Here is a 144,179-nt window from a genome sequence, read left to right as displayed (position 1 = left end):
GCAGCCGCCAGCGCCCATCAAATGCAGCCTACCAGCGCTCATCAAATGCAGCCCACTAACGCCCATCAAATGCAGCCTACCAGTACCCATGAAATGCAGCCTACCAGCGCTTATCAAATGCAGCCTCACCAGCACCCATCAATAAATGTTTGCTTGCTTCCATTCATTCGGGAGTCGGGACACAGACACAGTCCTCCGTCCCACCTTTAACCCACCTTTTTAATGGAGCACCCATCACATGCAGCCCACCAGCGCCCATCAAGTGCAGCCTACCAGCACCTATCAAATGCAGCCCACCAGCGCCCAACAAATTCAGCCCACCAGCACCCATCAAATGCAGCCTACCAGCGCCAATCAAATGCAGCCCATCAGTGCCCATCAAATGCAGCCCATCAAATGCAGCCCGGCAGCGCCCATCAAATGCAGCCTACCAGCGCCCATCAAATGCAGCCCACTAACGCCCATCAAATGCAGCCTACCAGTACCCATGAAATGTAGCCTACCAGCGCCCATCAAATGCAGCCCACCAGCGCTCATCAAATGCAGCCTCACCAGCACCCATCAATAAATGTTTGCTTGCTTCCATTCATTTGGGAGTCGGGACACAGACACAGTCCTCCGTCCCCGCTGCGCCTCTGACACTATGTACGAACAGAACAGCAGCTGCCTGCTAATGCTGAGACTTAGTTGCTTGCTGCAGAGAGAAGAGAGTAGGAACACCAGTGGCTGGGCGCCCTAGGCAGCAGTGCGTCCTAGGCGGCTGCCTAGTTTGCCTAGTGGTAGCACTGGCCCTGATTACTAGTCTGCTGCAGCTCAGGGCTTTGTCAGGCCAGATGGAGGTGACCAATGCAATGTGTTAGTGCTTGTTCCTGCAAATAAGCACCTAAAGGAGATTGATGGGCACCTTGAAAGGCCTATTGACCACGGACCACTATCTGAATCCTTCCTGGAGAATGCAGTTAAAGTTTGCAAGCAGTACACTGAGCAGGCAAAAGATGAAGTGTGCGTTTTTCAGCTGTAGCTCTTGTCAAGGATGCGTAATATTTTCAATGTCAGGCTTCTCACGGTTCTGTTAATAATGCACCTTTGTTTACAAAGGCACTTAACAGTTAGACACTTAAGCTTTTCAGCTAATGTTTTACCTGCTTGCCATTCCAACAAATCTTAAGTGCTTTTTCAACTGTTCACCTACCTACAAAAAATGTGCCCGTCTTGATTACGATTTGCACTTCTGTTCAGTAGTTCTAAATAAAATATTTTGAAGTTTGAAAGTCAACTGTAAATGATGGAATTACTGCTCTCACTCTACTGTGCACAGTAATAAGTAATATGGGTGGCCCAATCATAGTTTTTAGAGGTATGTGCACCCATTGCGCATTTGTGTTTGTAATATATATATATATATATATATATATATATATATATATATATATATATATATATATATATATTTATATATATATATATATACCGGTATATATATATATATATATATATTTTTTTTTTTTTATGTAAATTTATTGCTATCATAAGGGGGCTTACGAGCCCCCATATGTGATAGCATAGTGGAGGTCAGCCTTTCTCAACCTTTTCAACACAGAGAAACCCTTGAAATAACTTTTCTCAGGGAGCCCCTGCTAAAAATTGCTATATCGATAACTCATGATACATTAGTGTGATGGTCAGTGGGAAGAATGCTCCTAATGCCGTGTACACACGATCGGACTTTACGGCATACTTGGTCCGGCGTACCGGATTTCATCGGACAATTCGATCGTGTGTGGGCTCCAGCGGACTTTGTTTTCTCAAAAGTTTGACGGATTTAGATTTGAAACATGTTTCAAATCTATCCGACGGACTTGAGTCCGGTCGAAAAGTCCGCTCGTCTGTATGCTAGTCCGACGGACAAAAGCCGACGCTAGGGCAGCTATTGGCTACTGGCTATGAACTTCCTTGTTTTAGTCTGGTATACGTCATCACGTACAAATCCATCAGACTTTGGTTGATAGTGTGTAGGCAAGTCCGTTAATTCGGAAAGTCCGTCGTAAAGTCCGTCGAAAAGTCCGCCGGGCAAAGTCTGCCGTAAAGTCCGGTCGTGTGTACGCGGCATTACACTTGTGGCCATTGGGAAGAATTACAGACAGCTAAGAACAAATTGTGTCAGTGGGACCTTATCTGAGAGGCATAAATTGCTTATTGTTCAAGGAACCCAGAGCAACCTCCTGGAGGAACTCTAGGGTTCCATGGAACTCTGGTTGAGAAACTCTGGTGTAGGTGTGTGTTTATGAGTAGAAAAATATTTGTCGTTTGATTTTGGTCCGTTTATTTCACAGTTCCATACGGAATCTCAGTCCACTGCATGCCATCCTTTTTTCATATTCTTCATCGAATAAGATGTTCTGTGACACCAGGAAATGGTTTTTCCAGTCTCCAACCTTACCTGCGAGAAGAACAAAAGAGGGCTTATATAATAAAATGGTGTGAGTAGCAATGATGGGCCATAAGCCATGGTGAGCATCCTAATTTAGCTTATAAGAAGTTCACACAATTATTGATGCTTGTTGAGTGGTTGCTCCTACTCAGAGATTAGGATTGCTTCCCTTCACAGTGCAGTGCAGAAACCTATAATAGCAAAGAAAGATAGTCTTGTACAAGCTCAGAGTTGCTCAAGTCAGAGCTTGCACAGGGCTGAGTTCTGTCCCCACCCTCATGTGACAGGGCTGGGCCAATCACCTGTCATGTGAGAGGAAGAGCAATGTATCACATGCTTTTATATACCTTTTAAGAAGCAGGTATTTTTTATATCATTTATCGTTGTTTTATTAGTTGAAGTGTTTTTTCACCCTTGTAAACATACTCTCGATCCCACATCAAACCAAATAAATGTAATTCATGGTTGTAAAGCAGAACTCCAGACAAAGATAAGATATAACAAACAGCCTAATAAAAGACAAAACCAGGGACTTCCCCTGCAGTACTAAATGTCTTCACTCTCATTGCCAGTATCATTTATCCCACTTCCTCTGAGCCCAGGTTATCCAGGATCTTTCCCAGTCTGTGACTGGACAGTGAAAGGAAAGCAGCACAGTGATAAACTCATCTTCTGTCATTCTGCTTTTTCCTACTATCTGCATGCTCCCTGGCAGCACATGTACTGATTGGCTCCTATTGTTCTGCTTGCGTTTAAAAAATACGTTTACTGGGCTGCATTAATGTGCGTCATTTAAATCTACCTAGAGTTCAGTTATAAAATGTATTCTGTGCTCCCAAGAATCTAATTTGTCAATTTGTCATAATGTTGATGGAAAATGTCACAAATTTGCCATTGTATGTTTTATAGTTTCAATTTGCATTTGCAAAGACAATGTTTTTGACACAATTCCAACACAAAATATGGCCTATCTTTTTTTTTTTATTCTTTCCATCTTTTGGTGACCACTTTTTCTGACACACCCAACTGCCCTTGCATTAAGCAGACCGCCAGGAAATAAGTCAGGTACCTTTCCTCATGAAGGGTGAAATGGACTGGTCCATCAATGACTTGGGGAGGACACTGAAATTCACCATAGGGTTCTTCTTCATTGACTCAAATGAAGTGTGTTGCAGAATCGTCTGTAGAACTTCTTCAGAAAGATCCTTCTCCAAGAAGGTCATGACCTTACGGATCTCCCTTTGTGGATCCTGCCCCAAAAATAACATGTTAAAAAAGTCTGCAGCCAGAACTAGATATGGAAATTCCACTTGGACATATCTGACTCGCCTCTATCATGTCTTCGTAGAAGATGTAGAGGATCTTATGTCTGTCTTTGGCTTTCCACCATCCGATGACATGGTCAAACCAACTTCCCCAGGACACTAAGAGCAGAGAGAACATGGTCACAACATTATGAAATACATTCCTTTCCACCAGATTTTGGACCTGTAGGGTCCTGTATAATAAATAACATGGTGTATAAAGTTGTAGCAACCTCTGGAGGAATCTAGGATGGAAACTGACCTGGGGTCCTAGTAGATGATGGGCTCAGCAATAGCATGCAATGCCAAGCTGCTGCTAACAAAGCAAACAGAATATTGGCATGCATTAAAATGAGATTAACTCCAGAGATAAAACAATAAATCTCCCACTCTACAGGACTCTGGTCCGGCCGCACCTGGAGTATGCTGTCCAGTTCTGGGCACCAGTCCTCAGGAAGGATGTACTGAAAATGGAGCGAGTACAAAGAAGGGCACCCTGGTTGAAAGGATGGGTTAGAGGACTTGCTTAGACTTCAAGTAAATTACGTTATGAATATTCTTTGCCCACAACTGTGCTATGTACCTCTTCTTTTGGGAGTATGTATCTGTTATCTGTATTAATTAATTGTATCAACTGTTGCAATTCCTATCCTATCAAATCCTATCTGTACCATGCTATACTGCACACACCTGCTTTTGCCACATTATTATAACTACATGTTTTAAAACAATTAGTCAGTAGGTCTACATTGAGCTTGGACTGATTCTGTACACGTACATATGCTGGCCTCTATGTATGACCAAAGCCTGGTACACACTACTATTTTTTTTTTTCATTCAACCCAGCGGGCTGAACGAATAAAAACTGACAGCTCAGCCACTGTACTAACTATGCGATGTTAGTACAGAAATCTTCTCTGTCTTGTTATCATGCCCCCCCCCCACCACCACCACCACCAAAACAAGCCATTGGCTGAGACTCTTATCGACAGACCTTTCTCGGTCATGCCCCTTTGACAGAAGCCAGCCGAACGGACCGGCTACAGTACACGTAGGCCGAATTTTGCTTGACATTTGGCCCGTGTGTACTAGGCTTTAGGATCTGTCAATCTAAAGTTTAGCAGACCACAGACTCAGGTTCTACTTAAAGTAAAGCTACAGGCAAAACTTTTTGTTTTCATTTGGGATAGAGCAAGGGACGGTCACAACCCCTGTCAGATTTTTCTTTCACCATTTGTGTCCCATTGCGGAGATTTCCCTTCACTTCCTGTCCCATAGCCAAACAGGAAGTGAGAGGAAACCCTTGCATATTAAGGGAATCCCTTAGTGACCCCGGGTCACCAGAACTAGTGTCCCCATTGGAAGATTTCCCCTCTATTACTTTTCTGGGGACAACCCAAAATTTGGGATTTTCTTTTACTTTCACTTTCAAAGATAATTTTAAATATGCCAAATAGAGAGGGTGAATCTCCTTAACAGGGGCGCAGACAGCAATAAAAACTGACAAGCATTCTAATCTATATGCACTCTATCCAAAACTAAAAACAAAAAGTTTTACCTTTAGTTATATTTTAACAAGTCCAAATCATTTCCAGGCCATGGTGTAATAAGTTGTTGCATGCTTAGCAGAGCATTGGTTCAGGTTCCACTAATGTATCCCAGGGCATCATATACACATACACCATGCATCTTCTAGGGATTCATGTCAAACATCACAAGAATTCCAGTGCTCTCCTGTAGATATGATGAACATCTACCCATAGACCCAGCCCTCAGGTTCCAGATCCCATGTGGTTCTCCTCCATTCCCCAATCACAGTCAGAGGAGAAAGTATCCGGCTCCAGAGTCAATGGTTTAATGTCTCTGTTGATGCGAGTATAAAGAAATCTCCTTACCCTGAGCTCCAAAACTACAAATAATCCTATTACGATTGCAACGTTGGAGGAGTTCAGATGGCCTACTGTACATTGGAACCATCAATAAATAAAGATTGTGAGTTTTTTTTTTTTTTTTTACTCTGGGGGGTTTGTCTACTTTCTTCATTGATTGTGATTGATATTCTATGGCAGACTTTCTCTACCTTTTACCCAGGTGGAACCCTTGAAATAATTTGCAGGTCTCTGAGAACCCCTGCTTAAATCAAGTCATTGGGGTCAGTGGGGAAAAATGGCAATTACATTGGCAACCAGTGGGAAAAACGCTGCCCTTACAGTGGTGGTCAGAATACCACTATTACCAAATAGTACACCCCTCGTATTTTTGTATGTTTTAATATATCTTTTCATGTGACTGAAGAAATGACACTTTGCTACAATGTAAAGTACATTGTAGTACATAGAGTGTACAGCTTGTATAACAGTGTCAATTTGCTGTCCCCTGAAAATAACTCAACACACAGCCATTAATGTCTAAACGGCTGGCAACAAAAGTGAGTACACCCCTAAGTGAAAATATCAATATTTTGTGTGGCCACCAATATCTTCCAGCACTACCTTAACCCTCCTGGGCATGGAGTTCACCAGAGCTTCACAGGTTGCCACTGGAGTCCTCTTCCACTCCTCCATAATGACATCACGGAACTGGTTGATGTTAGAGTCCTTGCGCTCCTCCACCTTCTGTTTGAAGATGCCCCGCAGACGCTCAATAGGGTTTAGGTCTGGAGACATGCTTGACCAGTCCATCACCTTTACCCTCAGCTTCTTTAGCAAGGCATACCTTGGAGGGTCACCTTGGAGGTGTGTTTGAGGCCGTTATCACGTTGGAATACTGCCCTGCGGCCCAGTCTCCGAAGGGAGGGGATCATGCTCCGTTCAGTATGTCACAGTACATATTGCCATTCATGGTTCCCTCATTGAACTGTAGCTCCCCAGTGCCAGGAACACTCATGCAGCCCCAGACCATGACACTCCCACCACCATGCTTGACTGTAGGCAAAACACATTTGTCTTTGTACATCTCACCTCATTGCCGCGACACACTCTTGACACCATCTGAACCAAATAAGTTAATCTTGGTCTCATCAGACCACAGGACATGGTTCCAGTAATCCTTGTCCTTAGTCTGCTTGTCTTCAGCAAACTGTTTGCAGGCTTTCTTGTGCATCACCTTTACAAGAGGCATCCTTCTGGGACAACAGCCAAGCAAACCAATTTAATGCAGTGTGCGGCATATGGTTTGAGCACTGACAGGCTGACCCCCCACCCCTTCAACCTCTGCAGCAATGCTGGCAGCACTCGTACGTCTATTTCCCAAAGACAACTTCTGGATATGACGCTGAGCAGGTGCACTCAACTCCTTTGGTCAACCATGGCGAGGCCTGTTCTGAGTGGAACCTGTCCTGTTAAACCGCTGTATGGTCTTGGCCATCGTGCTGCAGCTCATCTTCTTATAGCCTAGGCCATCTTTATGTAGAGCAACAATTCTTTTTTTTCAGATCCTCTGAGAATTCTTTGCCACGAGGTGCCATGTTGAACTTCTAGTGACCAGTATGAGAGAGTGAGAGCGATAACACCAAATTTAACACACCTGCTCCTCATTCACATCTGAGACCTTGTAACACTATTGATTCACATGACACCGGGGAGGGAAAATGGCTAATTGGGCCCAATTTTCACTTAGGGGTGTACTCACTTTTGTTGCCAGTGGTTTAGACATTAATGGCCGTGTGTTGAGTTTCTTTGAGGGGACAGCAAATTTACACTGTTATACAAGCTGTACACTCACTACTTTACATCGTAGCAAAGTGTCATTTCTTCAGTGTTGTCGCATGAAAAGATATAATAAAATATTTACAAAAATGTGATAGGTGTACTCACTTTTATGTGATACTGTACATTAAAGATCATCCAGGATAAAAGCTGAACAGGCACTGGAGCAGCCCTTACAGGAGAGAAGCAGGCTCGCTCTGGATAAACAAACATATGCAGAGAAAGGCACTTCTAAGTGCAGTAAGTCAGCAATTTTATTGGAAAGCAACAGTTAAAAACACTTACACGATTTTGAAGTAAACAGGCTTATCGATCTATAGGGTGCTCCTGGGATGGTATTCCCTGTCACTGTGCCAACCAGCAGCTGCAGAAACGAAGGATCCTGAGGTATCAAAATGGCCGCCACACTTCCGTAACCACCGTGGAAAGCAAGGGTATCTTCTCATGTTCCATGCCGTCAGCTTGTTCCATCCTTTCCCATAGCTTGATCGACCCAGCCCCCTCTCCCTTTAAAAGCCGGCTCTTTACTCTGGGGCTTAGGTTTGAAAAAGGAGCTTCTGGGCATGCTCCGAAACACATCACCGTCCCCTTGCTGAAGTTACTTCCGCCACTTGTGTTCCACGGTGGTTCCGGAAGTTTTGTTCCTCCATGACCCTTCAATTTTGCAGCTGCTGGTCATCACAGTGACAGGGAATACTATCCCAAGAGCACCCCATAGATCATTGAGCCTGTTTACTTCGATACCTGTAAGTCTTTTTAACCGTTGCTTTCCAATAAAATTGCTGACTTACTGCACTTAGAAGTGCCTTTCTCTGTATATTTTAGGGGTTCCCCAAAGGCGGTGTAACGGATGGTTGCTATTAGTTACTATCATCCACCATATCACCCTGCTGCCAGACCTCCATATATCACTCTCAGAGACAATGAACAGTAATTTTGCTTTGTTTTGTTTTTGTTTATTTGGGGGATATAACTTGGCTGGGGAAAGGGGATATGGGATGTCCATAGGACAGATCACTTTGCCATCGTAGTTAAAGAATCATTGAATAGATTAAGCTTTGAAGAACTGATGGACTCTAATGCCGCGTACACACGAGCGGACTTTCTATCCTACTTGGTCCGGCACACTTTCCGACGGACTTTGTCCGCCAGGTGCGCCGGACTTTAAAACGGACGGACTTGCCCACACACGCCGGGACTTTCCGGCGGGCTAAGTCCGCCCGTCTTTCCGACGGACTTTCGCCGGAGTTCCGGCGGACTTTCAGAATGAACGGACTTGCCCACACACGGACAAGTCCGTTCATTTTGAACGTGACTCAGGTGCGACGGGACTAGAAAAGGATGTCAATCTTGCCGCTTTTATCGGCGAGATTGACACCTTACTAGCCCCGTCGCGGGGCATACCAGGCCCTTAGGTCTGGTATGGATTATAAAGGGGAACCCCGCTACGCCGAAAAAACGGCGTGGGGTCCCCCTAAAATCCATACCAGACCCCGATCCGAGCACGCAGCCTGGCCGGTCAGGAAAGGGGGTGGGGACGAGCGAGCGCCCCCCCCCCTCCTGAACCGTACCAGGCCGCATGCCCTCAACATGGGGGTGGGTGCTTTGGGGGAGGGGGGCGCCCTGCGCCCCCCCCCAAAGCACCTTGTCCCCATGTTGATGAGGACAAGGGCCTCTTCCCGACAACCCTGGCCGTTGGTTGTCGGGGTCTGCGGGCGGGGGCTTATCGGAATCTGGGAGCCCCCTTTAATAAGGGGGCCCCCAGATCCCGGCCCCCCACCCTATGTAAATGAGTATGGGGTACATGGTACCCCTACCCATTTACCTAGGAAAAAAGTGTAAGTAATAAAACACACTACACAGGTTTTTAAAATATTTTATTAAACAGCTCCGGGGGGGGGGATCTTCCTCCGGCTTCGGGGGTCTTCTTCCGGCTTCGGGGGTCCCTCCGCTTCATCTTCTCCCGGCGTCCGGTTGGTTCTTCTCCGCTCTCTTCTCCCGGTGTTCCTGTTCTTCGGCCGGCTCCTCTGCTGTCTTCAAGTAGCTCTCTTGCCAGCAGAGGTCCGGACTTCTGGGCTTCTGGGCTTCTGGGCTTCTCTTCCCCAGATGTTGACACGACGCTCTCTCCTGCTGGACTGCTCTCCGAGGGCTGCGTTGTGACTTATATAGGTGGAGACCCCGCCCCCTTTTGATGTCACAGTCCCTGGGCATGCTGGGACTGTGACGTTTTAGGGGGCGTGGTCAACATCACCCAGTGACCACGCCCCCTAAAACGTCACAGTCCCAGCATGCCCAGGGACTGTGACATCAAAAGGGGGCGGGGTCTCCGCCTATATAAGTCACAACGCAGCCCTCGGAGAGCAGTCCAGCCGGAGAGAGCGTCGTGTCAACATCTGGAGAAGAGAAGAAGCCCAGAAGCCCAGAAGTCCGGACCTCTGCTGGCAAGAGAGCTACCTGAAGACAGCAGAGGAGCCGGCCGAAGAACTGGAACACCGGGAGAAGAACCAACCGGACGCCGGGAGAAGATGAAGCGGAGGGACCCCCGAAGCCGGAAGAAGACCCCCGAAGCCGGAGGAAGATCCCCCCCCGGAGCTGTTTAATAAAATATTTTAAAAACCTGTGTAGTGTGTTTTATTACTTACACTTTTTTCCTAGGTAAATGGGTAGGGGTACCATGTACCCCATACTCATTTACATAGGGTGGGGGGCCGGGATCTGGGGGCCCCCTTATTAAAGGGGGCTCCCAGATTCCGATAAGCCCCCGCCCGCAGACCCCGACAACCAACGGCCAGGGTTGTCGGGAAGAGGCCCTTGTCCTCATCAACATGGGGACAAGGTGCTTTGGGGGGGGGGGCGCAGGGCGCCCCCCTCCCCCAAAGCACCCACCCCCATGTTGAGGGCATGCAGCCTGGTACGGTTCAGGAGGGGGGGGGCGCTCGCTCGTCCCCACCCCCTTTCCTGACCGGCCAGGCTGCGTGCTCGGATCGGGGTCTGGTATGGATTTTAGGGGGGACCCCACGCCGTTTTTTTCGGCGTAGGGGCTTCCCTTTATAATCCATACCAGACCTAAGGGCCTGGTATGCCCCGCGCTCGCCGCAATAGGAAAATGTGTTTTTCCTATTGCAGCGAGCGTGAGATGCAATACCCTGCCCTCGTGTTGTATCTGGTCCGTCGGACCAGCCTACACACGAGCGGGCTTTCCGTCGGACCAGCACACACACGAGCGGACTTTCCGCCCGAAACTGAGTCCGGCGGAAAGATTTAGAACTTTCTTCAAATCTAGGTCCGGCGGGCTTTTGGGAAAAAGTCCGCCAGAAAAGTCCGCCGGTGCCTACACACGGGCGGATTGTCCGGCACACTCTGGTCCGCCGGACCAAGTATGCCGGAAAGTCCGACCGTGTGTACGCGGCATAACATTCACAGTCACTACCCCTGCAACAACTCCTGCAGACTATTACTCCCAGGACTCCTCTCCTCCTGCACACAACTTTACTGTAACCTGTTAGTCTTTCCGCCCCATCATCTTCACATTACACCAGAGATCCCTCCGAATGGTCCTAGGTGCTTGCTGAACTTGCTGAACTGTTAGTAGGCCAGGGGCCTGCAGTACCCCTTCTTGGTGGCCTAGAGTTTAGCAGCTTTAGAAAGTTGGTGGACTACTGATCCCAACTAGCCCGACTTGCAAATCCTACGCCCGCAGGCCACATCGCTTTGATACATAACCCCACAGTCTCTCTTCTGACCTTGCACCCAGCTCCCCTGGCATGCCTCTTCCAGATATCCACTGGGCCTCACTCACCGACCTTCTCCTGACCTGAGTCAATGGTGAAGAACTTAACCGGACATGCGTACCGATCGCTTCCCCAGTCCCTCTGTTCTAGGACACCTCCTCCATGACCGTGTAAGGACGAGGCTCCTCCCCAGCTCCCGGGCTCCTCCGCCGAGGCGCGCACCCCCCCAGATGGGGATGGGCCTCCTGCTGCGATCTAACACTCCATTCTTCACGTCTCCCAGCCAACAGCTCCCCTCCAGTGGGCTGGACCTGAGCTTATGAAGGAGGCCTGCCCCCTGCCAATTCCAGTTGGGGATTGGTCAGGGTTCCTCACATGAGCTCCCTGTCACTCCAGCTCCCAGCCCTACCCCTCTTCCAGAACATTCTCCCTGGAAGCAGCCAAGAACTGAAGCACAGGTGGTCACACCCACTGCTACGCTAACCACTCCCTGCCCCCAGATCAAAAACAAGCAGGCCTAGCTTGCAGCATAGGCCTGCCTAAATTTACCTGCCTGGCAGCTATCACAAAAATCCTCACCTCTAGCACCTACCTATGGTAAAGGGTGCTACAGCGGTTTTTAATAAGACCAGTGTTGTCTTATTCTGTTATAGAGAGCATGGCTTTTCATTTATATAGGGAACATTTATTTGAATAATTTTATATTATTTCATACAGCAGAACTATAGAGATCAATCCACGCCCCTTTACAGAAAGCGTTTACAGCGTAATTTATTTAATCAGAGATAAATCTATCAGTATTTATCGGGAGTAAAATACACAGATCGGGACTTGCTGAGAATCAAAAGTTGGCCCCTATCACTCCAAGACTAAGATGCTACCCACTGAGCCATAGTCCCATTAGAATAGGTAAGCACACTTACCATTTCCAGAAAGGAATACATTAAAGTAATTCTCAAAGGGCCCGGGGTCTGGTAATGTTTGGTCCGACTTTTGGAAGTAATAATAGGAGACCATGCAGTCTTTGGGATTCCTGGCCACGTAGACAATCTGAAGGAGCAGAATGCATCATGGTTATTCATGCTACATAATGACCATTTTAGGCTTTCTTTAAAGTGTTTCATTCTTTTATTTTGTTCCTTGCTTTCAGGACTTCTTCACTAAAAGGTTTGCATTAAAGAGAACCAACTATGTCCTCTGTAACCTAGAAGTTTGCAGGCTCTGCAACCCTTGATCAGAAATTTTGGTACACTAATATTCAAATCCGATATATGACAAAAACATGAAATACACAACAAACTAGAGAAACTATAATGGTTTAATTTGTAGGCCTCTCGCACATTGGGCGTTTTCCTAGCTCTTCTGAATCTCTTTTCTCCGGACAGTAGAAAAACAGCATGAAAAATGCGGCAAAAGCCACGTTTTGCAAACATGTTTAAGTGCATTTATGCACGTTTAGGCGCATCAAGCGTTTGGCCTTTCATTCACTCCTTTTGATCAGAATATTTATTCTGGCCATTGAAATGAATGAATGTTCAAGTGCTAAATACACCTAGTGTTTGAGCGTGTTTAGACACATTTAGTCACATAGGCATTTTTTTATGCCAAAACGCTCATCTCCTGAATGTGCAAGTGATGGGGTTTTATATCTACCTTTAAAGTGATTCTAAACCCTCGTGTTCTTTTTTGTTTTTAAATAACAAACATACTTACCTCCACTGTGCAGTTCATCTTGCACAGTGTGGCCCCCCGAACCTCGTCTTCTGTGGTGCCTCGGCGGTGCTCACGGCTTCTCCTCGCATTGGTAAACCCCCTGGGAGAAGAGCTCTCCCTGGGGGTTACCTTGCGGGCGCATTCCCGAGTCCAGCATTTGCGTGCATAGACACAAAATTCCAGACTTGGCCACGCCCCGCCATAGTAACTCACTAAGGGGTTTGTAGGCGGGGCCTATCCAGTGTAGAGAATTGATTAAACACATGTGGAAACATAATCTTTGTCTATATTGAAGAAATTGATGGTTCACAGGATTAAGTTAATTTACAGAAATAGCACCACATACTGTATATTACAGGTCATGCACTTCTTCAGGCAGAACACGGCACTATTTATCCACTGGGCACTTTCCAATAGTAATATTACAGCAATAGCACTACATAGAACGGAATGCCAGAGGAGCACTTCCCTGGAAGGAGGCTATAGCTTGTTCACACTGTGATCCCAAAGTGTCCTATAGATATCTGGCTGCCAGTGGGAGACTGCTCCATGAAACTGAGTGAGGAGACACCCTATAAGGCAGGGGTTTTAAACTCAATTTCATCATGGGCTGCATCAGCAGTATGGTTGCCCCCAAAGGGCCGGTTGTATCTGGAGTGCACTACATAAAGAGTGTAGGGTTCGGGAGTGCATTATGTATGTGCATTACTTATAGAGTGCAGAGTTCAGGAGTGTGCTAGGTACAGAGTTCAGGAGTGTGCTAGGTACAGAGTGCAGAGTTCAGGAGTCCATTACGTATAGAGTGCAGTGTTCAGGATTATGCTACTTACAGAGTTCAGCAGTGCAATACGGAGAGAGTGCAGAGTTCAGGAGTGCATTACATACAGAGTGCAGAGTTAAGGAGTGCGCTAGGTACAGAAATCAGAGTTCAGGGGTGCGCTATGTACAGAGTGGAGTTCCAGGGGTGCACTAAGCACAAAGTGCAGAGTTCAGGGGTGTGCTACATACAGAGTGTAGGGTTTAGGGGTGCGCTACATACAGAGTGTAGGGTTTATTGTGCGCTTTGCACAGTGTGCAACACCAACCCCCCCTCCTACCTTGCCCTGCTCTAGTAACTCCCTATGTAGGCAGCTCTAATACCACCCTGTGAAAGAGGCACTATCTACTACCTGTGTGTTTGGCTCTGTTATACCTCCCTGTGTAGGTGGCGCTGCCTTGCAGGGAGATCGTTCTCGCTCTCATATTCTGGAGTGCTATCCCCACTGTGCCCTGCCGTGAGGGATCTGTAATACCTGGAAGCCACTGAAAGCAACGCTGTCCCTTGAAAACACAGAAGGCTTCTGTGTTTACAAGTGACAGTGGGAAGTGGGAGCAGAAGGTGAGAGACGGAGGTGGCAGTATGGAGATTCACTACGTTCTGCCTGCAAAACTGGGTGGGAGGGCCACATGACAAGGTCTGTTGGCCCAGATTTGGCCTTCGTGCCGTATGTTTGACATATGTGCTGTAAGAGCTCCTCAACAGGTACTGCTCCCTAATGCTATTTCTATTCTCTCTCTAACCAGCAGGTGCTCTGTCCTTATCTAACTCCCACACTGCAGACACAACGAATTCCACTATTTATGGAATCCTCAGTCAAGATGGCTGCCCAAATCTTGCAGGATTTCCACCTCTGCCTGCCTACATGTTCACTAAGGTGATCAGGAGCAGCAAGTGGGCGACCTCCCTATAATTTGAGGTGGGGTTTTGGTAGGTCACTCCACTAAGTGGGTGGGACTAACTAGTTACTGGGCTGGCCTGCGGTGGACTGTGGTGGGGTTAAATGTGCCCTGGGGTATGGGACTGAGATTTTGATGAGTATGAATTAGTGGATGATAGGGCCCCTTTAGAAAAAAAAAATGCCTGACTTGTAATGTAGTTTCTTGGCGCTCTCTCACCTTTGTATTCTTCTCCCAAAAAGATGGTGGCACGAGGTGTACTGACAAATGTGTTTTAAGCAGACGAGGAGATGGCATTGTATTAGCAAGCTCTAAAGCTGAAAAAAAACAAGGAAACTGCAATGATGGACAATATCTGTCTACTAGGATAATTACAGAATCAATCATCGAGACCCCTCACACTTCACATTGTATCAAAGGCCCACCCTACTTTACATTTAAATAAATGACCGCTCATCAGATAACTAATCTAAAAAAAATCTGGAAATTTTAACTGTAAGAAAAAAGTTGACTGTTTCAATGCTTTTAATATCACTTACATGTTTTCCCCAACTCTAGAAACGGCACTTTGATAAAACATGGCGCTCTCAGGCTCTTCTCCACATCTCCTTCTTGAAGTATGAAGTCCATGATCTCCTGCATCCAGGTCGTACCTGCAAAGTAGGCACCAAAACATCGTTATAAAACCTGAATTTTTTCATGAGTGCTGTCAGTTGTTTCCATAGCTGCCAACCATGCAGAAATACCATAGGTGGAAAGCTTTGGTGTGAGTGTTGAGGGGCATATCAAGATATGCCTATGCATTTCTTTTCTTGATACTGGACCAGGAGTCTCAAAACTTTGTAAACAAAGGGACAGTTCAGATTTTAGGAAGGTTGTACTGTGGCCATTTTTGGAGTAGAAAATGCCCCAGTGTCACTGGGAGTAGACAATGTCTCATGCTCTGTGGTCAATGGGAGTAAAAAAATGATATGGCGCCTGTGGTCAGTAGGAGGAGGAATAGTGCCCTATCACTAGTTTCAGTGGGAGGGATAGTGCCCCATCGGTGGTGTTAGAGGGAGGATCATTACCCCATCCTTGGTGTCAGTGGAGGGGCTAGTGTCCCATCGATGTGTCAGTAGGAGAAATAATGCCCCATCATTGGTGTCCGAGGAAGGAATAGTGCTCCATCATTTGTGCCAGTGGAGGGAATAGGGCTCCATCATTGGTGCTAGTGGAAGGAATGAGCCACATCACTGGTGTCTGTGGGAGGAATAGTGCCTCATCTCACTCTGAGGAACAGTACCCCAAGGGCCGCATTCAGGCCAAGGGCCAGAGTTTGGAGACCACTGTACTGGACCAAGATAGGAAATGCTTTGGCTTATCTTCATATTCTTCATCAGTCTTTCTCAACCTTTTTACTTCAGAGGAACCCTTGAAATAATTTTTAGGTTTTAAGGAACCCCTGCTTAAATGAATTGGAGGTCAGAGGGAAAAATGCCCCTTACATTTGTGGCCAGTGTCAAGAAGACTATATATTTATATATTTCATGCAGCTGGTTTTGCCAAGTGGCATTGGCCCCACAACTATGCAGGTACCATCAAATGGGGGGTCAATTAATTAAAGCTCAAGGCACCCCTCACAACTCCTTGAGGAACCCTGGTTGAGAATGGCTGCTCTATGTCAGTAAAGATTTGGACAAAAATTCTGAAAGTGTCATGAACTTTTCTACTTATTGGCCCTCATTACTCACCCCAAGCTTTAAACCTACTGTATGACCTCTTTTTGAGGATTTTCAGAGGCAGCATCCAAAGACCACAGCAAGGTTTTACACTGCACCTACACTGCTCATTCACTGTTCATCAGCCCATTTGAAGGAGGACTCATTCTGAGTTTAATTCAAAAGCATGAAAATCCCACTTCTATCAGTCCAGTGCTACCACACACATGCCAGCTATGCACAAATACCAGGGACACTAGCCAATTAAAGCCATCCACCTCTAGAAATTGTTGTCACTGATTTTGACCACTGAAGCTCTTCAGAATAAATCAATGTTATTTAGTTGGGTTGTTCCCATTACATTTTCATTTGCAGATGATTATGGGTTTTGATGGCTTCCTCTCCTAGCAGAAAACATGCCTGGGAATGATTCTAAAGCAAGGATATGCAATTAGGGGACCTCCAGCTGTTCCAGAACTACAAGTCCCATGAGGTATAACAAGACTCTGACAGCCACAAGCATGACACCCAGAGGCAGAGGCATGATGGGACTTGTAGTTTTGCAACAGCTGGAGGTCCGCTAATTGCATATCCCTGTTCTAAAGCATGGTAAGCTATGCTATTTGGTGGAAAGAGAATTGGTCGCAAGGAATTATCCTCTCATTTCACCATATTTTTTATAAATTTACTTGGGAAAAAATATATATTCAAGCATGCTGTTTTGCAAAGCAGTGGTTTCTTTTCTTTTCTTTTTTTTGTGTGTGTAATGTGTTGCTTAATATTTTTTTCCACACAAAAAAAGGCAAAAACATTTAAAATTACACTTTCTGGTGTTTTTATTTTTCACTGAAAATAAAAAAAAAAATGAAGAAAGAAAAAAAGAAAAAAAAGACACAATACATAAGAATGTAATAGGCCTCATGAAAACTGAACGTTTTGGCCATCTGTCCTAGACGCCTTTCCTCCTGGCAGTGGTGTTTTGGCAGCAAAACCACTTGCGTAATGTGCTTAAGCGCGTTTAGGCATGTCAAGCACTTGTGCGTTAATTCATTTTATTACCAGAATAATAATTTACTCTGCCAATTTAACAAATATTGGGCCTGTCAGAACACAACAGCTCAGCGGGGTTGCTGGGTTGCACAAAAAAAAAAAGCGGTTAGTGTGTACCAGGCTTTAGGCACCTTACAAAAGCTGACCATACACTAGTAGAATTTTGTTTGAAATTTTTCGTTTACGAATGTTCGATTTTCTAGTTATTAGTGGGGTCAAAAGAATGTTCATTTTTAATCACTGTGATAAGAAAATTTGAAAGAGCAGGATGGAACATTTTTCTCAATTGAACAAATTTTTGAAAGTGTTAATCGTTTTCATTTGGGAAATTAAATTTGTTTCAAAACAGAAAGTTGAAAGCAAGCAAAATTTTGAAGTACTTTTGAACAACATTTGTCACTGAATGTACTGAGAATATTCATATTAACGGTTTTGTTCAAAAATCTACTAGTGTATGGCCAGCTCAGATGGCATACATGTACATCCAGCCCAAAGAAGATTCCATAACCATCAGTACCCTTTTAACGTCCACCATTAAAAAAACACCTTAGCCACTTCAGCTCCCACCCCTGTACACCCTCTACAGACTGGAACAATTTTTTAAATTTCAGCTATGAGACGATTTTTTCAGCAAATATTTTGTCCTTACTGGCCATAGACAATTATACGTTTGGCTGAAAACAATGGTTAGACATTTGCCCGTCTTCAGGCTCATCATCGGAGCATTGAGAATCGGAATGATATTCTTTCCAAACTGTGGCAGATGTGGATTAGTGAGGCCCTATTTTCTCTCCATAGAAAAAAATTAGAAATTAATGCCAGATCTGTATGGCACTCTATTGAACATGAGCAGAATTTTAGTTCGTATAGGTCAGGGGTCTCCAGGCTTTCTAAACAAAGGGCCAGTTTATTGTCCTTCAGAATTTAGGAGGACCAGACTGTGGCCTGTGGGAGAGGAAAATGCCTCAAGCTCTGTGGTCTCAGTGGGAGTAAATAAATTACATAGCACCTGTGGTCAGGAATAGTGCCCTATCATTGGTATCGGTGGGAGGAATAATGCCCCTTTGTTGGTGTCAGTGGAAGGAATAATACCCCATTGTTGGTGTCAATGGGAGGAATAGTGCCCCATGTGACAGACCTAGCCAGGACAGGGGTTTTTGGAGAGGACTGGGAGCAAGCCTCTTACCCACTGACTATGGGCTCTGGCATTTAAGGGAACACTACTCTTTGGAAGGTGTATGCCTGGGGGGGATCCGTGGAGTGGTCATGTTTCTGATTCAAGTTCATGTCTCCCCAAAACACATAGACACTGAGAACTGGAGATTCCATATCCATATTTGGGGCCTCTATGCCTCAAATCAGCAATGACTGTAGATGTTAATGTAAACCACTGGGGTCCCCTGCTATAATGTGTTTATTGTAAGTAGGCCTAGTGTGCCTCCTATGGGTCTTTCACCCATTGCTAATTAACATACCTATTGTCTGCTAGCAAACTACTGTGGGGATGTCACAATCAAGGGGAAAAAAAACAAAAACAAAGAGTTGTAAATGGAGAACCAACAATGGTATATCATGTGATAGTATAGACTTTATTATACAAGATTATCAAAAAATGTACCAAAAATTGGAAGGCAACAATGGCCCACCCTTCCAGACACCAATTAAAAAATGGTTAAAAAAGACAATTATCATTAATTCACATCACACCAGGACCTCACTCATTTATGCAGATGTACTACATTTGACCTGTATATACTTCCTAGTGTTTCAAAGACCAAGAGGTCTAGGTAGGGGGTCATTGAATTCTGGTGCACTACTTGTCCATTGCAGGGCTAATTGTAGGCTATGTACAACACTGACACCTTCGTTACCTCCAGCAATTCCATGGACCACGGCTCTCGGCTAGAATATACACATAATGGGAAGAATGGACATAGTATAAAGATTTGTCAGCTACAGTCTGATAATGGACCTAAAACGTTAATTGGCGTCTCCAAGAGGGGCCCAAATGAACCCTCCAACCTGGGTAGGTAAGTGTACAGTCACATATTGGAAATAGTGTCCAAAGATGTATATTTAGCCAAACCAAGGGGAAAAAAATGAGTGTACTCCCCAGATCACAGGTAGATGGTTCTAATAGTCAGTTTGTGGATTGCTGCATATAGCGAGCATGTGTAATCATGCAATGGCTAATCCGTTAAACAGACTGTGGATAGCAACTCATCTATTGGACTCAATACTAATGTGAACCTAGTAGATGGCCAAATGGGACTGGCTGATTGCAGATGAAACAACCACATAAACAGCTTCAAGTATAGACCATTTCCATGTGTAAAGAAAAGCGACACTATCATATAGTTAACAGCAGGTTGGGCTGAATTGCGCCATGGATTGTAAGATCTGCCCCGGATAAGGATGAATGGGGAAGGAGCTAATAGCAGCTGCCGGAGGCTCTCACCACTCTGCAATGCAGCTGATCCTTCCGTCATTCCCCGGCTGGCGGTATCATAGCTCCAGGTGCTATCTCCACAGAGAACTCACTGTTTCCCAATTGCCCCATGGTGAACACTGTAAAGTGTAGGCATTCCCACTTCGTAACAGTGTATAGCTGTTGTGATCTGTCCTGACCGCATGTCAGGCAGTGTTTATCAGATGCACTGCAGAGTGAGGTTTGGTATCCTGTTGCACTTGTTACATCAATGCATTTCACATACCTCTATGTAAGCTTCATCAGGATGTGGGGTTTGTGTTTATACATGCAATAATCTGTATTGTACTTTGAGAGATTGATGCCGGCAAGCCTGACCTGGAATGAAATCCCTGACTGTCCAGGTGGTTAGTTGTTTAATTAACTTAATGTTTATAATAATAATTATATTTCTGTGTACAGTTGCATTTGCATATGATAATGTGATTAGTCTCACCTGAGTGTGTAGCATATAAAAAGCCTGTTCTCTTGTTCAATAAAGAGTTCCAGTTTCGCAGCCAAACGAGTCCTGCCTAGTTCTTGATTGCAATAGGTGGCTATAATATCTGATATCTATGTTCAGACTGGAGGAAGCCGTATACTGGCGGAAGCACCGAAGCTAGGTGCTGGGACCCATTGTTTGTGTCAGTGGGAAGAATAGTGCTCCATTGTTTGTGTCAGTAGGAGGAATAATGTTGATGTTAGTGGGAGAAATATTGCGGCATCGTTGATGTCAGTGGGAGGAATTATGCCCTATTGTTGGTGTCGCTAGACGGAATAGTGCCTCATTGTTGGTGTTAATGGGAGAAATAGTGCCCCAACATTGGTGTCAGTGGAAAGAACTGTGTCCCATCATTGGTATTAATAGGGGAAAAAGTGCCCCGTCATTGGTGTCAGTGATGGAATAGTGCCCCACTGTTGGTATCAATAGGAGAAATAGTGCCCCATCATTGGTGCCATATGGAGGAATTATGCCCCATTGTTGGTGTCAGTGGAAGGAACAGTGTTCCATCGCTGGTGTTATTGGGAGAAATAGTGCTCCATCGTTGGTGGTAATGGGAGAAATAGTGCCCCATCTTTGGTGTCATTGGGAGGAATAGGGCTCCATCTTTGGTATCAGTGGAAAGAATAATGCCCCATTTGTTGGTGTCAGTGGGAGGAATAGTGCCCCATTGCTTTTTCCTCCAGTAGGAATGCAGCACCACTGAACAAGTGTGGGCAGAAAATACCACCTGGGGTTATACTGGCCAATGTGCCAACATCACTCAGGCATTCATTCATTGGAAGATCAATCAGTGTCACTGCTTGGCAAGGCTATGATTGCTGTTTTATGATCCTCTTTGGCCCTAACTCTAAGCTACTCATCGTCTTCTTTTCAGAAGTCATATGTTAATTTTATAGTAAAGTGCATAGATATGAATTTTATGAGCTCCAGCAGCCACCCTCCCCCTCTTTAAATGCATACTTCCCATTCCCATCTTGCCACAATGTTTGCCTCTGGCCATTCTTCTTCTTCCCACCATCGAAACACAAAACAGTTTGCTATACAGTCTATGCAGCTTTATGGGAAAAAGAGGATCGGCCTTTTCGAAATAAACATTGTGGCTGGATTGGGAACAAGAAATGGGCAAGTTTGCTGCTAAGGAGGGGGAAGGAAAAGTAGATCAACTTAGTTGGGGGTCAAAAAGGGTCAGAAAAAGTTCCTTATCCTTAAATATGAACACCGGGATAAGCAAATATTGTCTAAATCCATTAGTTTAGTGTATTCTTCCTGAATCTTAGTGTGCTTTGTGTATTTCTTCCAGATCTGTGCAGTAATCCAGTGTGAGACCTTGCCTCTGTGCAGGAGCTTCCTGTAATAAAGACCGCTCACTGCTGCTCTCTCTCCTTGTGCAGGGGGACTGGTCTTGTCTCCGCCCCCTCCTGTAGTTTTCCGTAGTTAGTGGAGCCTGCAAGGCCCCTCCCACAGCTCTGCTCTCTGCACAGGTTATGATGTCACTACTACTTTTACAAAGTAATCTCTGGGTTTGCAAAGGCATTTGGTGCACACAAAGGGGATTCATATTTTTTGTGGCTATTGAGGAATACATTTTGATTAAAGGTTTTGTGACTGGGGCCCAGCTTTAAAGAATTGCCCTTGTATTGACTTGTAATCTTCCATACCTCTGAATTCTTTTACTTTGCTGAAATTAGATATTCTCTCACCTGATTTGGGATAAGAGGCCACCACCACGTCACCATCACGAGCCTGAAAACTGTGTATCGCGTCCCATTCATCGCAAATGTCCTGGAGCATTGGGACACCTTCGATGTTGCCCATATCTGGTTTGGAGGCGACCATTTCTTGGACAATTTTCTCTAGGACTTCTGGATCCATCCTAAGAAGAAAAAAAATGAAATCACCATATTTGTAAAGAGTTAAAGGTGCCTTTTCAGCTGTCTTTAAAAATGAGCCTCTATAGCAGCCTTTCTCAACCTTCTTAACGCAGAAATCATTTTCGAGTCTCAGAGACACACCCGAAAAATGATTTACAGCTTACAGTAGGATAGCATGATCAGTAAGGCTGCCTTCACACCTAAGCTGTGTGAACGCGTGAAAAAGAGCAAAGCACTGGTTGGTGATGTCACAAGGGGGCGGTGCCACCAGGTGACATCACCAGGTTGGTCCACCCCTTATCTGTTTAGGAACTGTCATACGGCAGAACAGACAATCGTCGTGGAGCCTTCGTTGTGGGCAGAGCTTTTTTTTTCTAGGTCCGGCGTTTTTTTATTTTTAATAAAGGAATTATCAAAAACAGTGTTTTTTTATTTATTTCTGATGCTTTTTTTGGTGAATGAGTAGGAGTACAATGTACCCCATACTTATTCACCCCCATGTTAACCTCCCTGGCGGTATGATTATGTCTGATTTTTTTTTTTTTTAATAATCTTTATTTTATTTTAATATTGTTTAAGAACAGATCAAGGATAAAAGAACAAAAAAGAAATAAGATAAAATAAAAAGGAAACAGTAACAATATAGGTATACAGAGTATAATCATTCCAGGAGTCATCTCTCATAACATAGGTAACAGTTATAGAGAAGCCGAGGGCTACCTGGGCGCTATTAAACACAAGGGAGCTCTCTTATGTTCTCTTATGTTCCGGACTTTCAGTTCCAGTGGACATGTCCCTTCTCTCAACTGACAGAAGGGCAGAGAGACCCATTCTCTGGGGAGTAAACTAAAATGTGTATAAAGCTCACGGAAAATGATTTTCTATTAACTTGAGCTACCATGTGACTAGGCTCCTGTTCACACTCCAAGAATATAGTCGTAGGGCCCACACCTGGTTCACAGCTACTTAGATGTGGTACCCGAATAGCCGACATTAAACGGGCTACGGCCTGCCAAGGCCAGTTGTTTAAATGAGGGGTCTGCCAGTGTCAACAAACCTATGTCCAAGCTGGAAGAAATTGAGGCTGATCCAGATGTATGCTCCCTCCAACCCGCCCATATGGAATCAAACCTCTCTTGCTTGTCTTTACAGGTGGCAAGCCACTCCCCCGCTTCCATAATCTCCTTCACCTTCCCCATCCACTCTGCTTCATCCGGGACCCAAGAGCTTTTCCAATGAACCGGTATGAGGCGCTTAGCAGCATTGAGAAGGAGAGGGAGAGCACTGCGTTTATAGCGAGAGAGAGACATATGGGGATCGGGGAGGAAAAAGCATTTCGGGGGGTTGGGAAGGTCTATCCCAAGGCCATCCAACACATGTTTACGCACTATTACCCAAAACGGCTGAACTAGAGAGCACTCCCACCATATATGGAGGAAAGTGCCTCTCTGTAAGAGATGTCCGGTTGATAGATGCGCATTGGCGCAGAGGCGCGCGCACAGTAATGTGTGCACCAAGAATACAGTGTACTGGCGTTTGCACGGACGCGCGCGGCCGCAACCAGGTACACGTGTGCGCACACGTGCGCACACTGGCACCAACCGGTCTATTTAAACGGTGCAATGACACTCACACATTGCTGAGTGGTCTTTCAGCTAGTGCCTGTTTACCTGTGTTTATCTGTTCCAGTGTTCCTGTGTTTGCCCCGGCTTGCACCTGAATCTTTCCTTGGACTTCTGCCTACCTTCCTGATTCCCTGGCTTATGTTTGACCTTGTTCCTGCCTCATGATTCTGCACCTCGCTGCCCGACTGTGTACTGAACCCGGCCTGTATCCTGTCTCTGCTTCTGCCTCACGTTCCGGTACCTGCTCTGCTCGGCTGTTGATGACCTCCTGGCTTATGTTCCGACCACGCTTCCGCCTGCTGATCCAGCAACACGGAGTTCCAGTTCTCGGTGCCTATCCAGTGATCCGTAACCATCGTGTTCCTGTCAAGGTCCAACCTGAGCCACCTGCTATACCGGCCCTCATGCCACTCTGCGTCTTTCACTCCCTGTCATCTCTACCAGGGGTGTCAGACAGGAGCTGCAAGAGAAGCCCTCTCTACAGCTCAGTCTCCGACCATCAGGTACGTGACACTCTCTGTCCACAGTCCCTTCAGCACACATCAGGATTTGAGGGGTATATATTTTCTAAATTTGTGGGGACCCAATACCACCTGGTCAACAACTTGAAGTTATTCTCTTGAGCCTTGGACTCCACTGAGCTAATATGGGCCAGTTAGTACAGCTGTTGCAATTGTTCTTTATAAAACCCTCATTGGAGATCACGCTCCCATTCTTGAATGAAACACGGTTTAGGCATTGACTTGGCTCGTTTAATAGATTATATAGAGCGGAGATCATGTGAGGCAGAGTGTCCTGAGCTGCCTATAAATGTTCAAACTCCGTAAGAGTGGATCTAATCTGCATCACACGATGTGTTGAGGGAACAAAATCTGTCAACTGGCGGTACCTTCAGAAGTCGAAGGGGAATCTCCCATACCTTTCCCTGAGGGTACTTAGTGGGATCAGGACATGACCTTCCACAAAACGTGCCAGACTTACTATTCCGTCTCTTGCCCAGGACCAGAGGGAAGACAGCTGCTCCCCAGGGGTAAACCAGGGGAACCCCCCCCCCACTGGAGCCAGAAGAGATGTTGGGGGAGCCAGATCCAAAGATCTGTTCAGCGTATCCCAGACATTCAAAGAATGGGTGGTCAACGGAGACGATTATGTCTGATTTTTGCTGCTGAAAGTGGTACATTGTTTTGCATGGAAATTTGGCATTTTATATTGTAGGCCTGTAATTCTTTGGAATAACTCACTTAAATCTGTCCAAACAAGCGTCTAGTAGACATCTCCGGTATGATAATGTTTAAAACACAATATCATAAATTATATCATTATAACTATAAATAATAACAAATAATAATATAATAATACATTTTATGCAATAAAATAATCAAATCAAAAACACTGAAATTTGTCCAAACAAGGGTGCAATATTACTAGTCACTGTATATTGGTTCAGTAAACATCCTGGGTATGAAAAATTTTGAAACATGGGACTGCACAAAGTCCAACGTCACAATCAGGACAATGGAACCTGGTTTCCTTTCGGATTTTCTTTCCACTGTCACTTCGCTTCGAGCAACAAACCACGCACATCCTTGTAGATGCTGACTTTTTCTCAGTTGGTGGGATGTGGTCCATGAAGTGATTGGTGTTTTGGTGGTTCACAAAGTTCGGCAACTTTCCAAATAAAGTCAGAATGAATCACAGGCTTGTCACTCTTTTTTTTTGAGCAGAATGTAAGCATTTCACAAGCATTGCTCAAGAAGATGTCCGAAGATCTTCTTGTAGTACTTTTTTTGCTGTTTCCTCATTGCTGGATAGAATGTCATTGCTTGGTCGGCTCTTTCAACACCTCCCATGGTGTTTTTGTAGTCTATCACTACTTGTGGCTTCATTATTATTATTATTATTCAGGATTTATATAGCGCCAACAGTTTACGCAGCGCTTTACAATATAAATCATGATATCTTTCCCACCTATTGTGCGTACCATAACAGTGGAGGTATTATGGACTGTACTCATTAGGGAAAAACATCTTTCTTGTCACGCCATCACAGTGCTATCATTTTGCCTTTCTGCTAGGCAACCATTTCTCCAGTCTTCAGCTTCTCACTGTGAAACATTGGCGGCACGTCACACCGGTTAGGCCTAATGGTTCCACAGGCATCCGTTTTGTTCTGAAGAAGAAACTCATAAAGTTCAGGAGATGTGTAAAAGTTGTCGGTAGTTACGCAATAGCCCTGATTTAGCAATGGCTCAATCAGTGAAAGAATGGAAGATGTTGCCATTCCATAGTTGCTGTATTTTGGGTTGGATTTTGTTCCTTTTCCAGTGTATGTGACTGAATTCCAAATGTAGCCAGATGACGATTCGCATAGCATGAAGGATTTTACGCCAAATTGTGCTCTCTTTGATGCAATATATTGTACCCAACTGAGCCTTCCCTTGTAGGCCATTAGACTTTCATCTATGCTACAGGGGCGGACTGACCATTGAGCCACTCGGGCACTGCCCAAGGGCCCTGGGCCACTAGGGGGCCCATCAGGGTTGCCAGCCTCAGTAAAACCAGGGACAGTATGTAAAAATCTGTGTTATTTTTACATCTGTCTCTGAAATGTCCCTTACCGACATCCTTTTGGTCTAAAAATCCCAAGATTATAGCTGCCCCACCTCACCAGTACCTTCTCAGCCAATAGAAACATGTCTGTGTATACTGTGTGTACATGTATGTGTATACTGTGTGTATATACTGTGTGGCCCCATAATCTCTGATTGCCCAGGGGCCCCATGAGTTGTCAGTCCGCCCCTGCTATGCTAATATCTCTATCTGGCACATAGCTCTGTTTGAAATTCTTCAGAATCATTTGATATGCTTCCCAAATTTTCTTGAGTTTTGGTGCAGGATGAAAGGTTTTATCAAATTCTTTGTTGTTTTTGAAGTGCAAATACTTCATCATCAGGGAAAATTTGTACTCTGACATGACCGTGCCAAAGAATGGAGTGGCAAGTAATTTGTTAGTTGTGCAATACCACTTCTGCAGGGGTTTCCCCACCACTCCCTGAAGTGTTATTAGGCCCAGAAATTTCCAAATGTCATCTTTGGTCACTGGTTCCCACTTTCTACTTCTTGAAAACTTCCCATGCGTAGTAGCTTGTTGCTCTTGGTACCGGTTTGTCTCCGTAACGATATTTTCAATAACCTCATCGGTCAGAAATAGTTGTAGGTATGCCAAGGGGTTGTCATCTTCAACGTCCACTTTCATACTAGGTGCTCCAGTAAACGAGAATCTTGGGGGCGCTGCGTGATTCGTACCACAGTCAATAGAGCACCAAGTCCGCACATCACTGAGCTCAGTCGCAGAATATTCGCTAAAATCACTTTCTGTGTCTGATCACGAATTTCCCCACGGATCACTATCACTCAATTCTGCAAGTGATTCTGAATCAATATCGCTGTTTTCAAGCAGGTCATAAACCGCTTTTGATGTAGAGGCACGCTTTTTGGATGTCATGGATGTTCTCCAGTTTCCAGGCAGAAAGAATGTCAGAAAGAACGATAAAACTGCAAGCAGGGGGGGCGTTACCAGAAGCCGCTCTGGATGGCAGCTTGATTCTCCTGCTCTCTCTCAGTCCATGAATCATCAGCGCATTGGGGACGTTTCGCTGCTTTCACATGGGCAAATCCAGGAACACCAGATCCACAACAGCCAGGGGATCATCTTTACCCCCACCAGGATCCTCCACGGACCTCCGGTCCTTCTTTCCCCCGACGGACATGCCTCACAGTGGCACAGACAAAATGGCACCGGACACCTCCGCGGCCCACTACCAGACCTCCGATCGGCTCTCCCCGCCGCCTCATCCACCGCACATGACATCCACGGACTATGCGCCAGATCCGATGGGCGCCTCGGTCATGTCCTCCCTATCTGGAGCGGTGAGTGCTCCCGAAGGATCCGCTTCTTATGAGGCAGCACCGCATGGCTTACAGAGCACCATGACGGGCCCCCCCCTCCAACAATACACACAATGCTCAGATGCATTCCCTCGCTTGCTGAGGACGGCACCAGACCCTTGCTCCAATGGAACTGATCCCGGTTCCCCAACTCCCTCAGACCTCTATGTGGACTTTCCGGCCCTGCCAGGTCCTATGTACCCAGCCAGCCAGATGCTACAAGAGCCTGTAATGAGTCCAGCAGCCCTCTGCCATGCAGAGCTTAAATCACCACCCCCCAAGGCCCAGAGACTGGCCCTCCCACAGGCCCCCGGCTCCCCCAGAGAGCAGGCAGTACCGCCGGCCACCTATGCACAGAAAGTGTCCCCCCCCCATCTCCACCTTCAGGGAGTCGGGACAATAGGGGTCCCCCCACTTGCTCAGGCACCAACCTGGGGAGAACCATGGGACTCGCCGCGAAGACCAACACATCAGGCTCGGGACCTCGCTACCCTTAGCCCTCAACCCTTGCCACCCTGCACATTCCCAGCACAGCAGACCTCAGAGCCAGCCCACCCCCACCCTGCACCCCCACAATGGCAAACATACTTGCAGGAGGTCCCCACTAAAGAGGACTTTAGACAACTGATAGAGGACGTAAAGTCCACATGTCGCTCAGAAATACAAGTGCTCCAGTCAGGCCTTAAACACTTAGCAGATAGAGTGGAAATGGCCGAAGAAGAAATCCAAGAAACTAAGCTAGTGGTCCACAGGGCCCAACTCCAGGGAGCAGACCACCACAACATGTTGAGGGATATGCAGCATCATGTGGATGATTCAGACAATAGGGGACTCAGAAACAACATCCGAGTGAGGGGATCCCAGAAGCCGAAGGCCCTGAAGACATACAGAATACCCTACAGGATGTGTTTAACAATCTCTTAGGCGAACCCATCACCAAACACATTGAAATGGACAGAGCCCGCCGAGCCCTCCGTCCTAAGAACGCCACCTCACAACCAAGGGACATCATTTGTAGGATCAGTTCCAATCCCCTGAAAGAGGAGATTATGCGGCAGGCTCGACTAGCACGCAAAGTGACTTTCAACGATGCCCAAGTGCAATTGTATCCGGATCTTTCATGGATCACCTTACAAAAATGCAGACTCCTTCAACCCTTACTGCGTACCCTGCAAGATGAAAGCATCACCTACCGCTGGGGATTCCCCTTTAGCCTCAAAGCTAAAAACCAAGGCAAATCTGCCACTCTGCGATACCCGGAAGATCTGCAAGTCTTTTGCAACGACCTAGGAATATCTGTTCCCCAACTCCAGGATTGGGATCTTGTGACCACACCACCAACACCGCCCACAACTTGGCAGAAGGTCTCTTCATCTAACAGGTCCTAGAACAGGGACGCGTCTCACAAGAGCACCAAACACAGAAATGGCTGAACTATCCGCAACCACTCCATATGTTACCTGTTGATGGACTATTCTACCATCTGATAATACTGGTGACTCTGCCCTGGACACTGCGGCATATCCAGTCCCCCCCTTGCGCCCCAGTTTTACTTTTCAGTCTACCTTATGGGCATGTCTCTGTGGAGACTCGAGAGAGTAGAAATTCTCACGCTCATTCACCCCCCTCCTGGTTAAATGACAACACTTGTTCGAGTTTCTATGTGTTTACTGTGTACTAACTACCTTTTTCTCTTTCCACTTTTCTTTCTCCCCTTTTCTTCTTCATCATCGTACGTTCCACCACGAAGCTCACGGAATCTGCCTGGCTCTCCTCCCGAAGTATGCCCACTCCTGGTCCCCAGCTCTCGGAACATCTTCTCCACATCAGGTAAAGCATCCTCCTCCCCTCACTTGACGTCATGGCTAAGATTCTATCTCTAAACGTCCACGGCCTAAACTCCAATAAAAAGAGACATCTGGCGCTGAGGGAGTTTAGACAGTCTGGAGCGGACATTATTTTTGTCCAAGAGACACACTTTGATAAAGGGGGTTCCTTTGCATTCACCTCTAAACAATTTCCCCAAATATACCACTCCTCAGGTCCTCATAAACGAGCAGGGGTTGCCATACTCATTAAACACGGGTCTCCCTTTACTTGCACGGATCACTACAGTGATCCTCATGGACACTTTGTCATCCTTCAGGGCCAGTGGCAAATGCAGGCACTCACTCTCTGTGTCCTTTATGCTCCGAATGTCAAACAATATAGATTCCTGTCTAAAATGTTTACTCGCCTCTTTAAATCTGAACACGGGTTACTGGTGGTGGGGGGTGACTGTAATTTAACCCACTCAGCAACTGTGGACCGCCACGTGGTGAGCCCCCGGGCGTCATTGGCTCGAGACCTCAGGGACTCGCAGCTTTTTCGCCAACTCTCTAGACGATATGCTCTCTTCGATGCCTGGAGGGCTCTCCACCCAGGCGACCGGCAGTACACGTTTTACTCAGCTCCCCACCAAACGCACTCCCGCATCGACTACTTCTTTGTCAACAACTCCATGCTTAGAATTACACGCGAGGCACAGATTCTCCCGATCTCATGGTTCGACCACGCACCTATTTTACTCACAATGGACCTAGACTCCCCCAACTGTAGACCCTACAATTGGAAATTAAATACATTTCTCCTCCAGCACCTCCCACCGAAAACGGAGTTAACCTCCACCTTAAAATATTATTTTGCTGAAAATAACACCCCCAACATATCCCTTCCTACACTCTGGGAAGCCCACAAGGCAGTACTTCGAGGCAAATGTATGGCACTATCCTCTGCCATGAAAAAAGATGCCCTAACCACAAAACTCCAAACTGAGAAGGCGCTTAGAGCTTTAGAATGCCAACTGCAATGGTCCCCTACCCTATCCCTTCTTAAGAAAATTACAAACCTGCGAACGACTCTAAGCGATTTAGCTATGGGCCGGGTAGAAAAGGCCCTCCTCAGGTTAAGACAAGTATATTACGATAAGGGCAATAAGGCACACTCCTTACTCTCCCATCCCATCAGACATGCAACGATCATTCATCACCTTGATCCCCAAACCAGATAAAGACCCTACCCTATGCGCCAACTACAGACCCATTGCTCTGCTGAATTCGGACCTAAAAATCTTTACAAAACTGCTTTTAATGCGCCTGAATATGGTCCTCCCATCCCTTATCCAGGTGGGCTTTGTCCCTCTCAGACAGGCGGGCGATAACACTAGGAAGGTGATTGACTTAGTGGACGTGGCGAACAGGGAGAACTCGGCGTCCTTGCTACTTAGCTTGGATGCTACTTAGCTTTGACTGCCTTGGGTGGCCCTTCCTGTTTGCCACGCTACAATATACTGGGTTTCAGGGACCTTTCTTGAAGGCTATACAGCACCTCTATTCTAATCCCTCCTCCCACGTCAGGACTCCCTTTGCCCTCTCCCCCACCTTCTCCGTAACTAATGGCACCCGCCAGGGGTGCCCACTGTCACCCCTGCTATTTGCACTTTGTGTTGAACCCTTGGCCTCCATTCGAAGCAACCAAGATATTCGAGGAATACCGGTCAGGGGAAGGGAGTTTAAGATCTCATTATTCGCTGGCGACGTGATCCTCAGCCTGACTCAGCCCAGAATCTCCCTTCCAAATTTACATGCAGAACTTGATCGATACGGAGCCCTCTCCAAGTCAGAGGCCCTCCCAATCAATATCTCGGATACGGAATCTGAAGGCCAACTTCTCCTACCACTGGAAAACCACTTCCTTGAAATATCTGGGAATACACATCACCCCAAAATTCAATACTTTATATCAGGAAAACTTCCCTCCCCTTTTCCGCTCCATTAGAACCCTGCTCTTAAACTGGAAAAAACACCACATCTCCCTACTAGGTTGAATCGCTTCGGTTAAGATGACGATCCTCCCGAAGCTACTTTATCTCTTCCAAACACTACCTATTCCTGTCCCACACAAACACCTGAGAAAACTCCAATCTGACCTACTCAAATTCACCTGGAATCATAAAAGACATAGAATATCTCAATCGGTAATGATGGCGGCACGTTCGGACGGAGGCCTTGCGTTCCCCAACCTTATCAAATACTACCAAGCCACCCAACTACATGCAATAACCTCGTGGTTCACCCAACGGTCCTATAATAAATGGACAGAAATTGAAAAAATCTGGTTGGCCCCGATCCACCCAAATAGCCTACTGTGGAGTGCGAATGCAGGGGTGCCTCCCGAGCGATTATTGGGACCCATGTCCCAGCTTCGCCAACTCTGGTGCAAGCTATCCCATTCACATGAACTGTCCTCAGAAAGGTCACTTCTGACGTCATTTGTCTGTAACCCCAAAATCCCAGATAGTCTCACTCACCAAATGTCCTATCCATGGACGTCACGGAATCTTTTCCATTATGGCAACCTAGTGGACCCTAGATCACGCAAGCTACTGCCCTACTCTGACCTTCAGACCAAATTTGACCTACCTCATCAAGCATTTTATAGTTACCTGCAAATACGCCACTATGCCCTGTCCATATCTCCTGACCTGCAATTCTCCCCCCCAACACCTTTTGAAAATCTAATCCTGGCGGGCACTGCCCAGAAAGGTTTAATCTCCGACATCTACAAACTACTAAATGCCTACCCAGTAGAAACCAAAGGTAAACATGCCTATATGATCAAATGGGAGAAAGCCCTCAATGAGGAACTTCCTAAGGAACAATGGCAGATGATATGGACCCAGGCGGCAAAAAGCTCCCTCTGTACTCTATACAAAGAAAACACCTACAAAATCCTCCTCTTCTGGTATATGACTCCAGATATCCTCCACACCATATACCCCACTAGCTCTGATCGCTGCTGGCGATGTCAAAAAGATAGAGGTACCCTCCTCCATATTTACTGGAGTTGCCCACTGATTACTTCTTTCTGGAATATGGTCCAGCAGTTGCTGGCCCGTCTTCTAGAGTTACAGATCCCCATGGCCCCCAAGTTTTTCCTCTTGGGAGTTTTACAGCTAATGATTCCCACACCTTATAAAAAATTAACGCGCCACATCCTCACAGCGGCACGCTGTCTTATTGCCCTAAACTGGAAAAAAAGTCTCCCCCCTACTCCTGAAGCCTTATACGCTGGAATTAAGGATGTGGAGTTGATGGAGAAGATGACGGCCAGGATGCAGGACAGATTGGAGGCTCATGATAAGGTGTGGGAGCTGTGGCATCTTCGGGAGGATCCACCATGACCAGGTAAACAAGCTATTACGATGACCTCTCCCTCTTTCTTCTTTCTTTCCTATTCATTTTCCTCTACCTTGAGTACTCTTGTGACTCTCACTACTTTAAAAAGAAGTTGCTACTTGAGATTGTAAGATATTAACACACATACATCGTCTTCAGACACGTGACCATTACTGTCTTAGAATTTAATAATGAATTATTATACAATGTGATTTGCAACTTTCTTTTATTGTTTTCTACATATTATGTATTCCTGTAATACAAACATATTAATAAAAATGTTATTTGAAAAAAACTGCAAGCAGGGCACTGGACAAAGCACTGGGGGCAAACTGAGGTCAAATGATTTGATACAGTAATGTAATCCAATAAGATTACAATGTATTGTGTGTGTGTTGTATTTTATACTTTTTGAATTGGCACCACAAGCGCGATATGTGTTTTGCACACATTCACAAAATCCTTAGGTGTGAATGCAGACTAAAGCTGGCCATAGATGATGGTGATTCTCTTTCTGGCAACCCACAGGTTACAGCAAAGAAAATCACTTGATTACCTCCCGCGGAGCTATTGTTGTTTGTTGGGGCACAGGGAGGGGAGGGAAGCCGTCCCTGCCAAGAGAACACACAGTGCTTATTGCTAGCAGGTCTATAGCTGCCGGCAATAATCACCTGAAAAATTTGACATATTGGTTGATCGATCAACCAATTTGGGTACAATCAGCCTGCCCACACATGGTTCGAATATCGGCCGATCCCTGCTGAACCAGCCGAGTTTCGAACTGCCTATAGTTTACTTTAGTTGGATAAACAGGGGTGGCTGTGCTTGGTGTTGGTAATTTAAGTGGAGGCTCTAAGTCCTCAATCCTGAATCCGATGTTATAATCCAGTGGTCCCCAAACTGTGGCCCTGGGGCCAGATTCAGCCTTTTGCTTGCCTTTAACAGGCCCTTGGGACACTTTTCCTCCAACTGACACCAATGATGGGTACCATTCCTCCCACTAATACCACCATTGGGGCATTATTCCTCCCACTCATACAAGCATAGAGGCACTATTCCTCCCACTAAAACCAGTGATGAGGCACTATTCCTCCCACTAAAACCAGTGATGAGGCACTATTCCTCCCACTAAAAACAGTGATGGAGAACTATTCCTCCCCCTAAAACCAGCGATGGGGCACTATTCCTCCCACTAAAAACAGTGATGCGGCACTATTCCTCGCACTAAAACCAGTGATGGAGAACTATTCCTCCCCCTAAAACCAGCGATGGGGCACTATTCCTCCCACTAAAACCAGTGATGGGGCACTATTCCTCCCACTAAAACCAGTGATGAGGCACTATTCCTCCCACTAAAACCAGTGATGGGGCACTATTCCTCCCACTAAAACTAGTGATGGGGCACTATTCCTCCCACTAAAACCAGTGATGGGGCACTATTCCTCCCACTAAAACCAGTGATGAGGCACTATTCCTCCCACTAAAACTAGTGATGGGGCACTATTCCTCCCACTAAAACTAGTGATGGGGCACTATTCCTCCCACTAAAACCAGTGATGAGGCACTATTCCTCCCACTAAAACTAGTGATGGGGCACTATTCCTCCCACTAAAACCAGTGATGAGGCACTATTCCTCCCACTAAAACCAGTGATGGGGCACTATTCCTCCCACTAAAACTAGTGATGGGGCACTATTCCTCCCACTAAAACCAGTGATGGGGCACTATTCCTCCCACTAAAACCAGCGATGGAGCACTATTCCTCCCACTAAAACCAGCAATGAGGCACTATTCCTCCCACTAAAACTAGTGATGGGGCATTATTCCTCCCACTAAAACTAGTGATGGGGCATTATTCCTCCCACTAAAACTAGTGATGGAGCACTATTCCTCCCACTAAAACCAGTGACGGGGCACTATTCCTCCCACTAAAACCAGCGATGAGTCACTATTCCTCCCACTAAAACCAGTGATTGGGCACTATTCCTCCCACTAAAACCAGTGACGGGGCACTATTCCTTCCACTAAAACCAGCGATGGGGGCATTGCTTACTCCCACTGACGTTGGGGCATTTTCTACTTCCACTGGCCACCGTCCAACTTCCACTAAAGCCTGAAGGACAGTAAACTGGCCCTTTGTTTACAACGTTTTAGAGACCCCTGTACTAATCAAACAACATAATGAGTAATGCTTAGTCCAGCAATGTTATATAGAAACCATTTACAATGTAACAATAACACAGATTGTAACCCCTTTTAAATCTGAAGCTTAACTATTATCCTATAGTGACCACTTACCTGTAATGAAGGATGTCCCACACTATGCAGGCAACTGGATCCTGTAGCAATCTTCACTGCAGGGCTACGCCGTCCTCTTCTAGTCTCAGAGCTAGAATTAGAAAGTTCAGCATACGGAGGGTTAATGGCTTCCTGATACTGGCTGAGCGTCTGTAAAACAAAAAGGAGCTTGCGCTGAGGACCTTCCCCCTTCACTTCCATTGGGAAACGTTCTTTAACCACCTCAATACCGGGCACATTAACTTTAATGGCATCCCAGTCTTCGTCTGTAGGGTTCAATATGGAGTTGCCCCCCCCCCCCCCTTTGCAGCTGAGATGGCCCCCCTCAAAAAAAAATATACCACCATCCGCCGCTGATTCGGAGACAAAGGCAGCACTTAAATATAGCAATGTTTCCACAGTTGTAAAAGAAAAAATGTAGAAACCAAACATACTGCTATAAACAAACGCAACATCTCAAATAAATTCCATGAGGGTCACTAAACCACAACCTTGTCAAATAAAGCAGAAACCACATACACAGTAACATAAATGGCTTCATGTAAACACAACAATGCAAAAAAGATAAAATAAGCTCACACTTAACAAGAACATACACTGTACTAAACAATATCAGCTTCGGACATATAATGGATTATTTAATAATTGTATTTATTCTATTTTAATAGAATTTTATTAACCACTTCAGTCCCGGAAGATTTGGTTGCTCAGTGACCAGGCCATTTTTTTGCGATACGGCAATGCGTCGCTTTAACTGACAATTGCGCGGTCGTGCGACGTTGCACCCAAACAAAATTGACGTCCATTTTTTCTCACAAATAGAGCTTTCTTTTGTTGGTCATCTCTGCGTTTTTTTATTTTTTGCGCTATAAACAAAAAAAAGAGCGACAATTTTGAAAAAAACACAATAATGTGTACTTTTTACTATAATAAATATCCCCAATTTTTTTTTAAAAAAAAGCACATTTTTTCCTGAGTTTAGGCCGATATGTATTCTTCTACATATTTTCGGTAATAAAAATCGTAATAAGCGTATACTGATTAATAGCGTCTACAAAATAGGGGAAAGATTTATGGCATTTTTATTATTATTTATTTTTTTTTTACTAGTAATGGCGGTGATCTGAGATTTTTATCGAGACTGCGACATTATGGCGGACAGATCGGACACTTTTGACACATTTTTGGGACAATTGACAATTATACAGCGATCAGTGCTATAAAAATGCACTGATTACTGTAAATGTCATTGGCAGGGAAGGGGTTAACACTAGGGGGCGATCAAGGGGTTAAATGTGTTCCCTCAGCGTTCTAACTGTAGGGGGATGGGACTGACTAGAAGAGATGATGGATCGCTTTTCCTAGCTAGTAGGTGCAGACGATCTGTCTCTTCTCTCCTCATAGAACAGGGATGTGTGTGTGTTTACACACACACACATCCCTGTTCTGGCTCTCGTGTCCGCGATCGCGCATGGCCGGCGGCACTCCCGCAGGACAGCGGGCGCGCTTACGGTCGCCTGCTACATAGGCAGAAATACAATCTGCCTATGTAAATGTAGCAAGCATAGGTGTGCGCAGCCTATTGCATTAGGGTGTGCACCCCAAAGCTCAAATACATATGCATGTGTATATGTACTGATGGTGTCAGTAGGGCAGTGGACAGTGTCAGTAGTTGTATTTTTATTCTTTTAAAATTATTTTATTTTGTAACATTGTTTTTTGGATGAAATATCAGTGGTCTAAACAGGGGGGAATATGCACCACACAAGGTGATTAGGGTGTGCCCAGGCACACCTGGTACACCCTGTGCGCACACCTATGGTAGCAAGGTCTCCGGCCTTGTGCAGTCTAATGAGGACCTCCAAGGCCAAAGATAGCTGACATCCTTCAATATGTAGTGGGTTTTGAGGCATAGTGGGTGCAAAGATGGTGAAAGTCACTGAGCGTCAGACACTTCTTGGATGCAAACGTATATGTGTCACCGGTGCAAAAAACTGTGTACCAAACAATAATATTTCCCTTAAAATTTGAGTTGCTGCATTCAAAATAGACCATTCGGTGAAAAGAATTATTATGTGTGTTGAGTGCCCTACTCTATTTGCAATACACCACTCTGTTTAGCATTGTGTACCCCCAAACATTTCTAAACACATAACATATACCTTAATTAATTAATATTAGATAATATTTCCATAGACATCAGTATATAGAACAACGTGCCACAAAATTCACAATGTTCCAACATACGGAAATAAAACCACATTCATGTGTATATAAATTTAAACATGTGAGTTTCACAAAAACAAAATAAAAACATTGAAAAATATCACAAAAGATTATCACAAAAAGTTATATAGTGTCCAAAAGTCCATGTGCAAAGTGCAATGTGCAATAAATTCAAAGGTCACTGTGCAGCCTTCCTTCAAGTTTACAACATTTGTTATCCGTGATTCATCGTGACATAATCACTACTTCCGTGACAAACCACCACCATATGGATTGGCCACTCACCAGATGTTTAATGAACAATGTACCTTCGGTTCATTAATAGGGATAACCACTCCACCTGGTTCATATATGTGCTGTCCCCAATGCGCTACATATAAGCCTTAGTTTTCCTCATAGAAAATATATGAACAAAGATCATTGCGCAATAAGTTTAAAAAGCTGTTTATTTTATTTTTATGTGCGATATGAACTTCGCCCGAACTCGGCTTGCGCACCGGTAACCACGCCACCTTCTACACCCATCCTTAACTGCTGGAACAGCTTAGTGCCGGCTCAAGGGCACTTTTAAATGTGAGTTTATATTCTTTTATTTGGCTAAAATAAACAGCTTTTTAAACTTATTGCGCAATGATCGTTGTTCATATATTTTTCTATGAGGAAAACTAAGGCTCATATGTAGCGCATTGGGGACAGCACATATATGAACCAGGTGGAGTGGTTATCCCTATTAATGAACCGAAGGCGCATTGTTCATTAAACATCTGGTGAGTGGGGGCGTGGTCAAGATGGCGCTGTGAGCGGTTGATTCCTTAGTGAGCTCCGCTACGCCGTCTCTAAAATCCGGATTCATCGGCTCTAATTTTGAAGTAATCACATAGCTGCTGTCTGGGGGGGACCCGGGGACTCCCTATCCATCAAAGACCGAGGAGATTTTTTTTTATTCCTGTCCCGATATCGGCTCCCGGCCTGCCGCGGGTGACTAGGCCGAAGCCGCGGCCTTTCCTGCCGGCCCGCGCGGCGAACCGGGAAGCCCCTGCCGTGGTCGGATCCACTCCCGGGCCTCATCGGGTGCCGCAGACACTGGATGGACGAGGGTGAGCTGATCCTCAATGATAGATACCCTGTAATCTGGCCCTGCTGCTTCTCCCATCCCCACGTTTTACTAGGCCGCGGCCTCTCCTGCGGCTCCGGCCCGTCGGTGTGGCTGGGGAATCGCCGGATCCTCCTAATCTGGTAGAGGAGACCCTGGGACAGCTGAGGAGGACTGCCTGATTGCAGGAACGGATCCTAGAGCGCCCACATCCCTCCCACCCAGGCTGTGCAGAGAGGTGGATGGGCTAAAAACCCTTGTTGGTCAGTGCAGGCCTGAATTACTCTACTTCTGCACCATCTACTTGCAGGTGAGGGGGGAGGACTATTGAAGGGGACACTCACTTTGCCCTACCTACTGCCTGAGTACTCCTCACTTTGCGGACAGGCTCCCACAGCTAACTGTCGATAATCGCCCAAATCTGGGCCACTGTTACCTGAATGAGGCGCAGGAACTCCAGCGCAAAATATACCAAAGGGGGTAAAAAGTTGACCTTCCCACCACAACTGGACTCCCCTCCGACGCTCAGCTGTCCCTCCCTGGAGGCCCTCCATACACGCAGCACCCAAAGGGCTCAGCAGATAATCACTATGGAGTCGGATGACTCTCAGCCCCTCTGGCTGGCAGATGTTATGGCAGCCATTGCTACCTGCCAATCCACGCTAACAACAAAGATTGAAGCAGTCCAGATAAAATCCGATCGCGAGTCACTGAGGCGGAGCAGAGACTGAGTACCACTGAAGATACCATTGCAGAACATGGAGCATCACTCCGTACGCTTCAAACCAAAGTAAAGGCCCTTGAATATAGAGCTGAGGATGCGGAGAATAGAAACCGACGTAATAATCTTCGTATTGTTGGATTACCGGAGGGGGCGGAGGGAAACAACCCTACCTCCTTTATAGAGGGCCTGCTTCGTGATCTTTTACCCGAGGCCCGCTGGTCACCTTACTTCACGGTGGAGAGGGCCCACCGCATCCTGCCTAAGCCGGGGCCTCCTGGATCCCCCCTCACACCTTCATCCTCCGTCTCCTTAATTTCAGAGATAGAGACGAAGTCCTCCGCGCCTCTAGAAATGTAGGGGAACTCAGATTCCAGAACACAAAGTTGATGATCTTCCTCGACTATTCTGTAGAGACCCAGAAGCTCAGGAAATCTTTTGACCAAGTCAAAGCGGCTCTACGATCACGCAGCATTCGCTACAGTGTACTCTTCCCTGCCCGCCTGAGAGTCCAGGACGGCGAGACAACTCGCTTCTTTACCACTCCGAGAGAGGCTTCTGCCTGGCTGGACTCGCTACCACAGATTCGCTGATGATCTTCCTGGTATGTGCTGTGTGACCCTCTTTTGTTGTTTACTCCCCATAGCCTGGGCCCAGGTCTCCGTTATCACACAAACTTCCACATGGATGACTTATTATGTTGCACAAGTTATGCCCAGTTCAATCCATGGTGTGTGCGGACTTGTGGGGAAATGATCCCTACCAGGGAAATTCTAAGATAGTGCCCCTGCCAAAGAACTTGGTCAGGAGATTGTTGAAATATAAACCTTCTTCTATATATGCTTGTTTCCTTGAGGAATGCTGGACTTCCGGTTTGGTATCTCCACCAAAAAGATGGATCGAATTCACTGTGGGGTCGCACTATGGCTACTTCCCTTCGTTTGACTTTTTTTTTTTTAAGTCCCCACAGCCTGCTGTATCACAAGCGGAGATCTCACATACATAAGACGCTTAAACTACTACTTCCCCCCCCATGTGAAGTCTCGGGGGGGGTGAGTTTGCCTCTTCCACGGACCCCCTTTACAGCCGGTGAGCTGTATAAGTTAGGGATTGAAACCTGCCTCAGTTCTGGGGGGTTGGGTGGGGTGGGGGGTGGGGTAAGTTCCCCTAATGGGGCTAATTTCATCTACTTTTGATTTTGGTATCCTTTATCTGTTGTTAATTTGGTTTTGTTTTTGTTTGATATTTGTACAAAAAAAATTGACCCATCAGCATTGCACTGTTTACAGATGTGTCCACTTCGGGGGACAGGGTCCGGTCCGGGAGCCGTGAATTCTATTGATCCTAATACTCTCCATATTCCTAGTGGTCATGTCCTCCCTTAACATCATCTCCTGGAACACCAGGGGACTGAACTCCCCGGTCAAGCGTTCCCTGGTGTGGCGTCACCCCCAGACCAGGGCATAAACATGCCACTCGGCCCCGCATAGGTCTTCGCAGGGGCTCAAGTCCTCCCACGGGTCACAGACATACAAATACTCCCTAGGGGAATTTTCGACCACGCACCCTTGTTGTTGTCATTGGACCTTTCCCTTGGCTCAGTAGAAAGGATATGGAGGCTCTCCAGATTTTGGATCTCAGACACTGCAGTAGACTCCCAATTTAGAACGGAAATGCTTGATTTTTGGGCTGTAAACGAGGGCTCGGCTGACCCTGTAGTTGTGTGGGATGCCTTTAAGGCCACGGTGAGGGGACATTACCAGACCGATGAGAGCGCAGAGCAGACTTGATTAGGGCTGAAAGGGAGGCGAGTAGTGCGGAGGTTCTTTTTGTTCGTACCCGAGACTCTGCGCACTATTCACATCTACAACTTCTGACGAAGGAGGTGGTTCATCTCCGTACTTCTCTTACCCAGAAGAAAATGCTGGCTCAATCCCAACGGATTTTTGAGCAGGGAGAGCGGTCAGGTCGCTTGCTGGCCTGGCTTTCCAGGGAACAGGCAGGCGGAATGAGCATCTCACACATTAGGGACTCCTCGGGACAGTTGATCCATACCCCGGAGGGGATCAACCGCTGTTTTGCAGAGTATTACGAATCCCTCTATGGGTCCAGGGTGGATTATAGAGGGGAGGATCTGGGGGCATACCTAGACCACATGGACATCCCGAACCTTACTGTAACATATCGTGACAAGCTTGATGCTCCAATCATGTCCTTAGAGATATTACAGGCTCTTAAGTCAATGCATACAGGGAAAACTCCGGGACCCGATGGTGTCACTGTGGAGTTTTATAAACAATATGCTGCGGAGCTAGTCGATAAACTTCAGGGCCTCTTCTCTGCATCGACGCACCTCGGAAAACTCCCGGACACTATGAGCGAAGCGATCATAGTGGTGATCCCCAAGCCGGGGAAAGACCCCACGTTGTGTTCCTCGTATCGCCCTATATCCCTCCTGAATGTGGATGCAAAAGTACTGGCAAAAGTGCTGGCCAACAGGCTTAACCTGGTAATTACTGCTCTCATCCACAGGGATCAAACGGGCTTTATGCCCGGGAGAGGAACTGACATTAATATCAGACGCCTCCATACGCTCGACGCGGAGAAGGCTTTCCAGTGGGGCTACCTATGGGAAGTGCTCTCGCGGTTCAGGTTTGGCCCGGGTTTCACGAAATGGCTCTGCATGTTATATCAGTGCCCCTCAGCAAGAATACGTACTAACGGAAGCCTCTCGGGAAAGTTCCAATTGTTTCGAGGTACGCGACAGGGGTGTCGCCTTTCCCCGGGTCTATTTGCTCTGGCGATGGAGCCCCTGGCTATATTATTGAGGGCCGACCCTGGGGTAAGGGGACTCCAGGTGGGTCCCATTGAAGAGAAGATATCACTATACGCGGACGATGCTCTGCTTTATTTAGCGGATGCGTCGTCCTCTTTGCAGACTGCACTCGAGCTGATTAACCGATTTGGTGGATACTCTGGGATTCGCATTAATTGGGATAAGTCAGTTCTTTTCCCACTCCATCCCTCGACCTCTAGAATACCTCACCCACAGCTTAAATGGGTAGATGACTTCAAATACCTGGGGATAAAAATTAGCGGTAAAGTCCAAGACTAAATTGATAACAATCTGCGACCACTCACGACACAACTTACGGCTAGGTGTACTGCTTGGCGTTCCCTTCCACTGACCCCGGTCGGCAGAGTAAATTTACTAAAAATTATTTACCTCCCGAAATATCTATATTTTTTCCGCAACACACCCCTACCCATCCCTAAGATTTTTTTTCGAAGGCTGGAGAGTCTGTTGATACACTTTGTCTGGGCTGGGAGACCACCCAGGGTGGCCAAGCAGATCTTATATCTCCCACTTTCGGGGGGGGGGGGGGACTGGCGCTACCGAATTTTCAAATCTACTACTGGACAGCTGTTTTGGTCACGATTCGGTGGTGGTTCTCCCAGCCCACGCAGAATCCGGCGGTTACTCTCGAGGCAGCCATCCTCGGTTCCTTTGCTGCTCTTAGCAATCTCCCGTTTCGCGGTCTTAGGGCCAGCTTGTCCATGACAACTCCGATGCGGACCACTGTGAGGGTATGGCAGGAGGCTAGGAAAATCTATAGGAAGCCCAACTACATCTCACCCCACATGCTCCTATGGGGTAACCCTCTACTCTCCCACTTTTACACTATTCCGGACCCCTCTCTCTGGGAAAAAAAGGGAATCCTCACATTAAAACATATAGTTAAAGATGGCAGGCTTATGACTTTCCAAGCCATGAGGCAATCCTTTGCTATCCCATCCTCCTTCCAATTTAGATACTGGCAGCTGAAGCACGCCTTTGAGGCTCAGTTCCCTGCCCCCCTCACTCTGGAACCGGACTCCATTGAAAGGCTCCTGACCTCCAGCGTGATGGGGAAGCCTCTCTCAACAATATACTTATACCTTACGGTGGAGTATGATGCGAAATTAACTAAAATCTGGGAAAAGTGGAGGGTTGATATTCCCTCTCTGGATAAGGAGGAGTGGAAGGAGTGTTTAATCTCCTACATTCCTTCCATGATCGCTGCAAGGGATAGGTTCATACAATTCAAGTTCCTACACAGAGCGGATTTCACCCCACAGAGATTGGCGCGCATATACCATCAAAGAGATCCCAACTGTCAGAGATGCAGACAAGAAGTGGGTACTTTCTGGCACATGGTCTGGTCTTGCTCCAAACTACGACCCTTTTGGTCAGCAGTGGCCTCCACACTGGGTAATGTTATAGGCTCAGACTTACCGGTTGATCCCCAAATACTACTGCTCAGTCATCTGGAGGATGTCAAGGGTGATAGGTATGATAAACTGTGTCTAACCTTCGCATTGTACTATGCTAGGCGGGAAATTCTACTGCGATGGAAACTGGTGGAGCCTCCTACCCTGGCCTCGTGGATAAGGTCGGTGAACAAGGTATTTCCCCTGTATAGACTGACGTACGCAGGCAATGCCCAGGGAAGTTTGACAAAATTTGGTCATCCTGGATAGACGCTTCTGGGGACCCTGAACCCCCTACCCCATAAGTAAGACATGAAACATAGGAGAGGACATCCTGTATATCAAGTCTAATCTTCTTATACCCGTTTCCCTTCATCCCCTTCCTTTTTTCTCCCTTTCCCTCTCCCCCCGCCTTCCTTCCTCTTCCCTCCCTTTCCCTCTCCCCCCCGCCTTCCTTCCTCTTACCTCCTCTTCCCTCCCCACCCCCTTCTTCTCTCCCCGCCTACCCCCCCCCCCCTCCCCGTCGCCCCTACTAGGCTTGATTGAATACTGGGTTATATACTTCATATTATCCAAGAATTTTGAGATTACATGACCCATGAAAGCTATGGTTAAGTGAAAACTCTATTGTGTACACATCTGGAACAACTGATAATCAGTAGTTATTGTTTTAGGGTAATTCCCACTGTTATTATTCTTACCATAATGACTGTACTAAGTTCTTGTACTGTAATGCTGATTTGTTTAATAAAAATTTTTCTGTGAAAAAAAACACATCTGGTGAGTGGCCAATCCATATGGTGGTGGTTTGTCACGGAAGTGGTGATTATGTCACGATGAATCACGGATAACAAATGTTGTAAACTTGAAGGAAGGCTGCACAGTAACCTTTGAATTTATTGCACATTGCACTTTGCACATGGACTTTTAGACACTATATAACTTTTTGTGATAATCTTTTGTGATATTTTTCAATATTTTTATTTTGTTTTTGTGAAACTCACATGTTTAAATTTATATACACATGAATGTGGGTTTTTTTCCGTATGTTGGAACATTGTGAATTTTGTGGCACGTTGTTCTATATACTGATGTCTTTGGAAATATTATCTATTATTAATTAATTAATTAAGGTATATGTTATGTGTTTAGAAATGTTTGGGGGTACACAATGCTAAACAGAGTGGTGTATTGCAAATAGAGTAGCGCACTCAACACACATATTAATACTTCTTGGATGTAAAAGAGGTTTTATTTCTTTTGACAGTCCTTTTTTGTATTTTTGAGGGAATGAGGGTTAGGGCCAGGACACCCCTAATGCCCTGTACACACGACCGGACTTACCAGCAGACTAGGTCCGACGCCGGTCTTCCCGACGGACTTTCGGCGGACTTCCGATGGACTTTCCAAACGAACGGACTCGCGCACGCACAACCGGACTTCGGAGGTCTCTTCCGACTTCTCCAACTTATATAGGCATGGGGTGTGGTCACCGGGTGATGTCACTCGGTGACCCCGCCTATTATGACGTCACAGTCCCAGCATGCCCCGGGACTGTGCCGTCATAAGGGGCGGGGTCACCGGGTGACATCACCCGATGACCACGCCCCATGCCTATATAAGTCGTTGCTCACCATGAACACAGCATTACAGCGGGAGAGAGTGTCGTGTCAACATCGGAAGAAGAGAACAGGGAAGAAGACGATGGAGAAGACCGGGCCTCCGCTAGCAAGAGAGCAGCAAAAGAGCAGAAGATAGCGGAGGAGCCTGGCAGAAGAACCGGAGAGCGGAAGAAGAACCGGAGAGTGGAGAAGAGGCCAGAGAGCGGGAGAAGAAACGGACACCGGGAGAAGAGGCCGGAGAGAGCGGAGAAGTCGGAAGAGACCCCCGAAGTCGGAAGAAGACCCCCGGAGCTGCCTAATAAATTACTTTAAAAACCTGTCTAGTGTGTTTTTTTATTGACACTTTTTTCCCCAGGTGAATGGGTAGGGGTACGATGTACCCCATACTCATTCACATAGGGTGGGGGGCTGGGATCTGGGGGCCCCCTTATTAAAGGGGGCTCCAGATTCCGATAAACCCCCCGCCCGAAGACCCTGACAACCAACAGCCAGGGTTGTCGGGAAGAGGCCCTTGTCCTCATCAACATGGGGACAAGGTGCTTTGGGGTGGAGTGGAGGCGCAAGGCGCCCCCCTTCCCCAAAGCACCCACCCCCCCATGTTGAGGGCATGGGACCTGGTACAGTTCAGGAGGGGGGGAGGCGCTCGCTCATCCCCACCCCCTTTCCTGAGCGGCCGGGCTACGTGCTCGGATAAGGGTCTGGTATGGATTTTGGGGGGACCCCCATGCCATTTTTTCGGCATAGGGGGTTCCCCTTAAAATCCATACCAGACCTAAGGGACATTTCTTCCTCTTTCTCGTGCTCGCTGCAATAGGAAAATGTGTTTTTCCTATTGCAGCAAGCGCGAGGTGTATAGTACCCTGTCGCCGAGAACCAGCGCGATAGGATCATGCTGGAAACATTCTCACGCGCAGGTGCTGTAGCTGCCCTTGCGTCGTATTTGGTCCTTCGGACCAGCATACAGACGAACGGGCTTCCCAATAGGAACTGGTTCCGGCGGAGTTTCAAATCTAAAGTCAGTCAGATTTTCGACCAAAAAAGTCCATCGGAAGTCCCATGAAGCCCACACATGGTCGGATTGTCCAACGTATTCGTTCCGGCGGACAAGTTTATTTGAAAAGTCCCCCCGTGTGTACAGGGCATAAGTAGTTATAGATCCAGTTGGCAGACTCCGAGACTTCAATAGAAGGACGGCCATACAGGGAAAGGCCCCAGCAAGGTGCCACATCTGCACATGCAGGAATGCTGTCTCCTATGGCAACAGTCCTTTAACAGTTGCTAACTCAAACGTAACAGTTCTTTCAGCTCCACTACAACTGCCTCTTGTAGTTCTTAAACACTGGGCTCCCGGTCTCTCACTAGACCCTCTGATTCACTGACTCTGAATCCCTTGAGCTCCTCAAGGCTTTTGCGGTGGTATCTCCCTCAAGCGGGTCCCTAGCTTCGCACTCCAGATACTTCTCAAGCTTCACCCCTGCTAACCGGTAAGATCCCTGGCTTGACTCACAAGGCTGCCCTGCAAGCGTCTCCTCCATGGGTTGGGTCCCTGACTTGATCATCGCCTGAAGTTTCCCGTTTCTCCACCGTGCCCGTTCGGTGAGAATATGGTTCCGGTGCTTTTTCAGTTACTCACTGTGGTCCGGTTGGTCCCTTTGTGGCGACAGCTTCCCTTCTACCTCGGACCACTGAAAGGGTCTCCGGCCGACAGAACCGTCACTTTTCGTTGGACTGCAAGCCACAATCCCAGCCTGTGCTGCCCTCTTATTTCTGGATAGGACTGTGTGATAGGGCACCCAGATGGCTGTCTGGGTGGACGTGTGTCGGATAGGCCCAATCTCCGGCCTAGCAGCTCTGGCCTAACCGACACACATCCACCCAGACAGCCATCCAGGTGGCACAGAAGACCGATCACTTAAACTCACCCGAATATATAGGTTCTCCCAGCAGGCCAAGGGATCTAAGAAAACCCCTGGCTGAGATACCCTATATACCCATAACCTGACCTTGGGTTGCCCTTCTCATATCTAGTACCACCAAGTTCCCGGCCACCTAGTGGTAGAAGAGAAAAGTGCAACAAGGCCAAACTTAGGGAGAAATCAATAGATCTCTATCAATCGACCAAGATGACTACTCTTGGCAAGTAAATTTGTGAGGAGCTCCCTGACTAAACCCCAGGGTGCTACATAAACAAGGCAGACCGCTGTTCTGTCAGAAGGGAAGGCACTGATCCTGTGTTTCTGCTAAGCAGGAACATGGATCTTTGCCTTCCCCTAGTCAAAGCACCTCCCTCACAGTGAGTAAGCACAACCTAGGCACACATTTAACCCCTTCACCTCCGATGTTTAACCCCTTCCCAGCCAGTGTCATTAGTACAGTGACAATGCATATTTTTAGCACTGATTACTGTATTAGTACCACTGGTCCCCAAAAAAGTGTCAAATGTCAGTTAAGTGTGTGATTTGTCTGCCGCAATAACGCAGTCCCGCTATAAGTCGCTGATTGCCGCAATAGCTAGTTAAAAAAAATATATATATCCCATAGTTTGTAGACACTATAACTTTTGCGCAAACCAATCAATATACATTTATTGGGATTTTTTTTACCAAAAATATGTATCAGAATACATATTGACCTAAATTTATGAAGAAATTTAGATTTTTTTTACATTTATTTATTGAATATGTTTTATAGCAGAAAGTAAAAAAATATTGTTTTTTTTTTTTTTTTTAATTGTTGGTTGTTTTTGTTTATAGCGCAAAAAATAAAAAATGCAGATGTGATCAAATACCACCAAAAGAAAGCCCTATTTGTGGGAAAATTTTTTTTTACTTGTGTACAGCATCGCGCGACCGCGATTGTCAGTTAAAGTAACGCAGTGTCGTATCGCAAAAAATGGCCTGGTCATGAAGGGGGGGGGTAAACCTTGCAGAGCTGAAGTGGTTAAAGTGGAGTTCCACCCGTTTTTTTCACTTATTAGAAGTCAGCAGCTACAAAAAGTGTAGCTGCTGGCTTTTAATAAACAGACACTCACCTGTCCCAGGATCCAGCGAAGCGGGCGCCCGGAGCCTCGCTCCTCTCCTCCTCCTCTCCGCGCTGCCGTTATAGCAACTGTGGGCACCCGGCCGTGACAGCTTACGGCTTCACGGCTGGGCACACACTGCGCATGCGTGAGTCACGCTGTGCTCTGCTATTGGCCAGGCAATCTTCTGGGACCTGTGAAGTGTCCCAGAAGATTGCTGGCAGGTAGGGGCCGCCTAGGGCAAGAGGAGGAGTCGGCTAGGCAGCAGAGAAGAGGAAGGAGGAAGTGGGACAGGAAGTCCCACCAAATAAAAGGTACCCACTCCCCCCCCCCAAAAAAAATTTATTTTTCCACTTTTGGGTGGAACTCCGCTTTAAAGGAGGCTGATCAAACAGAACCTGTTCACTGTATACACTGCACACATATGCCAAAATGTCATCAAAAGTCATCAGTGCCAGCCTCACAGACACACATAAACCTCAGGACCAATGAATATTTTTTTTTAAATGATAACTCTTCCGTTATATATACTTTTCTGCACACTTTGAGCCTACCTCAACGAAGAACTTCATAAACCAGTAGCTGTTGAAATGTTGAATCCTTTGGTGTTGTACCGTATAACATCAAGTATAAAGTGCAAGGGTCAGAAGTAAGCAGCACGCTACAAAGATTGCAGCAGTCAGGGCGTGGGAGGAGGGCGGGGGAACAGCAAGAAAGAACAAGGGAGAGAGAGCAAGGAAGTGAGAAGGGGAGAGGGAGAACGAGAGAGGGAGAGAAAGTAATAACGGGTAGGAGAAAGAACAAAAGACCATAGAGTAGTATGCTAAAACCACATGATTTATTAAAAGTAGATGTATTCACAAAAGTTAGAGTAACACAGGCAATACACACCGTGCCAGGGATCAACAGCCGGTGTACAACACAATATTCCCCTTGGCCTCACCTTTCTCTGTGCTGCTCATCTCTTATTATTTGGCAATCATTACTGTTTTGTAAGGCAGCTGGCACATTTGTCTGTGAGATGGTTTGGGATTTTGTACACGTGGACTTTCATCATTTTCAAGATTTCACATTTGGACTTTTACAGTGCTTTGAAAAAGTATTCATACCCCTTGAAATTTTCCTCATTTTGTCATGTTACAACCAAAAACGTAAATGTATTTTATTGGGATTTTATGTGAGATAGACCAACACAAAGTGGTACATAATTGTGAAGTGGAAGGAAAATGATAAACGGTTTTCAATTTTTTTTTTTTACAAATAAATATGTGAAAAGTGTGGGGGGCATTTGTATAGTGCCACCCTGAGTCAATACTTTGTAGAACCTCCTTTCACTGCAATTAGAGCTGCAAGTCTTTTTGGGGATGTCTCTACTAGCTTTGCACATCTAGAGAGGGACATTTCTGCCCATTCTTCTTTGCAAAATATCTCAAGTTCTGTCAGATTGGATGGAGAGCATCTGTGAACAGCAATTTTCAAGTTTTGCCACAGATTCTCAATTGGATTTAGGTCTGGGCCATTCTAACACATGAATATGCTTTGATCTAAGCCATTCCATTTGTCATGGTTGATCTCAGCCCTTCCTTCTTTAAGCTGGCTGCTCAACTGTTGGCTAATTGCCAGCCCCTATCTCTCCACAGTGACTCGCCTGTTGATGATATCCTGCTCGTCAGTCCTGCCTACTTAAGCCGTCCAGCCCAGATGATCTCTGCCTTCGCCTTGGTCACATCTCTAGAGACGCTCTCCTGTGTTCCTGTTAAAGACTTGCTTGGCTGACATTCCTTCTGGCTCCAGATCCTGCTTGCTGTTCTACTACACTCATCTCTGGCTCCCTGACATTTTGACTTGTCTGACTATCCGTTCCGGTTCCTGAACTCTGGCTATGTTTTGACTACGTTTACTCTGTTTACCTTTTTTTATTATTATTAAACAATGTGTAATTTAACTGTACTTCTGTCTCAGTCTAATTCCTGGTTTCTGACACCATTGTAGCTCTGGCTGTATGTTTAGGGTCGTTGTCCTGCTGGAAGGTGAACCTCCCCCCAGTCTCAAGTCTTTTGCAGACTCTAACAGGTGTTCTTCTAGGATTTCCCTGTATTTGGCTCCATCCATCTTCCCATCAACTCTGACCAGCTTCCCTGTCCCTGCTGAAGAAAAACCCCCACAACATGATGCTGCCACCACCATGTTTCACGGTGGGGATGGTGTGTTCAGGGTGATGTGCAGTGTTAGTCTTCTGCCACACATAGCGTTTTGCTTTATTTATACTGACATTAAATTACACACAGGAGTACTCTATTTACTAATTAGGTAATTAGGCAATGGGTTCCACTAGATTTTAGTTAAGGGTATCACAGTAAAGGGGGCTGAATACAAATGCATGCAACACTTTTCATATATTATTTGTAAAAAACTTTTGAAAACCATTTATCATTTTCCTTCCACTTTACAATTATGCGCCACTTTGTGTTAGTCTATCACACAAAATCCCAATAAAATAAATTTACGTTTTTGGTTGTAACATGACAAACTGTGGAAAATTTCAAGGGGTATGAATACTTTTTCAAGGCACAGTATATAATTTTCTTTGAAGTTTACTTCTTTGTTATGCACAAGTGAATTATATGTTAGGGGGCTGCTATTTTACCATTTATTTGATGCACATTGTTTATTATGGTTTAAAATGAGTCAACCTATTTTTTTTTACACATTTTAGTATTGATTACTACAGAGATATTGGTTTTGCACACCTTTTAGAGTAGTTATTTTTGTAATTGCTTTGTGTCCGGAATATAGGTTGGTGCATTATCTCTTTTTGCACTAAGCGCAATTTTCTCTGCGTTTATATTGGATATAGATGCCTGTTTGGTGCTTATCTGGCAGCATACATTTGTGGTGAGTGCACAGTTTATCCATTTGGTGAAAGGAGATACAGTTTTTTGGTGATAATATCTCATTGCGGTGGTGGATGCGGACTATTTTCTTTTGAGATCTTTGGATGAACATATTTCTTGAAGTGGGACTTTTATCACTTTATTTTTATTATGTATGTACTTTATATGATTTGCTGCAATTTTATTTGTAATATTGTGTTAATTTATGGTTTTTATATCTGCCTGGAGTTCCGCTTTAAAGATATAAAATAGTAAGAAATGGTGGATGGTTTCTTCCCCTGTCATCACTATACAGTATATGGATGCAAAAATATGTGATAGATGGTCCTTTAAATTTACAGTTCCATGCGGAATCGCAGCCTACTGCTTGCCATTCTTTTTTTATATTCCTCATCGAATAGGATGTTCTGGGACACCAAGAAATGATTCTTCCAGTCGCTGACCTGACCTATATGAAGGGCAAAAAGGCTTATTTAGTAAAATGGCGCAAATGGCAAAGGTACGCAGTAAGACAAAAAACATTTTCTTTTGATTGTTTTTTTTATAGAGTAAGGATAATTGAAAGTTCCTCTGAAGTTTTTTTTCCTGCTGTCTGTGTCCTATTAGGAAGACTTCCCTTGACTTCCTGTACCAGAGCCATAAAAGGAAGTGAGTGACTGTCACTGAAATAGATGGCCCTACTATCCCCCCACCTTGTGTACTGGTGACAACCATAAAATGATTGATGTCCTATCACCTTCCATAGCAGTGACAATGGTCACCAAGACTAATAGAGAGGGTGAATCTCCCCAGGCGGGGATACAGATAGAGATAAAACCTCTGGGGGTCTCTTGGCACCACAGGCCAACATAAGATATAGTACCAATACATAATATTGTCTATCCAAGCCTCTTTACCAGCTTTTCTCAAGCACCATTCTTCCAGAGGTTCCTAGGGGTTCCTTGAGCATGGGGCAATTTCTGCATCTCAGATAAGTTTCTACTGACACCACTGGTTTTTTTTTTATCTATCTGTAAGAGGGGGATTCTTCCCACTGATCACAAATGTAAGGAGCATTCTTCCAACTGACCACCAATGTAAGGGACATTCTTCCCACTAATCACAAATGTAAGGCGCATTCTTCCCACTGACCACCATTGTAAGGAGCATTCTTTCTACTGATCAAAAATGTAAGGAGCATTCTGCGCACAGATCACCAATGTAAGGAGCATTCTTCCCACTGGCCATCCCACTAATCTACAGTGAGCTGTAGATATAGTAATAATAAAAACATTAACAGAGGTCCCCTAAAACCGAAAATTTGTTTCAAGGGTTCCTCATTGTTAAAAAAGGTTGAGAAAGTGTACAGTATACAAAAAGTTGGTTGGCGACCCCCTTTCATGAAGATCTAGAAAGAAATGCCTTGTGTCCCCATATCAAATAAACCTCCAAGGGATTAGTAAGGTACCTTTCCTCATGAAGGATGAAACAGTCTGGTCAAACACTGAAGTTGGGAGGACAGTGAAATTCGCCATAGGGTTCTTCTTCATCACCTTGAATGAGGTGTGTTGTACGATTTTCTGCAGAACCTCCTCAGGAAGATCCTTCTCCAAGAAGGTCATGACCTTTTGGATCTCCCTTTGTGGGTCCTGCCCAAAATGAACAATATTGGTTTTAAAAAAAGATCAAAAACACACTAGACATGAACACTCCATTTGGACATCCGTAGCTCACCTCTATCATGTCTTCATAGAAGATATACAGGATCTGATGTCTATCTTTGGCTTTCCACCAACCGATGACATGGTCAAACCAGCTTCCCCAAGACACTAAGAGCAGAGAGAACATGGTCACAACATTATGAAATACATTCCTTTCCACTTGAGTTTTGACCAGTAAAGTCCTGTATAATAACAGAACATAGTGTGAGAAGTTATGGCAAACTTAGCAGAAGATAGACTCAGGTTCTGCTTAGTGATCCAAAATCACTTCACATAGACCATGATCTAGGGATTTCTCAGGACCGCTTGCAATGAGACCAAGGTTTGAGTATACCTATTTAATGTTTTATTTGTTTTATTCAAAAATTCAGCGGAACTATTCATACCAATCCATTCTAATGTTTTCATCACAGATAAAAAGTGTATCTAAACCTCTTTTGCTTTACGTCTTTTAGGGTTCTTTGCATGAGAAGCAAGGAAGCAAAAACCTGTAGTATATATTAATTTGCTTTACTGCACAAAAAATCCGTTCATACAAACTACGTAAAATTTTAGGAAACAATAGAAGACATACAAATTATTACAAATTATGCATATAATATTCACAAGCTATAATTCCCAGCAAATTAGCATGTTTAATGTTTGCAAGAGGGATACACTAAAAGTTTGGGTTGTAAATTTTGTGTCATCCCCAGGTAAGGTTCCTATTTTCAGTTTCTTTATGATGGAGTAATTTTCCAGGATCTTCCAGACTGCTCATTACTTCTTGGAGTCCTGCAAAGCTTCTCAGGGTCCTGCCAAGCTTCCACCAGATCTCAGCACATGGATTTTTCTAGTCCCCTGTACCCCCCCCCCCCCACACACACACTTCCTGTAGGATCATTTCCCGTCCTGAGCCTCATTAACTATTCCAACAGGTTTGTTAGCATATCAATAGGGGAATCTTGGCTTCTAAACCTGTGGTCTGCAAACTGCGGCCTGGGGGCCAGACATGGCCCTTTGCTTGCCTCCATCTGGCCCTGGGACACTATTCCTCCAACTGACACCAATGATGAGGCACCATTCCTCCCACTGACACCATCAATGGGGCACTATTCCCCCCACTGACATCATCGATGTGGCACAAATTCCTCCTGCGAAGAGAAATGATGGGGCACTTTTCCTGCCACTGACACTATTCCTCCCATTGATATCAACCATGGGGCTTTATTCCTCCTGCTAAACCAACGATGGCCAGTGTTTACTCTCACTGATTCTGGGACATTTTATAATCACACTGGCCACAGTCCAGCCCCCCTAAAATCTGAAGGAGAGTAAACTGATCCTTTGTTTATACAGTTTGGAGACCCCTGTTCTAAACAATACATGGTCATCTAGGTTTCTGGTAGGATCAACATTTTCTTTTCCTTTTTGCACTTATTGAACCGTTATAACAAAATGTTTTCAATGGTAAATTTAAGAGATCAAAAGGGAGAAAATAGGAGAAGGTCATTGTTGTGGTTTTCATATATCTTACTAGTTAGTATGTATTGGGAGGGAAACTCACAGCTAAAGACCTGGTGTGAATTGAAAGCAGGATCTTAACGTTATAAGACCCAAAGATTAACTGTGGAGCAATAGTTCTGCTCAGATTCTATGGCGTGCTCACCTTTTCCATACAGGAACAAACTAAAGAAATGTTCCCAGGGCCCAGGGTCTGGCATTGTTTGGTCCATCTTGTGGAAGTAATAATAAGAGACCATACAGTCCTTAGGATTCCTGGCCACGTAGACAATCTGACGGAGCAGAATGCATCATTGTTATTGACGCTACACAATAGCAACCTAGACTTCCTATAAAACATTTAATTCTCTTATTTTGTTACTGGATTTAAGGACATCTTTGCTGTGTGCATATGACATTCTATTTAATTGGTGGATAATAGGGCCACTTTAAAAAAGGAGTGCTGTTCTGTACTGCAGTTCACCGGCAATCTCTCACCTTTGTGTTCTTCTCCCAAAAAGATGGCGGCACAAGGTGAACTGGCAAATGTATTTTAAGCAGACGAGGAGATGGCATGGCATTCGCAAACTCTAATGCTGAATAAAACATGGAAACACAGTGTTTGGTGATTTTGAGGGAAAACACCAGGATGATCACACACAGCACCAACATTTTTATCAGAAGCCCCCTTTAATAGCAGAGGGGACCTTGGATACCCACCCCCTATGAGTGAATAAGGAGCACATAGTACCCCTACTCATTCACAAAAAAAAGATATAACCCAGAATATAGACACCCAAACGTTTGACAAGCCCTTTATTAAAAAATAAAAATCCCCCCAAAAAGTCCCTCATTGTAAATCCATCATCAATCATGATGCCCACCAGCTCCCCAAAAAAGAACCTGACCAAAGCCCACCCACTCAGTACCTGCATATATATTCATACTGCCAGCGAGATCATGTTAATGTGATTTAAAGTGTTAGTTTAAAGAAAAACTGTAAAAAGGTGACCTAACACCCTGCTTTCATGCTGTACTTACCTCTGGCGATCCTGAGCTGTCAGGGCTCCTGCAGCTGCTCCACCAGTCTATGGATTTAAAATCACCAGCTCTCTCTCTTCTCTGTTCTGCACTGCCAGGACAGACCAGATGGATTGCGATTGATCAGCACCGTCACATGGACGCCCCTGACCAATTAAAATCCTTCTGGTCTGTGCTGGCAGCAGACCAGTTTTTCTGTAAAGGCGAAGGTTTAATTAGTGTAGAACTGTATTGTCTTCAATTAGATTTTAGTGGTTGGTTACCATAGAATTAAGGTTTGCCACTTTATATTTGCATCAAAGATGTTTTAGTGGTTTTTTTCTCACTTACATGTCTTCGCCATCTCAAGAAATGGCACTTTGATGAAACATGGTGCTCGCATGCTCTTCTCTACGTCCCCATCCTGAAGGATCAAGTCCATGATCTCCTGCATCCAGGTCGTACCTGACAGCAACACAACGCCATTATAAAACCGGATTTCTAGGACAACCCCCCGGCTGGGGTAGGGAGATTCCCCTCTGGAAATGTGTATCATTGATTTTACACACAGAACCTCTTCAGAATAAAAAAATAAAATAAACATCTTTTTTTCTTTGGACCATCAAATTCAGGTTTTTACTGGCAAATTTGAATTAAGTAATTTTTACTTAATTTGCTTTATAATTTTTTTTACTCGCAGATCCTAATTTATGGACATCGAAGATAATAAATCTGAAGGATGCTGCCTTTGCAGCAATTGTCTCTAAAATTATTCTAAATCATAGGAAGTTAGACTTTTTAGGAGTAATTGGAGTGATTTGGGAGAAACTGCTCTAGCTGCAAAATATCCAATTTTGCCTTTGTGAATTTTTTTGGGAAAATTTGCCTTGGAAAAAATATTCCCATATATATAAAATCCTCCCATGCTGTTTCAGATTAAGTGTAATTTTTTTTGGATGTTAGTGTAATTTGATATTCTTTCACAGAAATTTAAAGTGACAGTACACAAAAATGAGCATTGACTCTTCCCCTCTCCTTCCACATGACTCCCCCCATTGTTTTAGTGGGAGACAGAGTGCCTGAAAGGAGCCAACTGCTGCTGTCTTTATTTAGAAACCCAACAAAGCAAAAAAAGAAAAAAATAATATGTAAAACATCAGTTAAAAAAATATCAACTTTAAGGGTAGCTCCACTTTTGCGTAAAAAATATAGCAAATAAAAAAAAATAGCATATACAATTGCTATACAACCCACAATAGTAATTTAATGGTAATAAAATTAACTTTTCCTTTTCAATCTGCAGCTGCTGTAATTTTGTGTAAAACTCAATAGGATATGGCAACCTGGGGATTCTGTACAGGTATACAGAACACCCCTAGAAATGTAATATGCTGCTTGCGTGATTGAATCACTGATTTTGTCTGCAATAAGATATGTCAAATTTTAGACATCCCCCCTTCAATGTAAATTTCAATTATGGTGAGATACTCTGCAAGGGTTAAATACTTCTAAAGGGATGCGGACACGGCAACTTTTCTCACCAGAACAGAGCGCCAGGTGGTGAACCGACTCTCCGATTCAGAATCCGTCTGCAAAGGACATTGTGAAACAAACTGCTATTTCTTCAGAGCAGAAAAAGGTAGGAAAGTTTGTTAAAGTCCCTGCAATGTACAATGATCACCCAAAGGAGTCTGATGTTTTCTCAACAAAAGTGTAGATATGCTTTAAAAATTAAACTTAGTTGATTACCCTTTAAGTTTTAAGGTGTTACCTCAGGACCCCGTGGTTCATAATCATACCCCTGGATTATTTATTCTGCTAAAAAGCTAAGCCATTTCTCACCTGATTTGGGGTACGATGCCACCACCATGTCACCATCACGAGCCTGGAAACTGTGTATCGCTTCCCACTCTTTGCATATGTCTTGTAGCATGGGGACGCCTTCGATTTCACCCATCTTGGGTGAGAAGGCAGCCATTTCCTGGACAATTTTCTCAACAATTTTTGGATCCATCCTCAAGATAAAAGAAACAATCGCCATACTTAAAATGTTTGAAGAAGTCCATATACAGCAGTCTTTATAGATTGCATAGTAACTAGAAGCTACACTGTCATCTTGTGTCAACTAAAGTAACTGCATATTTCTAATATTTTCAAGGGGCATTTTAAAAAATAACCTGTCCAAAAACAGCATAGCATAGAGCAGCAAAGCCAGTCCCAACTGTCCCTGATTTGGAGGGACTGTCCCTGTTCCTCTTTCCCCTCAATTTGTCCCTCATTTTGGTCTGATCTATATAGTTGTATATAAAATGCACTTTTCATCTTTCAAAAAGTTTTTCCCAGTGCTAAACCTTTCATTCAATTTCTTAATTGCTTTATTTGTACATTTTAAAAGCCAATATAAAGGAATAGTAGTGGTAAAAATCCCTTCTGGATTTAAGTATCCTTTTTTTTTGGTTAATTCTCCTTTAAGGGGGTTGGCAGGGGGCGTGTCCTATGCCTACATACATTTGTTAGAAGATGTTCCTCATTCCCATCTCAAAATGTTGGGAGGTATGGAGTAGCCTTCCTCAACCAGGGTGCCTAGGATCCCAAGGGTTCCTCCAGACATTACTAGGGTTCCTTAAGCAATCAGAAATGTATCAAGTTTATATAAGTAACCACAGACAAGGAGGGTATTCCAAGTCCCCACAACCGCAATATTGTGAAAATTTTGGCCAATATGTATTCTGCTGCATATCCCAATATCCCAATAAGCCTATATTGATTGGTTTGCGCAAAAGTTATTGCATCTTTACTCCACTCCACAACTAGCAGACTTACTACCATTGAGCATGGATGGCGTTCCGACATACCTGAGTTGACGGAGGATGTCTGGAGGGAGGTATCCTCTGTCGTCTCCTCAAGGGACAAGGTGATCCAGACCAAATTACTATATAGATCCTATTTCACACCATGCCTATTATATAGATTGCAGAGATTGCCTTCTCCCTTGTGCTCTCGATGCGGAATAGCTGATGGTACATTCTTTCACTTACTGTCGAATGCGCTCCAATAAGGAAGTTCTGGTCAGAAGTCACGGGCTTTATCAGCTCTGTAGCTAAGATGCCTAGCATTTGCAATCCTCTTAGATGTCTGCTGGGATAAATTGACGATGAAGATTTATCCAAAAATGTACAATCCTTTATACGTATAGTGATGTTTTACGCAAAAAAACGATAACCATGCACTGGAAATCCCAATCCTTACCCACTAGGGATGAGCTTTATGTTCGGGTCGAACATGCGCTCGACTCATACATTAGCTGTTCCCCCGTTCGCCGAATAGCGAACAATTTAGGGTGTTCGCGGCAAATTCGAAAGCCGCGGAAGACCCTTTAAAAGTCTATGGGAGAAATCAAAAGTGATAATTTTAAAGGCTAATATGCATGGTATTGTCATAAAAAGTGTTTGGGGACCTGGGTCCTGCACCAGGGGACATGGATCAATGCAAAAAAAAGGGAGCAGTGATTTTAATAATGCTTAAAGTGAAACAATAAAAGTGAAATATTCCTTTAAATTTCGTACCTGGGGGGTGTCTATGGTATGCCTGTAAAGTGGCGCATGTTTCCCGTGTTTACAACAGTCCCTGCACAAAATGACATTTCTAAAGGAAAAAAAGTAATTTAAAAGTACTCGCGACTATAATGAATTGTCGGTCTCGGCAATACACATAAAAGTTCATTGATAAAAATGGCATGGGATTCCCCCACAGTCCATTACCAGGCCCTTTGGGTCTGGTAAGAATATTAAGGGGAACCCTGAACCAAAATTTAAAAAAAAAATGCGTGGGGGTCCCCCCAAATTCCATACCAGGCCCTTTAGGTCTGGTATGGATATTATGGGGAATCCCGCACCAAATTTTTTTTTTTAAATGGCGTGGGGGTCCTCCTCAAAATCCATACCAGGCCCTTCAGGTCTGGTATGGATTTTAAGGGGAACCCCGCACCTAAATTAAAAAAAAAAGGGGGACCCCCCCAAAAATCCATACCAGACCCTTATCCGAGCATGCAACCTGGCAGGCCGCAGGAAAAGAGGGGGGACGAGAGAGCACCCCCCTCCTGAACCATACCAGGCCACATGCCCTCAACATGGGGAGTATGTCCCCATGTTGATGGGGACAAGGGCCTCGTCCCCACAACCTTTGCCCAGTGGTTGTAGGGGTCTGCGGGCGAGGGGCTTATTGGAATCTGGAAGCCCCCTTTAACAAGGGGACCCCCAGATCCCGCCCCCCCCGTGTGAATTGGTAATGGGGTACAAGTACCCCTACCATTTCACAAAAAAAGTGTCAAAAATGTTAAAAAAGACAATAGCCGTTTTTTTGACAATTCCTTTATTAATGTCTTCTTCTTTCCCCCGCCCCCTCTGACGCACGGGAAATTCCCTATGGCTTTCCCCGTGGTGTCAGGGGGGGGGTTACCCGTTTACGTAACCGGGTGATCCCGGTTATTTTTATTTTTTTTACTAGTAATGGTGGCGATCAGCGAATTATAGCAGGACTGCGATATTGCGGTGGACAAATCAGTGACTAACTGACACTTTTGACACTTTTTTGGGACCAGTGACACTAACACAGTGATCAGTGCTAAACATATGCACTGTCGCTATACTAATGACACTGGCAGGGAAGGGGTTAACTAAAGGGGCGATCAAAGGGTTAAATGTGTGCCTAGGAAGTGATTAATAACTGTGGGGGAGGTGATTATACTACTTGAAGACATAGATTGGTGTTTCTGCCTTACATAAACACAGGCGCACCCAAAACGCGCCCAAAACCTGGAAGTGTAGAATAACGTGTGTGTGTGTGTGTATATATATATATATATATATATATATATATATATATTTATATATATATATATATATATATATATATATATATATATATATGTGTGTGTGATTCTGCATGGAGCGGCCGCCCTGTAGCAGTAAATCTACTAAATCTACTGTGGGGCAGTGGTAAAGCGATAATATTGGACGCAGCCTAAAGGAGCAAATAAATACAGCCTGATCCCAACTGAGAATATACAGCACATGGTGGACCCAGCACCACCTCCCCTTTACCTAGGCAAGGAATGAGGAAGTGGAGGCAAGTATCTGCCTAAAAGGGAATTTGTTACCCAAACCAAAAACAAAAGTGAAGGTCCACTTAAACCGTTTACCGCCCAGCCACTGTATATATACAGCCGGGGGTGGGCAAACACTGTTCTCTGAGGATGTACCTGTACCTTTAACTGACAATTGTGCGGTTTGTTGTTTAGTTGGGTAAAGGGGGGACATTGGTGTTCAGTGGGTGGAAGGGTGAACATTGGTGTTCAGTAGTGTACAGGGGGACATTGGTGTTCAGTAGGGTAAAGGGGGGACATCGGTATTCAGTAGGGTAAAGGGGGGGGACATTGGTGTTCACTGGGTGGGAGGGTGAACATTGGTGTTCAGTAGCGTATAGGGGGGACACTGGTGTTCAGTGGGTGGAAGGGTGAATATTGGAGTTCAGTTTGGTGAAGGGTAGACATTAGTGTCTCTCACACAAGTTATTCAGCTGTTTGAAAATCAGCAAAGAGCCAAGTGCAGCATCTGTTTTTTAGAAAAGCGACTACCCACAATCCAGTCTAATGGGTCTAGAACAGGGGTCTCAAATTGGCGGCCCTCCAACTGTTGCAAAACTACAAGTCCCATCATGCCTCTGACTGTGGGAGTCATGCTTGCTAGAATTGCAATTCCTTATAGGACTTGTAGTTTTGCAACATCTGGAGTGCCGCCAGTTTGAGACCCCTGGTCTAGAAGAAGCCAGGTGCCAGGTAGAGTCAAATATGGATGTGGAGGTGGAGCGTGGGGATGCAGAACAGGCCTTGTGTTGCATTGGCAAAAGACTGGAGACTGACGTTGCAAATGTGCCGTGAGTCCACTGGTTGCCACGGGCATATTTATTTGAACACCTGCTCCTGTCCACGGACATTTACAGACAAGAGCAAAAACAACTGATTTTTACAAGCAGTCTGTAATTTGGTTGGAAAACCTGACACCGGTAATCTTCTAAGCTATTTGTAGGGGGAACTTCTTCCAACTGACCATCAAAGCATAGGACATCCTTCCCACTGACCACCAATGTAAGGAGCATTCTTCCCACTGACCACCAATGTAAGAGACATTCTTTTCATTGACCACCAATGTCAGGAGCATTCTACTGACCTCAAATGTAAAGGGCATTCTGCCCACTGGCCACCAATGTAAGAGGTATTCTATCCACTGGCCACCAGTGTAAGGGACATTCTTCTTACTGACCATCAATTTAAGGGGCATTCTCCCCACTGACCACCAGTGTAAGAGGACATTCTTCCCACTGGCCACCAATGTAAGGACCATTCTTTCCTCTGAACAACAAATGTAAGGGGCATTCTTCCCATTGACTTCTAATGTAAGGAGCATTTTTCACACTGACCACCAATGTAATGGGGCATTTTCCCACTCACTACCAATGTAAAAGGCATTCTATTTACTGGCCATCAATGTAAGGAGCATTCTTCCCATTAATCACCAATGTAAGGAGCATTTTCCCACTGACCACCAATGTAGGGGACATTCTTCCCACCGACCACCAGTGCAAAGACCATTCTTACCACTAACCACCAATGTAAGGAACATTCTTCATACTGAACACCAAAGTAAGGGGCATTCTTCCCATTGACTTCTAATGTAAGGAGGATTCTTCACACTGACCACCAATGTAATGGGGAATTTTGCCACTGACCATTAATGTAAGGGAGAATTCTCCCCACTGATCACAAATTGAAAGGACTTTTTACCCACTGGCCAAAAATGTAAGGAGAACTTTCCCAATGGCCACCAGTCTAAGGGTGCCCTTTTCGACTGACCATCAAGTAAAGAGACACATTTCTACTGACCACCAATGTATTGTGCATTTCTCCACTGAATACTAATGTGAGTGTAGCAAAGTCTTTAGCCTCTTCCAGTCTAATGAGGACCTCTAAGGCCAAAGATGGCTGACATCCTTCAATATGTAGTGTGTTGTGAGGCATAGTGGGTGCAAAGATGGTGAAAGTCATTGGGCGCCAGACACTTTTTGGATGTAAAAGAGGTTTTATTTCTCTTAACAGTCCTTTTTTGGATTTTTGGGGGAAAGAGGGTTAGGACCAGGACACCCTTAAATTGTTGTAGATTCAATTGGCAGACTCCTAGACTTCAATAGGAGGACAGCCATGCAGGGAAAGGCCCCAGCAACCACATCTGCACATGCAGGATTGCTGTCTCCTATGGCAACAGTCTTTAACAGTTCCTAACTCAAACATAACAGTTTCTTCAGCTTCACTACAACTGCCTCTTGTAGTTCTTTAACACTGATCTCCTGGTTTCTCACTGGACCCCCTGATTCACTGACTCTGAATCCCTTGAGCTCCTCCAATCTTTGCGGTGGTATCCCCCTCAAGTGTCACTCATGCTTCCCTGCTGGGTCCCTAGCTTGGCACTCCAGATATTTCTAAAGCTTCACCCCTGCTGACTGGCTTGGTCCCTGGCTTGGCACACAAGGCTGCCCTGCAAGCGTCACCTCTGCTGGTTGGGTCCCAGACTTGATCACCGCCTGAAATTTCTCGATTCTCCACCGTGCCTGTTCAGTGACAATACTGCTCCGGTACTTCAGTTACTCACTGTGGTCCCTGGTAAAGGTGGTCGGTCCCTTAGTGGCGACAGCTCCCCTTCTACCTCCGACCACGACAGGTTCTCCGGCCGGCAGAACCGTCGCTTTTGGTACCGTCAAGTAAGGTGGCACATTTCTACTGACCACCAATGTATTGTGCATTTCTCCACTGAACTGAACTGAGTGTAGCAAAGTTGGACTGCAAGCCGCAGTCCCAACCCTGCATTGCCCTCTTACTTCTGGATAGGTCCTCACACAGCCTGGCAGCCAGATGCCCCTGGGATAGGCCCAATCTCTGACCTAGCAGCCTGGGGCATACAATACACGTCCACCCAGACAGCCGTCCAGGTGGCACCGAACATAGATCACCTGACTCCACCCAAATTAATAGGTGCAGCAGGCCAAGGGATTCAAGAAAACCCCTGCCCATTTGGCTTAGATACCTTAAATACCCATAACCTGACCTTGGGTTGCCCTTCTCATATCTAGTACCACCAAGTACCCAGCCACCTAGTGGTAGAAGAGAAAAGTGCAACAAGGCCAAAGTTAGGGAGAAATCAATGGATCTCTATTAATCAACCAGGATAACTACTCCTGGCAAGTACATTTGTGAGGAGCTCCCTGCCTAAGCTATAGGGTGCTACATGAGGGAGCAACACAATTTCCACCCTCAGTTTAGATTTCTGGCCATTAATAATAATAATATTTATTTCATTATTGTAATTAAAAAAAAAAATCCTGTTTTTATATGGAGTAGCCCTAGATGCCAAATACACCAAGTACACCACATTCCTTATTTTTTTTGTTGTTCCTATATCTTAACTTATTGTTCACATTAATGTACTGTGAACTGTAGATATAGTATTTATTAGCAGGGTGAGTCTGAGACCTGAAATATTTCAAGGGTTCCTCCCTGGTAAAATGTTGAGAAATGCTAGTATAGACTATGGAAAGGAGAACACTTTGTGAGCACAAATTGTCAGCAAATTTAAGAGGAACTCTGACATTTGGATCATGATATTTACCAATCACTGCAAGTTATGTCATTTTCTAATACATAAATCTCAATGGGGACAAAGACAGCAATGAATATATATTTTTAATTGGGGAAGGTTTACAACCTTTTCTTATCTGGCTATCTTAGTTCCCATTGGGGAGATTCCCCTCACTTCCTGGTCAGGTGACAAATATCTGATGGAACTGGAAGTAAGTGGAAATCCCTCTATCTAACCCTTTCCCACTCATTATGGTTGGGATTGGGCTTACATAATTCAATCACAGTTTGAGAAAACGTGGTACCTGATCTCCAAAAGTGTAGTGTGATTGATAGAAGATGGCAAGATATAGAAGATCTACTGCGTCAGGTGGAGCAGGATTGGATGAGCAAAGGTACCAGTGGCAACAGTGGCAGGTATTTGTTAAATTTAGGCACAGGAGGAACAAAAGGTGGCTGTCTTTTAGATCCCAGGTCTTGGTCTTCAGAGGCACCCGTCTAGGAACCGTAGGCAAGTGAGCACCGCCACAGACAGGTTGAAGTCAACAAGGGGAAGCCATGTGGCAGAGTCGAATACAAACTGAGGTTGATGAGGTTAGGACAAACATCAAGGTGTTCAGAATGTAACTGTTGACCAAGATCAAGACCAGTGAAGGAGGTAACAGGAATCAGAGCTGGATACACCAGGAGAAGATAACTAAAAATGTTGTCAGTAGTCACCACAATGAAGTGGATCAGATGTAGGTAACATAGATGATCAGTAGGACTGGCCATTCAAAGTTCTGATATTTTCTCTAGCTTGGGCGTGTGTTATATAGACTGGGGATCCTCATGTGCCAGAGTTCAATAAAGTCATTAGGTACAAATTTTATTGATAACGAAATTGCTGACTGGTCCTGATAGCATCGTCTGAGACTTGTCTAATGGCATAAATCCGACACTTTTATAAAGCCGGTGCACCAGCCTTTAATCCACTCAGGACTGTGGCACAAAACCCTACCTTTTTATTTAGGCTGTCCAAGCATGATTGGGGCCATGTGCTTCCTTCATTAGCAAGAAAGACATAAAAGGGGCCTGAAAACTAATCACTGAGAAGGAAACCATGTCTCCATGTTCTGACTGGATGTCAGTAATTTCTTCCTAGACAGAGAAAGAGAGGTAAACTCTGGCAGTCAAGTGCTTATTTTTTGTATAGCCTTAGGTTGTGTTACCAAATGCCACAAATGAGAGCTTAAGGAACATTAGTAAAGATGAACATTGGATCTTATTTGGACATTGGTGGAGATAACAGGCAAACACCAGATAAAAACGTAATTTCTGAGAAAAAGATGTATAACCTTGGTCAGTATATTGTTGCCCATTGTCTTATTTCTGCTTACTTAATCTCCTTTGTAACAAGGCAGGAAGTGAAGGGAAATCTCTCCATGTGGACATAGACAAGAATACATAGCAATATAAACCTGAAAAAGGATCCCCATTCTATCCAATGTATTTTGCATGGAAAATGTGGAATTATGGGACTAGTAGAACTAACAACCGATATTTCAGTTATCAGTAGGCCTAATAACTGATATTTCTGTTGGAGGTAGTTCTAGTAACCTATTTTTCAGTTAACAGTAGACCTAATAACTGCTATTTGAGTTGGTGGTAGACCTAATAATCAATATTTCAGTTGTGGTAGACCTAGTAACCAACATTACAGTTGTCGGTAGACCTAGTAACCAATATTCCAGTTGGCGGCAGACCTAGTAACCAATATTTTAGTTGGCGGTAGACCTAATAACCGATATTTCAGTTGGCGTTAGACCTAGTAACTGATATTTCAGTTGGCGGTAGACCTAGTAACCAATATTTTAGTTGGCGGTAGACCTAATAACCGATATTTCAGTTGGCATTAGACCTAGTATCTGATATTTCAGTTGGTGGTAGAACTAAAATATGATATTGCAATTGGCGGTAGACCTAATAACCGATATATCAGTTGGCAATAGACCTAGTAACCAATACTTCAGTTGCCGGTAGACCTAGTAACCAATGTTTCAGTTGGCGGTAGACCTGATAACCAATATTTCAGTTGATGATAGATTAATAACCAATATTTCAGTTGGCGATAGACCTAGTAAAGAATATTTCAGTTGGCAGTAGACCTCATAACTGATAATTCAGTTGGTGGTAGACCTAACAACTGATATATCAGTTGGCAATAGACCTAGTAATCGATATTTCAATTGGCGGTAGACCAAGTAACCAATATTTCAGTTGGTGGTAGACCTAATAACCAATATTTCAATTGGTGATGGATATTGTAGAGTTAAGCCACTTAATGGTTTCTTGTTTCTCTTGGCGACTCTGGTAGTGAGATCTCTGCAGACAAGTTCCCAGGTTTAGAGAATACACTTTGAGGAGTGAGAACACCCCCCCGAGGTGGGAAGGAACACATCTTCAAGGTAGGTAATTGAAGAAACAGGAACAATAAGGAGATTACCAAGCAACCAAGATGTAAAAGAATCCCTCAGGTGATAAACTCCACCAGACTCTAGTTATAACTGAAACATTACCCTTAAATTGTGTCACAAATCACAGATGGGCAGTAGGGAGGCTTGTCCTTGGAAATTGATAAGCAAGTTGGCCAACTATCGTGAGAACCCCCAACGTTCTCCCTAAATCAGACACGGATAACTTCCTGTAAACACAACACACACGCATATCTCAGCTGCCACCCCCACCCAGAAATTACAAGCTTGTAGTAAACCTTACGAAAAATACACTCAGATTACATAGCTTAACCAGGGAAATTTAAACTTAATTTTATCACCCTGAATTTAAAGCCACGAAACGTGGGTTTTTTTGTCAAATAAATCCGATGTTTGTGAAACCAGATGAGTCCGACCCATAGACAAATGATACTAGGCGCCTCTGCCATTCGGACCTCTCCTAACAGGCATTTATTCAAACCTCTTCTGGCCGTCTCTTTCTCTGTTAACCAGCACTGCAATTACAAGGAACATGAGAGCGTGGTCCCACAATGCATTCTCACACAGATTAGCAATGAATACAACAGAGTTTATAGGCACTGATGATACATCCCAACTTCACACATCAGACACACAATAGTCTTTTCAAATTTGTACATTCTTTACAGCAATCAAAAAACAGCTTATTCAGTTGTATTTTTAATATCCAAAGGTGGCAGTGCATAGAAAAGGTACGGTTGCAAAAAGTTTAAAAGGCTGTCAAAGAGAGACATACATACGAGCAAACAGTATTAAAAGTAAAAGGGATAAACTTACATAAAATGTATTTCTCCTGCTTCTGAGGTTGAAAATAAAGGGTGGATCATACCCCCTGCATCGAAGGGACCCCAGAACTATGACCTTATTATTATTATTTCAGACATCCATAGTTATACCTTACAGACGAGTTGAGTTGCCACCCACACAGGCTAACCAATTGCATGGAAGGGGCTGGCTGCTGCCTATTATCTAATTACCTCAAGTAGGATTTTGGTGAGAACAATTTTCAAAACCTCATAAACGTTTCCAATTACAAGTAATGGAAATGTAATAGTTTTAGCTGTTGTCCAAACACTGTCCAAATCTTGCCGCCTCAACCTCCGCAACATCTCCAAAATACGCCCCTTTCTAACCAATGACACAACAAAGTTTTTAATTCACTCGCTGGTCATCTCTCACCTCGGCTACTGCAACTCCCTTCTCATTGGTTTACCTCTACATAGTCTATCACGTCTTTAATTCATCATGAATGCTGCTGCCAGACTCATCCACCTTACCAATCGCTCTGTGTCTGCCACTCCTCTCTGTCAATCCCTCCACTGGCTTCTGATCACCCAACAAATTAAATTCAAAATACTAACAACTACGTACAAAGCCATCCTCAACTCTGCCTCCAGCTATATCACTAGCCTAGTCTCTAAATACCAACCTATTTGTTCTCTTTGTTCCTCTCAAGACCTCCTGCTCTCTAGCTCCCTTGTCACCTCCTCTCATGCTCGCCTCCAGGACTTTTCCACAGCCTCTCCAATCCTATGGAATTTCTTACCCCAATCTGTCCGCTTATCTCCTACTCTATTAGCTTTTAGACGATCCCTGAAAACCCTTCTCTTCGGAGAAGCCTACCCTACCCACACCCAACAACTGTATTTTCATTTTCTCCATCAGCCCATCCCCCACAGTTATTACCTTTTGTTCCAGTTGACCGTCCCTTCTAGATTGCAAGCTCTAAGATTGTAACAAGCAGGGCCCTCTGATTCCTCTTGTATTGAATTGTATTGTAAGTGTACTGTCTTGCCCTCATGTTGTAACGCGCTGTGAAAACTGTTGGCGCTATATAAATCCTGTATACTAATAATAATAATAATAATCTGGGATTATAGGACTAAGTGAGGATTTCATACTTGTCTGGTCATTCTGAAATGCAGGCATATCAGCTATACTTTTCAGGGTCACATACTCACACAGGGTCTAAGGAATCTCTGATGGATTTTTTTTTTTTTATCTGAGTATAGATCCATTATTGTCCCAAGCATGTCATGTTGAAGCCATTTACTGTTGGCTGTCTCACTACCTCAGCTGGACGTTTATTCCAAGTATCAACTACCCTTGTGGAACAGAAAAGCTGCGCTGAATAAATTGAAAAATATATATATTAAACCTGAAAAAATTAACTTTTCAGTATGAGCTATAAAGCAAAAAATAAATTTTGAGAAAAATCGAACAATCCAAAAAAATATAAAGAATATAGCACATATGTGATAGTGCTAAGTAAAGTCCAAAATGTTGAATATTCAAATAGTTCCAGAATTACACCCAGTGATTTGACACGGCGAAGTGTATCCCCAACTAGTGAATGACATGCTTACCAGAAATGTAAGCCAATTAGACAGATGGCTTAAACCCAGCCCAGGCCTTGATTTGAAAAGAGTCACAATGTGATGAATTCATAGCAGGCTTATATCACAGGTTATTGTTGATTCCACAACACGAAATCATCCCGGAAAAGAAAATGAGTATAACATAGTGTAATATTGTCACAAGTAAAAAATGTAGGATTTAAATAGAATAGCACTCACAATGTGAAGAAAGAGAAAGAGTATGAGAGACACCCAGTGAAAATAGCAAATCCAGTGCATCAACACCACACAGAGAGCCTCCTTACCAGATGGCAAGCCCAAAAATGCAGATATCCTAACGAATAAGTGGATCTTCAACCAGTGAAAATAGCAAATCCAGTGCACCAACACCACACAGAGAGCCTCCTTACCAGATGGCAGGCTCAAATTGCAGATATCCTAACGAACAGGTGGATCATCAACCGGATGCGATGAGGCTGATGGATGGATGGAACAGACTCACAGCATTGAAGGTTCCGTACACTGCATGGGTTGAATGAATAACAGTCCCAAAAAAAGAATAATACCAATAGCGTGATAACGTTTTAACTAATTTATTATAAAAAGAAGAAAATCACTTACAAACGAATGGTCAAATATAGCTAAAAACGAAGCCAGCCAGCAACATTACAAAACTCCCGTCCTCCTCAATTGGGCGACGTGGTGATGTCAGCACGTACCTCCCAGACGGGTTTCGTCACAGAATGACGTTTTCAATGGGGAACGGGCAGCGTGCTGAACCACCACCATATATAAGGTATAGGGGGGGAGGTGCTGCGCTAACCAGAAGAAAGCTGTAAATCTCTGTCTGTGGTCAATTAATAAAATGACATAAAATCGCATAATAAATCGCATAAATAAGTGTTGACACTAAAAAACATTCAAGTCTTAATAATCAGCATCATGTGTATGTGAAAAAAAGTGCATAAAAGATCCTTTTCAATTGGTATATACTAAATGACAAAAAAATCGCATTTTAAATCGCATAAATAAGAGTTGACACTAAAAACATAAATCTAGATAATCATGTGTTGGTGCACAAAGGGACATAAACACTACTTCATGTGAATAATTCTAAATAAAAATACATAGAATAAATCAGAAATAACCATCAAAAACATATCCTTATAAATGGTGTAAAACGTACAAAGTGCCAGTGCTTAAAGGTGATCTAGATATCGCAAATAAAACACATCAATCCAACGCAATATGGATAATAAATAATATAAATAAATGTCCCAATAATAGTGATATAAAATATATTGTGTTGGCCTGCGAAACAAATGACCAATGACATGCCAGTAAGTGCAGCAAACTTAAAGTGCCAGTGTAAAAGTCATTGAAGGTGCAAAAGCAAGTTCTGGTGTATTCAACAAAACAACAGTGGGGTGTCTGGGATGCAATTCACTCAGTGTCCTCTTCGTGCATAAAACACTAATGTAAGAAGTGGCCCCTTACCTAGCGGTGCTAGGTCAACCGCATGAATTGTAGCTAAAACGCCAGGTCCTGAGCCTCAATCGCGTCCCTATATCCACGCTTGCCGGTGTTGGGTTATCCTAATGGCAGCTGATTACAAGTGGCTGTGGTCCTATCAGGGGTCCTGGACCAGCGCGGATCCTAGCTCAGCCTCCACATCTCAGGTATGTATGTACAGGAATATGCAGGACAAAGGTACTTGATAGTGAAGTATGTCTTAACCAGGTAATGCTTTATTAAAAATCTTTAAGTAGATGTACTCACATAAAAACAATGCAGAGCAAACCTCTCTCCTACGAGCAGCGAACTCGTTCTGTGTCTAGCAATGTGAAACAGCCTATTCCGTCCCTACGCGTGACATCACCAATCACGTGACTTCTTCAGGGGATCCACCATATATAGACACACCAAGCCTCGCTCTGTGTCCCGCAGGGAGAGTCACAAAGCACCATCTTAAGTGTGGGCACAGCCCTTAGTTACAAATGTATATTTGGCTCAATGACAATACTGCAAATATTAAATCCGGATTCAGGAACAATTCAGTGTCAAAACACTGCCTTTTAGTACACAATAAGGACCCCTCCAATACCCTTTTCTTAGAGATTGATAAATATAGTCCTAATCGGCGGGGCAGCTCTTTGGTGCGAGAAATTCCCAAGCTCGAAATTGCTTGGATCCATAGGGTTAGGACTTATGTACCTTATGGATTAAATATTGATGTAGACATTAATGCTTTTATTTTGTCGTTGGGTTTGTCACATATGACTTTGTGGGTCCATTTTGGAAATTTTTTACTGCTAACTATCTAATTAGTTTTATTTTCTTAATTAAACATGCAAGTTATTTGATCAGCGGTGTGAATGCTTAGTGCATTCATGGGCTGATAACCAGTATCTGCATTATTATTAATTATTAATTTTATTCACATTATTATTAATAATTTCTATATTTACTTTTCCTCTTTTTTAATTTTAATTTTTATTATTTTCATTTTTATTTTTATTTTTATTTAGTTTTCTATGGATTTTTCAATTTTTTATAATAACATTTATTTTATGTTTTGTATCCATATAATCAACTATATCAATTTAAATTTATTTTAACACTATTTATGGTTTAATCGGCCATTTATATAAAATAATGCATTTTTTTCACTGTTCACTTCATGATGAAATATAATATTTGTTTTTCATTCTGATTAATATGATAATATATATATATCTTTTTATTAATCAGATTCTCTGACGATATGATGTCACTTAAGATTCGGGCTGTTTACCTATGCACTATATGGTTCACTTAATACAATCAATTTTTGTTTGGGACAATTTATATGTGCCCCATTAGGCTAAATTTATATATAATTAATATTTTTTTCAACATTTTTTAACTTAATTTATAATGATGATATATTTTTTCAACCCTTTTTAATATACATTTGTAACTAAGGGTTGTGCCCACACTTAAGATGGCGCTTTGTAACTCTCCCTCAGAGCGAGGCTTGGTGTGTCTATATATGGTGGTGGTTCAGCACGCTGCCCATTCCCCATTGAAAACGTCATTCTGTGACGAAACACATCTGGGAGGTACCTGCTGACGTCACCACGTCGCCCCATTAAGGAGGACGGGAGTTTTGTAATGTTGCCGGCCGGCTTCATTTTTAGCTATATTTGACCATTCATTTGAAAGTAATTTCCTTCTTTTTATAATAAATTAGTTAAAACGTTATCACGCTATTGGTATTATTCTTTTTTTGGGACTGTTATTCATTCAACCAATGCAATGTACGGAGCCTTCGGTTCAATGCTGTGAGTCTGTTCCATCCATCCATCAGCCTCATCGCATCCGGTTGATGATCCACCTGTTCATTGGGATAACTGCAATTTGAGCCTGCCATCTGGTAAGGAGGCTCTCTGTGTGGCGTTGGTGCACTGGATTTGCTATTTTCACCGGGTGTCCCTCATGCTCTTTCTCTTTCTTCACATTGTGAGTGCTATTCTATTTAAATCCTACATTTTTTACTTGTGACAATATTACGCTATGTTATACTCATTTTCTTTTCCGGGATGATTTTGTCTTGTGGAATCAACGTTAACCTGTGATATAAGCCTGCTATGAATTCATCACATTGTAACTCTTTTCAAATCAAGGCCTGGGCTGGGTTTAAGCCATCTGTCTAATTGGCTTACGTTTCTGGTAAGCATGTCATTCACTAGTTGGGGATACACTTCGCCATGTCAAATCACTGAGTGTAATTCTGGAACTATTTGAATATTCAACATTTTGGACTTACTTAGCATGATCACATATGTGCTATATTCTTTATATTTTTTTTGGATTGTTCGATTTTTCTCATAATTTATTTTTTGCTTCATAGCTCATACTGAAAAGTTAATATTTTCAGGTTTAATATATATATTTTTCAATTTATTCAGCGCAGCTTTTCTGTTCCATATTTGTTTTGTGTATATCCCACAATCAGCTGCTGCTTATTAGAGTTTTCCAAGCGCAGTTTTTTCTCCTTTCTATCAATTACCCTTGATGATCAACTACAACTTCTTATGCAGATTCCTAATTAAACACTGTTCCTGTATATTTGAGTTAACCTTTTCCTGAATCGTGAAAAATGTTTATATTAATAGGTACCAAAATATTATCCAAACCTACGCTCTCTGTTGGCTGTATCATAAAAATGGCAGGACCTTTTATATAATTTTCGACACACAGTAGGAAAATTCAAATTTAACGTTAAACAGAATTTGCCATCTCATTTCCTGCATGTTGGATTAACAAACTTCAGGATTTTCTAGTGACGATCGCTCCTAAGAGCACTCAGATACAGTATAGAACTGCTGCATTGTAGGTATATTCCCCCTTTGGATATAGTGTATCTTTCTGGATAATATTCTGTCACCTTTAGGGAAGGAGCAGAGAACACCGCTCAGGTGAGTAGATCCAGGTGAATAAATGAATGAGTTGGAGGACTTCTCCCAAGGGTGCAAGCCATGGCTCGCCCCCCCCGTACAGACTGCAAAAAGGAAGGAACGGCTGCACACCAAGATAACAAATAGTCCTTTATTCATTATTCTTGATCCATAAAACAAGGTGACACACCACAGGAAAAACTGCAATCAAGGCAGACGCGTTTCGCACAGAATCATGTGCTTAATCATTTTTACCTTTAAGACCGTAAACTCTAAAGAATGGGACCACCATAATTCGGTGTCTTATTAGACTGCAAGCTTTAGGGAGCAGGACCCCCATACATCACCTTTTCGCTATTCGTTTGTAAGATTTATCAATTAGAACTGTCATACCTTCTGTATCCTATTAGATTGCAATCTCTGAGGAGTAAGATCCTCATACCTTCTCCTTTTTAGATTGTGAGCTCCGAAGAGCAGAACTCCTCATACATTTCCCTTTTTAGAAAATTTTAAAGAACAGAACTCTCATTCCTCTTCTCTATTACTGTAGATTTAAAGCTATAAAGATCAGGACCTACAGTATGTACCTTTTCCATATTAGATTAAAAGCTCTAAAGAGCAAGACCCTCATATATTTTTCCATCTAAATCATAAGCTCTAAAGAGCAGGGCTTTCATACCTTGTCCTTATTAGATTGTAAGCTCTGAAGAGCAGGACCCTCATACCTTTTCCCTATTCGATTGTAAGATCTATCAGTTTGAAGTGTCACACTGTATCTTCTGTGTCCTATTAGATTGCATTTTCTGAGGAGCATACATTTTCCCTTTAAGATTGGGAGCTCCAAAGAGCAGAACTCTCATACATTTCCCTTATTAGAGTGCAAGCTCTATGGAGCAGAAGCAGGATATAGAGCAGTCTAAGGAACAGGATCTTCATATCTTTTCCCAATTAGATTTTAAGCTCTAAGGGACATTACTATTTTTTCTTTTCTGGATTGTATACTGGTTTGTATGCTGTAACAAGCAAGACCCTCATCCCTTATGTGTCCTACTACGTTGTAAGCTCCAAGGAGTAAAACCCTTATACTAAACCCCTTTTCTTCTGTTGAAATATTATGTTCTGTATTTTAATTATGTGTACTTACTGTACACCCAACTGTAGAAGTATGTATGAACAATATATTATCAATACTCATAATGTAAATCAATGAATATTAAGGATGGGATAAAAATAGATTAAATGAGCTCCCGTTATTATTTTTCTAATTGCCATGTGAAAGTGAAATATTTTCTGTTCATTTTACTAACATTTGGCAATATATGTGGAATTCAGCTAAACTGTTTTCAAAAATCAGCTAAACTTATTTTAAAAATTGAAGAGGTGAGGGACTGGCGGCAAGAGTACAGCTGCCTGTGTTGGGTACTTGGGTCTAGCAGGAGCCAGGACAAATGAGTATAAGATTTGATTTGGTTGGGAACTGAGGGGGGGGGGGGGGGGGGGCATTGGGGAGCATTGGTTAAAATTGCTCTCTGTGTGGATGCGGGAGTCTCTCTGCAGAGGTCTGACACAACCCCAGCTGACTCCTGAGACCTAACTCTCTTCAATTAGCAAAGATCATGCTTCCTGCTGAATGGAGAGCTCCAAGGAGTGTGTTGAACCTCTACAGATAGACCACTGCTTCTGCACAGAGAGCAAGGGTCCCTCTCTGCAGCATGCTAGCTGTGGACAGCCTTTTTCTATCTAAGCTGCGGCTTCTTTCTAAAGAAAACCAAAAACGAAGACTTTGTTTTGATGCACCCAGAATGCATTTTGCTGATTAAAACTGAAAATTCAGTCGGGCTTTAAAGTAAGCTTGTGCTTTGTCAAGGTAGCTCAAAGAGAACATGCGCTAATGGAAGGAGCGCCAGACCAAAGGATAAAAGAATCCAAATTCATTTATTAGATTGTACTAAAACACTTCCAACCAGGGACAGACTTTCCATTGGGCCCCGGCCAATAGGGGGCCCTGCCCGTTACGAAAGCCGCCGAGAGCGGCCAAAAAGCCGCAGAGAGCTGATGAGAGCGGCCGAAAACCGCCAAGAGCGCCCGAGAGTGGCCGAAAGCTGGCTCTGTATCTCGACCGCGCCATTTTTAAACTGAAAGGCTGCAATGACAAGTTTGCAAATGACACTGGGGCAAGGCTACACTGACACTGACAAGGCTGCACTGACACTGACAAGGCTGCAATGACACTGACAAGGCTGCAGATAGACACTGATAAGGCTGCATTGATGGGCATTTAAATATACGTTTTTTCCTTAAACTTCTCTCCTAAAAGTTTTTTTCCTTAAAATTCCCTCCTAAACCTAGGGTGCGCGTTATACGCCGACACATGTTATACGCCGATAAATACAGTAATTATCATTTTATACATTTTTATTGCTTTTATTAATCGTGGACCCAGGAGGAATACCAGTACAGTATTCCCCACTTATACGCTTATATATTATCTACTTTTGTGAGTAGCCATTTGGCTGTTTTGTCTTGTCCAATTAAACAGAAGTTCTTTAATACTGCACTGAGTCTGGCGCACCTTGTCCTTTTCTATTTCTGTTTTATAGAGCTGTGCATATGTATAGAAGGGTAGGGCCCGAAAGTGACTCAAGCCCAGGGCCCCACCACCCTAAGTCCTGCCCTGCTTCCAACACATTTCAGGGGTCAGAGAAAACTCCCCCTTCATCAGGGCTACAAAAAAAACAAAAAACAATGTGATGTAAATGTGACTGGTCTAAAATCATGAACAACATGTAGGCAGATGCAGTCTGCTTTCTCCACTGCAGGTGGAGCTCAACCACAAAAGCAGTGCAGAGAGAGAGGAAGTCAAGAGGATCTTGGTTCCTCTATGGTTTTTTGGGTCACTGGGGCAGCGATCCGGTTGAATGCTGGTAGCAAATGTGATCCTGGTGGCCATCTGGGGTCAGGCAGAGTCTTTTTAAGACCCTGGCTCCTGGGTTTTGCGCGATATTAATATATGGATAGTAGGGTCAGGTCACCCGTCTGTCAGGGACAGTATTAGCAGCAGGGAAAGCTTCCAGACAAGTAGGGAAAGCATAGGGATCTACTTCTATTCCTGGAAACCTTCTCACTTGGGTTTGGTCTGGCCAAGCCACATTCCGCCCCTCCAAGCAGATGCTGTCAGCTCAGCTGAGACCAATTCCACTACACGCTGTTGTCATCCGTAAGTGTTCGCAATTTGGTGTGTGTGTTAAAGCGCTACTTTTGTAAATATCTCTTTTGCTTCATTTAAGAATAAAGTAGTAGCAAAGCCTGCACCCAACAGGATCTTAAACAATATATAAAGCTTTACTGATATACCCTGAATATCAATAACGATTTCCATACTGTTTAAGATTCTGTTGGGTGTCGGCATTGCTAATACTTTGGACTGTCTCTGGCCTCAGACAGAGCACCAACCTGTTTTACAGCCCGATTAGGAGATATGGGTAGAGTGCGGTGAGTTTATTTCCTTGGTTATTGAAGAACTAAAGCAGATTCAAAACCAATTCCTGTAAACAATAATTACATGAGGCCAAAGTTTTGAGTTCAGAATTTGTGGAGGACATCTGGATTAAAGACAGCATACTCAGTATAAAATATCATAAATTCCTGGTTATAAGGATCTTGAACTGTGTTTTCCATGTAGACAGAATCCAAATGGGATAACAAGTTTCTTTCAATGTTGGCCAACCACGTGGTCAGCTTTTGGTCTATCTCATAGTACTTCTCGAAAGGTCAGTCCACTCCCTTCCATTTTCTTCTTGTATTCTTCATCAAACAAAATGTTCTGAGACACTGAAAAGTGATTCTTCCAATCTCCGACTTTGCCTAAAACAAGGACATCATTATCAGAACAGAGCTCTGACACAACAAGGAACATAGGGGCTCCATTCACAGAACCAGATCCCATGTGGTATGTAGGTGTCCAGACACATTTTCCCTAAATACCGCATGCGATCCTGAAACTGTCAATTCACTATACCGTTCAGCGGTATTTACTGCAAAACGCTGAAAACGCTTAGTAAATACCGCATGTAAAGGGGTTAAACTCAGTTCACTGAAGGAAATAATTACATGCATGCGGTATCTGCACCCCCCTCCCCCCTGAAAGGTGCCAATTGAGGCACCGGAGGGGGGAGGAATCCGATGAGTGGAAGTTCCACTTTAGGGTGGAACTCCGCTTTAAGTAGTGGTCAAAGCATGCGGTATTTAAAGTAATTGTAAAGGTTTGTTTTTTTTTGTTTTTTTTTTAAATAACAAACATGTTATACTTACCTGCTCTGTGCAAGGGTTTTGCACAGAGCAGCCCCGATCCTCCTTTTCTGGGGACCCCACGAAGAGCCACTTTCCATTGAGGCACCCGTGCGGGCTCGCTCCCAAGTCCTGCTGCTGCATCCATTGACACAGACAGCAGGACTAGGCCCCACCCCCTGTGTCACTGGATTTGATTGACAGCAGCGGGTGCCAGTGGCTCCTGCTGCTAGCAATCTATAAAATGAGGACCTGAAACAGTGTCTAGAGCTGCTGTGCTCATCCTCGACGCTGGAATGATCGGGTTCAGGTAAGTAAAAGGGGGGCTTTGGGGGGGGGGCAGCTGCAGCACAGAAGGTTTTTCACCTTAATGCATAAAATGCATTAAGGTGAAAACCATGAGACTTTACGGAAACTCCTTTAAGGAATATGTACTGGTCATCAAAGAGGCAGGCTGCCAGCATCCTTAACAACCAGTAACTGTCATGGTTGTTAAGGAGTGGGCGGACGGTGTGCCCCTTAACCGATGAGTCATCAGCTGTCAGCAGGGTTCAGCTGAATGTAATGAAAAGAATTACCGGCAGGGAACTCCGCTGACAGCTGATGACTCATCAGTGGTTAAAGACGCGGAGGCCGCCCGCTCCTTAACAACCATGACAATTGGTTGTTAGGGACACTGGTATTTACTACTGTGTACTACTACAACGCAGTATTTACTACTGTTAATAAATACGCCAGATACCGCCAAGCGTTACATTTCCGCAAGTTTCCCCTACGAAAATACCGCATGACATTTTAGTAGCGTTTTTTTAGTAAATACCGAAAAACATTTTAAAAACGCTATGAGGTATTTTACTGAAAATTTTAAAGAAGAAAAAAACGCTTTGTGAATGGAGCCCATGATCTATGTCCATAATGAGTCTACTTTCTAGTTGAAGATATTATACCTTTCCTCATGAATTTGGAGACAGACTGATCCATCAGTTGAGATGATAGGACACTATAGTTGGCCATAGGATTATCTTTCATGACTTCAAATGACGTGTGATAAAGGATCTTTTCGAGGACCTCATCGGACACATCTTTCTCCAGGAACTCAATGATCTTCTTTATCTCTCGTTTTGGGTCCTAGAAAGAAAAAAAAAAGAAGAAGGAAATAACAACACATGCAGGGGATTAAATAGGATCCCCTCACCTCAACCATGTCTTCATAGAAGATGTAGAGTATTCGTTGTTTGTCTTTTGCTTTCCACCAGCCGATGACATGATCAAACCAGCTTCCCCAAGGCACTGAAAGGAAAGACATTTATACTTATGAAATGTCCCCTCTTCTGGACCCAATCCCTCTTTCCCTCATAACTGTGACCTCCACATATGTATACCCCTGTTTGAAGAGAACCTTTTTTTGGAGACACTATGCCCCTTCCATGTTGTGTTGTTGCAATACTGGTATTCGCATAAAAGTGTATTATTTAATTGTGCACATTGACCGAATTCTGATGAAGACAGCATATGGAATATTAGTTTTCTCTTACAGTACTCCTAATACTGATCGACGGGATTTAGGGTTTTACTTAAAGGGTCATCAATGGCAATATTTTGTTATATTAGAGAGCCGCACCCCACACTTACCGTCTCCAGCCAGAAAAGTTGAGAAGTACTCATTCCAGGTCCCGGGGTCTGGTAGACCCTTGTTCATCAGCTGGAAGTAGTAGTATGACACCATGCAGTCCTTGGCATTCCTGGCCACATATATGACCTGCATGGAGGAGGTAAGTGGCACTTAGAAGATGTCCATACACATTTTTTTAAAACTACAGACATACAGGCAATACAACTTCTTAGTGGTTCGTACTGCTGCCTTGCAGCACTGCTCTCTTATGCTCAGTTCCCACCTAGATACGCTGTGTGGGATATTTGCTTGTTCTTCCATGGCTTTTTGCATTCCCTAATCCAAAGACATACTGGGAGGTTAATGGGCTTCTCAGCATGCTGGCCCCTATGGTGCATATGTACCCTTAATAGAGAAGTTAGAAAGTAAGCCTCTGGTGCAGAGACTAATGTGACTAGCTCCGTGTTCTCAGTACAGCACTGCAGTATATGTCAGAACCATATAAATGTATAATAATGTGTGACTGTGGGGGGCAACATTAGAGTGTAAACTCCTATGGTGTAGTAGAGACTGATGTAACTGGCTCAGTGTTTTCTGTACAACACCGTGGTATAGGTCTGAGCAATATAATGTATAATAATAATAATAGTGTGTGACTGTGTGGGGGCATTAGAGTGTAAGCTCTTCTGGTGCAGAGGCTGCTGTGATTGGCTCAGTGAACAGCACTGTTTTTATTTTTTTGTCAGGGCTATATAAAAGTACAATAATAATAGAGTGTGACTGTAGGGGGCATTAGAGTGCAAGCTCCTCTGGTGCAGAGGCTGCTGTGACTGGCTCAGTGTTCTATGTATAGCACTGTGGTATATGTCAGAACTACTGTATATAAAAGTATAATACCAATAACGACTGAATGCGCTGGGACATTAAAAGAGAAGTATGTATTTTTTTAATTTTTTTTTTATAATCATATTTACCTAGGTGGATGCATCAGACCGATGCTGTATCTGTCCTCCGGAGTCTCTGCAATGAGAACCGAGCCACCGAACACCGTCGATGGCTCGGTTCTCATAGAATCCCCGAGCGTAGAGATGCTGCCTCTCATTGGAGTGCTGAGCTGTGGAGGGGTGGGGAGCGGTCGTCTCAGTGGCTCGCTGAGACTGCCATCAATCAAGGCAGCTGGCGGATCCAGACTTCGGAAGTCGGGATGACGCGCTGCCTGGACTGATCCTGGTGACGTCAGCAAAGAGCCGACTTCAGACCGATCTCCGCTGAAAACGGGTCACAGGAGTGCAAAACAAATTGCACTCCTGTGACCCATAAAAGAAGCCCAGCCTAAAAAGCTCAGGCTGGACTTCTCCTTTAAACTCAGTGCAGGTTTCCTTTAAAGTATCCTGTTATCCTTACTTTATTCCTTTTTGTTGTATTTTCCCGACTCACCTTGGTGTTCTTCTCCAAAAAAGATGGTGGCAGCAGCTTTATTGGCATATGCGTTTTTAGCAGACGAGGGGATGGCATGTTAGCAGCGGCTTCCACTCCTGAAATATACGACACATCGTCACCTTGCTAATTAAGCTGATTAGTCCATCTAACTCAGCCTTGGTGTCTGGATGAAGCAGAACAATAAAAAAAAAGCTTTCCACAGCTTAAGGTGTATCTAAAACCAACAAGAAAAAATGAATATATTGAAGCCTACTAGATGTAGGGGCTGCATTTGTTTTCCAATGCCGCGTACACACGACCGGACTTTACGGCATACTTGGTCCGGCGGACCGGAGTCCGTCGGACAATTCAATCGTGTGTGGGCTCCAGCGGACTTTTTTCCCCCAAAAGTTCGATGGACCTAGAAATGAAACATGTTTCAAATCTTTTCGACGGACTCGAGTCCGGTCGAAAAATCCGCTCGTCTTTATGCTAGTCCGACGGACAAAAAAACGACGCTAGGGCAGCTATTGGCTACTGGCTATGAACTTCCTTGTTTTAGTCCGGTGTACGTCATCACGTATGAATCCGTTGGACTTTGTTTGATCGTGTGTAGGCAAGTCTGTTCATTCGTAAAGTCCGTTGTAAAGTCCGTCGAAAAGTCCGCCGAACCAAGTATGCCGTAAAGTCCGCTCGTGTGTACGCGGCATAATACAGCCACAGTCCCCTGCAGTGTTCTTTTGCCACAAGATGTCCTCAGTCTTTCAGGTTGAATGAGGCCCACAGTCATCAAACCTAGAATTAAAGTGGTTGTAAACCCTTACAGACCACTTTGACTTACAGGTAAACCTAGATTAAGGCTTACCTGTAGGTCCAAAAAATATCTCCTAAACCTAAACGGTTTAGGAGATATTTGCAGAAATAGCAGCACCGATGTCTACGGCGCATGCGCCGTACGCAGGCGCACTGAGCGCGCCACTGCTAAGGGCGATATGCCGTTAGTGGCGGCTCCCGTGCGCATGTGCGGGAGTGACGTCATCGTGGCTCTGGCCAATCACAACGCCGGAGCCACGATACCCGGAAGATGAACGCTCCGTAGCAGAGGGGACAGCGGTGACATCACAGGCTCCTGTGTCAGGTAAGTGACACATAATGGGCTACTATGCAATGCATAGTAGCCCATTATGCTTTACAGGGAAACAAAGAGGAAGTAAACCCATCAGGGTTTACTTCCTCTTTAATATGTGTTCAGTTTTAAAGGAAAGAGGCGGCAACCCTACCGGGTACTGAGCGCCAGGGTTGCCAACCGCCAGTAAATTTCCTGACAGTTTGTAAAAATCTGTGATATTTTTACAACTGCCAGTAAATATCAGGGGCTGATAATTTCATGTTGTGTTGACTTTTTAAGTGTAAATCAAGCAAATTATTTTGTTATAGGTATTGTCAGTGTTTCCATATCATGTTTATACTGTTCAAATTATTCACTGTGTTAGTTTTCAATAGGAGTTCTGTCATTTCTCAGGTTGCAAGTAAAAAATGTACTACGCCAGGAAATTTTCCATATTTTGTCCATAAAAAATGCTACGGGAGGTTGGCAACCCTGCTGGGTGCCAGTGCTGGGACAAGCTCTTTTAGAGCCCAGGGCGAACATGCCAAACTGCGCCCCCCCAAGATGTATAAGTATTATGTGTCAGCAAACCCCCCCCCTTTCCAAAGAAAAAATATGAGCACTAATCTGCATGCTTTCCCTTTATAAATCCCCCCTACAGGGAACCAAGGGGGGGTGCGGACCGCCCCGAGTGACACACATGGGGGGGGGGTGTCAGGCACTGCCCAGGGACACCCAGGTGCATGTGGGGCCCCTGCACTTTCCCTGTCTTTGCAGCTTTGTAAATAGTTGATCCGATCAGCAGAGAGCCCAGCGATGTTGGGGGAGGCTGTCTGTAACTCCCCCCTGTCATCTCATCAAGTTAGGCTGTCCCTCGGGGATGTTAACTATCTCTCGAGGTAGTGGAAGGTGGTGGGCGGGGTTGGGGTGTGGCTGCCTCCTCCTATAGACTCCTCCCCTCAGGCTGACCCCCCTCCCGCAGCTAAAGAAGAAAGGAGAAGAGACCACAGCAGCCCAGGAATGCTGTAAGATGCTGTAAGTGACTGAGCAATGCACATTGTCACTACATGCAGAACGCTGTATCCTGGCCTAGGCCAACAAGGCCCAGGCCTAGGGCAGCACTTTGCAGGGGGGCAGCACGGAAAGCGTCCCCACTGTTAGTGTAGCACCAGTCTTATGGGGCGGACTGGGCTGAGAGGCAAATTAGTCTAGTGCCCACAAAAAGTGCCGCACTGCTTCCGGTATGAGGGCGGCCGGCATTCCGCAACTGTGGGGGGGGGGGCTTAAAGTAGAACTATAGGCAACACTTTTTTTTTTCATTTTGGCTAGAATAATGCCTTGTACACATGGTCGGACATTCCGACAACAAAATCCATGGATTTTTTCCGACGGATGTTGGCTCAAACTTATCTTGCATACACACGGTCACACAAAGTTGTTGGAAAATCCGATCGTTCTGAACGCGGTGACGTAAAGCACGTACGTCGGGACTATAAACAGGGCAGTAGCCAATAGCTTTCATCTCTTAATTTATTCTGAGCATGCGTGGCACTTTGTGCGTCGGATTTGTGTACACAAGATCGGAATTTCAGACAACGGATTTTGTTGTCGGAAAATTTTATAGCCTGCTCTCAAACTTTGTGTGTCGGAAATTCCTATAGAAAATGTCCGATGGAGCCCACACACGGTCGGAATTTCCGACAACAAGGTCCTATCACACATTTTCCATCGGAAAATCCGACCGTGTGTACGGGGCATAAGGGAGGGTTATAGCCCCTGTCAGTTTATTTTTTACTATCTTTATCCAATTGCAGAGATTTCCCTTCACTTCCTGCCCCATAGCCAAACAGGAAGTTAGAGGAAATCTATGCAAATTATGGGAATCCGTTGCCCCCCCCCCCCCCCCCCAGGCCCTCAGAAATAGTGTCCCCACTCGAAAATTTCAGGGCAGGTCTTAAACAGCAAGGGGTGTGGCCTTGACAGGAAGGGGTGGGTCATATTTAAATTAGGGGGTACAGGAGTTTAGTGAGGCTTAGGGCAGCAAAAACCTAAATACACCACTGCCTAGCCTATCTTAATATACCCACCTAACCTGGCTCTATATATTACCCTAACCTAGCACTATATAGTACCCTAACCTGACACTATATACCACCCTGACCTGACACTATATACCCACCTAACCTGGCTCTATATATCACCCTGACCTGGCACTATATACCACCCTGATCTGACACTTTATACCACCCTGACCTGACACTATATACCCACCTAACCTGGCTCTATATACCACCCTGACCTGGCACTATATAACACCCTGACCTGGCTCTATATACCACCCTGACCTGGCACTATATACCACCCTGATCTGACACTTTATACCACCCTGACCTGACACTATATACCCACCTAACCTGGCTCTATATACCACCCTGACCTGGCACTATATAACACCCTGACCTGGCTCTATATACCACCCTGACCTGGCACTATATACCACCCTGACCTGGCACTATATACCACCCTTACCTAGCACTATATACCACCCTGACCTGACCCTATACACCCACCTAACCTGGCTCTATATATCACCCTAACCTGGCACTATATATGTGTGGTGGGTGCCAGATATAGGATCCAACCCGGGGTGCCAAATGCTCTAGGTGCTCCCCTGCTCCCAGTACAAATCCGATTCCCCTGCTGAATTCCCCCAGCACCAATGCCCCCCTCCCCCCTTCTAGCACCTCTTCTAGCACAGATCTTCTACCCTTCAAATCCCACACATCTCCCCCCCCTCCTAGCTCAAACCCCCCTCCCAAAAATGTCCCCTCCTAGCACAAGTCCCCCCAATTCTTCTCCAGCACAACCCCCCCCCCCCCCCAAAAAAATGTCCCCTCCTAGCACAAGTCCCCCCATTCATCTCTACTAGCACAAACCCACCCCCCTCCAAAAAAAAGTGTCCCTCCCAGCACAAATCCCCCCCATAAAAAGAAAACAATGTCCCCTCCTAGCACAATTCCCCCATTCATCTATACTATCTCACCCCCCCCCCCCCAAAAAAAAATTCCCCTCTTGGCACAATTTCCCTCCCTCCTCTACCATATCACCTGTTCTAGCACAAAGCCCCCTTCCTAGCACTGAACCTCTTCCCCATCCCACCTTCAAACACAAATCCATCTAACTTACCACTTCTAGCACACGGCCCCAAATTTTCCCTCCTAGAACAATTCTTACCCCTTGCTACCCCTGAAATTCCCCCTCCCAACACAAATCCCCTCCTCCCTCAATCTCCTCATGGTGCCCCCAACCTCCCACCTCACATGATACCACAGCACCCTCCTGCCCACCCCTTGTCCCAGCCCTGCTGAGCGCTGTGATCCACTGTGTCCATTAGACACAGCAGTCATGGGAATGCACTGCTGTGTGCCCCAGGTGGCATGCTAGTGTGCATGTGACGGGCAGTGAATGTATCAGTATGTTACCCGGCCTGGCTGTGCTGCCCACTAGCAGTATATGTACCGTTAGCGGATGGCAAATGGATAATGCCAGAGCCACTCTTAGTGGCCAAATGCCAATGTATGCATTGACATACCTCCTTATACCCAGTCTGTTTGGATTGTATGGTCATCTGCTGACTTGGCTTCATCTACAGGCAGCCTAACTCTTCTTCAGAACTTGAATCCAATGCAATTGCAGCATGGGGGATATTGTTCTTTTGAAGTATAAGAAGGGCAATAAGCTGTGCACTGTGCAAGTACAGTTGCACTCATTTTGACTAAAGCTTAATGAAGGTGGTGAAGCTTCACTTTAAAAAGAATATCCAATCAGGTGCAAGGAATTTAAAAAACAAAAAACAAAAGCAAAAAAAACTGCATTTTAGCTTGCACATTGATGGAAATCAGCAGAGCTTCTCTACCTTCACTAAGCTCTGGGGGAAATTAATGCAACTGCACTTGCAAAGTGTACCGTCTATTTGCCTTTAGTAAATCACCCCAATGACTTTCCTGAGATTTGTCTCTGCGAAGTACTAACACTGACTGAGGGAACATGGAAGCAAAGGATAGGGTCTAGCAAGGACTGAACTTACTAAAACTAAACAGGAGGGGAGGACAAACGAAAAAAACCAAATCACATAAGTAAACAAGTTATACGGGCCCAAAACTTTCACTAGATGTCATCATACTACAGAATAATAATAACTTGATGCAGTTCAAAAAAAGCCAGAAAAATGACATAAAAAGTGGGGCAGAGCAATTTGTACAATCCAATACCACCCAGCACTAAGAGAAGACTGAAGATGAAATGGACCCTGCGTTATATATCCAGCAAGAAAACATCTGACAAGGGTCAGTTTAAAAAAAAAATCAATTAGGGGGAACAGGAGTTGGGGGAGAATGGGGTTTTTTTGGTATTTTTCTGCTGGAGGCATTTCCACTGGCTGTACCCGTGACACTACAGTGAGAGAGGTGAAATGTTCTGAATGGGGACACCAAACCCGACATTGGATTCCACTTGAGCTAACTCCCCGTATGACCACAGTTGTGTTGTACATCACAAGTATTACCTGGTGGTATTGGTTTGACGTTCAAATCTAAGAAGGGAACTTTGATAAAGCAGGGGGCCCGCATGCTCTGCTCCACATCGCCCTGTAGCAGGATCAGGTCCGCAATCTCCTGCATCCACGTGGTACCTTGGAAAAAAAAAATAGTTATGCTTTGTCAGCCTGCCAATAGACTTACAGGTATCTCTATAGGAATGACAACCAGGGAGACACCTACCCAAGTGCGTATTTGGACCAAAAAGACTGACCCCACTACAAGACCTGATGACAGTGCACTAGACTATACTAAACTTTGACCCTTTCTCACTCCTGTAATGAAGTATCAGTAAAACCGCCGCCTTATAACTCAACTCCAGCCAAAACGTTTTTTGTGGTCTTGGACAGAGACGAGGAGGGTTAGAACAGAGGTCAGCAACCCTAAATTTGCATCGCAGTCACCCAAAATCCCCGTAATGTGTTTGTTTCCTATGATCATCAGTGGCCATATTGCAGTATTTTCTTAAAATACCTCAATCAGCAAAATACAGCATTATGGCCACTAGACGGAGCCAACGATCATAGGAGGTAAACACATTACTGGAGTTATTGGTGATGGTTGTGTGAATGCTGGAGGCATTTGCACAGCATATTCTTTTATAAATAGACCCCTTAGTGTTTTGTTCACTAGCATTAGACAACTGACATGCCAATGAACAATAGTGTTTTGTAGTCTTATTTTTTTTTAATTTTTGCATTCGTTGTATTGCTAATGGTTATTAATTAAGAAATATTAAGTGCAACTTGCCATCATTGATATAACTATGAGTGCAAAAATTAATAACGAGTGAACACAAAACATGCCCAGCTCCAATGCATGCCATTCAGACCTCAGATGATCAGAACTAATGCATTACCTTCAGACCACAGATCATCAGACCCAATACCTGTCCTTCAGAGCTCGGATCGGACCCAATACCTGCCCTTCAGAGCTCAAATCATCAGACCCAATGCATACTCTTCAGACCCAGAGGCATAACTAGAATCTTCAGGGCCCCGGTGCAAGAAACCATGAAGGGCCCCCACCAGGGGCGTTGCTAGGTCTACAAAAGATCTCCGGCTAGAGTCCATAGCAGCGAAGTAAAGAAAGTCATACACTTGGGTGGGCATACAAATGTATATAATATACAAGTGTGTGTGTGTGTATATATATATATATATATATATATATATATATATATATAAAATATTGTTACATAGTGCAGATCCCCCCTTACATCAGGGTCCCCAGAGAGCCTCCACTAACATCAGGATCCTCAAAGAGCCTCCCTACTTGCATTAGGATCCCCAGAGAGTCCCCCCCCTCTTACATTAGGGTCCCCAGAGAGTCCCCCCCCCCACGTACATCAGGGTCCTCAGAATTAGGGATGAGCTTTCTGTTCGGGTCGAACATGAGTTCAACTCAAACAGTGGCTGTTCGCTCGTTCGTCGAAAACCGAACATTATGAGCCGTTCGCGCCAAATTCGAGCGGTGCGTAACAGTCCATAATTCACTGTGGGAGCGCAGTGCATTGCTTTATGATGATTGGCCAGAGCATGCATGCATGCTTTGGCCAATCACAGCGCCCTCAGCTAAGAGAGCCATAATTGGCCAAAGGCAGGGTACCTTTTTCCAATTATGGCTCAGGGGGACTAAGTCCACACCCCACACCATATAAGGCCGCTTGCACGTCAGCCTCGTGTAGTGTGTTGTTGGCGTGGACGAAGAGAGAGTGTCATTTAGATTGAGCAGACAGGCAGGTTATTTAGTTAGCTGCAGTGTATTTAATATATATTTGTAGTCAGAGTCTTCAACTTGGGAATGCGATACCCTAACAACCAAGGCCTGAGGTGTGCCTTGGACTAGCTGGTCAGTATGCCTGAAAAGAGGGCAAAAAAGACACATTATTTAGGTGTGATAAGAAAGCTATGAAGGGTAGGTAACAATCCGTCTAGTAGAGTAGCGCGCGCCCGGATGGCTACAATATATGAATCCGGTATGTATCCACTATGACAGGAGGAAAACCACTGTCTCATAACTTAGTGATGAGAAGGAACCCCCTATTGAACCTGCAAGGCTGCCCAGAACCCAAACAAACGCCCGTGAATGATTGGATTGAGCCTGATGCCCGAGAAAACCCAGACATGAGAACGAACTGCTTGTGATGAGAGGATACGTGGGGGAAAGAGAGCAAGGGCTGGCCCGAGGAGCCCCTGCAAAATAATGGAGAAGATGGAAACACTTCAAACGGACACCACTAAAGTGGCTCTGTGAAATTCCCACAAACCCCTGGCCTACCTATACTTGGTATGGGGAAGTAAAAGGGTGAGTTGCAAAAATGGACGAACTGGCAGGAGTGCAGAACAGCCCCCCGCATGCAGCCAGCGTGACCCGGGATATATGGTGGACAGCCCCCCCCCGCCAGCGTGACCCCTGGAGAAGTGAGGTGGACAGCCCCCCTCATGCTACCAACGTGATCCTGGGATAAGTGGGTGGACAACCCCCCCTCTCCTCAGGAGTGAGTGGACAAGCAGGCGGCCCTGCAGAAGATGCCGGCGTGAACAACGAGGAGTGTGTGGGTAGGTGGACGCCCCCCCTCTCGAGAGCAGCGTGAGCGCGAAAATTTCAAGTGCTGTTATGGTGGACCTGGGAACATGATCTCTCCACCTGGTTCCTAGGTAACAACCCATGACAATCTAAACAACCAGGCATCCTGACACAATATATATATGGTGACCCCCTCCCCTTACTCCGATGCCCCAGGGTGGCCATGCAAAGATGTTCTCGCTTCGCTCGCCACGCTTGGGGCACGGCCTTGCTTCGCTCGGCATACAGTAGTTTTATTCAAACTCTATGTCCACTTGGATGGTGGGGCTTGAACCTGGATTCAGTGTGAAGGCGCCGTGTAGAGCTGACGATCAGTTGTTCAATTTTGGAGACTTTCGGCGGCTCCGTAGTCGTTCGTACTGTGCAAGCGTAGTGCATGCGCAGTACAGGGGGGTCCTTATCTGCCGGGGGAACTTTCTCGGCAAGACACCGGCGTGTGCCCGGAGGAGTGGATGGGTGGACGCCCCCCCTCGTGAACCAGCGTGAGCCCGGAGGAGTAAGTGGAAGGATGGACGCCCCCCCCTCTCTGCTGCCTGCATGAGTTCCAAAGTATGTGCATGGACGGATGAGCGGGCGGGTGGCCCCCCCCCCTCTCTGAAGCCAGCATGAGTCCAGGAAAAGAAGATGGATGGCTGGTTGGATGGGCGGGCAGGCGGCACCCCCTACAATGATGCCCGGTGAGAGCACCGGGAGAGGTACCGCCACGAGACAGCTGCAGCCGGCCACCGATCTGCCAAAACCGGAAGTAACCCTGAATGGGAGGCCAACACTGGAACAGACAGGGGAGGTGGGATATGCACCCCTCAGACTCCTCCCACAAATACAGGCTGGCCTCCGGCCAGCCTTCTCACATACAGTGAGTCATATATACAGTATATATATGTATAAAAACTGAATCCACCCTCCAATGGTGCAGATGGATAGCGGCGCTGCCTTCAAAAATGGTGAAAACACAGGTTATAACCCCACCGTTCTTATTACCATGGAGTGATTGGGAGTTGTGCTGTATCTCAAAAGTGATGAATGGTTTATAGCGGGCTGTTACCGTCACCTACGTTACCTCTATTTCACCGGAACCGGTTCTAGGGTCCCGTTGAGTTTAACACCGTACAATGTAAGCACCGAACACTTGAGTATCTTTTCCAATGCTTTAATAAACATAAGTTGAAGGAAGTAGCAGGAAAGAGGCAGCAGGAGAGTCGCAGGGAAGTTCAAATACCTTTTCTTGGTGTAGCACTAGGAATTGAGAACTTGTAGATGAATGTACTATCTCTTTAGAGTTGAATCTTTGCCTGCCTGGATAGGTTTCTCTCACTAACCTCGCAGCCAGTACACAGCACGAACAAAAGTCTCTGCCACAGACTTGATCGGAACAAAACCCATACGATCCTCTGCCACAGGATGTAATGGTTTAAGATGAACAGCAAACACAGTACTAGAACCTTTAAGCCGACCCGGCAGTACTATGCGGTAGGGTTACTTTAGGATGTGTCCTCCAACTGAGTCACCAGGCCCCTCTCCAGACCAGCACTCTGCATGATCCTTCCATGATGGGTCCTCCCCTGGGATCTTCTCAGTTGTCCAGCTTCTTCCCTCTAGGACAGACAGCCCAGGACCATTCCTCTGCCGCAGTGGTAGGCCCCAGACAAGCTTCTGGGCCCACCCACACGCTGTGAAACTACATGCAACTCAGCCAAGCTGCAACAGAGGCAAATCTGACTATGTATGATAACCCACTAAATTTACCTATCAGCAGTAGATTGAAAATCTACCAGCGCTACATATATATATATATATATATATATATATATATATATATATATACACACACACACACACACACGCACACACATACACAGTCAGTCTTGTGTATATATATATATATATATATATATATATATATATATATATGTATATCCACTGCATACAGTTTAGCTATATCTCACTGCAGGCAGTCCCTGGTGTACTCTTTCTAATATATTTCTGGCAGGTGATTCAGTGAGCTGCAGTGCGTATAATATATATATACAGTCTCCTACATATATATCCACTGCATTCTAGTCTAGCCAAGCCTATATCTGATTGCAGGCCATTCCTGGTGTACATTTCCAAATACACTTTCAGGCAGGCAGGCAGGCAGGCAGGCAAGTGATTCAGTGATCTGCAGAGAATTATATATATATATACAGTCTCCTACATATATAGCCACTGCATTCTAGTCTAGCCAAGCCTATAACTGACTGCAGGCCATTCCTGGTGTAGGTTTTCAAATACACTTTCAGGCAGGCAGGTGATTCAATGATCTGCACTGCATAAAATATATATTCACAGTCTCCTACATATATATCCACTGCATTCTAGTCTAGCCAAGCCTATATCTGACTGCAGGCCATTCCTGGTGTACATTTTCAAATACACTTTCAGGCAGGCAGGTGATTCAGTGATCTGCAGAGCATTAAATATATATACAGTCTCCTACATATATATCCACTGCATTCTAGTCTAGCCAAGCCTATAACAGACTGCAGGCCATTCCTGGTGTACGTCTTCAAATACACTTTCAGACAGGCAGGCGATTCAGTGAGCTGCAGTGCATAAAATATATATACAGTCTCCTACATATATATCCACTGCATTCTAGTCGAGCCAAGTCTATATCTGATCGCAGGCCATTCCTGGTGTACGTTTTCAAATACACTTTCAGGCAGGCAGGCGATTCAGTGATCTGCAGTGCATTAAATATATATACAGTCTCCTACATATATATATATCCACTGCATTCTAGTCTAGCCAAGCCTATATCTGACTGCAGGCCATTCCTGGTGTACTTTTTCTAGCAAACTTCAGGCGGTGTTTTGCTAATAAAATTTTACAGCATGTCCGGAAGGCCACCAAGGAGGGGCAGACGCTCACAGGCGACTAACAGAGGGCACGCAGGCTCTGTGTCTACAGCCAACAGTGCTGGTCTTGGACACTGCGCATCCTCAGCACGTGGCCATGGGGCATGCTTGTCCTTTTTTTCGGCAGCTGGCAGTGTTGATCCACAACATGCAGAAGAGTTGGTAGAGTGGATAACTAAGCCATCCTCATCCTCCTCATCCTCTGTCACCCAGGCTCAGAGTAGTTTGCCTGCCAATGCAGCTGCCAAAGCGGCCTATTCCATTGGCTCAATGTCATCAGTCACTCCTTCCCTAGCCCCACCATCATGCACGGAGGAGTTCCCCGACCACAGTGTTGGGTACACGCTGCAGGAGGATGAGCAGCGATTTGAAGGCTCCGATGATGGTACCCAGGTTGAGGAAGGCAGTAACGTGAGCCCAGAGAGAGAGGGTGCCCAAGAAGGACAAGAAACTGGCAGTCATGTTCCCCCAGGTTTGCTGCCAGGTTTGCTCCAGTGATGAGGAGGGAGGTGATGATGAGGTCACTGACTCTACGTGGGTGCCTGATAGAAGCGAGGAGGAGGCACATCTCCAATGAGACAGGATGCCTCCAGGGGCCAGCTTAAGGGCAGCCACCCTGCTGCATAACACCGCAGAGCTCCGAATGTGCAGGGCGCTGCTGAATCCCATGTATTTTGAAAAGTTCTTTGGTGTGGGCCTTTTTTGATACGTGTGCAGCAGATTGCACCCTTGCTCTTTGCAACATATGTCTCATGCGTGGCCAAAACAGCAGCCGCTTGGGCACCACATGCTTGACCAGACATACGACGGCCTCCCATGCAGTCCATTGGCAACAGTACTTAAAAGGCCCACACCAAAGAACGAGGCCGACCTCTCCTTGCTTCTCATCAGCTGGGATCTCCAACTCCACTATACCTTCAGTCCTCTCAGAAACCTGCACTGAGAGGAATGAAGGTGCAGAATTAGGTGTGCCAAATACTTGCGGGCAATCTGCTATTGCTACACCAACATCAGACTGTAGCAGGCAAATTTCCCTACCCCAGTTGCTAAACCATAGAAAGAAATTCGGTCCCATCCATCCACATGCTCAGCGGCTGAATGCTAGCTTGGCTAAATTGCTAGCACTCCAACTGCTGCCTTTTCAGCTGGTAGACTCTGCCCCCTTTCGTGAATTTGTGGAATGTGCGGTACCTCAGTGGCAGGTTCCCAAACTCCATTTCTTTTCACGAAAGGCCATTCCGGCTCTCTACCGGCATGTGGAAGGCAATGTCTTGGCCTCGTTGGACAGGGCGGTCAGCGGTAAGCTGCTTATTACCGCTGACTCATGGTCCAGCAGGCATGGACAGGGACGTTACCTTTCTTTCACAGCGCACTGGGTAACTTTGCTGGCTGCTGGGACGGATGCAGGACAGGGTGCAGTATTGTTGGATCTTGTTCCTCCACCACGCCGCCAAAATGCTAATATTGGTGATTCTGCCACACCTCTCTCCTCCACCCCCTCCTCTTCTTCTTCCTCTATGGCCTCTTCCTCTGCAGATTTCTCCTCGGAACCAGCGGTGCTCCGTAGGCGTTCAAGGGGCTACGCAAGCACTCAGGCAAATAGATGCCATGCGGTGCTTGAGTTGATCTGCTTAGGGGATAGGAGCCACACTGTGGCAGAGATTCTGTCAGCTCTGCAGGGGCAGACTCAGAGATGGTTGAAGCCATGCCAGCTTCAGCCAGGAATGGTGGTTTGAGACAATGGCACCAACCTCCTCTCCGCCCTCCGACGGGGACACTTGACCCATGTTCCCTGTTTGGTTCATGTCCCTAATTTGGTGGCGTAGCAGTGCAGATACCCGGGCTTACAGGATCTCCTGAGGCAGAGCCAGGAAAGTGAAAGTCTGTGGGCATTTCCGCCGGTCATATAATGCCAGTGCTCGGCTGGCTGACCTTCAAAAAGAATGCAACCTGCCCAAGAACCGCCTCATTTGTGACATGCCCACCAGGCGGAACTCAATGTTGGCAATGCTGCAATGGCTGCACATGCAGCAGAGGGCCATCAATGAGTACCTGTGTGAGTATGGCACCAGGACAGGGTCAGGGGAGCTTGGCTTTTTTTTGCCATGCCAGTGGCTACTGATCAAGGATGCATGCACTGTCCTGTCACCATTTTAGGAGGCCATGGGGATGGTGAACAGTGACAGTGCATGCATCAGTGATACTGTCCTTCTTGTCTTCCTGTTGGAGCACACACTTTGTGGAATAATGGACAGGGCACTTGAGGCAGAACAGAGGGAAGAAGAGGAGGACTTCCTTACCTCTCAAGGCCCCCTTTATCCAGACAGTATTCCTGCGGGCCCGCCGATCACACAGGAAGAGGAGGAGGAGAAAAAGGAGGAGGAGGATGAGGAGGAGAAAAAAAGAGGAGGAGGAGGATGAGGATTGTGTCAGCATGGAGGTGGAGCCTAGCACTCAGCATCAGCAGCAGTCTTCAAGGGATCATTTTGAGTCCCCAGAAACCCATGGACTTGTACGTGGCTGGAAAGAGGTGGCTGTGGATCATGTCAACCTTAGTGACCCAGAGGACTCCAGATCGAATGCCTCAGCAAACCTTCACTGCATGGCCTCCCTGATCCTGCAAAGAATGAGAAAGGACCCTAGGATTCGTGGTATCAAGCAGAGGGATCATTACTGGCTGGCAACCCTTCTTGTTACAAGGGTAATGTTGCGGAACCTGGGAGGTTACAATTTCCTGGTCCTCCTGGACAACGTGTTGCTGAGGCTTCGGTCAGTCACAGAAGGAGCGGTGGAGAAGGTGGCCGTCTGACTGATGCGTTCAAACAATTCTTTAGTCCGCAGCCCCAAGGTCTAATCAGTACCAGAAACCATCGCCAGCGTCTGATTTACATGGTGCACGAATACCTAGGGGCAAGATCAGACTTGCAGACCTTTTCAACCGAAAATCCACTGGGTTACTGGGTCTTGAGGATGGATCACTGGCCAGAGCTTGCACAATATGCAATTGAGCTACTGGCCTGTCCTGTATCCAGCGTTCTTTCTGAACACACATTCAGTGCTGCTGGAGGCTTTGTAACCGATCACAGAGTGCGCCTGTCCACAGACTCAGTTGATCAGCTCACCTTCATAAAAATGAATCAGTCTTGGATCATCAGCTACCAAGCACCTGATGCTGATGTAACCGATTAATTTTTCTATGAATGTGAGATCCCTTGAAGCCTATGCTGAGTGACTATCCTGTTATGCTGAGTGACTATCCTATTCCTCCTCAATGTTCAGGTTGATAACTTCTAAGAACATTTTTGTTTCAGGGCACCACCACCAGTGCCTAAGGCCCAATTTTTCTGCCCCTGTTTAACAGGGGCGTATAATGATAATTTTTGCTCTGATATTTCGCAGCAGGGCTCGTTCCTGCCCTCAACAACATTATCTGTGAGGGGTTACAGTGTTGTGGCACCACCACCACTGCCTAAGACCCAACTTTTCTGCCCCTGTTTAACAGGGGCGTGTAATTACAATTTTTGATCTAATATTTCACAGCAGGGCCCGTTCCTGCGCCCACCAAGAGTAACTGTGAGGGCTAACAGTGTTGTGGCACCATCACCACACAACCAAAGGCCCAATTTTTCTGCCCCTGTTCAACAGGGACATGTAATTACAATTCTTGATATAATATTTCACAGCAGGGCCCGTTCCAGCGCCCACCAAGAGTAGCGAGGGCTTACAGTGTTCTGGTACCACCAACACAGAAGGCCCAATTTTCTGCAGAGTATATAGAGCAGGCCGTATAGTATATACAAGCGGTCCCCTACTTTCAAACATCCGACTTACAAACGACTCCTACTTACAAACAGAGGGAGACAACAGGAAGGGAGAGGAAATCTACCCCTAGGAAGGGAAATTCTCTCCTGTAAGAGTTATTATGGGAAAAAGGTGTCTCCACTGATGCTTTATCACCAATCCTTGTTTCCCTAATAACCCCAAATTTTCAAACTCCAATTGTCATTGGCACAGAAAGTGAGGTGAAATCTTCTGAACAGGGGCACAGACAGCAAAACAAATGTTACAGGGGTGATAACCCTTCCCTATGTTATTCAAAAAGCTTTAAAATTGATTTTTTTGGCTGGAGCTACACTTACAAAATGTACCTGTTCCAAATTACAACCAGATTCAACTTAAGAACAAACCTACAGTCCCTGTCTTGTTTGGACCACCTGTATACTGCTGTTCAGAGTATATAGGGCCTGGGGGCCCCACGCCTTTTCTTTTTTAATTTGGGTGCGGTGTGCCCCTTAATATCCATACAAGACCCAAAGGACCTGGTAATGGGCTGTGGGGGGGGGGGGGGGGGTACCCATGCCGTTTTATATTGCCGAGACCCGACATTACATTACAGCCGCAAGCAGTTTTAAATTACTTTTATTCCTTTAGAAATGTCATTTTGTGCAGGGACTGTTCTAAAACACTGGAAACACGTGCCACTTTATAGACACCCCCCAGGTACGATATTTAAAGGAATATTTCACTTTTATTTTTTCACTTTAAGCATCATTAAAATCACTGCTCCTGAAAAAAACAGCCTTTTTAAAACTCTTTTTTGCATTGATACATATCCCCTGGGGCAGGACCCAGGTCCCCAAACACTTTTTAGGACAATAACTTGCATATTAGCCTTTAAAATTTGCACTTTTGATTTTTCACGTTCGGGTCCCATAGACTTTAACAGTGTTTGAATGTTCGCACAAACTTTCGGTCCGTTTGCATGTTTTGCCCTGTCACGCCCTCTTAAAGGAGAATTGTACAAAAAAAACAAAACACAAGATTGGTTAAACCCACAACTGTTTTTTTTATCTCTACTATTCCTTTATATTGTCTTTTGGAATTTACAAATGCAGCAATTTAGAAATCAGATGGTTTAGTGCTGGAAAACACTTTTTGATAGAGGGACAAATGAGGAGGAATGAGGGACAGAGGGATATTGCTCCAAATCAGGGACAGTCCCTCAAAATCAGGGACAGTTGGGAGCTATGCTAAACCTTTCATCCAATTTCTAAATTGCTGCATTCAGAAATGTCAAAAGCCAATATAAAGGAATAGTAGTAGTAAAAAAAGCACTTGTGAGTTTAACTAATCATTTTTAGCCACTTGCCACCCAAGCCAGTTCTGACACTACATGTAAAAATCATAGTTTTTTTGCTAGAAAATTACTCAGAACTCCCAAACATTATATATATATATATATATATATATATATATATATATATTTTTTTTTTTTTTTTTTTTTTCAGCAGAAAATAAAATGGCAGTCGTTGCAATTTTTTACGTCACATAGTATTTGCGCAGCAATTTTTCATACCCATTTTTATGGGGAAAAAAAAACACTTTCACATATTACAAAAAAACAAAAACATAATAAATAAAAAAATATTTACCCCAATGTTTTGTATAATGTGAAAGATGATGTTACGGCGAGTAAATAGATACCTAACATGTCACGCTTTAAAATTGCGCACACTCGTGGAATGGCGCCAAACTTCAGCGCTTAAAAATCTCCATAGGCTACTTTTTAAAATATATTTAAAGTTTACCAGTTTAGAGTTACAGAGGAGGTCTAGCGCTAGAATTATTGCTCTCATCCTAACGATTGCGGCGATACCTCACATGTGTGGTTTAAATGCCGTCTACATATGTGGGCGTGACCTACATTTGCTTTCGCTTCTGTATGTGAGCACTTTTATTCCTATTACAAGGAATGTAAACATCCCTTGTAATAGGAATAGGGCATGACAGGTCCTCCTTACGGAGAGATCTGGCATCTATAAGTCCCCACATTTCCTCTATACTTTAAAGCCTAAAGCTTCCCAGCATAAAAAAAAAAAAGGTAGTGCTTACATCTGCCGGTGCCGGAAGTGATGTCCGAGGGTCATAGAGTTGGCTGGGGATATCTGGTCCATGGCCGGCTCTATGGTAAACAGCCGCCATTGGCAGATTCATTCTCTGGCTCCCCGATCGCAGGGGCAAGCCGGGAGAAGCTCCAGAGGGCAGCGGGAGAGGAGGGACAGTATGATGACTTTTACATTAGAGGGAATCACCTGCTGAAAAAATAAATAAATAGATACCTGGATGATGCCGGCAGCTGTAGTCATCTTTAGATATCACTAAAACAAAAATATGTGTAGCGCTAAAAGTTCAATATAGGGACGCTGAAGTCCAACTAATAATGAAAAACATCTAAAAAAGGGAAGAAAAGTCCTCAATATTTATAAGACTCATAAAAATTAATAGTCCACATAAATGTGATGACTTTGTGTGAAAAACAATTCAAATGCGTGACATCCAAGGTGAAGACAGAAGAGGCACACCACCACCGAAAATGGGAAGGCTTAACAGATCTCGTGGACCCTAGAGGGCGTACGCTTGGGTGGTGGATGATAGTAGATATTCCAAAAGTATGATGAGGATGGACATCAAGAAGTAAACCGTGGACTTGTGTGTCCCTCAGGATAAAGTTGAGGAGTAGATGGTGATGATATAAAGCAAGGAGGAAAAAGGCCACATAGCGTAATTCCATAAAACAAGTATTCAAATTTATTAAAATAAGAAATACACTCACATGTACATCTTGTAAAATCAGCGCTGTACAGAAAATGGCGGCAGTGGGGTCCTTACCAACGCGTTTCGTCCTCTTAGACATCGTCTGGGTGTCCCCCCACTGCAGCCAGCAAAGTATATATAGAGACAGTAATCTTGTTGATGAGGGACAGCTCCACACTGTGTAGAAAATGTCACTTCCGGTATTCGGGTAAAATGGCCGCCCGGCGTGTGTTCCACACCTCTCCATGGAGTCAGATGCCCGCCGGAAGTGAAACCATTGGGGTTAATAGTGTGCTTGATGGAATACCTGAGGTTGTCCCATATAAGCTCGTATAAAATCAAATTGTATATAAAGCTCAAATTTTGTGTGTAACTCTAAAGATGTTTAAGTGAATGGATGTGAACAGACATTACGTTAGAGCCAACACTGCATGTGCAATACAACAGTGTGTCATAATGTGCATGTGACACCAAATGATTATGTGTGTGTATATAGTGAACAACACATGTGATCTGTAATTAATAAATAAACGTTGTCCATATCAAATTAGGAGGACATTCAGTGTGTTGACACATAAAGTGTGCCTGGGCATATTACTGTCCAAAAAACAATATAAGGTGTCAAAAGTGACAATGTGAAGAAATGTCAAAAAATGAACATAAAAGACAAAACATAGAGTTTACATGTAAAAAGTATATATGTGAACTGTCCATATGTCAATGTGTACCTTTAATGTCTGTTTGGGGCCACTGCATAGCATATATGTCAAGTTGTTTCCCATATGTGGCGTGTCACCTTCTATGTACGTATCACCTATTTTCAGGCGGGGTCACCATAGTACGTAGGCAGGACCGCCTCTCGTAGGAGTTGCCATTCCCCACTGCTTCCACCCAGTCATTGCGCGTGCGCAGGGTGCGCACGCACACTAATGTTGACTAGAGTTGGTCATACGTACGACCTAACATGCGCGATGCGTGCGCACACCATTGCCGGCCCGAGTTGGGCGTGTTTACAGCACGGAGGAACGCAGCGTGGTTTACTATTTATTTTTTCACATCCATTTATTTTTTCTCATCCATTCACTTAAACATCTTTAGAGTTACACACAAAATTTGAGCTTTATATACAATTTGATTTTATACGAGCTTATATGGGACAACCTCATGTTATTCTATCAAGCACACTATTAACCCCAATGGTTTCACTTCCGGCGGGCATCTGGCTCCATGGAGAGGTGTGGAACGCACGCCGGGCGGCCATTTTGCCCGAATACCGGAAGTGACATTTTCTACACAGTGTGGAGCTGTCCCTCATCAACAAGATTACTGTCTCTATATATACTTTGCTGGCTGCAGTGGGGGGACCCCCCAGACGATGTCTAAGAGGACGAAACGCGTCGGGTAGGACCCCACTGCCGCCATTTTCTGTACAGCGCTGATTTTACAAGACGTACATGTGAGTGTATTTCTTATTTTAATAAATTTGGATACTTGTTTTATGGAATTACGCTATGTATCCTTTTTCCTCCTTGCTTTATATCATCACCATCTACTCCTCAACTTTATCCTGAGGGACACACAAGTTCACGGTTTACTTCTTGATGTCCATCCTCATCATACTTTTGGAATATCTACTATCACCCACCACCCAAGCCTGATTTGACCCCTTTGGGCGTACGCCCTCTAGGGTCCACGAGATCTGGTAAGCCTTCCCATTTTCGGTGGTGGTGTGCCTCTTCTGTCTTCACCTTGGATGTCACGCATTTGAATTGTTTTTCACACAAAGTCATCACATTTATGTGGACTATTAATTTCTATGAGTCTTATAAATATTGAGGACTTTTCTTCCCTTTTTTAGTTGTTTTTCATTATTAGTTGGACTTCAGCATCCCTATATTGAACTTTTAGCGCTAAACATATTTTTGTTTTATTGTTATTTGCTTATATCATATTGGCCGTGTTAGCTGCTGACTTCACCTTTTTGGGCAGCGCAGAATTATTGATATTCTTTTATCTTTAGATATCACCACTTCAAGTCCGTGACATCATATGCCATCAGCCTGGAGGAAGTGGTTAAATTATTCTCCTTTAACCACATGCCGACCACCCGCTGCAGTTGTATTGCGGCAGAATGGCACAGATGGGCGAAACAACGTTATGTAACTTTGCTTTGCCCTGTGGTCACTAGGGGGCGTGTGCACACCGCCGCTCGCCCCCCGAGCCGATGTGAGCGCCTGGCGCAATCGCTCAGGGCACACTGAGAACCGGATCTGTGTTTCCGGTTCTCTGAGGGGAGAACAGACAGATCGTGTGTTCATACAGAGCATGAACATCGATCTGTCATCTCCCCTACACAGTCCCCTCCCCCCTTCAGTTAGAACATAAACTAGGACACACTTAACCCCTTCACTGCCCCCTAGTGGTTAACTCCTTCACTGCCAGTGACATTTTTACAGTAATGAATGCATTTTTAATCGCGCTGATCGCTGTATTAATGCCAATGGTCCCAAAAATGTGTCAAAATTGTCTGATGTGTCCACCATAATGTCGCAGTTCCGATAAAAAACGCCATTACTAGTAAAAAAAAAAATTAATAATAAAAATGTCCGATGTGTCCGCCATAATGTCGCAGTCCCGATAAAAACCGCCATTACTAGTAAAAAAAAAAAAATGAATAATAAAAATGCTATAAATCTATCCCCTATTTTGTAGACGCTATAACTTTTGCGCAAACTAATCAATATACACTTATTGCGATTTTTTTTAACAAAAATATGTAGGAGAATACATATCGGCCTAAACTGAGGAAAAAAATTGGGTTTTTTTATATATATTTTTGGGGGATATTTATTATAGCAAAAAGTAAAAAATAATGCGTTTTTTTAAAAAATTGTCTGTCTTTTTTTGTTTATAGCACAAAAAATAAAAACCGCAGAGATGATCAAATACCACCAAAAGAAAGCTCTATTTGTGGGGAAAAAAAAGTACGTCAACTTTGTTTGGGTGCAACGTCCCAAGACCGCGCAATTGTCAGTTAAAATGAAGCAGTGGCGAATCGCAAAAAGTGCTCTGGTCAGGAAGGGGGTAAAATCTTCCGGGGCTGAAGTGGTTAAGGGCACTTCTTTAAGGCCCACTTCTTATGCCGTTGCAGCTAGCTCTGCAGACTGCTGGGAAATTTAGTCCCAGCATTGTCACATGCAAAACCTAGGTGTGCATGTATAATTATTTGAAGAGCTATTCAACCTGTGAGTCTGCATGTACCTTAATACTGTTCAAATGCCAGCAAAATTAAACGTTACTAGGCCATAGTCTCTCCAGGGCAGATGTTTTTCATTAATAAGACTAGCATGCATCAGGAAAATACTGCATTATGGCCACTAGATGGCGATCATAGTAATAGTATTTCTTTTCTTAACCATAATGTGGTAAAGTCCTGATACACACTTCTCTACATGAAGAACAGCATTCAACCTGGAAAAAGAAATAGCCTAATAACATTTGCTTTAACTGGCATTCTCACAGAATGAACATACAGTACATGAAGAATCACAGGATGAATAGATCTGCCAATTTGTTATAAATACACCCCATAGGGTGTGATGTGCGGTGTGGGATGGCGCCCCCTACAGACCCAATCCAGGACTTTAAAGCGGCCAGAGAACATTACGTGACCCCAATTTTCAATGGTGAAGAAGGGTAGGAAAGTAAAAGGTTTTTGAGAAATGACGGTGCCGTTCACTGTATCTTGGCCAAACCTATAAAAAACACAAAACAAGTTTTTGCACAGCAATGCCCAATGTAAAGTTCCAAGCAGAGTCACGGTTGCAGTAAGGAGAGATCGCTGGCACCTTTGCATTGATGTCATAATGAGGGTTGTTAGCATGTCATAAGATCATGTTCTATCTCTTGCAAATCCTTTTATTACAATCATAATCCCATTATGGGAACTCAGCTGAGATCAGCCAGTATCAGCATTGTGAAGATATTATTGGTCACTGAATCCCAACCGATTGAATTTCAGGGACAACTTCATGGGACTTAAAATTCGCTTTTACTTGATGGTTTAAGAAGAAAGTAAAGCATAATGGAGCTTACACTCTAATGCGCCCCCCCCCCCCACCACCACCACCACAGACACACACACACAGTCACACACTATTATACTATTATACTATTATACATGTATAACTGACATATACTGCAGTGCTGTACAGAGAACACTGAGCCAGTCACTGCAACAGAGGAGCTTACACTCTAATGTCCCCCCCCCCCACTATTATTATTATACCTTTATATAGCTCTGACATATACCACAGAGCTGTACAGAGAACACTAAGCCAGTCACATCAGTCTCTGCACCAGAGGAACTTACATTTTAATGTCCCCCCACAGTCACACACTATTATTACTATACATTTATATAGCGCTGACATATTCCATAGTGCTGTACAGAGAACACTGAGCCAGTGAAATCAGTCTCTGTATATACGAGGGTTCTTCAAAAGTTTCCACACTCTCTTATTAAAAGGTTTAAAAAAAGTGTGAAAACCCCCTCGTATATACAGTATGTGTATGCAGTCAGGCCCAGATTTACTCCCTTTGCCGCCCCAAGGCCGGGTCCTTCAATGTCGCCCCCCCCCCCCCCCCACACACACACACACCACCATTCTCGTCCTTTATCGATGACTGCTACAATAGACCAATTAAAAACATATCCGAGAACACTGAAGATAACTGGCTTTAATTGTACAGACTGAAAATACTCTGTAATGCAGAAAATGCCTTTTAAAGATTATAGCAGTAAGAAACTCCCTACAATTTTTTAGTTCTAACTTTTTTTTTGGCAAACTCATCGATAATATCTTCGTACAGGTTTGGAGATTGGAGAACCTGCAGAGTATTGCACAGGACTGATTGGGGGGGGGGCTGGTATTGGGGAACTCTGCAAGGTATTACACAGATAACTTTCTATAGGAGGCAGGCATCATATTGCATGGATATTGCAGAGTATTGCATGGATAGCTTTCTTAAGAGGCTCCTTGTATCCTTGATCAATAAACTCTGCAGAGTATTGCACAGGGCTGGCTATGTGGGGCTGTTATCAGTGATTAGAGAGCTGGGCAGAGTATTGCACAAGACAGGCTATGTGTGGATATCAGTGAGCAGATAAGTATGCAGAAGACACGAGGATGGAGAGAGGATTTCTAAGCCGCGGACATCTGATGCAGATATATCGGGGCTTAGAACCAGAGATTGTAGCAGTCCAGGTCAGCGGGGAGGGGGGGGGGTTGACCTGTGTAAGTTCACCTTACAGAGTTTTCTGTCTGGGCTGTATACTCTGCTGTGATGAGCTGTCCTGAGCTGTATACTCCTGACACTATGGGTGGAAGCAAGTGGAATACAGGGGACGGAGTGGGTGGATGCTATAAAGGGTGAGAAAGGGTGGGGCTTATAAGTGGGGGGGGTCAAAAAGGAGGGTCGGGTCTAGCGCCCCCCCCATCCATAAATTTCACCAGCCCCCACTGGTCAGGATCAATGGTGTCCTCAATGCTCAGAAATACAGGCAGATACTTATCCAATGTCATTAAGAACTATCTTCAGTATAAAGAAGAACTAGGAGTCCTGGAAGTGATGGTTTGGTCCCCACAGAGCCCTGATCTCAACATCTTGAAGTCTGGGATTACATGAAGAGACAAAGGGATTTGAGGCAGCCGACATCCACAGAATATCTGTGCTTAGTTCTCCAAGATGTTTGTCAACCTACCTGCAGAGTTCCCTCAAAAACTGTGTGTGGGGGGCGTGGCTAGCCAGCGCTGAAGATGGACGCCTGACCTCACAGCTCCACAGCAAGGGAGAACACCGGAACACTTTATACCCGACAGGGTCGACGGATTAAGCCCAAAATCGCTCCACATCTTCCCCGGGTGCCGACCAACAATGTCCCGAAAACGGATGGGAGAACACGGCCTCAGGAAACTCACCACGTTCATGTTTCCTCAGAACAGGGTCAGTGAGATCCAAGATGGCGCAGGCGGCCTGACGGAGCCGCGGGAGGCTTACACAGACCTCCCGGATGCCATCCACTCTGAAATGGGCACAGCTCCTCTGCTTCTTTCCCCCACACAGGACCCAGGCTCTGACCCCCTTACCTCCAGCCCAGCCAAAGCCAGCACTGCATCCACAGTCACCTCACGTCAGGACGGCGGCCCAGGACCAATCCATTTCAATCCAACCAGGCCCTGCATAACTCTATGGCATCCTTTCCCACTTCTGGCCTTCCGGTCATAGACACTACTCTAAAAGAGATGCTCATGTCCCTGCAAACGTCTCTGATGACTGACTTGTCATCCCTGTTCACCAAAATCTCCACAGACATGCATTCTATGGATAATAGAATCTCTACCATAGAACAAGGTATGACAGAATGCTCAACCACTGTAAATTACATCATAGATGCAGTTGATAAAATTAAAGAGGAGCAGAATTGGGTTCGGGCCAAGATGGCCGATTTGGAAGACCGCTCTAAATGCAACAATGTCAAACTGCGGGGGGTCCCTGAATCTGTTCCCCCGGGGGACCTTCCTAAATTGCCAAAGACCTCATACACACTATCCTGCCTGAGGCGGCTCCCAGAGACATCATCATAGATAGAATTCACAGGATTGCAAAACCCTCACACCTAGCAGTATCAGTGCCGAGAGACGTTCTCATGAGAGTTCACTTTTTCCACATCAAAGAAAAAATGATGTCAGAAGCCAGGTCCAAAGCTCCTTTGCCCAGACCATATGAAGGAATCCAGATTTTTCCTGACCTTTCCAAATATACGTTACAACTGAGAAGAAAGCTGAACCCAATAACCAAAGGCCTTTTCAGTCACAAAATCCTATACAAATGGCGATATCCCGCGACTTTACTCATCACTAAAAATGGCACCACCCATGCTGTCAGTGACCTACTGAAAGGCATGCGCCTACTCCATGACTGGGGCATCATTCTAGACCCCCCGACGGAAGGAGTCCCACCTCTGCTGCAACGGAAATTCCAACACAGGCGCACCAACCAGGGCTCCAAAATACAGCAACCCCAAACAAATGCAAGTGAACCTGTTGGGCCACAACCACTACAATAATTCTCCCTCGCTACCTTATGCATTTTTTTCAGGCTTTACTAATTACTAACTGTTTTCCCCCATTTGCGGCATAGCTGCATATAGCTTCCTGTTCCACACGCCGCCACAAACCTTTTACTGCAAGATTACAGTATAACAGAAAACCTGCTACAGTTTTTGTTCTTACTCTTTGCTACTTTAGCCTTCTGACTTGTTGCTTTTCCCCCAGCTATCTCCCATGGCTTTCGTACCAGATCTTCTATATCACAGCACCGAACATCAGGAGGACACTCTACTTCGTAAAGGAGACACCTACTCATCACACGCTATAAGCAACTAACTGTAAGTGCTACTTCTCCCCTTGCTCTACCTCTACTCTTAGCCATTGGTCATGCCGTGTACCGTTCTGTCCCTTAATGCCAAGGGGTTAAACCACCCGGAAAAGCGCCATTCCCTATGGCACACAGCAGTCAAACTGGACAGTGACATCCTCTGTGTCCAAGAGACTCATCTGCTTCCCACGACATCAGCCCTTTGTTCCAACAGCAAATATCCCCAAATCTACCATGTCACCTACAACTCTAAGAGGCCTCATTGCCATAAAGAATGGACTGGACTTCCACTTGCTACAAGTGTAGCATTAACTCACTGCGGAGCTGCTGGTTTAAGTGGGCTTGTTACCTTCACTCTCCTTCCCTCTGTTTCACCGTCACCGGGTCTAGGGTTTTGTTGAGTTTACCTCCGGACGATATAAGCACCAACACTTGAGTACGTTTTCAATGCTTTATTGAACCATTAACTAAGGAAGTAGCAGCAAAGAGGCAGAAGGGAAAACTTCAGGGAAAGCTCAAATACCTTTCTGTAGGATTCTTGACAAATGTCCTTTAGAGTTGAATATTACAATAGAATGCACTCCCCTCGTGGGACACACTCTTTGCTCGCCTGGATAGGCCTCTCTCACTTGCCTAGCAGCCAGTACGTAGCACGAACAAAAGTCTCTGCCACAGACTTGTTTGGGATAAACCCGTATGATCCTCTGCCACAGGATGTATTGGTTTTGTGGTGAATGTCAGTCACAGTGCTTGAACCTTTAAGCCAAACCAGGCAACACTATGCTGTAAAGTTACTTTAGGATACGTCCTCCAACCGAGTCACCAGGTCCCTCTCCAGACCAGCATTCTGCGTGATCCTTCCATGACGGGTCCCCCCTGGGATCTCCTCGGTTGTCCAGCTTCCTCACTCTGGATAGACAGCTCAGGACCATTCCTCGGCTGCTGTGGAAGGCCCCAAACAAGCTTCTGGGCCCACCCATACGCCGCAGCGGCACGGGCCTCTGGAACGGAGGACCACGAGGTAGCACTATAACGCATACCTGTTGGCCAGGAGGGCCAGCAGGTGGCTGTAAAACGAACCCTAAAACATGGCGTCTGTCCCATAAATAGACCACCTCCACCGAGTTGTCTCCGGGACAGAAGAGCATCCATATGCTTTGACACGTTGCCTTTCCAATACTAGCCGATAGCAACAACGACACCCACCGGCCCAGTATGGAAACACATGCAACGTCAGCCAAGCTGGAACAGAGGCAAATCTAACTTCCCCTAACGAGCAACTCACTAATTTTACCTATCAGATGGTAGATCGCAAATCTACCAGCGCTACATACTCCCCCCACTACAGTAGACGTTGTCCCCAACGTCTGTCCAAAAACAATGACAGTAACTCCCAAGCCTGGGAGTGGGTATTTGAGCTTTAAAACAACTTGGATAGTCAGAGAAGAAAGAAAGACGGTGGAAAGACATTATAAGACTTACATCTACAAAACATTATGTTCACATCCGCGAACAAAACCATCCTATAACTGTGCATAACCTCACTATCTATCTAGCTGAAAAGCCTCCCAGCTTGATAGGAGATCCAAAAGTTCCTGAAAAGGAAAACATGATAAACACACACATATATACTGTACAATATCAGGAGCAAAGCCTCATTTCTCTTTTAGAAAAAAAAAATGAGCCTCTCTTCCTTTTTACCTATATCAAAATAATCTTAAGCAGTCCATCCCTGTATAATAATTTCTTTGAAGGAAATCCGGCTAGCAAAAAGAAGTCCTTGGATTTGAAACAATAAACAGAATATGCAGATCTTGACCACGAAGATCTCTTTATACTGACACTAACTAACTATCTAACTTCAAAGTTCTTTTGTCCATAATCACCAATAAAACCGGGGATCTGGCAAAGTCAGTATCTTTCCCGTTTTATCCACTGTGGTAATGAAATAGACAACGTCATCTTTTCCGGGCCTGCAGATGACCACTTTATCAGCATAGATGTGCCGACCGAAGTTCCAGTGCATAAAACATCTACTAAAACGTTCATCCATTCTTTCGGAAAGGCTTAGGCACAGACAAATAGTCCCAAAGAGCTTCACTGTACCAAAGTTCCCGATTAAGTTCAATCACTTGCATTATGTCCTGGGGCACATAAGGGAATTCCAAACCATACTCTGCAGCCACACGCTTGTTTAACATTCTCTGCAAACGTGCAAGTTTGGGCAAAGATCTGTCTTTCCCTATACCAGGAGGCACACAAGACTCCAATGATCACCATAGACCCAGCCGGTGTCTGTAGTGAACTAGCAACTTTCGGTAAAGTCTCAGTAATAGTACTGTGCGGCTCCACACAGGATGATGCCTTTCCAGAACTCAGGGCTGTCCATTCAGGGAAAGTCATAGCAGAGGCAACATCTTCGCCTTGTGACCACAACAGTTCTTGTGACATAGTCTCAAATAAGTCATCATCACCGGAAAGATCCGACATGGATTCTATTTCCGAATCTCCCAACTCTTCCACTGGCAGATACTTATTTACAGTCCCAGATACATTCCCCATCAGTGGCTTACCCGTTCCTGACGTGGACTTTGGTAGCTCCGGTTCAGGTAACCTCTGAGGTAGGCCTCGACCACGGCCGCGGGAAGCCTTCACATATCCCACCTTCCTCTGAACAGGCACAACAGGAGTAAGTGTAGTGGATGCAGAAATCACAGTAATGTCCCCTGATGAGACGGCAACAGCAGTGTCTCTCTCCGGAACATTGTCAGTAACAACAGGCAAAGTGGTGGCCTGCCGTTCTCTCTCTGTAGTAGTAGCAGCTTCTACTGTGGCGATACCTGTTGCCCAATCCATCCGATAAGCACGGGGCGATGTGGTAGGTTGCTCCACCACAAACAAGTACTCTCCACATTGCGGACATCGGCCAAACGGACGAAGATGCACGGCCAGTCCTTCACATCGATGGCAGATCATGCCCAGTCCCTCAATATCTCCTGAGGTATACAGAACAAACCTCTCCTGTGGCTTCAAACGAACTCCAGTATCCGTAAGCAGGGTTCTGGTCAGCACAGTATTCAACACGGTGTTTGCAGGGAACATTCTCGGTCCCATAATTGGCTGCATCGCCGGAAAAGACATAGCCACACTCTGATCTTCTCAGCACGATCACGAGGCTTCTCTTTTCCTCTGGCGCCAAACACATACACGTGTCCCACGCAGTATCAAGTAGGGTAGGCTCCTCCCACTTGTTCCTCTGATCACGTAGCTCCCGGGCTTTCACTGGTGCCCACCACCTACGCACTCAGAAATAAAGTCCTGCAGTTTTAACCCCTTCTCTTCCTGCAAAATTTTGACAAAGTCCAGCTCTCACCATAAACTCCCGGTGAAACACTTCTCTGGGTTGTGAGAATTGACGGTCAACAAATCCCGGACGACGCCCCCACATGTAGCACTAACTTACCGCGGAGCTGCTGGTTTAAGCGGGCTTGTTACCTTCACTCTCCTTCCCTCTGTTTCACCGGCACCGGGTCTAGGGTTCCGTTGAGTTTACCTCCGGACGATACAAGCACCAACACTTGAGTACGTTTTCAATGCTTTATTGAACCATTAACGAAGGAAGTAGCAGGAAAGAGGCAGAAGGGAAAACTTCAGGGAAAGCTCAAATACCTTTCTGTAGGATTCTTGACAAATGTCCTTTAGAGTTGAATATTACAATAGAATGTGCTCCCCTCGTGGGACATACTCTTTGCTCGCCTGGATAGGCCTCTCTCACTTGCCTAGCAGCCAGTACGTAGCACGAACAAAATACTCTGCCACAGACTTGTTTGGGATAAACCCGTACGATCCTCTGCCACAGGATGTATTGGTTTTGTGGTGAATGTCAGTCACAGTGCTTGAACCTTTAAGCCAAACCTGGCAACACTATGCTGTAAAGTTACTTTAGGATACGTCCTCCAACCGAGTCACCAGGCCCCTCTCCAGACCAGCACTCTGCGTGATCCTTCCATGACGGGTCCCCCCCGGGATCTCCTCGGTTGTCCAGCTTCTTCACTCTGGATAGACAGCTCAGGACCATTCCTCAGCTGCTGTGGAAGGCCCCAGACAAGCTTCTGGGCCCACCCATGCGCCGGAACGGAGGACCACGAGGTAGCACTGTAACGCATACCTGTCGGCCGGGAGGGCCAGCAGGTGGTTGTAAAACGAACCCTAAAACATGGCGTCTGTCCCATAAATACCCTCTCCCAGAATGCAACTTGGAGGACCACCTCCACCGAGTTGTCTCCGGGACAGAAGAGCATCCATATGCTTTGACACGTTGCCTTTCCAACACTAGCCGATAGCAACAACGACACCCACCGGCCCAGTATGGAAACACATGCAACATCAGCCAAGCTGGAACAGAGGCAAATCTAACTTCCCCTAACGAGCAACTCACTAAATTTACCTATCAGATGGTAGATCGCAAATCTACCAGTGCTACACAAGAAATCCCCGACCCCAATGGTCGCTATTTCATTCTAATATTTACCCTCAACAAGGTCACTTACACTTTAATGAATATCTATGCTCCCAATACCCGCCAGATAAGCTTCCTTAGAAAAGCTCTAATTAAAGCACGAGAGGTCCACGGCAGGGTCATTTGATAATATGCGGTGATTTCAACATGATTGCTGACATCCACATGGACTCTACTTCAGCAGCGAAAAGAAGAGAATCCCCCCTGCAGCAACTCCTCGCATCACATGACATTTTTGATGTGTGGAGATGCCATCACGGGTCTGAAAAAGACTACACCTAATTCTCCCCCCACCACAAATCGTACTCCAGAATTGATATGTTCCTCACGGACAAATGGTTGCTACAAAACATTGGCGCATCTGTAAATCCACACCGTGACGTGGTCGGACCATGCTCCAATCACTATTTCCATTAACGACACTGCACCCCAGCGGAATACGTTCATCTGGCGTGGGAACAATTAGATTCTGCAACACCCCATCTACTCCCAAGAAATTAAAAATCACATACAAGAATACTTCGATTTAAATAAAGGATCAGTAGTGGGCCCCATCACGGTGTGGAACGCGCACAAAGCAGTTCTTAGAGGTACTATTATGAAACTGAGCTCCATTTGTAAGAGGAAGAGGACGCAGCAAATAGATACCCTTACGTTTTAAATCGCAGCTCTTGAATCCCAACACAAGACCAACCCAAACCCGACACTCCTAGCCCAACTACTGAACCTAAGACGAGATCTACGTTTGCTACTTCTCTATTCATACAAACGAATCCAACGCAAACTCAAAGCCAACACGCGCCACATCCAAAAAAGCGGGTAAGAGGCTGGCGCAACGTCTCAAAGGACAGAGAATCAAATCCAGAATACCCCTCCTATTCCACCCCCACTCCAATGACAAACTGACTAAGCCCCAGGACATAGTAAACGCCTTTAGTGAGTACTATAGTAACCTGTACAACATCAGACATGACCCTAATACATATCAACCGTCCTCTGCTGACATTAACGATTTTCTCCACCAAATTAAACTCCCAACTCCTTCCTAAACAAACCATTCTCTGAACAAGAAATCCTAAACACAATATCATCTCTGCCCTCGAGCAAAGCTCCCGGTCCAGATGGGTTAACTGGAGAATACTATAAACATTTCTCCAGCCACCTACTTCCCCATCTGACGGAATTTTTCAACATTGCTGCCTCCTCTTCTAAGCTCGCAGATGAATCATTAAATGCTCTTATAATTACCATCCCGAAGCCAGGAAAAGATCCAACCTCCCCCCCAAATTTCCACCCTATCTCTTTACTGAACCTCGACGTAAAAATATATGCTAAAACAATTGCTAGACGCCTGATGACTGTTATGCCTGATCTCATTCATAAAGACCAATCGGGGTTCATTAAGGGTAGACAAGCTCCTGATGCCACAAGACGGATGATAAACCTGCTACACCATATTGAATCTAGTGGAACGCCTTTTCTGCTCCTCTCTATGGATGCAGAGAAGGCGTTTGATAGAGTCCATTGGACCTACCCATGGGAAGTCTTAACCAAGTTTGGTTTCAAAGATTTCATCTATAACGCTATGATGGCACTGTATACTACCCCATCAGCACAGGTATACTCCGCAGACATGCTGTCACAACCTTTTCACATAACGAATGGCACTCGCCAGGGATGCCTGTTATCCCCACTGATTTTCAATATGTTGATGGAACCTTTGGCGGAACACGTCCGCTCAAACCCCCTAATTACAGGTCTAACAATAGGCAAAATCCCACACAAGATTAGTCTTTTTGCAGACGACATCATACTGATACTCACCAACCCGACTTCCTCCCTACCTGAAGCCCAAAAAACACTTGACTGGTTTGGACAAATATCACACTACAAACTGAACGTAACTAAATCACATATCTTAGACATTAAACTGGACGCCACCACCAGAAACCTTCTACAGGCCCAATTCCCCTTTGCCTGGGCAGACAATAGCATCTCATATTTGGGTGGGCATCTCACAAAATCAGTCAAACACCTCTTCACAGCCAACTTCAAACCTCTCCTTGGAAAATTAAAAATAGAAACACAAACCTTAACCAAACACAACCTCTCCTGGTTCGGTAGACTCGCAGCATTTAAAATGCTCCATTTACCTCAATTTCTCTACCTGTTCAGAACTCTCCCCATCCCCATTCCTAAACACTACTTCAAATCTCTACAAACTTGGTTTAACAAATCTATATGGAATGGAACTAAACCTAGATGTGCACACTCGTCACTTAGAAACCATAGATCGGCGGGGGGCTCAGGAACGGTAGACTTTGAAGACTACCACACAGCAGCGATACTGGATCATCTCACTGAGTGGTTCCAGTCCAACCCTAGTAAGCTCAGGAGCTCAATCGAAAACTCAACTCTACTTTGTCCAAATCTAAAATTTTGGATGATGAGCACACCCTGGGGCCCAAAACTATCGTCGGCAACACCTCCTACCATGGTAGCGTCGATCACAGCATGGAAAAGGCTACTAAGCAACAGCTGCGACATATCTAATACCCCTCCAATTCCTATCCCGATCAAATCTCTTCATCACCTCTCACCTGACTTATATTTGGCCCAGTGGTCCAAAAGAGGTATTCGTACCATCCAAGATCTTCTTCAAAAAGACAGACCTAAACCCTTCTCCCTCCTTCAATGTGAATTCGAGCTATCTCCAACAGACCTCTTCACTTACATACGCGTCACACACTGCCTTAAGGATGTCCACCTTCCTCTCTACACACTACATTCCAAAGCATGGGACTATTTTACGTTCTCTCCCCCCAAACCGAAAGGAATATCTTATTATAATATTCTATAATATCCTACACCACAAGCTGCAACTTACTAAAAAAAAAACCCATATTCACTGGGAACACGACTTGGGTCAGACCTACACAGAACACCAATGGCAAAGGGCACTTCAGTCGATATACACTGCCACAAAATGCTCCGCACTTTGGAAAACCACCCAAAAATTGTCCCTTACATGGTATCTAACCCCCTCAAAGCTCACTAAATTCAGCTCCTCCACATGCGACCAATGCTGGCGATGCAACTCAGCCAAGAGGGACATATTCCACATCTTTTGGTCTTGCCCACGGTTACAGAACTACTGGACCACAATTTTTCAAATACTGACAGACATTTTACACCAAGACTTACCTCCATCACCTGATCTAGCGATACTAAACCTAAATATTGATTCTGTTCTCCCGCAGTATAGACACGTACTGACCCACATCTTACTGGCCGTGAGACTGTGCATAGCGAGGTTGTGGAAAACTGACAAACCCCCAACCGTAGAACACACTCTTGACACGGTGAACCTCCACTATAGCTACGAAACAATGATGGCCTCTAGCGTAGGCCTCCTAAACAAAGAACGGAAAAAATGGGAGCCGTGGGAGGTGTGGTCTGGGGCTGCAACATTTCTTTAATTCTTAATACCTTGGTAATTTTTTCTTGACAGGCAACAAGTCGATAGGAACTTTTTTCGGTATTAATATTTTCTGCTGTTACTGCTTTCTGCTCTTTATCCTTTATATGTTGGATATTGTCCACATAGGGTGTCCCCCTCCCCAGGTAACAAAAAAGTTCCCAATGGGGTTCCTGGGGGTGGAACACTCAAGTAATAGATAACTCTCAGTAACCCCAGGTACGATAAAGACCATTCCAAGTTTTCTGATATCTGACAACCAGATAATTTTACTTTATATCTGTACTTCTATATATGTTTAATGTACAACACTATACAATGTTCACATTGTATTTTTGTGAAATTATTTCAAAAACCAATAAAAAACTATTGAAACAAAAACTGTGTGTAATGCCGCGTACACATGACCGGACTTTCTGGCAGGAAAGGTCCGACAGAACGAATCTGTCGGACATTCCGTTCGTGTATGGGCTTCATCTGACCTTTTCTGTCGAAAAATCTGACGGACCTTAGAAATAGAACATGTTTCAAATCTTTCCGACAGACTCGATTCCTATCGAAAAAAAGCATTCGTCTGTATGATAGTCCGACGGACTGAAAACGACACAAGGGCAGCCATTGGCTATTGGCTATTGAACTTCCTTTTCTAGTCCGGTCGTACGTCATCACGTTCGAAACGATCGGAATTTGGTGGGATCGTGTGTAGGCAAGTCCGTTTCGTCAGAGCTCCGTCGGAACTCCGTCGAAAAGTCCTTCGGTGTTCAGTCCAACGAGAAGTCCGCTCGTGTGTACACGGCATAAGTGTACCTAGAAGAATTGATGCTGGTTTGAAGGCAAAGGGTGGTCACACCAAATATTGATTTGATTTGGGTTTCTCTTCTGTTCTTTTACTTTCCATTTTGTTAATTGATAGAAATAAACTGTTAACACTTCTATTTCTGAAAGCATTCTTCATTTACAGCATTTTTTTTACACCTGCATTGTATTAAAGTATATTTTTTCAGTTTTTGACTGCAACACACTTTTAAGTTACTTTTGTAGACCAGATAATTGTCCCCTGCTCCAGGTGATTTTGTTTGCTGTTTGGGGCCCTCCAGATTCATGTAGACAAACCCAACTTGATTTTCTTGGTAAAAAAAATAAATAAAACTCAGATTAGTTAGGAAGAATATTTTCTGCTATGCCCTTCCCCTCCAGCACAAACCTGCTTTAGGAAATGTAGCAATGAGGATATCGTCTTCACGTGCCTGGAAGTTCCAGAACCGGTCCCATATCTCCAAGGTGGTGTCTGGGAGGAGGACCCCATCCACAAGCTCCATTTTTACCGTTATGTTCTTAATTTTTTCAGCAATCATGTCAAACATTTTGGGGTCCATCCTGGGATGTTGTGTTCTGGAAATACCAGGAAAAAGTTTATTAACAGGATTATGAACTTAAAATATTCAAACATCCTACAATTATAGATAACAATGTAACTAACAGTTACATAATACAGTTGCACAGTATTGGTTCAATGCTCCTGCAATTTATCTGCTTTAATTACCTAAATCTATACTCTGCTAACAGAAAGCTGAAATCAGGCTTTCTGTAGTATTGCTTACTCTATATACTGATGGGTGAGTTAAACATGATTTGCGGTACTTCATAAACTTGGAGAAATATCTCTAATGATAAGAAGAACTCAAAGATCAAAAATACTTCTGTTCTTGCATAAAAATAAAACCACGGAATGTAAAATAATCATATATAAAAAATAAAAATAAAATAAAAAGTATAGTTATGTTCTTGTAGGAAAGCTCTTTGTTGTACATTGTCATAATAAAATGTAACTTTAAGCTGGTGCATTCTTATATCTACAGTGCCTTGAACAATTATTCATACCCCTTGAAATTTTCCACATTTTGTAATGTTACAACTAAAAACATTAATGTATTTTATTGGAATTTTATGTGATAGACCAGCACAAAGTGGCACATAATTGTGAAGTGGAAGGAAAATTATAAATGGTTTTATCACATATTTATTTGTAAAAAAATGTGAAAGTGTGACATGCATTCGTATAGCGCCCCTCTGAGTCAATACTTTGTAGAACCTCCTTTCGCTGCAATTACAGCTGCAAGTCTTTTTGGGGATGTCTCTACCAGCTTTGCACATCTAAAGAGTGACATTTTTGCCCAATTTTCTTTGCAAAATAGCTCAAGCTCTGTCAGATTGGATGCAGAGCATCTGTGAACAACAATTTTCAAGTCTTGTCATAGATTCTCAATTGGATTTAGGTCTGGACTTTGACTGGGCCATTCTAACACATGAATATGCTTTGATCTAAACCATTCCATTGTAGTTCTGTATGTTTAGGGTCGTTGTCCTGCTGGAAGGTGAACCTCTGCCCCAGTCTCAAGACTTTTGCAGACTCTAACAGGTTTTCTTCTAATGCTGCGTACACACGGTCGGACTTTTCGGCTCGGACAATCCGATCGTGTGTGGGCTTCCCCGGACTTTCAGCGGACTTTTTCAGCTGCAAATCTGACGGACAAAAACCGACGCTAGGGCAGCTATTGGCTACTGGCTATCAACTTCCTTATTTTAGTCCGGTGTGTGTCATCACGTATGAATCCGTCGGACTTTTGTGTGATCGTGTGTAGGCAAGTCCAGTTGTTAGAAAGTCTGTTGAAAGTCCGCCAAAAGTCCGTCGAAAGTCTGTCGAAAGTCTGTCGGCCGGGCTGTCGGATTTTTGTAGCTGAAAAGTCCGACCGTGTGTACGCGGCATAAGATTGCCCTGTATTTGGCTCCATCCATTTTCCCATCAACTCTGACCAGCTTTCCTGTCCCTGCTGAAGAAAAGCATCCCCACAACATGATGCTGCCACCACCATGTTTCACGGTGGGGATGGTGTTTTCAGGGTGATGTGCAATGATAGTTTTCTGCCACACATAGCATTTTGCTTTTAGGCCAAAAAGTTCAATTTTGGTCTCATCTGACCAGATCACCTTCTTCTACATGTTTGTTGTGTCCCCCACATGGCTTCTCACAAACTGCAAACAGGACTTCTTATGGCTTTCTTTGTACAATGTCTTTCTTCTTGCCACTCTTCCATAAAGGCCAGATTTGTGGAGTGCAAGACTAATAGTTGTCCTGTAGACAGATCCTCCCACCTGAGCTGTGGATCTCTGCAGCTCCTTTAGAGTTACCATGGGCCTCTTAGCTGCTTCTCTGATTAATGCTCTCCTTGCCCGACCTGTCAGTTTAGGTGGGCGGCGATGTCTTGGTAGGTTTGCAGTTGTGCCATACTCTTAATTTTTGGATGATGGATTGAACAGTGCTCTGTCAGATGTTCAAAGCTTGGGATAATTTTTTATAACCTAACCCTGCTTTAAACTTCTCCACAACTTTATCCCTGACCTGTCTAGCGTGTTCCTTGGCCTTCGTGATGCTGTTTGTTCACTAAGGTTCTCTAATAAACCTCTGAGGGCTTCACAGAACTGCCGTATTTATACTGAGATTAAATTACACACTAGGGATGAGCCGAACACCCCCCGGTTCGGTTCACGGCAGAACATGTGAACTGACAAAAAGTTTGTGCGAACACCGTTAAAGTCTATGAAACCCGAACTTGAAAAATCAGCGTGGGGCCCCCAGGCCGTATATACTCCGAACAGCAGTATACAGGCGGTCCCCGGGTTACAAACAAGATAGGGACTGTAGGTTTGTTCTTAAGTTGAATCTGTTTGTAATTTGGAACAGGTACATTTTTTAAGTGTAGCTCCAGCCAAAAAAATCTATTTTTAAGCCTCTTGTATAACATAGGGAAGGGTTATCACCCCTGTAACATTTGCTTTGCTGTCTGTGCCCTGTTCAGAAGATTTCACCTCACTTTCTGTCCCAATGTTAATTGGATTATAAACATTTTGGGTTATTAGGGAAACAAGGATTCGTGATAAAGCATCAGTGGAGACACCTTTTAACCATATTAACTCTTACAGGAGAGAATTTCCCTTCCTAGGGGTAGATTTCCTCTCACTTCCTGTTGTCTCCCTCCGTTTGTAAGTAGGAGTCATTTGTAAGTCGGATGTTTGAAAATAGGGGACCGCCTGTATATACTATATGGCCTGCCCTATATACTCTGTGGAAAATTGGGCCTTAGGTGTTGGTGGTACCAGAACACTGTAAGCCCTCACAGTTACTCTTGATGGGCGCTGGAACGGGTTCTGCTGTGCAATATTATATCAAGAATTGTAATTACATGCCACTATTAAACGGGCAGAAAAATTGGGCCTTAGACGGTGGCGGTGGTGGTGGCACAACACTGTAAAGCCTCACAGATACTCTTGTTGAGCGCAGAAACTGGCCCTGCTGTGAAATATTAGATCAAAAATTGTAATTACGCGCCCCTTTTAAACAGGGCAGAAAAATTGGGCCTTAGGCAGTGGTGGTGGTGCCACAACACTGTAACTCCTCACAGATTCTCTTGTTGAGTGCAGGAATGAGCCCTGCTGTTAAATATTAGAGCAAAAATTGTGATTACATGCCCCTGTTAAACAGGGGCAGAAAAATTGGGCTTTAGGTGGTGGTGGTGCCCTGAACCAAAAATATTCTTAGAAGCTATCATCATGAAGATTGAGGAGGAATAGGACAGTCACTCAGCATAATAGGATAGTCACTTAGCATTGGCAGTCTTCAAGGGATCCCACATCCATAGAAAAATCAACCGGTTACATCAGCATCAGGTGCTTGGTAGCTGGTGATCCAAGACTGATTCATTTTTATGAATGTGAGCCAATCAACAGAGTCTGTGGACAGGCGCACTCTGATCAGTTACAAAGCCTCCAGCATCACTGAATGTGCGTTCAGAAAGAATGCTGGATGCAGGACCGGCCAGTAGCTCAATTGCATATTGAGCAAGCTCTGGCCAGTGGTCCATCCTCAAGACCCAGTAACCCAGTGGATGTTCTGTTGGAAAAGTCTTCAAGTCTGATCTTGCCCCTAAATATTCCTACACCATGTAATTCAGACGCTGGCGATGGTTGCTGGAACCAATCAGACCTTGGCGCTGAGGACTGAAGATATGTCTGAAGGCATTGGTCAGCCGGCCACCTTCTCCACCGCTCTTTCTGTGACTGAACGAAGCCTCAGCAGCACGTTGTCCAGCCCCAGGAAATTGTAACCTCGCAGGCTCTGAGAACACATTGCACAAACCTTTCTGCAAGGCCTCAGAAGATGTTTCATCCTCTGCTCCCTCTGCGAAGGCTGGATAAGTTCTGCAACCTTACCCTTGTAACGTGTATCAAGAAGGGTTGCCAGCCAGTAATGATCCCTCTCCTTGATACCACGAATCCTAGGGTCCTTTCGCAGGCTTTGTAGGATCAGGGAGGCCATGCAGAGGGCTCTAACGTCTAGTTTGCAGAGGCATTTGATCCTGAGTCCTCTGGGTCACTAAGGATCACATGACCTGCAACCACCTCCTCCCAGCCACGTACAACTCCATGGGTTTCTGGGGACTGAAAATGATCCCTTGAAGACTGCTGCTGTGTGTCCATGCTGACACAATCCTCCTTCTCCTCTTCTTCTTCCTGTGTGATCGGCAGGCCTGCAGGAATACTATCTGGATAAAGGGGGCCTTGAGAGGTAAGGAAGTCCTCTTCTTCCCGCTGTTCTGCCTCAAGTGCCCTGTCCATGATTCCACGAAGTGTGTGCTCCAACAGGAAGACAAGAGGGACAGTATCACTGATGCATGCACTGTCATTGCTCACCATCCTTGTGGCCCCCTCAAATGGTGACAGGACAGTTCATGCATCCTAGATCAGTAGCCACTGGCGTGGTGGAAAAAAGCCAAGCTCCCCTGACCCTGTCCTGGTGCCATACTCACACAGGTACTCATTGATGGCTCTCTGCTGCGTGTGCAGCCGCTGCAGCATTACCAAAGTTGAGTTCCACCTGGTGGGCATGTCACAAATGAGGCGGTTCTTCGGCAGGTTGCATTCCCTTTGAAGGTCTGCCAGCTGAGCACTGGCATTATATGACCAGCAGAAATTACCACAGACTTTCCTGGCCTGCCTCAGGAGATCCTGTAAGCCCGGGTACCTGCTCAAGAACCACTGCACCACCAAATTCAGAATGTGAGCCAAACAGGGAACATGGGTCAAATGTCCCTGTCTGAGGGCGGGGAGGAGGTTGGTGCCATTGTTGCATACAACCATTCCTGGTGTGGCGTCAACCACCTCTGAGCCTGTCGCTGCAGAGCTGACAGAATCTCTGCCCCAGTGTGGCCCCAGTCCCCTAAGCAGACCAACTCAAGCACCGCATGGCATCTTTTAGCCTTAGTGCTTGCATAGCCCCTTGAACGCCTACGGAGCACCGCTGGTTCAGAGGACAAATCTGCAGAGGAAGAGGCCATAGCGGAAGAAGAAGAGGAGGGGGTGGAGGAGAGAGCTGTGACAGAATCACCACTAGCATTATGGAGGCGAGGTGGCGAAACAAGCTCCAACAATACTGAACCCTGTCCTGCATCCTTCCCAGCTGCCAGCTGCCCAGCTGCCAGAGTTACCCAGTGCGCCGTAAAAGAAAGGTAATGTCCCTGTCCATGCCTGCTGGACCATGAGTCAGCGGTAATATGCACCTTACTGCTGACCGCCCTGTCCAACGAGGCCAAGACATTGCCTTCCACATGCTGGTAGAGAGCTGGAATGGCCTTCCGTGAAAAGAAATGGCATTTGGGAACCTGCCACTGAGGTACCGCACATTCCACAAATTCACGGCATAGGATGCATTAAGGTGAAAAATCACTTACCTTTACAACCCCTTTAATTGAATAAGATGAAGCTAGCAACTGATTGGATACCATGCTAAGGTGCACCAGATTTTGCACCCTTCAGTTTTAGTCAATCAACACCAGTATGTCAGGCTTAAAGAGGAAGTAAACCCTGGTGGGTTTTACTTCCTCTTTATTTCCCTGCAAAGGTAAAGCATAATGGGCTACTATGCACCGCATAGTAGCCCATTATGTGTCACTTACCTGAAACCGAAGCCCGCGATGTCACCGTTGTCCTCACTAGCAGGGAGCGTCCATGTTCGCCCCTCTTCCTTCCGGGACCACGAACTCCGGCTCTGTGACTGGCCGGAGTGGCGCAATGTCACTTCCGCACATGCGCGCGGGAGCCATCAGTCATGGCATGACCCCTATTAGAAACGGCACGATGTGCCCTTTCTAAAGTGCGCATGTGCCGATGACATTGGCGCATGCGCCGTAGTCATCGGAGCTCGGGTCTTTCATAAATATCTCCTAAACCGTGGAGGTGGTCACCACACGATGGTCACCACCAGTACAGCGCCACTCGCACATACTGTGTACCAACATGTACAGTAAGTAGGGGGTTGGATAATTTTCTTCCTCCGCACCTTGTTTTTCTCCTTTTGTTTTGTTAAACTAACAGGCCATCCTGGATGCATTATGTTATATATGATGTGATTCATCCAGTTTTATTGTCAACTTATTGTCAACTTATAAAGACTTAAACAAATTAATGGGGTGGGCGACTACATGGCAAATGAGGTTCAATGTAGATAAATGTAAAATAATGCATTTAGGTGGCAAAAATATGAATGCAATCTATACACTGGGAGGAGAACCTCTAGGGGAATCTAGGATGGAAAAGGACCTGGGGGTCCTAGTAGATGATAGGCTCAGCAATGGCATGCAATGCCAAGCTGCTGCTAACAAAGCAAACATATTGACATGCATTAAAAGGGGGATCAACTCCAGAGATAAAACGATAATTCTCCCAGTCCTCAGGAAGGATGTACTGGAAATGGAGCGAGTACAAAGAAGGGCAACAAAGCTAATAAAGGGTCTGGAGGATCTTAGTTATGAGGAAAGGTTGCGAGCACTGAACTTATTCTCTCTGGAGAAGAGACGCTTGAGAGGGGATATGATTTCAATTTACAAATACCGTACTGGTGACCCCACAATAGGGATACAACTTTTTCGCATAAGAGAGTTTAACAAGACTTGTGGCATCGTACTTCCTTTTCGTGGATGGGGCGGGTCAGCATACTGAAGATGAATGTACTGCCACGAATTCTGTTTTTTCTCCAGATGATACCTATTGCTTTGCCCAGATCTCTTTTCTCGACCTTCAACAGCCTATTTGTCAAATTTATTTGGCAGGGTCATGTACCCCGCTTAGCTCTCCGTACACTACAACGCCCTAAAAATATGGGAGGACTGGGAGTGCCTTCTGTCCGCAAATATTATGAGGCAGTGGCCCTGCAGAGAGTTCTCGACTGGCACCACCACACCTCTACCAAGGCTTGGGTTCCTCTCGAGAAGTTTCTGGCGGGACGCAACTTGTCTCATGCCCCTTGGCTCCCGCGTGAGAACAGAGGTCTTTCGAGCTCTGTTTCCCCGATCACTATACATGTACTGAGATTGTGGGATACCATTAACTCAAGGGAGCACCTGTCACAGCCAACGTCCCCGCTTGCACCGCTAGGAGGCTTTCCCTGGTTCACTCCAGGGGAACACCTTTCCTACCTCCGCAATTGGACTGGTGATGGGGAGGTTCGCTGTGGACGGTTTGTTCATGAACAAGGTATGGTGTCCTTAGACTGGCTCCGATCCCAGTTTGGTAGCTTTCCTATGGATGGATGGCGATATAGGCAACTACAGCATTTTATTAAGAGTTTACCTCTTCCTGTGCGACCCCCCTCATCACTAACCCCCTTCGAAAAACTATGTAAATCTGAGGGCCCCATTGCTCACTCTATCTCCTTGCTTTATGCGATGCTACAGTCTGCGGAATCTCAGAACAAACCTACATACATTAGGGAATGGGAGAGAGACCTGGGACACACATTTACTGAGGTCCAATTGAATAACCTTTATCGGCTCACTCATAAAAGCTCAATAGATACCAAAACGCAGGAAAATTGTTTCAAACTATTAACCCGATGGTATAAGGTACCAACGAAATTGGCGAAAATATATCCGACATCTTCGGCTGCATGTTGGAGGGGCTGCGGGCTTAGGGGCACTTTCCTACATATTTGGTGGGAGTGCCCGAGGCTCCGGCCCTTCTGGCTAGACGTTAGAGCCCAGATAAAGGTTATCCTAGATGTGGATTTACCGGACTCCCCCATGGAGTTCTTGCTGCATGTGCCATCCACCCCACTAAGTCAGTACCGGAAGTCGATACTCCCACACCTCTTAAATGCTGCACGGCGTTTGATCCCTGTTCACTGGAAATCAACCCGTATTCCGAGACGAACCGAGTGGATGGGCCTGATGGACTCGGTCATGGCAGCGGAGGAGTGGATGGCAAAATGTAAAGATAAGTTTGATAAATTTTATGCAATCTGGGCGACATGGACACATTATAAGTCTAGGGATACGGCGACTCCCCACCAGGCTTCCCCTGGGGCCGCTTCCTGTAGATCGGACATTGCTGGAGTTGCCTCTTAGACAACTTTGAAGGATGAGAGCCACGGCATACTTATTTACCCCCAAGATCTACATAATGATAATGATATTGCACTTTTAATTCACACAGTTGTGCTAGCCATTAGACAGATATGTCAGGGATTATTAGATATACCCATCATCCTCCCTCCCCAATTTTCTCCCTCTTTTTTACCCCCCTCCCCACCCCCCCTTTTTTTCCCGGCTAGGGTCTAACTCTTGGACACTAACAGGATGTTGTTTACTTAACATGGTTACTGTTGACCTGCTTAGATGTAGTGGTGGTTTCAACCATAGATTTCACCTCTATTATGATGGTGGACGCAGGATGAAGAAGTCATAAGTATCTCATGACACACTTACGTCAAGGTTTTAGTAAAAGTTTGCACCGTTTGTTCTTTTACTCTCTAAAGCACATCCTTTTAATATATATGGTTTGGTATACTTTTATGGTACTACACTGTGATTCATTAGACCCCCCCCCCTTTTTTTTTTTTTTTCTTCTCTTTGTACCCCCTGTATTATTATTTGTTATATTTGAAAATAATATATAATAAAGATTATATAAAAAAAAATAACAAGACTTGTGGCCACTCATTAAAATTAGAAGAAAAGAGGTTTAACCTTAAACTACTTGGAGGGTTCTTTACTGTAATGCCCCGTACACACGGTCGGACTTTGTTCGGACATTCCGACAACAAAATCCTAGGATTTTTTCCGATGGATGTTGGCTCAAACTTGTCTTGCATACACACGGTCACACAAAGTTGTCGGAAAATCCGATCGTTCTGAACGCGGTGACGTAAAACACGTACGTCGGGACTATAAACGGGGCAGTGGCCAATAGCTTCCACCTCTTTATATATTCTGAGCATGCCTGTCACTTTGTCCGTCGGGTTTGTGTACACACGATCGGAATTTCCGACAACGGATTTTGTTGTCGGAAAATTTTATCTCCTGCTCTCCAACTTTGTGTGTTGGAAAATTTGATGGAAAATGTCCGATGGACCCCACACACGGTCGGAATATCCGACAACACGCTCCGATCGGACATTTTCCATCGGAAAATCCGACTGTGTGTACGGGGCATAAGAGTGGCAAGGATGTGGAATTCCCTTCCACAGGCGGTGGTCTCAGCGGGGAACATTATTAGCTTCAAGAAACTATTAGATAAGCACCTGAATGACCGCAACATACAGGGATATATAATGCAATACTGACACATAATCACACACATAGGTTGGACTTGATGGACTTGTGTCTTTTTTCAACCTCACCTACTATGTAACTTATATCTTTATATGGAGCCAACTGGCCAAGATGTTTGTATAACTTTCTCTATGATTCATATCCACACATGGTATTACCCAATACTGGGTTTGGTTATGACGATCATTCGACCAACTATTTGTTTTGTACATGCGTTGTGTTTATGTATATTCTCAATAAACCTGTGTTTTTGATCCAATGTGTTTTCCACTCATGTGCCTCATTTAAAGTCCCAAACCTCCCCCCTTTATTTACATATAATATGAGGTCAGCCCTTAAGAGTTTCAATATGTATGCAATCAGGCAGGCCCTTGCACTACATGGTTTTGGTAAATCTGAAGACAAATATCTGCAGAAAATCTAATAGTGTGTATGGGGTCTTACATTGCAACAAAGCTAGGAATGCACAAAAAGTATTGAATGCACTACTTTTGAAAAAATGTCCAGTGCCAAATCACATGGTACTGCTGTACTGGGGTGCAAATGCGGTAGCAAAGGCAGTGCGTTTTGAACTCGGTGCAGAAAAAAGGTCAGTAGAATGTGTAGAGCATTGTACAGAGGTCAGTAGTGACATGGCACTTATACGTGTAATGATACATAAAATAAGTGATTACAACCTTTTGTCTATATAAGAATCCACCAATGCGGTTGCAGCTATTACGAATAGAATAGTTTATAATAGAATTAATAACGAATGATAACTGTGCAAAAAGAACTAATCTAATTTATTTAAACTTACTATTATACAGAAAAGAAATGTTCGAGTAATCAATTATAACCAACTTAATGTAGATGATACAACCTTAAAAGCAGTGATGTTACAAATACAATGTTGCCAATGGACAAAGACAATTACAGAAAGATGAAATTACACACAAATAAAAGTAAAGGAGGTGCATTACAGAGAGAGAAATCTTATGTGCCTCTGAGACCACGAACCAAATAAATCGAGCCACGGGTCTGTATTCTGATATATATACTTGCAAAAACCCACCCCTCCCTTCCAGGTAGGAACACACCTTCTCACATATGCTAAGACATTGCCACATTCAGTCCAAGGGGGGAGAGGTGAAGAGAGTGCTAAGGTCATCACCTGCCATAAAAAGACAGACAGCCCTAGCTGCCATCCTTCCCCCATCACTTCAATTCGTTTCTTTAATGAAAGAAAAAATCAACCCCCACACATAACTCCAGGGATAGTTAAATTGTCCAGTCCCTGTAATTTCTTTAAACCTGGCCCCTATCAAAAGTCTACAATAATGTTAATATCAATATTTCCATTAAGTAGTAGGAAGGGCAGTGTACAGACGTCAGTAGGATGTAGAGCGGTGTACCGAGGTCAGTAGGATGCAGGGCAGTGTAAAGGGGTCAGTAATATGTAGGGCAGTGTACAGAGGTCAGTAGGATGCAGGGCAGTGTACAGAGGTCAGTAGCAGTGGCAGCTGGTGAAGTTTAAGGATGGGGGGGCGCCAGACCCTGCCCTTCCTTTTGACCCCTCCCACTTGGCAAAAATGGGAGTGGTTTCTGTGAAATAGTGGACATGACTTAAAAGGGTGTGGCTCTAAGGAGGTGTGGTTAGCGTCTGAGATGAACAAGGGTTGGAGGGAGAGGGAGAGAGGGAGAGAGAGATGGAGGGACAGCAGGCCCAGATCCTACACAACAATAGAAATATGTGTATTTCAGAAAGTTTAACAATCAGCAGATAAAGATACTCCAAACACCTGGCGTTGGCGCTTCAACCATTCCGGCACCATGGTTGTTATGGTAATGGAGTAAATGCCACAATATTAGAAAAGGGATAGTATATCGCTAGTAGGTACCATCATCCTTTGGAAGTGTTTAGAGCAAAGATTTTTTGAAGAGGAGACAACCAGGACCTCTCCAATTCAGTCTTGCCTCTTCCAGAACAATGGTTATGGACTATTACGGTACCATAAGGACATAAACAAGATGAATAAAATTTTTCAGTTTATTAAAAAAATAGACATTTTAAAAAGTCCATGTATGGACATCAATGTGAGTAGACAATAATATGGTACAAACATGTTTTACAGTAATGTTGACAAGGATAACCGTTTATAATGCCCGCAAAGGTAAATGAAGGCAGGTTTGTAAGTACTTGTGAACGTGACCTCAACAGTTTCGCGGTCAAGCCGCTTCTTCAGGAGGCGTCCTAGTACAATTTCTACAAGATGAAATAATCAACATTACAAATACAGCTACAAAATTGTATAATATATATAAAAGGAAATAGAAAGGCATGGCATTGGAGAAAATGATCAATTGTTTATATTTGCACTCACCAACCACTGCCCATGTGGGCTGGAACGACACTGTGAGATGCCCTCAACGGGCAAGGGGGGTAGTTTGGCAATACTGATGTAAAGATAGAAATAAAAAAAATATATATATATAAAAAAAATATATATAATTGTAAATATAAGGTTCTTCTATGATTCAAAGGATGAAAACCACCTTGGTGCATGGAATAGGAATGATCGTGAGGGGAAAGGAGGGGAAAGAAACTGGGAAAAGAGGGGGGGGGAAGGGGGGGGGGAGGAGAAAAAGAGGAAGAAGGGGGAGGAAGGGTAGAAGGGGGAAAGACCAATGGAAGAATGGGGGGAGGAAGGGGAAGAGGGAGGGGGAAGGGGAAAAAATGGGCAAGGAAAAGGGGGGGAAGGAAAAGGGAAAGAAATTAGGGGGGAGGGGGAGACAGGAAAGGAGAGAGAAAGAGCAAGGACGGGAAGAGAGAAGTGGGGAAGGGGAGGAAAAGAGGGGGGGGGGAAGAAAGGGGAGGGATAAGAGGGGGGAGGGGGGGACGGATAGGAAGGAGAAGGGAGGGAAGGGAGGGAAGGGGAGGGGGGGAGGGAGGAAGAGGAAAGGACACAGTGGCCAGGAGATGTCCTTATGGTATCGTAATAGTCCATAACCATTGTTCTGGAAGAGGCAGGACTGAATTGGAGAGGTCCTGGTTGTCTCCTCTTCAAAAAATCTTTGCTCTAAATGGTTGTTATGGTGTCAGGATTAATGAAGCACATTATTTCTATTATTACATTGTAATATAAAATGAAATCATTCAACTCACCATAATGCAGAATCAGTGGGAGCCCTGAGCATGTCACCTGCCACCAGATGCAATCAGGTGCCCCCAGCAGAGTCCGTCCTTACATCAGGTGCCCACAGCAGAGTCCCTCCTTACATCAGGTGCCCCCAGCAGAGTCCCTCCTTACATCAGGTGCCCCCAGCAGAGTCCCTCCTTACATCAGGTGTCCCCAGAGGAGTCCCTCCTTACATCAGTGTCCCCAGCGGAGTCCCTTCTTACATCAGTGTCCCCAGCGGCGTCCCTCCTTACATCAGTGTCCCCAGCGGAGTCCCTCCTTACATAAGGTGCCGCCACTGGTCAGGTGGATGTAGGGCAGTGTAAAGAGGTCAGTAGTATGTAGAGCAGTGTACCGAGGTCAGTAAAATGCAGGGCCGTGTAAAGGGGTCAGTAGGATGTAGAGCAGTGTACAGAGGTCAGTAGGATGTAGGGCAGTGTACAGAGGTCAGTAGGATGTAGGGCAGTGTACAGAGGTCCGTAGTATGTAGAGCGGTGTACAGAGGTCAGTATTATGTAGGGCAGTGTACAGAGGTCAGTAGTATGTAGGGCAGTGTACAGAGGTCAGTAAAATGCAGGGCCGTGTAAAGGGGTCAGTAGGATGTAGAGCAATGTACAGAGGTCAGTAGGACGTAGGGCAGTGTACAGAGGTCAGTAGGATGTAGGGCAGTGTACAGAGGTCCGTAGTATGTAGAGCGGTGTACAGAGGTCAGTATTATGTAGGGCAGAAGACAGAGGTTACCAGGGCAGAGGATAGGGGTCAGCAGGCCACTTGCAGATAATCATACTTGTAGACTAAGTAAATACCATAAATCAATATATTATTTCATTGTATTTGCTATAACATTCATATGGTAACCACAGAAATGACTGAAACCTTAGGCCCCTTTCATATTTGTGCGACTTGTCCTGCGACTTGGGACTGCAAAGCCACATGACAAAGCATACCCCACAATTTCCAATGCGTACCATTCATATCTGTGCGACTTCAAGTCGCACTGACTTCAAAGTAGTCCCTGTACTACTTTGGTCCGACTTTGATGCGAGTTGAGGTTCATAGACCTCAAGTTTACACAGGCATTCCCTGAAATCACGGCAAAATCGCGCGTCTCTGAAGTCGCAGTAGTGTGAAAGGGGCCTTACATGTAAGGTTTTTGTAAGGTTTTTGAACAAATAGTGTTCCAATGTCACCCCTTATTAACCTTTAGTTGCATAAAAAGAAAATGTGCAAAACTTAAATACATTTTTTTTTCATTTGCAAATAACTTTACCATAGTATTTACCAGAAAGGTAATTTTACTTTAATTTTAATGTGATAGTACACAATATCTTTATTCTCCAAAAAGAATCCATACACATCCACTACTTATTCATAAAATGATTTCTTACTGTGTTTTTCTGCGTCCTGGTAATGACCTCCCGAACCTCTCCTTTCCCCCCCTCCCACTTCCCTTTAAATGGCACAAGTAGTGCATGTTGGTTGCAGTCATGTGCAGTGCTCTATGCACTATAAGGCTGCCAACCTCCCCCCACCCACCACCAGTGCTACCACCTTTAAAAACCATAGCAGAAACCTGCACCACATCTGCATACGCATGGAATCTGGTGAGGCGCCAGGATGCAAGATCATTGTTGCCTAGTCAAAGAACAAAAAATCAAAAACAAATCAAAGATTGTCTAAAAATGTACATATATCTAATTATGAGAGAGGGAGGGGGCTGCAGGTGCAAATAGTTTTTTGGGGGGAGATAAAGGTTAACAAAGTGAGCACTGAATAAACAGACCCATAGTGGCAAGGTAAAAATTGCTCCGGTCCATATGGGATGTACTGGTACAAGAGCTGAACTGGTTAAAAATAGGATGAATAAAAAAATTACCGTATATACTCGAGTATAAGCCGAGTTTATCAGCACATTTTTTGTTTGCTGAAAACGCCCCCTTCGGCTTATACTCGAGTCTCCCAGCCTCACTGTGCCCATCTGCAGCCTGATGCACCTGATCTCCCGGCGCTGTGACATACAGTCTAGTCGGCGGCTGTCCAGTGTAACAAAGCCCCGCCTTCTCCTTGTCCTCGTCCGTGATAGGCGGAACACTGACTCACTGCTGGGAAACTGAATCAGTGTTCTATCACGGACGAGGAAGAGGCGAGGCTTTGTTACAATGGACAGCCGCCGACTAGACTGCAAGTCACAGCGCCGGTGTTCTGGAGATCGGGTACATGAGGCTGCAGATGGGCACATTGAGGCAGAGAGATGGTCACAGTGAGGCATGCAGATGGACACAGTGAGGCATGCAGATGGCACAGTGAAGCTGCAAATGGGCACAGTGAGGCAGAGAGATGGTCACAGTGAGGCATGCAGATGGACACAGTGAGGCATGCAGATGGCACAGTGAAGCTGCAAATGGGCACAGTGAGGCTGCAAATGGGCACAGTGAGGCTGCAAATGGGCATTGTTGACCCTCTTTTCCACTTACAGTAGCTGCTGCATTTCTCACCCTAGGCTTATACACGAGTCAATATGTTTTCCCAGTTTTTTGGGGTAAAATTAGGTGCCTCGGCTTATATTTGGGTCGGCTTATACTCAAGTATATACAGTATACATTTTTATGGTAATTTTAATTTCAAATAAATAATAGTAATAATAATAACAGCAACAACAATAATGATAATAATAATAGTTATTATTATTATTATTATTATTATTATTACTCCTGCTTAAATTAATTGCATTTACATCCTGAAAAGTCCTATTTTATGGGGTTTTCCCCATCGCACATTTTTTACAGGTCAGGATGTGGATGTGGTAGCTGTCTCTAGAACTGGTAACACTATATTTTTTGTTGTATTATTATTATTACTCATGCTGAAATTAATTGCATTTAATGCAATTATTTTAATAATTATTATTATTTAAAAAGTTATTTTAATATTAGTTAACCCCTTCAGATCCGCGCTATAGTCGAATAATGGCTACAGCGCGGATCTGCTTTGCCGGGAGGCCATCAATAGACGTCCTCCCCTTTGCAGGCTTGCCACGCCCCCCTGAAGGGCGCGTGCACACTGTGATCACCTGAGTCAATGAGAATCGGGTGATCACGGATCGGAGTAAGGGGTTGATCCCGGCCCCTTACCACGTGATTAGCTGTCAGCCAATGACAGCTGATCACGTGATGTAAACAGAAGATCAGTAATCGTTTTTTTTTTTTTCTCATAAAGCTGATCATCGGCTTCTGTTGAAGGGACATCGGTCCCGAAGAGGAAGAGGCGAAGCTGCCTCATATGTGCCCACCAGTACCACCTGCCAGTGCCACCTGCCAGTGCCACAAATCAGTGCTCACAGTGCCATGAATCAGTGCCCACCAGTACATAAGTGCCAGCAATCAGTGCCACCTATGAATGCCCACGAGTGCCACCTATCAATGCCCACCCGTGGTGCCAATCAGAGCCTCATCAGTGCCACCTAGCAGTGCTGCCTATCGGTGTCACCTACCAGTGCCGATCAGTGCCCATCACTGCCACCCATCAGTGCCTATCACTGCCACCCATCAGTTCCACCTATTAGTGCCCTTCAGTGCCACCTATTAGTGCCCTTCAGTGCCGCCCATCAGTGCCATCCATCAGTGCCCACCAGTGCCACCTCATCGGTGCCCATCAGTGTCGCCTTATCAGTGACCATCAGTGCAGCCTATCGGTGCCCAATAGTGTAGCCTCATCAGTGTACATCAATAAAGGAGAAAAATTACTTGTTTGCAAAATTTATTAACAAAATATTATATTTTAAAATAATTATTATTATTAAATCCAATTGTATTAAGTGTAATTCATATAAGCTTGAATAATAATAAACATAATTACTAATTATTATCACTGTTCTTAAAATTATTCAATAATCACATGCTTACTGGGCACCTAAACCCCCCTCCTGCCCAGACCAATTTTTTAGCTTTTAGCGCTGTCACTCTTTTAATGACAATTGCGCGGTCATGTAACACTGTACCCAAATTAAATTTTTATCATTTTTTCCCCACAAATAGAGCTTTCTTTTGGTGCTATTTGATCACCTCTGGGTTTTTTATTAAAAAGAATTTAAAAAGACCGATTAAAAAAAAAAAAAATGCAAAACCGTTTTATATTACTTATTATTACTATTATGATTATTATAAAAAATAATTAAATTGATTAAATATACAATTTAGTTTAACCTAATTATAATTAATACTTTATATATTTTTAAAATGATTATTTATGTCAGTGCGGCTGTAGACGTGTTTACCTACGGGAGGACTGCGAGGATCAATAAGAAACTTTTTTTTTTTTTATCTGACTGATGAAATAGCCAGTACACATACCGTACAGGAATAGGTAGAGAAGCCAAATTTTGCTCCCGTCACTTGACACCGATCACGCCAGCTGATGAGAAGAATAATCCACACAAATCTATTTTGTTTAAATCACAAGAAGTGGATGTGTCCTTTAAGTCGATCAGTGTAGCAAAGAGAGGTTTTTTTTTTTTTTTTTAAAGTAGATGTCCCCTTTGAACACTCCCCTCATTGGCACATGGAATGTGTGCTTTATCTGGACCTTGGCATTCTTTTATCTCCTTTTTCTGATGGTGTTCCAACTTTCTGTCCTCTCTCTGTTATGGCTTCCCCTCCTTTATACTGTTTCATCCTTGGTCCAGAATTTTCCTGCCCTCTTGCCCTAATCCCTCCTATTCCTATTAGCCTCACCTAGTCCTGAGACCGGCCTCCCTCTTTTTTTCCAGGACCTCAACCTCACCCCATTCAATGTGCTATCAGACAAAGGTTAAAAGAGGACAGAGGTGGCACAGCGGAGTTGAGTTTCTGCAGAGGAACAACAAATCCCAGCATGCAAGATGTTCTCTTTATAAAGGCTGACTGTAGACATGGGAATGGGAAATACTTTATTTAACTACTTAAAGACCAGGCCCATTTTTCAGACTCTGTGTTTACAAGGTAAAATCAATTTTTTGCTAGAAAATTAAAGGGCTGCATGCTGTGAATGGCCGGGCAGTCTTCTGGGACCTGTGATGTGTCCCAGAAGATATTCAGGGAGGGAGGGGGAGAGGTGATCTTCCTTCAGGCACCGTGGCACCAGGGGAGGAAGTGAGAGCTGGGTACCTATAAAAACAGGTTACCCACTCCTAGGGTTGCCACCTGTCCAGGATTCACCTGGACAGTTCGGGTTTTGAATCATGTGTCCGGGTTTCAGACCACCTGAAACCCAGACACATTATTCAGACCAGACTCTGGCTTCCCAGCAGGGTTGCTGTCTGTAGTTGTCTAAGCCAAGAGTGTAATGTGTTCTCAGTGTTCCCCCTTAAATCAGAAGCATCCCTTAGTTCAGAATCCCCAGAGTTTTCCCTTACATCAGTCTGCAGAGTCTCTCCTTACAGTGTAAGGAAACTCTGCAAGTTCAGATGTAAAAGGGGAACTCTGCGGATTCATGTTTAAAAGGGGAACTCTGTGGATTCATGTTTAAAAGGGGAACTCTGTGGACTCTGATGTAAAGGGGGACTCTTGTGATTAACTTCATATGATTAGAATTGTTATTTAATCACAAAATATATGTACTGCATAGGATATGCTGTAAAAAAAAAAATGCAGTGCGCTGCTAAAGTCTTCTGGTTTGACTTTAAGAAAAGGTGGCAACCCTACCTGCTCCCCCACTCCCTCCAAAAAATGGCATGCTAAATGTGGCATGTCAGGGGGTCACCATCACTTAAGGCGGAAGTTCCATTTTTGGGTGGATCTCCGCTTTAAGAAGGTTAAATGGTCCTAAAATCTGGAGATAATCTCAGAGTTCACAAACATTTACAATCTCTTGTGAAACATTGTTACAATATTTTGCTGTACTGAGACAGCAACAGAGAGCAATAACTTCCAATAATTAACATTATCCAACCAGATATCTAGAACCGATATTTCAGGGTTTGGTGGAGATGAGAGTTCAACCTCAGGACAGTCTCTTCTATCTTTCAGAAACTCTACTGGTGAGATCCCTGTGTTGAGTTCCTGGGTCTGTACACCTGCTGTGCCCATTATGAGGGGTTCCCACCATCCCTGTGCTGAGTTCTCGGATCTGTACACCTGCTGTGCCCATTATGAGGGGTTCCCACCATCCCTGTGCTGAGTTCTCGGGTCTGTACACCTGCTGTGCCCATTATGAGGGGTTCCCAGGTCTGTACTGTTAAGCCGTGGACTCTTGTCTGAAGGGCATTGGCCCAAACTTGTCTTGCATACAAACGGCAAGGAATTGTCGGCCAACAAACACGAACATAATGACGCACTATGTGGTTTTTTAGCTCTATAGCGCCACCCTTTGGGCTCCTTCTGCTAATTTCGTGTTAGTAGAAGTTTGGTGAGTGTTGATTCATGCTTTTCTTTTCGCACTTTTCATTTAGCGCTTTTCAGTTTGTTTCTGAATGGCCGTTCGTCAACCAGCCATGTTGCAGAATCGGAGGAGACAACGTATTATTTATTATTGGCCTTGAAGTTATTGCTTTGACATTATTTTTTTGGTTGAATAATAATGATTTGATTTGATTTGATTTGGTATATTTTCTATATTTTTGGATGCAAGGAATGCACTTTTTGGTTAAGTTCTATTGGCAGATAGCATGTCTAATTTTATTTGTTTTCTTTTTTTAGTATTTTTGTATCACCAGCAAAGCAGCTTCATTATTATCCCATTATAGAGAAGAAGAGAATTGTGCGCTGCATTTCGAGATTTCATAATTTGCCGCGTCACGAATGTCAATTCTCCATTACGAACGCTAGTTTACAAGACCGACCGCTTCCGGCTCGTCCTTGCTTCCGAGCATGCGTGTTTGTACTTTGGCCTTTTGTCCGACGGACTTGTGTACACACGCTCGGAAAATCCGACAACACACATTTGTCCGTGGAAAATTTTAAAACCTGCTATCCAACATCTGTCTGTGCAAAATCCGACAACAATTGTCCGATGGAGCGTACACACGGTCGGATTTTCCGACAACAGCCTGACATCACACATTTCCCGTCGGAAAATCTGATCGTGTGTATGAGGCTTAAGGGTTAATTCTGCTCAGACCTGGACAATCAGTAGGAATCTCGGAGCCGCAGGAGACACTCAAATCAACACACACAGTAGAGTTGTTTCAATGAATGCTCAAATGTAATGGTAGGTGAGCAAAGTTTTATACAGGATATGGACAAAGAATATTGCACAAAGAAAAGGAGAGAAGGAGGGAGGACAGAATTCATCACGAGGCATAATTCCTGAATAAACATATAGCATCTCAGACATAATTTAAACTATTTAATGCTGACCTTTTGACTTTGTCTGAAGACATCATTTCAAAACCAGTTCTTACCAGACCTTATCTATCCTGTGGTCATCATGACAAACAAGACCCTAAAATAAAGATATTCCTCTGTCAGCTATTTTAAAGTTTTAGTCGTGTTAACTCTTTCTCACCCTTCATGTACACCTGCTGTGCCCATTATGAGGGGTTGGAAAATTAATGTCGAGAGTGGAAAGCTATCACATACAATTTCCCAGTGTGGTTAAATGGTCATAAAATCTGGAGATAATCTCAGAGATCACAAACATTTACAATCCTTTGTGAAACATTGTTACAATATTTTGCTGTACTGAGACAGCAACAGAGAGCAATAACTTCCAATAAATAACATTATCCAACCAGATATCTAGAACCGATATTTCAGGGTTTGGTGGAGACGAGAACTCAACCTCAGGACAGTCTCTTCTATCTTTCAGAAACTCTACTGGTGAGATCCCTGTGCTGAGTTCCCAGTCTGTACACCTTCTGTGCACATAATGAGGGGTTCCCACCATCCCTGTGCTGAGTTCCCGGGTCTGTACACCTGCTGTGCCCTTTATGAGGGGTTAATTTTGTTTATTGAAAACTCTTACAAACAACAACTTATGTACAATAAAGCCATAATAAATAAATAAAACATATTTACAAAATAATTGAATACGATAATACAAAACAAGAACATTATATATGGTACAAACCAAATTGCGCACAACACAATCCCTATGGGAGAGCCAGACTAAGGAACATCACCGTCACCATGCATGTAGCCTTTTATCAAAAATATATTTGATCTTGAAAATCTAGGGGAGTGAATCAAGAATACAAAGAAAAGCCGCGCACCCCGAGATCAACAGGCAGCAGCTACAGAGTCTTGATATTCTTCCATGCCCTTATCCAGGCCTCCTGCTGCCACCTGCCTTTTTCAAGACCCTGAATCTTCCCAACCTCACCCAGAATGTCCTGCACCACCACTTCGACAGGGAGGATTTTACTCCGTAAGGATACCGTGCACTCCACGTGAAATAACGGACTACCAGACTAACTAAAAAAAGTGTTTCCAAATCATAATCCCGACGAGTCTGGAATGCCCCATACACATCTACTGACATGTGCCTTGGCTTCGTGTGATTTTGAAAAAGGGTTTGGGACTTTCTTCCACATTTCTAGTGCACAGAGCAGCCCTTCAGGTCTGGTATGGATTTTAAGGGGGAACCCCGTGCCAAAATAAAAAAAAAATCCTCCAAAAATCCATACCAGACTCTTATCTGAGCACGCAACCTGGCAGGCCGCAGGAAAAGCGGGGGGGGACGAGAGAGTGCCCCCCCCTCCTGAACCGTACCAGGCCACATACCCTCAACATTGGGAGGGTGTTGATGGGGACAAGGGCCTCATCCCCACAACCCTTGCCCGGTGGTTGTGGGGGTCTGCGGGTGGGGAATTATCGGAATCTGGAAGCCCCCTTTAACAAGGCGACCCCCAGATCCCGTCCCTCCCCCCTGTGTGAAATGGTAAGGGGGTACTTTTCCTACCATTTCACAAAAAAACTGTCAAAAATGTTAAAAATGACAAAAGACAGTTTTTGACAATTCCTTTATTTAAATGCTTCTTCTTTTTTCTATCTTCTATCTCCTTTCTTCTATCTTCCTTCGGTTTCTTCCTCCAACTTCTTTTTCTTCTGGTTCTTCTGGTTCTTCCTCCGGTGTTCTCGTCCGGCATCTTCCTCCGCGGCGTCTTCTTCCCTTCTTCTCCTCGGGCCGCTCCGCATACATGATGGCATGATGGGAGGCTCCCGCTGTGTGATGCTTCTCCTCTTCTGACGGTTCTTAAATAACGGGGGCGGGGCCACCCAGTGACCTGCCCCCCTCTAACGCACGGGGACTTGACGGGGACTTCCCTGTGGCATTCCCTGTGAGGTCAGAAGGGGGCGGGGTTACGTAACGGGTGACCCCGCCCCCCTCCCTGACGTCATGGGGAATGCCACAGGGAAGTCCCCGTCAAGTCCCCGTGCGTCAGAGGGGGTGGGGTCACCGGGTGGCCCCACCCCCCATTATCTAAGAACCGTCAGAAAAGGAGAAGCGTCACACAGCGGGAGCCTCCCATCATGCCATCATGTATGCGGAGCGGCACGAGGAGAAGAAGGGAAGAAGACGCCGCGGAGGAAGATACCGGACGAGAACACCTGAGGAAGAACCAGAAGAAGAAGAAGATGGATGAAGAAACCGAGGGAAGATAGAAGATAGAAGAAAGAAGATAAAAGATAGAAGAAAGAAGAAGCATTTAAATAAAGGAATTGTCAAAAACTGTCTTTTGTCATTTTTAACATTTTTGACAGTTTTTTTGTGAAATGGTAGGGGTACTTTTGTACCCCCTTACCATTTCACACAGGGGGGAGGGCCAGAATCTGGGGGTCCCCTTGTTAAAGGGGGCTTCCAGATTCCGATAAGCCCCCCGCCCGCAGACCCCCACAACCACCGGGCAATCAACATGGGGCCAAGGTGTTTTGGGGGGCTACCTCAAAGCACCCTCCCAATGTCTAGGGCCTTTGGCCTGGTACGGTTCAGGAGGGGGGCGCTCTCTCGTCCCCCCCTCTTTTCCTGCGGCCTGCCAGGTTGCGTGCTCGGATAAGGGTCTGGTATGGATTTTTGCTGGGACCCCACGCCTTTTTTTTTTCATTTTGGCGCGGGGTTCCCCTTAAAATACCAGACCTGAAGGGTTTGGTATAGATTTTGAGGCGGACCCCACGCCATTTTTTTTTCAATTTTGGCCGGGGTTCCCCTTAATATCCATACCAGACCTGAAGGGCCTGGTATGGAATTTAGGGGGACTACCCACGTCGTCTTTTTTTTTTTATTTTGGTTCGGGGTTCCCCTATGGGGAATTCCTATGCCGTTTTTATCAATGAACTTTTATGTGTATTGTCGAACCGGCAATTCATTAATAGCCGCGAGTAGTTTTGACTTTTTTTCCTTTGAAATGTCATTTTGCTGTCAGACTGTTTAAACACGGGAAACATGCGCCCCTTTACAGGCATACTATAGACACCCCCCAGGTATGAAATTTAAAGGAATATTACACTTTTATTGTTTCACTTTAAGCATTATTAAAATCACTGCTCCCGAAAGAACGGCCGTTTTTAAAACTTTTTTTTGCATTGATCCATGTCCCCTGGGGCAGGACCCAGGTCCCCAAACACTTTTTATGACAATAACTTGCATATAAGCCTTTAAAATTAGCACTTTTGATTATTCATGTTCGTGTCCCATAGACTTTAACGGTGTTCGCGTGTTCGAACAAATTTTTTGTCTGTTCACAAGTTCTGGTGCGAACCGAACAGGGGGGTGTTCGGCTCATCCCTAGAGTAGAGTGAGCTGCTGCAGATGGGCACAGCACTGGATCGAGATAGGACTCAGGTTAGCATAAGGGGGGGTTAGGTGGAAATACAATTACTGCAACATTTTTTACCTCAATGCAGAGAATGCGTTAAGGTAAAAAATGTTGAACTTTTAGAACCACTTTAATAAAGTGCCCAATAGCACAGTAGAGCTTTCTTAAAACAGAAGGTCACATGTCTCATTCTACCAAATATCCCAAAAATAAGAGGCATATTCCTCATTTCAGGACAGGAGGTGGAGCCATCAAATCATTGCTTTATACCCCATCGGCCAGATCCACATCCAGAATTGCTGGTTTATAGTGCCAATACTGTATAGCTTAATATTATAGAGGTGTTTATTCCAAACTCCATTCAACTGTTTCAGGTTATTTGGCCATCATCAGTGCAGTGTATAGAAGCCATGGCTTCTATGGTGTAGGGCTTGGCACCCAGCGAGACATACCATGAAGAGAGGCTGGGAGCCAGTAATTCCTGGAGCACTGCAGAGCTCAGACCCCAGGATTCTTTCTCACAGTCATTCATTAGATCCTCTTCTCTTATGTTACCTCAATCACCTGCAGTATGGCAAACTCAGTCCGAGGACGGAGGTCCAGACTCCCAAACAGTCACTGATCTGTGATGGAACAGTTGATCTTAACTGTACACAGCTCTTTGAAGAGTCCCACATTGCTAGCAGGTTACAGAGCAGGATGTACGGAAACAGCAAAGTACATATGAAATTTTGCCTTATGACTTTCATCCTCAATTTTTTATTTTTTTTTATATTAATCTCTCTCACAAAAGTTATTCAGCTGTTTGAAAATCAGAAGTACAGCATCTGTTTTTAAGAAAAGTGACTGCCCACAATCCAGTCTAATGGGTCTACAAGAAGCCAGGTGCCAGGTAGAGTCAAATATGGCTGTGGAGGTGGAGCGTGGGGTTGTAGAACAGGCTTTGTGTTGCATTGGCAAAAGACTGGAGACTGGCATTGCAAATGTGCCGTGAGTCCACTGGCTGCCACAGGCATATTTATTGGACACCTGCTCCTGTCCACGGACATTGACAGACAAGAGCAAAAACAACAGATTTTTACAAACAGTCTGTAATTTAAAGGATGGTTGGAAAACCTGACACCAGTAATCTTCTAAGCTATTTGTAAGGGGAACTTTTTCCAACTGACCATTAAAGCATAGGACATCCCTCCCACTGACCACCAATGTAAGGAGCATTCTTCCCACTGACCACCAATGTAGGAGACATTCTTTCCTTTGACCACCAATGTAAGGGACATGCTTTTCATTGACCACCAATGTAAGGAGCATTTTACTGACCTCAAATGTAAAGGGGTATTCCGCCCACTGGCCACCAATGTAACAGGCATTCTATCCACTGGCCACCAGTGTAAGGGACATTCTTCTTACTGACCATCAGTGTAAGGGGCATTCTCCCCACTGACCACCAGTGTAGGGGACATTCTTCACACTGGCCACCAATTTAAGGACCATTCTTTCCTCTGAACACCAAATGTAAGGGGCATTCTTCCCATTGACTTCACACTGACCTGATATGTAACGGGGCATTTTCCCACTGACTACCAATGTAAAAGGCATTTTATCCACTGGCCATCAATGTAAAAAGCATTCTTTCCATTAATCACCAATGTAAGGAGCATTTTTCCACTGACCACCAATGTAGGGGACATTGTTCCCACTGACCAGCAATGTAAGGACCATTCTTACCACTGACCACCAATGTAAGGACAATTCTTCCCTCTGAACACCAAATGTAAGGGGGGCATTCTTCACACTGACCACCTAAGTAAGGGGCATTCTTCCCATTGACTTCTAATGTAAGGAGCATTCTTCACACTGACCACCAATGTAATGGGGCATTTTGCCAATGACCATTAATGTAAGGGAGAATTCTCCCCACTGATCACCAATAGAAAGGACTTTTTACCCACTGATAGGCCCAATCTTCGACCTAGCAGTCCGGGGCATACAATACACGTCCACCCAGACAGCCGTCCTGGTGGCACTGAACATAGATCACCTGACTCCAGCCAAATATATAGGTGCTCCCAGCAGGCCAAGGGATTCAAGAAAACCCCTGCCCATTGGCTGAGATACCCCAAATACCCATAACCTGACCTTGGGTTGTCCTTCTCATATCTAGTACCACCAAGTACCCAGCCACCTAGTGGTAGAAGAGAAAAGTGCAACAAGGCCAAACTTAGGGAGAAATCAATGGATCTCTATTAATCAACCAGGATAACTACTCCTGGCAAGTAAATTTGTGAGGAGCTCCCTGCCTAAGCTATAGAGTGCTACATGAGGGAGCAACACAATTTCCAACCTCAATTTTGTTTTCTGGCCATTAATAATAATACTATTTAATCTCATTATTGTAATTTAAAAAAAAAAATCCTATTGTTGTATAGAGTAGCCCTAGATGCCAAATACACAAAGTACACCACATTCCTTATTTTTTTATTTGTTCCTATATCTTAACTTATTGTTCACATTAACGTACTATGAACTGTAGATATAGTATTTATTAGCAGGGTGAGTCTGAGACCTGAACTATTTCAAGAGTTCCTCCCTGGTAAAATTTTGAGAAATGCTGGTATAGACTATGGAAAGGAGAACACTTTGTGAGCACAAATTGTCAGCAAATTTAAGAGGAGCCGTGACATTTGGAACATGATATTTACCAATCACTGCAAGTTATGTAATTTTCTAATACATAAATCTCAATGGGGACAAAGACAGCAATTAATATATATTTTTACCTGGGGAAGGTTTACAACCTTTTCTTATCTGGCTATCTTAGTTCCCATTGGGGAGATTCCCCTCACTTCCTGGCCAGGTGACAAATATCTGATGGAACTGGAAGTAAGTGGAAATCTCTCTATCTAATCCTTTCCCACTCAATATGGTTGGGATTGGGCTTTCATAGTTCAAACACAGGTTGAGAAAACATGGTACCTGATCTCCAAAAGTGTAATGTGATTGATAGAAGATGGCAGGATATAGAAGATCTACTGTATCAGGTGGAGCAGGATTGGATGAGCAAAGGTACCAGTGGCAACAGTGGCAGGTATTTGTTACATTTAAGCACAGGAAGAACAAAAGGTGGCTGTCTTTTAGATACCGGGTCTTGGTCTTCTGAGAAACCCGTCTAGTCTAGGAACCATAGGCAAGTGAGCACCACCACAGACAGGTTGAAGTCAACATGAGGAAGCCATGTGGCTTTGAATACAAACTGAGGTTGATGAGGTTAGGACATAAATCAAGGTGTCCAGAACCTATCTGACCAAGATCATGACCAGTGAAGGAGGTAACAGGAATCAGAGCTGGATACACCAGGAGAAGATAACTAAAAATGTTGTCACCACAATGAGGTGGATCAAATGTAGGTAACACAGATGATCAGTAGGACTGGCCATTCAAAGTACTGATATTTTCTCCAGCTTGGGAGTGTGTTATATAGACTGGGGATCCTCATGTGCCAGAGTTCAATAAAGTCATTAGGTACAAATTTTATTGATAACTAAATTGCTGACTGGTCCTGATAGCTTCGTCTGAGACTTGTCTAATGGTATAAATCCAACACTTTTATGAAGTCGGTGCACCAGCCTTTGATCCACTCAGGACTGTGGCACAAAAACCTACCTTTTTATTTAGGCTGTCCAAGCATGATTGGGCCATGTGCTCCCTTCATTAGCAAGAAAGACATAAAAGGGGCCTGAAAACTAATCACTGAGAAGGAAACCATGTTTCCATGTTCTGACTGGATGTCAGTAATTTCTTCCTAGACAGAGAAAGAGAGGTAAACTCTGGCATTCAAGTGCTTATTTTTTGTATAGCCTTAGGTTGTATTACCAAATGCCACAAATGAGAGCTTGAGGAACATTAGTAAAGATGAACACTGGATTTTATTTGGACATTGGTGGAGATAACAGGCAAACACCAGATAAAAATGTAATTTCTGAGAAAAAGATGTATAACCTTGGTCAGTATATTGTTGCCCATTGTCTCATTTCTGCTTACTTACGTCTCCTTTGTAACACGGCAGGAAGTGAAGGGAAATCTCTCCATGTGGACATAGACAAGAATACATAGCAATATAAACCTGAAAAAAGATCCCCAATCTATCCAATGTATTTTGCATGGAAAATGTGGAATTATGGGACCAGTAGACCTAATAACCGATATTTCAGTTATCAGTAGGCCTAATAACTGATATTTCTGTTGGAGGTAGTTCTAGTAACCTATTTTTCAGTTAACAGTAGACCTAATAACTGCTATTTGAGTTGGTGGTAGACCTAATAATCAATATTCCAGTATGTGGTAGACCTAGTAACCAACATTACAGTGGTCGGTAGACCTAGTAACCAATATTCCAGTTGGCAGCAGACCTAGTAAACAATATTTCTGTTGGCGGTAGACCTAATAACCGATATTTCAGTTGGCGTTAGACCTAATAACTGATATATCAGTTGGCGATAGACCTAGTAACCAATATTTCAGTTGGCGGTAGAGCTAGTAACCAATATTTCAGTTGGCGATAGACCTAGTAACGAATATTTTAGTTGGCAGTAGACCTCATAACTGATAATTCAGTTGGCAGTAGACCTAACAACTGATATTTCAGTTGGCGGTAGACCTAATAACAGATATATCAGTTGGTGGTAGACCTAATAACCAATATTTCATTTGGTGATGCATATTGTAGAGTTAAGCCACTTAATGGTTTCTTGTTTCTCTTGGCGACTCTGGTAGTGAGATCACTGCAGACAAGTTCCCAGGTTTAGAGAATACACTTTGAGGAGTGAGAACACCCCGAGGTGGGAAGGAACACATCTTCAAAGTAGGTAATTGAAGAACCAGGAACAATAAGGAGATTACCAAGTAACCAAGATGTAAAAGAATCCCTCAGGTGATAAACTCCACCAGACTCTAGTTATAACTGAAACATTACCCTTAAATTGTTTCACGAGATCACATATGGGCAGTAGGGAAGCTTGTCCTTGGAAATTGATAAGAAAGTTGGCCAATTATCACGAGAACCCCAACGTTCTCCCTAAATCAGACATGGGTAACTTCCTGTAAACACAACACACACGCATATCTAAGCTGCCATCCCTGCCCAGAAATTACAAGCTTGTAGAAAACCTTATGAAAAATACAATTAGATTACATAGCGCAACCAGGGAAATTTAAACTTAATTTTATCACCCTGAATTTAAAGCCATGAAACGTGGGTTTTTTTCGTCAAATAAAGGAATCCGATGTTTATGAACCAGGTGACTCTGACCCATCCTTAGACAAATGTTACCAGGCGCCTCTGCCATTCGGACCCCCAACAGGTTTTCTAGACCTCTCCTAACAGGCATTTATTCAAACCTCTCCTGGCCATCTCTTTCTCTGTCAACCAGCACTGCAATTACAGGGAACATGAGAGCGTGGTCCCACAATGCATTCTTACACAGATTAGCGATGACTTACAACAGAGTTTATAGGCACTGAGGATACATCCCAACTTCACACATCAGACACACAATAGTCTTTTCAAATTTGTGCATTCTTTACAGCAATCAAAAACCAGCTTATTCAGTTGTATTTTTAATATCCAAAGGTGGCAGTGCATAGAAAAGGTACGGTTGCAAAAAGTTTCAAAGGCTGTCAAAGAGAGACATACATACGAGCAAACAGTATTAAAAGTAAAAGGGATAAACTTACAGAAAATGAATTTCTCCTGCTTCTGAGGTTGGAAATAAAGGGTGGATCATACC

At 44.6% G+C, this 144,179-nt stretch overlaps 3 protein-coding genes and 1 pseudogene across 4 annotated transcripts; 1 reads left to right on the top strand and 3 right to left on the bottom strand.

The window, feature by feature from the left end:
* LOC141148512 (ubiquitin carboxyl-terminal hydrolase isozyme L1-like) overlaps positions 1-1,041 on the top strand; it is a 2,269-nt pseudogene extending 1,228 nt beyond the window's left edge.
* A 455-nt stretch (positions 1,042-1,496) lies between these two features.
* Positions 1,497-48,921, bottom strand: LOC141148510 (sulfotransferase 1C1-like). Of its 2 annotated transcripts, XM_073636037.1 has the most exons (9): positions 48,768-48,921; positions 35,282-35,372; positions 22,025-22,197; positions 15,142-15,255; positions 14,822-14,919; positions 12,097-12,223; positions 3,761-3,855; positions 3,501-3,681; positions 1,497-2,440 (listed from the first exon to the last, which is right to left on the bottom strand). In XM_073636037.1, exons 3-9 carry the CDS (start codon positions 22,194-22,196, stop codon positions 2,328-2,330), a joined length of 900 nt encoding a protein of 299 aa, XP_073492138.1. In that variant the 5' UTR covers position 22,197; positions 35,282-35,372; positions 48,768-48,921; the 3' UTR covers positions 1,497-2,327. The 2 variants fall into 2 exon arrangements, with proteins under 2 accessions (XP_073492138.1, XP_073492137.1); XM_073636036.1 differs by lacking the exon at positions 48,768-48,921 and having other exon boundaries at positions 35,282-35,468.
* A 2,412-nt stretch (positions 48,922-51,333) lies between these two features.
* Positions 51,334-57,323, bottom strand: LOC141147604 (sulfotransferase 1C3-like). Its single transcript, XM_073634836.1, has 7 exons — positions 57,152-57,323; positions 55,661-55,774; positions 54,788-54,885; positions 54,456-54,582; positions 52,821-52,915; positions 52,555-52,735; positions 51,334-51,555 (listed from the first exon to the last, which is right to left on the bottom strand). The coding sequence occupies exons 1-7, from the start codon at positions 57,321-57,323 to the stop codon at positions 51,443-51,445; spliced, it is 900 nt and encodes a 299-aa protein (XP_073490937.1). The 3' UTR covers positions 51,334-51,442.
* A 16,793-nt stretch (positions 57,324-74,116) lies between these two features.
* LOC141148506 (sulfotransferase 1C4-like) lies at positions 74,117-132,576 on the bottom strand. Its single transcript, XM_073636033.1, has 8 exons — positions 132,014-132,576; positions 115,050-115,237; positions 86,295-86,420; positions 80,641-80,738; positions 79,224-79,350; positions 78,787-78,881; positions 78,539-78,719; positions 74,117-77,168 (listed from the first exon to the last, which is right to left on the bottom strand). Exons 2-8 carry the CDS (start codon positions 115,219-115,221, stop codon positions 77,056-77,058), a joined length of 912 nt encoding a protein of 303 aa, XP_073492134.1. The 5' UTR covers positions 115,222-115,237; positions 132,014-132,576; the 3' UTR covers positions 74,117-77,055.
* Positions 132,577-144,179: the final 11,603 nt, after the last annotated feature.

Source organism: Aquarana catesbeiana, linkage group LG06, assembly GCF_042186555.1.
Source record: "Aquarana catesbeiana isolate 2022-GZ linkage group LG06, ASM4218655v1, whole genome shotgun sequence".
Taxonomy (NCBI): Eukaryota; Metazoa; Chordata; class Amphibia; order Anura; family Ranidae; genus Aquarana; species Aquarana catesbeiana.
Note: the sequence above shows the minus strand (reverse complement) of the source record. Positions and strands in the feature narration are given on the sequence as shown.

What these genes read in the sequence shown, in the direction of transcription:
- LOC141148510 (XM_073636037.1), bottom strand. Translation starts at nt 22,196, where the DNA reads ATGGATCCAGAAGTCCTAGAGAAAATTGTCCAAGAAATGGTCGCCTCC. An exon ending in GGCCTCTTATCCCAAATCAG is followed by an intron (nt 15,256 to 22,024) that starts GTGAGAGAATAT and finishes CCTACTTTGCAG; the next exon opens with GTACGACCTGGATGCAGGAG. An exon ending in TCTAGAGTTGGGGAAAACAT is followed by an intron (nt 14,920 to 15,141) that starts GTAAGTGATATT and finishes GTTTTTTTTCAG; the next exon opens with CTTTAGAGCTTGCTAATACA.
- LOC141147604 (XM_073634836.1), bottom strand. Translation starts at nt 57,323, where the DNA reads ATGGATCCAAAAATTGTTGAGAAAATTGTCCAGGAAATGGCTGCCTTC. An exon ending in TTTGGGAGAAGAACACAAAG is followed by an intron (nt 54,583 to 54,787) that starts GTGAGAGATTGC and finishes CTGCTCCGTCAG; the next exon opens with ATTGTCTACGTGGCCAGGAA. An exon ending in TCTATGAAGACATGATAGAG is followed by an intron (nt 52,736 to 52,820) that starts GTGAGCTACGGA and finishes CATTTTGGGCAG; the next exon opens with GACCCACAAAGGGAGATCCA.
- LOC141148506 (XM_073636033.1), bottom strand. Translation starts at nt 115,221, where the DNA reads ATGGACCCCAAAATGTTTGACATGATTGCTGAAAAAATTAAGAACATA. An exon ending in TTTTGGAGAAGAACACCAAG is followed by an intron (nt 79,351 to 80,640) that starts GTGAGTCGGGAA and finishes TCCTCCATGCAG; the next exon opens with GTCATATATGTGGCCAGGAA. An exon ending in TCTATGAAGACATGGTTGAG is followed by an intron (nt 78,720 to 78,786) that starts GTGAGGGGATCC and finishes TTTTCTTTCTAG; the next exon opens with GACCCAAAACGAGAGATAAA.